Source organism: Choristoneura fumiferana, chromosome 7 (genome assembly GCF_025370935.1).
Source record: "Choristoneura fumiferana chromosome 7, NRCan_CFum_1, whole genome shotgun sequence".
Taxonomy (NCBI): domain Eukaryota; kingdom Metazoa; phylum Arthropoda; class Insecta; order Lepidoptera; family Tortricidae; genus Choristoneura; species Choristoneura fumiferana.
This window is the reverse complement of record NC_133478.1, coordinates 6,116,872-6,251,553: the sequence shown is the minus strand read 5'-3', so window position 1 is coordinate 6,251,553 and position 134,682 is coordinate 6,116,872. Positions and strand designations below refer to the sequence as shown.

At 36.5% G+C, this 134,682-nt stretch overlaps 1 long non-coding RNA gene across 2 annotated transcripts; it reads right to left on the bottom strand.

The window, feature by feature from the left end:
* Nucleotides 1–25,091: 25,091 nt before the first annotated feature.
* Nucleotides 25,092–92,083, bottom strand: LOC141429570 (uncharacterized). 2 transcript variants are annotated; one of them, XR_012451555.1, is made up of 4 exons: nt 91,566–92,083; nt 47,121–47,532; nt 35,641–35,929; nt 25,092–25,767 (listed from the first exon to the last, which is right to left on the bottom strand). It is a non-coding gene; the product is annotated as an uncharacterized lncRNA (long non-coding RNA). The 2 variants fall into 2 exon arrangements; XR_012451556.1 differs by lacking the exon at nt 35,641–35,929.
* Nucleotides 92,084–134,682: the final 42,599 nt, after the last annotated feature.

Below are 134,682 nucleotides of genomic sequence, written 5' to 3'. Positions count from 1 at the left end.
GAAATCCCCCCTTAGGTGGCGAGGGGGTTCGGGCCATCAGTCTGGCCACGGCAATTCGGATGATGAATTAATCCAGCAAATGTGACGCTATCACTTAGCCTTAATGTACGGGTATAATGTTACCCCGAAAATTTTGCCCGAAAATGTTGCCCGTACCCCAGAGGTCGCTTTAAAACACCGCTTTAATGTTGTCTTTTGTTTTCTTGATCCCTCTGTGCAGTTTTGCTTTTTAATTGTAAGTTGCCAGTTTGATTGGGTTGGTCTATTTTTTAAAAAGAGAATTGCAATGTTTTGTGTTTTTATTCTAGGTGATTGATTAATAAGTGGCCAGTATTGTAGCGTCTCCCACGCTATATTGCATATTGCGTAGATATTGTTTATATTTAAGCTGTGGACTTGCTTATGTTTACATTATATACCTACTTATTTGGGTACTTTCAACATTATTTAAAAATATTTCTCGAATAAGTTAGTGGCTTAAAGAGTGAGCTTTGTAGAACACTTTAGAAGTATGTAATGCTTAACTGTTATGTTCTTTTTTTATAATTCATTAAATTCATTTTTTTTTGTCTTACTGACAAACAATTTTTAAATTTCGTGGTGTCTATTCTTGTTTTGTTCCCTTATTCAATCGCATGTTGCGAATTATAAAGGAGCTATGATATGATTCAGTGAGAAATTTTACAAGATCGCACTTGCGCTGAATTACTGCAATGGCTTAAATTAATCACATACTTTTAAGCAAAATAAAATAAGTACGTAAAGTATTAAAAAATAACATCATATTGCCTATTAAAAAAAACTATCTAATTGTATAAGCCTCCCTATTTTATTATAAGATATATCATAGGCACTTATCAAGTTTTTAACATCACATTTTGCACAAACTATTTTCTAAAAAAAAAAACTATCTTTTTTGTGTACTGTTACCAACCGGCATTTTCACGGTTAAAAAAACAACTGAAAAACAAACGAACGTCTCAATCGCTCACACCGCCGCGCCTCGAATAAAGGTGTTGTTTTAATTACATTATCAGCGCGCCACACGCGGGGGGCGGACCCTACTCACGGGTTGAAAGACATTCAAATAATAGTCTTTGGAGAAAAGTGGGACGTGTAGGCGGTGAGGGGGTTAAGTTGGGAAAGTAGTATAGTGAGTATGGTACGATTTTAAAATACCTACTACCGGAAACATATTAAAGTAGATAGTAGTTAATTGTCCAGGGTCGTTGTATCCCAAGATGCTGTATTTTTTATTTTTCAAAAAAATATTTTCTCGAACTAGAAATAGGGTACCTACACTTTAACTTCACACATTTTTTTAAATCTTTTTATTGGAAGCCCAAAAATGTTTTTCGTTCAGTTTCAGATTTTAATTATCATTATTTAATTATCATTTGTTACTAGCAATCACAATTCCAAATCATTGAAATTCATGCTTAGTGTACAATCATACGACTTTATTAATAAATATTTTTTTATCAATAATTGTTATAATAATTCATCATCTGAATCATTGAAACTCATTATACCTATCAATAATCATACATCTGTTGTGATTAACTACTATTTATTTTTATATTTTTAAAGACGAATGTTATTTAGTCGACTTGTAAGGTTGTGTTAGGTTAGAATTGCATCAAGCAAGAAGCGTCTCACTTAACTACGAGGAATAGGCTCCCTATTCCAAATACTTGTGTGCCACCAGGTATTTATACTCAACCCTAAACTGTCTCCGGGTACCAGGGAAGTTTTGATTGCGGAGACTGTCACGGTTGACGTGCCCGTTGAATTGGTACCTTCGACGCGTACTTGAGTTTTGGACACTTTTAATAATATACCCAAATGTACCCGACTAAGTGGCAGGATGTTATTGAGAAGGACGTTATAACTACAAATATAGGTAAGTGTGGAGTTTCTATTATTTGATTGTTGCGGTAGTATGTAAAGGTAGGTATGTAACCAGTAATTAAGGGAAATAATAATTACAGCACATTGAATCAAATAATACTACGAGTATATTTCGTAGTTACAATACACCGCAGATATTGAAACGTTGATTTTAAATTTAAAACAAAAACAAAAGTCGATTTTGAGTTTCGATCCCTTACATTTTTTTTTACCTCCGTTGATTCATATAATATGAAACATATCGTAGTCATAGACATAACTGCTAAAGATTTTTAGTAAAAACATGTCACCTCAGCTTAAAAAATGAAAACACAACCAACAATCTCAAAAACAGAACTCAAACGAAACGTTAACACACTACAAACCACACACACACACTCAGCCATCCATAGGAATAGGGGTTGCGCTGACCAATCGCATGCATTTAACCCTTTTCTGTGGATTAGGTGAGCATTGTTTCAAATCTCGGAGTTTCGCTTTAACGTCTGAATTTGGAACGCGGCGCCATTTTGTTCTCATTTAAAATGGACGCTGTTACAATGAGTCACCATTGTGCCCGAGACGGAACGAATGTACCCATTGTTTTAGTTCTAATGCTTGCATTTTTTATTTCACAGTATCTTTCATTATTTCGTATTAGTCTGTGTAACTTTGTGCGCTATGGGAGTACCTATAATGAAAGGTTAAAATTGTGGTATTTTATTTGTAGCCAGTAGGTAGAGTTTTGTTTTAGGAGCAGAACTTACCTACCCGGTAAGTTTTTTATTCAGAATGAACAGATCAGTTAAAGAAAAACGTTAATGATTACTCATTTCATTCCATATTAAAATTGTACAAAGACACTGTTTAAGGTAAGTACATAATTTAATTGATAAATTTAATCAAATTCTTTGCAATTTGTTTTGCTTATTTCGTTCCTTATTAAAATTGTACAAAAAACTGTTTAAATTAAGTACATAACTTAATAGGTACATAAAATGTTGAAAGTTTTTTAGACTTTTTAGCAAAACTTGTGACTTGTGGCAAATTTTACATGAGTATAACACAAACATAGACAAATCATATTCACTACATAACTTAGCATTAAGCAGTTACCAAATTACTTTCCACTCGCCTTTTTAATTTTGTTCTATTAAAACATTATAAAACCCTAAATACAAACCAGAATTTCTAGTTCTCATTGTCACCTTTCAAAGCATTCTGGGGTCACATAACTAGATCATTCTTTTGAACGCTGGCTGGCCAACTGCGCGGTGGGGCAACAAAAAAATATTACCCGATTTGGGGCAATATTGTCTAATTTTCGGTAATAAAGTTTTGTCAACACGAGGCGCGATGGGTCGTGGGCATTGGAGGGTTAAATTTGACAAATTATTACTGGCCAGTATCTAATGTGTTGATGTTTGAGTTTAGAATCATCGATCATTACTTATGTTAATGTATTTTGTCAGGTCACTGCTGCTTACTTAAAAATAATAATACCTGATGTAATGGAAGTGCGACATAAGGATCTATTTTATTGTTTTTATTGTAAATTATCGATTTTAGCAATATAGTAGTGACTTCTAATAGAAGCGTAAATGTTAACGAATATGTTACGGTATTATTTTAACTGTATTTTTTTTAATAATACTTATCCCACTAATTTATAAATGTGAAAGTTTTTAAGTCTGTTCGTTTGATTGTTGTTAATTAATTTGTTTGTTACTTCTAAAACCATTGAACCGATTTAGATAAAATTCGGTATACAGATAGTTTGAGTCCCGGAGAAGGAAAAAGGATAGTTTTTATCCAGGAAAATTTCATAGTTCCCGCGGGATAGCGATAAACGAATTTTACGCGGACGGAGTCGTGCATGCAGGGTCACGGCTGGTGTAGGTATAATATAATGAAAATCGTCCTTATGGTATTTCAAAATAGATACGTAATTCTTTAAGTGAAGAATAATTTTAAAGTCACTTCATAAACCCTTTAACCGACCACTTTATGACTAGTTCACCACTAACCCAATCAGCTCGCCAGTAATGTAGTTCATCCAAGTCTTTGTAGTGCATCCAAGTAGCAAACACCTGGTGCCCCAATCTCCATACTAATATGACTATTATGTGACTGTTTAGGAAGCAGATGGTGCTTCACTTGTCTCTATAAATTGGTCATTCGTGCTTTGTGCAAGTTGCTGTTTCTAGTCGTGTACCTACTTTAACCCCTGGTCGCGGATCCATGCCAAATTGAAAGCTATCTTTTTTATTTAAATCAGTAGAATTTGGGCTTTTTAAAACAGATGAGACATGAATGTAGTTTTTTCAACAACAAGTCATCATCATCATCATGTCAGCCGAAAGACGTCCACTGCTGGACATAGGCCTCCCCAAGGCTCTCCACTCAGGCCAGTCTTGTGCTTTCCGCATCCACCGCGATCCAAACAACAAACGCGAACAAATAGTAAGCAGTGAAAAAAAAACAGGTAGGTATGTAGGTGGTTTTGCAGGTGGAAGGACCTTGTGCAAGGTCCGCCCGGATTGCTACCACCATCTTGCTCGCTAATCCTGCCGTGAAGCAGTAGTGCTTGCACTGTTGTGTTTCGGCGTGGAGAGTGAGACAGTAAGTATCCCATCTTAGACCTCTAGGTTGCAACGCTTCTGCAATATCCCTGGTGTTGCAGATGTTTATGGGCGGTGGTGATCTCTTACCATCAGGAGACCCACTTGCTCGTTTGCCATCCAGTCGAATAAAAAAAAGAGGTTTTCTACGGTAATAGGTGGCCCTATCCCTTCAAAATGACCTCTTCCTTCTTAGATTTAGAGAGTTCCATGGTTAACGGACATATTTTGAATAACTTTCACCTCCTTTATAGGCGAACAGTAAATCTAAGTATGTACCTAGTAGTATGTAGCCCATTTTCAATCAACATCATCCTACTTTCAAGTAAGATCAAAAGCTTCACAAGATAAAAAAAAATTCAAAAGATTCCATCAATGCACGCTTGCTACGCGCCTTCATAGAAACTTGAAGAGCTTACGGTAACTGAGCTTGTAAAACTATTCTGCTAAGGTAATTATACTGATATTATAAATACGAAAGTTTGTGAGCATGTGTTCACAGTACAGTATGTTTGTTGCTCTTTCACATTAAAATGGCTAGACGAATTTGGATGAAAAAATATACCATAAATGTTTGAAATACAAGATTGGACTGAGAGAGAAATATTATAGCATATGGCATCATACGCCAGTAGCGCCATACATACTGCTGACGTACACAAGTTGCATACTTGTCTTTACTGTTGATGAAGGAAACAGCGCAACTTCTCGAATTATGTTATTTCGTACCTATCGTTTTTGAGAACAATTTGGCTTTCAATACGGACGTGTTCTAAATCAAATCATATTTTTCACAGACAATACATTAAAACTAATTTTCTATCTTATTGGCTGCCAGTCAGCCAACATTTACCTTTCTTGCTGCAGAGCACAGAAAAAACGTTTTAGAAAGAGACATTTTTTTTTCAAAAATTCATCATTTATTCAACTTTCAACTAAATTTATTTGTTCTTACCTAAAATTTTGCTGTATTCTAATTATCAACTTTTGACATAGGTAATCTTAAGATCAATGTGCCCAAATGGTTGTCTGGAAGAGATCGTTTTAAGCGATAAGACAGCCCACTGTCTCCGAATGAATATATAGATTTTTTGTACTGATTTCTGGCGTGCAATAAAGAATATTGTATTGTAATAACACGTAGGATATGGCAAATTTACAAATCGCCATATTTGCTAACCCTCTTCCGTTCCAATTTGGTATTCCCCTATTTTGTAGTTGAGTTAGATTTTTGAAGGACTTTGATTTATGTTGGCAACGATTTGATCTCGTTACAAAATTCTTTACAAAATTTAACGCGGTGAAATGTTTGTTGTTTCCTATTAGATAAGCAGTCCATACGGCCCTTGTCGTCATCATCATCATCATGTCAGCCGTAGGACGTCCACTGATTGGACATGAGTCTCCCTCCATAAGGCTCTGCCATCACATAATCGTACGACCGACGATGCAGCAAACGCTCCCTGTACATTGTGCTTCCAACCCGTTTGGTCGCACAATGGTTTCCTAAAAAGACAAGCAATGAACAGAGAAAACACTCACCGCGCCGCCGGTCACTCAGAGTCATGGTAAGGCTATTAAAAACTTTAGCAACGATAATGATACAAAATCGTTGGCACAACTGCGGCCTTGCGGACTTTATTCACCCGCGACCTTATGATAGCTACACACTGTAAGAACACACATAATAATCACTCAAACCCATCTATCACCACCCCCACACTACACTGACGCGTTTCGAACTCAACCAGAGCTCATCTTCAGAGCAACACAACCGTATACACCATGCTACCAGTTGTTAGAATGTTTAGTAACGAGTGTTTTGAGTGATTTATGTGTTCCTCCAGTGTGAAGGTGGAGGAACTGCATGAACAAGCATATCTTGCATAAACGTAGCTATCATGAGGTCGCGAGTGAGCAATAAGTAATTGTTTTAATTCATTAATATAGACCTCCGCAAAGACTACTTTGCACTAGCCTGAATCGATAAATCAATAGTAGGATATAAAATAGACCAAAAAACTCAAGTGATACAAAGAGCATCTTAATAAGGTTGCAGGTGATCGCGAGTTACAGGAGCCGTGGTATAGAGAGCAGGCAATTAGTGCGCTTTTCAAATAGGCAGCCATTGCTGCAATATTTAGAAGCAGAGGGTCCGTACAGCACCCCATCCTGAGGACTATAGCAGCCAGGTACGACTCCCTATCAATCATGGTGTCCATGGGCGGCGGTAATTACTTAATATAAGGTTAGCCACACGCACGTTTTCAGGTATTATAATATGTACATAAATATGATTATTTAATATTGTTTATCTACATCCATATCATAACTGTCCTGTAATATGTTCACAGACGATAAGCAAATGAAATGAACTACATTAAGTACCTAAGTTCTATCTGTGGTTGCATCTTAATGTTTACATTATGCTGCCGATAAGCGACATTTTAATACGGTATTTGACAACTCCTGATTTTGCCATATCTTAATATTATTATGAAAATATATATATACAGATAGTGTTTAGCGAAGAGAAAATTTAAATCGGTTGAAAATTGGATATATAGTGATTTTTTGAAAAATCTATATACCTGTCTCTTTCTCAAACGCTTTTCTCTATGCAGCAAGTATGGCGGTACTGGAGTGTGACGTCACATGCCAGTATGTCTTTCTCTGTCTAATCTTGAATTTCAAACCTTTATAACTTTGTTATTTGTAAAGGTAGCTTAAAAATTGTTTTTCTATTCGATAACAGGCATTGTGTAGTTTTAATTTATAAAACATATACAAAATAGTCAATACCGTATTACATTTTTAATTTATTTGCTTCCCTGTCGGTATTCTACAGGCTACATTTCGGAGATTGTGCTTCGGAATTGCACGACCTTATTCCACCTGCTCCTTTCTTCCACAGGTCGACCAGAAGTAGGCGGGGTCTCCACCCTTACGTTGTCAGTATTCCAAAAATCCGCACAAAGCGTTTTCGCTCTTCCTTCATCACCGCACAGCAAAAGAGTGGAATTCCCTGCCTGCGACTGTGTTTCCTGAACACTACAATTTGGCCGCCTTCAAGTCTAGGGTGAATGAGCATTTACTAGGCAAGCGTGCTCCATCGTAGGCCTCATCCTCGCTTTCCATCAGGCGTGATTGTGGCCAAACGCAAGCCTATATTGCATAAAAAAAAACATTCAAATTTCGAACATGTTAAAAAAACAAAAATCATGTTTGGTTGATAAGATAATCGAATTAGTCGATTTTTAATTTTATTCAATAATAAACTTATTAAGATTGGTTTTTGTAATCTTTTTGTATTTTTTATTTCAATTTTTATTTGAAGTATTTCAATTTTTTGTTTTGTTTGTTACTGTATATCGAAAATAGAAACTGAAATATAGATGCATAAAATTATTGTTTTATACATTTTATGAATCGCGAATATTACAATCGATTTGAGAATAAAAATCGACTCAATTCCTGATTGATTATGAATTAAAAAAACTATAACTGTCATTATCTGTCATTTATTGAAACTGAGGTTTTATGCCTACAAAAGAGAACCATCAAACTAGAAAATTCAGTTATATCTGTACATATTATAGAAAACCATATATTAGAAAACTTATGATATGCATGTAGATAAAATTATGTATGCGACTGTACATAATTAGCTATTAAAACACGAGTGAGGTTTTATACAACGTGCGACAGCGAGTCGTATAATAATATCTCACGAGTGTTTTAATGCCTAATTATGTATCAGTCATATAAATTAACTACTATTACCTTCGTCGATGACACTGCAATGCCGCGTAACCAACAATGGCTAAAGCAGTGTAGGTAGCATAAAATTAAAATATTACACTTACTTTTTATATATTACGCGAACTTTTAGAGAAGGGTTAGAAAGTCTTTTGAGTAGTTAAAGAAAAATATCTCAAATTTTATTATTTAACTCCGGAACCCTAAAAAAACTATCGCTAACCACTAGTAATCATAGGTCTTTAATTAGTGTGAAGTGGCAACACTGCAGATTGCCACTCAGTGTCACGTGGTGTCGCCAATTACACAGCTCACGATCGCAATTGTTGCCAGTTGCAAAAAAACGCAGAGAGTGACGCTTGGTGTTTTTTATTTGTAATTAAGTGTTTTCCAGTGGCTATTATGTCGGAAAATTATATCTGAGTTCTTGCTGATTTTTCTGCTGTTAAGTTTTTAGTAGGTAGGTAGGTGTTGTTTTTTAGTAGGGTGTTTTTTTTGTAATTTTGTTGACGAACGAGCTTGTGTGTGAGTCACCTGATGGTGCGTGGTATTATTATTTAGGTTGTACCTTGTTTTGCCTAACAACTTTTTGCCTATTTTCAGTTTGCCTAATGTTAGATAAACTAATATTACTTAACCTAATGTTTCATTTTACCTAATTTTCATTTTAGTGAAAGTCATTTTACATACAACTTACTTTACATAATTTTGTTTCGCCTAATTTTATATTACCTAATTTTAATTTTGTATAAACTCATTTGATATAATGTTTGACTGACATAATTATAATTTGCCTAACATACATGTCACATAATTTCATTTTGTATAAACTTATTTCGTATAATGTTTGTCTGACATAATTTTATTTTGTCTAACATAAATGTCGGTTAATTTTATTTATTCTAATCACGGTTAATCCGAATACATAATGATAACGTTAGTTAATTCTAAAAAGTTTAGTATTATAAAACATAGTCGGTTCTGGCTGACTGTAGGGTCGCAGTTCTACCTAACGCTCCTCCTCGCTTCGCTCGTCGTCGTACCTATTCCCTGTATGTTTAGTATTGTTATTTTCTTGAACCAAATAAAAAAATAGTAGAATATTATGGAATAATTAATTTCAATTTTAACCTACCTAATTGACCTTATTTTATAATAAACATTTAGGTACCAAAATTAGGCATAACGTTAGTAAGCAAAACAAATATTATGATAATTCAATATTAGACAATCCAATGTTAGTTAAAACGTTATTCGGCTATATGATGATTAGTTAAAATAAGAATCGACAAAGTGAATTTTCGATAAAATAATATTCGACAAAACAAGAGTTATGCAAATGATCACTTAGTAAAAATGAAAATTCGACAAAATAAAAATTATGTATAATGAAATTATACAAATTGACTTTAGACAAACTCTTCATTATAGTAAAAGTTGTTAGACAAAGTGAAATTAGGCAAAACATTTTTAGACAAGTCAAGGGAATACCTATTATTTATTAGATCGTTTGTTCCAATTTCTTAAATTGAGATAGTAATTGTAACTAACTTTTATGTTTTATCCTTAATTATTGTTATTATTTTTAAATTTAATTCTAATTTTACATTGTAATTCAATTTTTAACTGACATTTTATTGTAATTTGCTACTTACTATCATACATTATTATTTTTTGTATACACTTTGACGATCCTTTTTTGAATTTCTTTTAATTAGCTTACATGTATTTATAATGCATTTTTCATAAGAAAATAAATGAATGTAATACCTCCATGTCAAATAGATATCTTGGATGCTTCGAGTCCTCTATTCTAAGCTATTCAGGAATACCGTTTGGTGCCAACGTTTTGATATTGTTTTTCTTCATAATGTACAGCAGTAGCCTACAGCAGTCCACTGCTGGACATAGGCCGTGGTCTTCATTCGAAGACTCGTATGCTCCACCGTTCATCGGTCCTGCTACAGACGTGGCCAGCCCAACACCACTTCAGCGAACTTATTATTTGACTGAGGTGAGGTGACGTGAGGTGAGGTGACTTTCGTTCTTTGTCGAATAATTTTAATTGCTTTATTAGGGTATTAATATCGGGTATTTTGAAATTGTTAATGGTCTATTCTTAAACTGATGGCTGTGGGAGCCATAGGATTCTTGGGTGAGAGCTCTCGCAAGCTGGACGGACAATTTGGTTAAGATTGAAAGAAGTATTGTATTGATGGGCTGCAGATATCACAATACCGATATTCGTGAAGATATTTGCGAAAGAAAAGTTCAGAAGCAGATAGAAGACAGCATACGAGTAGACGATGAAGATGGTTAATAAAGATGCTGATGACGAACGACCTCCGAGCAGGTAGAGTGACGGATTTGCGAAAGTCTGCTGGTGGAAGCTGCAGCAGGACGCATCGAGCCGAAGACAAGGCGCAATGAGTGGCACTCATTGGTGGAGGCCTATGTCCAGCAGTAGACTGCTATAGGCTGATGATGATGATGATGAAAGAGTCGGAGAAGAACAAATGAATGACCTATATTGTTATACACAAACTACCTAAGATGAAAATCAAAATATTTTATTAGACGAAGAATGAAACAAAGCACAAGACAAATTTTCATGGCAGTCGATTGAAAAGTCTGAATACAACATGAGCGCAATCATCGGCCGGTGATCGGGCGCCGCCGAACGATAAAACCACCTATGGTTTTAAGAAGCGAAGCACTTACAGGGATGATCACATGCAAGAGGAAGCCGCGAAGAAACAAAATATTAATAAAATAAAAAAGAAATATCTTTTTTAATAATTTAACATTAGCTGATTAACACTTGATCCACGGGAAAATGAAGATGACTATTATTTGAATAAAAATGTATGCACAGTTAAAACTGCTTTATTTGCTATATTCTTCCATGAGGATAAAGCCGATGCCATTCATTTATTAGTAGACAAGGACCTACAAAATTGTGTACTCCAGACATATATGGATTTAGACATATTATTATTATCAGTTATGGATTGTTTCGATGTTAAATTTCACATTGATTAATCTACCAAATAAAATACTTATTTTATTATTATTTATTTATTCGACTGGACGGCAAACGAGCAAGTGGGTCTCCTGATGGTAAGAGATCACCACCGCCCATAGACACCAGCAACACCAGGGGGATTGCAGATGCGTTGCGTTGAGAGGATTATGTATGGTACATAAAAGATTAATTTAACTAACTGACTAGCTGCAGCTGTTATAGAGACTTGTACTTGAAAGATATCGAGGTAGGTATCGATATCGAAGTATAAATTTAAATCAGACATTATTTTAAACTTAATGATAATATAAGGTTGACACATTTTTTTTCTTTAATCATTAATTTATACAAATTAAACATTATTTAATATTATAGTTAATATAAATGCTGGTTCCGTATAGCACGTGGCCGTCCCTGCCGAGGCAGCGAGCGGTCGTCATTAAAAGGCTTTTAATTTTTGATGCACCGCACCCGCCTGGAATCTGGAACAAAATACAATAACAATAGAAAATATTTACCGATAAAATATTGTAGTACCTACTGGTGGAAAACTAAAACAAGGGCAGTGTATGGCAGTTTAGATACCTATATAGTTTTATCGAGCGGCTTCGTACCAAAAGAAGAAAAAAGAATTGGCTAGTCGAAGAGCTAGCGAATAAAGCGGTAACCTACTATAATGTATATTTCAAAAAAAGAGCCATTTTTGTGGATAATTTTAAGATCTATAATTTTTGCCTGGGCTACTTTTTGATAAAACTTAGTTTTCGAAAAAAAAAACTGAAATTTTAATCTTTTTAGGACAATGGGGACTTTTGACACTTTATGCCTAATGGTGTACCCAAGGTATCCACCAAAATTCAGCTTTGTCTATGTAATTTGACCACACTTTGTCTAAATTGTCCGTATTAGTACTTTTAAGTTTCAGTAAAAACCTTTATTTCTTCACTGGTCCATTCAAAGTGTAAACATTCTACTACAATCCCCGCAACGCACATATAGCTTATCGCCCTTGCAATGCAACACAGATACGCTTACAATAGCAACTGCACCGATATTGCGAGCTTGTAACTAATAACGTAATAACATTACATTGACTTTAGCGTCCCTCTACCAAGTCTAGACCACATTCTTTACCAGGCTTTTATCACCAGGTCGTCCAATTTTCCGCACTTACTACTTACCGGGCTCTAATTACAAAAAAGAACTCATAAAACAAGCCCTGTGCGGATCGGACTCGGCTATCGAGGGTTCCGTAAGTATAGCGGAAAAACTAAAATCGTGCAAAGGTGTATCGCTACAATAGACATTTCAAACAAGTGCCAAAGAAATCAGTGAAGAGTGTCACAATGGTGTGGTATTTTTTTTATAATTATAAGGGAGAGGAAAACGAGCAAGCGGGTCATCTGATGAGAAATAACTATCACCGCCCATAAGTACTAACTACTCAAGGAGAGTCATTGGTCCGTTGCCGGCCTTTTAAGATAAGTATCCCCACTTCCACATACCTACTTAAAACTGCCTCAAACCAGTCTTTCAAGCATTGAAGGAGTAAAAAACGTCCAAACGTGTAAACATGTGAACACATTCGCAAACTTTCTAATTTATTATATTAGTACCTACGCTAGAATAGGATTTTGTAAGTTGGCGTCTATATTTAAGTATATTCAATTTATTGCGTTATTTAAATTTCCGTGTTTGGCTAATAGAAATCACTCAGTAGAATGAAAGCAGATAATTCCTGGGGTGTTTTTGAGAAACGGAATCCTAAAACCCTCTATCTTACAGGTCGAGAAATAGGAGAATGTCTGGCTGTTTTTCACACAGCTTTTGGAAAGACAGTGACGGGCTCTCGTTTAAAGTAAAATGTGATAGTTTTGAACAGTTCCGTAATTAACGAAGTGTTAATTCTCTTTATAAAATTGTTTCAAATTAATACTTTTAGACCGGTTTCAAATTTAAACAGTTTAGATCCCTCGCCATAATCATAAAAGATTAAGTTTTAATTTGAAGAAAGATAAAGTTTTAATAATTTTATCATAATTTCACTACTTATATAAATAAATAAAAAGGTAAAGGTTTTCGAATAGCGTCCGCGGACCGGAAGACGAGCTGGGATGGATTTATTTATTTATTTATTTTGTTGGTAGACCTCCAACAAAATAAATAAATCTATCCCAGCCTATATACGTCCCACTGCTGGGCACAGGCCACCTCTCAGAACAAGAGGGTTTGGGCCATAGTCCCCACACGGGCCCAGTGCGGATTGGGAACTTGAAAATATTTATAATAAAATAGATACATACTTAAATACATATTAAACACCTAAGACCCGAGAACAAACATTCGTATTTTTCATACAAGTGTCTGCCCCGACACGGGAATCGAACCCGGGAGCTCACGCTTCGTAGTCAGGTTCTGCAACCACTAGGCCATCTGGTCGTCTGCTGGATGGAGCGAAGACTTGGTTAAGATCGCGGGATCGCGGTGGATGCTGAAAGCACAAGACTGGTCTGAGTGGAGAGCCTTGGGGAGGCCTATGTCCAGCAGTGGACGTCTTTCGGCTGACATGATGATGATGATGAAATATTATAAATAAATCCACATCTCGAAACAAAGATTCTTAAATTCGAAATGCACATACTTCCTAAAACTAAACGAAATACGAAAAAAGAACACGGCTATAGGCAATCCAATAACCGCAATCGTAAATAACAAAACACAATCAAATCTATACCACGAAACACTAACGACTAGGCACTAACTAAACCAAACTTAAGTCCCAAACTTTCGCGAACATTTCATTTCTGAGTTTGGTCCTGCGCATTGGTCGAGCTCACCCTTGCCTCCCCACCCCTCCCCCTGGCCCGAATTAATTGCAATCAAAAGGAAGGACACGAGTGTAGTCCAACCCTAACTTCTCTTGCCATGTTGAAAATTTGCTCTGCGAATGTGTGAGTGCGTTGTGTAAGCAACCATTTTGAAAGCATCTTGTTGAAGAGCGAATGTTTGATTGTTTTGCGTTTTAAAACTCTCATTTTAAAATTAAAAAAAAAAATGTTTTCAATAAATCTTTGTTTTGTTAAGTGATAATAAATAATAAAATAAATAATAAATATCATGTGACACTTCACACCAATTAACCAATTGACCTAGTCCCAAACTAAGCAAATGGATACTGGGCAACGAATAAACATACTTATATAGATAAATACATACTTAAATACATATTGAACATCCAAGACCCGAGAACCAACATTCGTATTATTCATACAAATATCTGTCCCGGCCGGGAATCGAACCCGGAACCTCAAGCTTCGCAGTCAGGTTCTCTAACCACTTGGCCATCCGGTCGTCAAAAACCGTGATAATTTTTAAGTAATAATTGCTTGCTTTCATTTTAATGTTACGATAGAAGTGATTAAGTTTCAAGCGCGATTTTTATTTCATTTCTGTTTTTTCAGGCGATTCGTTATATTCACTACAAACTTGCTGACACCTTGATTTGCTTGTTTTCTATTTTATAATTCATCATCGTCCCAACCTATATAAGTCCCACTGCTGGGCACAGACCTCCTCTCAGGGTTTGGGCCGTAGTTCCCACGCATATTTTATTAGGGATCCGTACCCAAAGGGTAAAAACGGGACCCTATTACTAACTCTGCTGTCCGTCCGTCTGTCCGTCTGTCACCAGGCTGTATCTCATGAACCGTGATAGCTAGACTGTTGAAATTTTCACAGATTATTTATTTTTGTTGCCACTATAACAACAAATCATCACTACTTTGAAAAAATCTCGTATCTAAAATCAATATGTCCACAAAATTGAACCTTGACATATTGTTTATAAAGTTCACTCAGAAAAATTATCTATTTTAAGGTACGAGTTTTTGTTAAAGTAGTGACGAAACTAAAAACAGAATAAAATAAATATTTAAGGGGGGGGGTTAGGCTAGATAATGGTACGGAACCCTTCGAGCGCGAGTCCGACTCGCACTTGGCTGGTTTTACTACTAATTAAGCTTTAATATGGATAACTACGCAATGCCGATATATTTGATTTTTATGTCGCTATTTGGCCAGTTAACTTTCAAATTAAGAACAGCAGCTGAATAAAAATCGACCAATTCTTTAAGATAATTTAGTGGCCACAAGCTGGCTCTGTTTTATAAGATGTTAGGATACAATATACTTAAATAGCTCTATCACAAACTGAAGTAGGTAGGCAAATTTCGGCCAATACTTCAACTAAGTAACCTTCTAGAAAAAACCTAAAAAACTTGGAAAATTTGAAACCCTGACATTGTAGATTTTTAACCGACGAAAAAAACTGTGGAGGTTCTCAAGTAGTAGGTATCTCAAAAACAGCTGAATCGATTTTAATGAAACATAGCTAAGAACATCCGCTAGGAAACTCGCTTTCACGTAAAAAAAGCAGCAATGAAATCAGGCCGTCCGATTAAGAGCTACGATGGCACAAACAGAGGGCCTACTCCGAAATTAGAAAATCGAAGTTCGGATCGTACCGTCCCTCCCACTCTCGTATTAATAGTATAAGTGTATCGGAGGCACCAAACGACACGAACTTCGATTGTCGAATTTCGTAGTATAGTAGCCTCGCAGACACAGACAGAGAGACAGACATTGGCGTCAAACCTATAACACCCCCCTTTTTGCGTCGGGGGTTAAAAATGGAATTGGATTTGGCAAATATTTTAGTAGGTACATTGATTGCTATATCGGCTCAGATATGCACTTAACCTGTGACTTAACTGTATATTTGGTTGATGTGGTGTTGATACAAAGTGTAGGTACATTAAAAACGTTAAATGGTGTTGAATGTAAATTTACTAACAGCAGTTTACCATGTGTGATCCCTGCCATTAATAACACCATGATCCCTGCAATTAAAATAAATGATATTATAACTTTTTAAACAGGAGAGCTATTCAGACTTGTTCAGTCACTGTTTGAGATATTGTGGATTAATTTTTTGTGAACCTTGTATTAAAATCGATGAATACCTGACCTAACTGATTATCAATTCCAGACATAACCATCGACGAAAACTAAGGGCAAATATAGCAAAAGCATATACACCAGTCATATATGATTCTGTGAAACTACATTAATATTTCAGAGGCCGGGTACAACTTGGGGGTCCTTTCTAAACAGCCTTTGGTCTTCCAAAGTTATTCCAACTTGCGAGGTCCTATTCGAAAGCCGAAGCGATACTGGAACGCGACATATTAATACCCACCCTTGCGAACATAAAAGCCCAAACGGACCGTATCTTGAATATTAGTAGTTTTTAATCGTAATTTAGATAAGTAGCTGACTCATCAACGCCCAGCCTAAACCTGGACCTTGAAAGCTGGTCTTTTTTCACAGGTATTATTTTTAAGACGTGTGTAAACAAGAAATAAGAAAGCTTTTTTCGAAATTCAATCAAAAGGGGTTCAAAGATGGTATGGAAGTCCGTCATGTTCAAAGCTAGAAGCAGTTAGTTTTTAACTAGTAATTTACATATGAAACATATATTTTAACGAATTCTAAAATTCCACCCCTGAAATGGTGAACCTGGGGCTCAAAATTTGTATGAATTACCTACAATCAAGTTGATTTTTTAATTCGAAAACGTGCACCATCTGGCTAAAACGACGTGTGCATCGGTATTTACATATTTTATAATCCTCCGAAAAATTAATCAAAACAGGAATATAATAACACCTAACCTAACCATGTAACAAAAAGTTGGAAAACCCCCGATTTTGTCACTTCAAAGTTCAATATCTGTAAAACGGCTAAACTGATTTTGATGAAACATGTCTACCATTGCTAGAAAACCTGATTTCAAATAAAAAAACCGCATTCAAATCGGTCCACCCGTTTAAGAGCTATGGTGTAACAGACACACAGCGGTCAAACTAATAACCCCCTCTTTTTGCGTCGGGGGCTAAAAAAAGGATCGTCGAAAGAAAATCTATGCTACCCCAAACTTGAACGTAAGCGTAGCCGCGGGCAAAAACCACTTAATTTTATATGCAATAGTAAGTAACTTTGTTTTTTTACACTGGTTACTAAAATCTAGCAAACCAATTTGTGTAGCCTTTTCAGAATTTGGTTTAAATATTTTTTGTTTCAAGTTAGACAGCGGTACCACTTGTCCGAAAGTCGCGAGATCCACACCCGTGGTGTCAAGATAACGGTAGTAACGCCGCCCCCATTATAATTTGGCCACAATCAGAATATCACTTCGGAGTTTAGGGGCTTTCAAGGGGTGCGAGTAAAGATTACTTTGTATGGAGGATGGAGGTGGCCTTATCTTAAAGTTTTGTCTTAGTTCTTGCCTGTAATAAATTTAAAACTCATTAGCGTGTGGGTCAGAGGAGTTTTAAATGTTACTGAGATTCGATGGGTATTGTTCGAAGCGAATTTGATGAGAGATATTACCCGAAAAGATAGGAGTAGAAACAAATGATTGCTTTAATACAAAAGTGATCAAAATAAAAAGGTTTAACTGCAATTATCGTATTTTCAATAGCATTTAATGTGAATGTAAATGTGATTTTTGCAATAAAAAAACTTTTTTTTTAACTTGTGCCGCTTTTGTAATTAAGCAGCGAAATACAGATTGATGTGTTGCGAGTTAATGCAGATAAAACAAACTAAAACTCGCGCAGTGTTTAGGGTTAGTTGTAAGTAGGGTTGGTTGTCTTGTCTCTAATAAATCTACAATTTAAATAGGTATTAATTGACAAATTAGGTGCCTCAATTGATATGTTTGCTTCAATTCTCTTAGTTATAATATCTGCCTGTAAGAGATTTTTTAATGTGGTGTAGATAGGTGTTTTTAAATTCGTTTGTGGTGTCATTACACTACGCCAGAGACAGAAAAATTAAATTAAATTTGTTTGTTTTCTTCTATTTTCTACTATTCTCATCATAAGTAGGCAAATTTTAATAACTCGACATACAATCATATTAAAATACTCCGAAACACACTTAATTTTTTTTTGCTAAAAATGTTGCAACTTTAAGTTCATTTTCGACAATAATCGACGCCATATGTTCTTTAAAAACTACCCCAATACTTACCCAGATTGAACCAATCCCCTTCAAGCACACGACTATAAATTATGTACAGTCAAGCATATAACTAATCTAAGTTATTCGATAATGAAGCATATTGTTAGTTAGCGTTCCGGACGATGTTATCTTTCTAGCCGGTGAGCGTAGGCAAATGTTGATACCACTCTTAGCTGGCTTTGTGGTGGGGTGGCCATACTTGGATACAAAGGAGGATATTGTAGAACTTAATCATGTAGGTATAAATAAAGGCGGATATTTTGTCCATAAAGACGGTAGGGCGGGGCAACACTTAAGTTGTGTATTAGTTTCTTACGAGTCGAATCCATGTCTTGCTATGATAAAAAGATAGAAATCTGACTGATTGATTGTCAATTTGCCAAAAATATTTCTTGAAGACCATAGATATATTAGAAAATTAAGAAGGATTTTGTGTTTTTTCACGGGATAGGAAACTGCAAGTATCTTTAAACTTAATCGGGAGCAAAGCCACAGGCTTAAGCTAGGCTATTATATTTGAATATTTATGATGGCGGTTAAAAGATGGTAAACGCGATTGTGCTTGCGAGCGCGTTAAGCAAAGTGATCTTATTATTTCTGTGTGTGGGATGTATGCTTGATACGGTGAAAAACACTATTGTGTTAGAGATGCATTTTCCTTCTGTAAAATTAATAAACGTGTATTCATTCTTTAATTTTCACAAAAAACAATAGCGGATTCATGAATGGGTACTTTACGAGTCCGATTGTCCCGTGATATTTATTTTTATTTCATTGTTTTAAGCCCTGCATTTGTATTAGGAAGGAATTTCATGTTGATTCATGGTACGAATTGAGGAACTTTAGATACATTTTATATCATATAAATATCACGGGACATTTCACACCAATTGACCTAATCCCACAGTAAGCTTAGCAAAGCTTGTGTAATGGGTACTAAGCAACGGATAAATATATTTATATGTATAGATACATACTTAAATACATATATTAAACACCCAAGACCCGAGAACAAACATTCGTATTTTTCATACAAATATCTGCCCCGACACGGGAATCGAACCCGGGGCCTCAAGCTTCGTAGTCAGGTTCTCTAACCACTAGGCCATCTGGTCGACTACTGCTTGTCCTCAGCGAATCCTATTCATGGAACCCCTACCACTTAAGTATACGTGAGAATCCAACGAGATTTTGACCAATTTACAGCGTGCCAAGTGGAAAGATAAGCTAATCCCTGCACTAGGGGGCTCTGTATCGGAAAACTAATTTTGCATAAATGCTCTCGTGTGTAACGGGTCTAATGTTTAATAATGTACCTACATATAAGTAATGTTTATTAATTTGGATGGGCGGAAACCATGATTCACATGGTGCCGGAAATGCTGTGATAACATTGCAGCATTGGTGTGGTGAATAGGGAATCCATGGGAGATGAATTTTGAAATTATTATTGTGTATTGTAGAGGCTATGAGACTATACGTGTCATTTAATTAAAAGGCAAATACTTTAAAGGCTGAATAAGTGAGATAATCAAAGTCAAATATTTTATTATAGACTATCCCCCTTATTCATAAACGACAATCAAACCTATTTTAGTTAAAATGCCGCTAAAATTCGTTTGTCCATATCTGTCACTTCGACATTTGTATTTGTTAGAAAGGGACAAAGCATTTGTTAGTTAACATAGGCTTGTTAAGTTTTATGAATAAGGGGGTATGTGTATACATAAATACAACAGTTGTCACGGTATGTACAGATGTGCCAACACAATCAGGCAATTCGACATAGATTTTTTTAAGAATGTAGATTGGGCTCGCTAATCTTCATAAAAGTACCCAATTAATTATTATTTATAGCTAAACTAGCCGTTATCCGCGACTCCGTCCGCGCAGAATTCGATTTTCACTGTCCCGCGGGAACTTAGCAAACTATCTGTATAACAAACTTTATTGAAATCGGTTCGGTGTTTTGACGTGATGGAGTAACAAACAAATAAACAAACAGACTTAAAAACTTTCGCATTTATAATATTAGTAGGAAATAAGTACAAAAATCCAATCATAGGAATATAGGTAATTAAAATGTATTTTTTACTTATTCTGTTGCGAACAGGATATTTATTGTTTATATTTTTCTGGTTTTATTTATTTTTATTTATTTGTGCAAAATTTGGTCACAATAAAAATGTTATAGGTACTACCTTACTTTAATAAAAAATAACTGAAGATAAGCGAAGACGAATAAAATACGCGCTGGTAGGTATCTTATGATTATTATGAATTATGAAACAGATATAAAATAGAAACATAATTATAATTAACTAGCTTATGCCCGCGACTTCGTCTGCGTGGATCTAGGTTATCGCGCGGTGGCGCCCTCTACCGGAATAAAAGGTATTCTATGTTGATCCTTGGGATTCAAACTATCTATATACCAAATTTCATCAAAATCGGTTCAGTGGTTTTGACGTGAAAGCGTAACAAACAGACAGAGTTACTTTCGCATTTACTTATAATATTAAGTAGGGACAGGGATAAAACCTTAATCCTGAGTAAGTAGTGTAGCGGCATATGATTCTCTCTATCATGATGCCGAACGAGGCAATTAAGTCCGCAAGGCATAGATTGTGTATTTTTACCCGACTACGAAGAAGGAGGGTTATTTGAGTAATTTACCAACGTAGTCATAATTAAATCAATTTAATTTTTTCCAATACATCTGTGCCAATTAAGTATGTACAGTCTAACCAAATGATTGATGTACCAGGCTGAAACCTTTTAATAATCAATATCACTATAATTTTTAGACAAAAATTTGGGATGTCAACATGACATTAGTAGCACAAAGGTTCTACCCTGGTACATGATTCAATTTGTTCGACTATACCTACCTGAAAAATAAATTGAAAAACAAACGACAAAAATCGTCAAAAGTGAGAAATCTAATTCATACATGCGTAATTATTCACGTACCGAATAAACATCTTTGAACTATATACCTAGTGCCATCCACGAAGACGCGTGATTTTGACAAAATTAGACATTATTGTACTTAATAAGTTCTTCGTGAATCACATCGTGAATAACTACCTATACAGCTAAGTACAAATTAAACCTCATTATTCAAAAATGATCTCCATCCGACCATAAAGACAAACAAACACAAACTTAACGTATTAATTACAATAAGTAAATACCCCAGCGGAGTATTTCACCGGATAGACGTTTCTTATCACATCCACTTTAAACAACCGAAGGGCAATGGGCCCTTGGAGTGTCATTCATCAACAACTCGGTTCAAACTTTGTATGTACGGAACCTCTTATTATTTCCCACCCTGCACTATAAAATTGGACCGAATCTATCCTATACTACCACCCAAAATAACACCATAACTCTAAAGGATACAGCTGGATTTCGCGTGCAAGGTTTACGCTTTACACAGTCGTTTTAAAGCATTAATTACGGACCTCGGTCCCCAGTTTTAGGGGTAACCCTTTCGGAAATTTTCGTCCCTTACTGGTCACCCCTTTGCGTCCGAGCGTGCTTCGGCATTAGTATGCTATGTAGGGTATGCAAAAGGACCGTAATTCCTGGTGATCTTTATGTGACTCCCAAGTCGGGTGGCGGGAGTTAGAAGCAATTTTGGCAATTGGAAATAGTTATGCTTTCTTCTTATTAAATAGTCTGGAAGTTTAATATTTAAAAGATAATTTTCTTATTAAGAGCAAGTAGAGAGCACGTAAATAGCAAAAACGAGAAACTACTAAATCATTCGAATAGTATAGCAATAAACCTACCTAAAAGATAATCTTAACAATACATAGCGACACAAAATGTGGCCCACACCATATAAAATTACCTATTACCCATATATATGAGGGCCACATTTTCTGCGCTCAGTATTCATGTGTGTATGTATGTAAATACTTTATTGTACATAAAACACAAAATAAAACAAAAAGAAAACAACAAAACCAAAAGAGTACAAAGGCGAACTTATCCCTAAAAGGGATCTTTTCAAGCTAACCTAATTCATCATCGTATCAGGCGCAGGACGTGTCTTCCTTAGACCTCCAGTTTCTTCGGTTGGAAGTGGCCTGCATCCACCGTGAACCCGCAGCTTTAACCAAGTCCATCCATCTCGTTGCTGAAGCATGACCAGCATGAAGATCACTTGACGGTAAGCAATAGACTATGAGCAATCGGGCGTGCGAGTGTTTTTCTATTCATTGCGTGAACTGCGAGGTTACCACTAAGCAGCCATCGTCTCAGCCGCGCAATGGACATAGAAAACGCTCGACCCTCCGCCTGTAATTTTATGGAGGGAAATACGGATGGCCTAAGCTACGTTAATGCGTTGACGTTCTACTGTCAACGAAGAAGCATCATGCCAGTAATTAGCAACTTATGAGCACCTTTTTTTTTTATTCGACCGAAAGAAAGAAAGAAAGAAACGTTTATTTTGGCTCCATAAGTACCACCTAAAACTATGACTAAAACTAGCACTAGCACTAAAACTACAAACTACTACTACTGGATGGCAAGTGGGTCTCCTGATGGTAAGAGATCACCACCACCCATAAACATCTGCAACACCAGGGGTATTGCAGATGCGTTGCCAACCTAGAGGCCTAAGATGGGATACCTCAAGTGCCAGTAATTTCACCGGCTGTCTTATTCTCCACGCTGACACACAACAGTGCAAGCACTGCTGCTTCACGGCAGGATTAGCGAGCAAGATGGTGGTAGCAATCCGGGTGGACCTTGCACAAGGTCCTACCACCTGCAAACCACCTTAACCAGAGGTTTGGGATACCTAGTAAATTTTAGCTTCTTATTTCATTGGCTTTATTTATCCCGCGATTTTGTTCTCGTGGCAAAATAAAAATTGATTAGTCTATCCCATGGAAATTTCGAAATATGAGGTGCTCTAAGGGCCTACAGACGTCAGCTGACGCGGGTGCACGGAGCGGGCGCATGCCTGCGGGTGCGGGTATTCAGGTAAAACTCGCCCACGCAACGTACAGTCACCGGCACCAATATTTGACACAGCAAAGTGTGCATAAATATCTGATACGACTCTATTTCTAGGGCTGGTAGGACTTTTTTTTAAACGGTGTAGACTTGCGTTTGGCCACAATCACGCCTGATGGAAAGCGAGGATGAGGACTACGATGGAGCACGCTTGCCTAGTAAATGCTCATTCACCCTAGACTTGAAAGCGGCCAAATTGTAGTGTTCAGGAAACACAGTCGCAGGCAGGGAACTCCACTCTTTTCAGGTTATTTTTTTTTGTCAGGACTTGTCAGATATTTTTGCACGCTCCGCTATAGCAGATATTTATGCAGGTGACTGTACTATTTTTCAATAGGCGTCCACCCGCTCTGTGAAAACCGCGTCAGCTAGCGTAAGCCCTAAGAAGCGTGTTAGTGCACCTATATTATTCCCAAGGACTGTGTATGCCAAATTTCAAGTCTGTAGTTCTAATGGTTTACACTTGAACATGAAACTACCGTGAGACTCACTCATATTAAATATATTGACCCGGATAACTCACGTCTTAAATCGAGTTTAGCTCGACGTGTGCGCGTGTTGCAGCAGCCGCTGAGTCGCGTTGCTCCGAAGACGAAGGGCTACGGATTAGCCCGAAACATGTCGAGCTAAACTCGATTTAAGACGTGAGTTATCCGGGCCAATATATTTAATATGGTTTACACTTGAGTTATCTTTCAGTGACGTTATACATTTTACGAAGATAAATGTTTAAGTGTTATATCATTTTCTTTTCCTATATCTAAATTTAGTAACATGTAAGGCTGCATATTTATTTTATCTTCACATTATTTTCATAAATTAGTCGCGCTACCCTCATTCAATAAACTTTTAAATGCCAAAACACGGTCATTATTTTTGATGTACACTGCCATATGGCGCAGGGATTAGTGCCGCTAATTATTATAGTTTCGGCCTTAGTGATGCGATGAGTTTTACTAATAGCTTGTTAGTCTTGATTGGTCGGAAATTTGAAACTTATGAAAGGGTTGGGCTGCATGAACGTTGGGTTTCGTGGAAATTCGACTGCCTATGAAGATAGTAATAATAATGTCAAATAGGTATATAACTACTTGACATTATTATTACTAGCTTATTATTGTTACTATTATCTTATATTTTACATAAATTGTGTCCTAATTATAATTATTTAGTACGTCAGTTAGAATCATAAAAAATTGGACACGTAGTTTTTTTTTGACAATCAAACAAAAAATGGTGAAAATATAGCCAGTTCAAATTCCGTGTGTTCCATTTTTACTTTGACGTGTTTTTAGGGTTCCGTAGTCAACTAGGAACCCTTATAGTTTCGCCATGTCTGTGTCTGTCCGCGGCTAAGCTCAGAGACCATTAGTACTAGAAAGCTATAATTTGGCATGAATATACATATCAGTCACGCCGACAGTGATAAAATAAAAATATTTTTTTTTTTTAGGGTAGGTACAGGTACATACTTCAGACATACACATAGAGTATAGACGTAAAGTAGGGGTGATTTTTTTTGGACTATCCCTATACCTGTGTGTAGTATCGTTGGATAGGTCTTTTAAAACCACTGCGGGGTTTTCTTAATGATTTTTCGATTCAGTGAATTCGTTTGCGAAATATTCAACTTTAAAGTGCAAATTTTCATTAAAATCGAGCATCCCCTTTTGAAAAAATTCAGGATGGTAGTAAGTACATCAAATTTACAAGGAAAATTATAACGGCTAAGATTGCTTGAGAATTATTAGTAGTTTAAGAGTCAATTGCAGCCTAAGGTATAAGTATATATACCTAAACTTGGAAGATTCCGTACACAATACGAAATGCTTAGAAAAATATTATTTGATTTTTCCGTAAAGGCTACGGAACCCTTTCTTGGGCGTGTCCGACACGTTCTTGGCTGGTTTTATTTTTCCCTTATTTGATTGATGTAGCTACACCTAGATTGACCTCTTTATATCTCTTCCCCTCGATTTTTCTCATTCAAAATCATTATGTATACATCAAATTTTCAACTGATTTAAGTTTTCTCTTCGCTTAACACTGTCTGTATATCTATCTATATTTTTATAATAATATCTAAGACATGGCAAATTCAGGAGTTTTCAAATACCAAAATCAGTTCCAAACGGCTCCACCTATTTGGCTTATTATTTAGTAAATGGATGAAAGAAAAACATGAAAGTTGAAGTGGTGATGGGCCAGCCACATCGCTCAAAGAGATAATCAGGGGAGAAAGCTCGAGTGTCAAGCACGCAGTAGACGCAGCGTTGGCAGGACTCCCTAGTGGACCGACGGCATCGTGAGAGTTGCTGGTAACCGGTGGGTGCAAGTAGCAAGTTGGCACTGTAACAAAATGAAACAGTGTATTTTGCTGTTGACATAGTGAAATTAGTCTTTAAAAGAGTGCTAATGTGCAGTGATATTTCTAACCCCCTACACGGACATGCAAACAAATATGGGAAAAACTTATTTGAATGACAAATTGATGAATTTATAGCGAATAAAAATAACCATTCATTCGTGAAAGACGAATAAAACTAACGGATGATTATTCTTATTCGAATAAATAATAAGTGTAATAATTTATCGGAAAATTATTGTTCTTGGAATAATTTATGATGTGTCTAGATAAAATATATTATTTTAAGATAGAAATAAATCAAAACGCAGAAATAATACTAAATTTTACAAACTAAATTAAAAACTATAATTGGCATTGTGCCGAAGATGCTGGCAGCATTTCCTCGTTGAATCGCTAGGCTAATTCTTTGAGCGAGGTAGCTGCCAGCTCTTCGGTCACCGGCGGCATCGATAAGCCTCTTAGAAATCTTTTTGAAGAGGCTTAGTGCTCCTGGGCCCCACGGACCAAGGGTCTCGACACCGAAAGGGACGAAATTATATTCGGCGCCGAGACCACCATATTTGCTTATCTTGGCGGTTTCGGCTGCCTCTGCTGCGGCTGCTGCCCTTGTGGAGGTCCGGTGCAGATGCGAAGGGGCTAGTGTGTCTACGCAGGTAGCATCCCACACCAGGACCCTTCCCATACTCCACGGGATCAAAGACATACCGTCTGGTCTCTTGCCGTCGTCTCTTAAAATATCGGACGGCTCCAGGAGAGCCGGCACGTTAGCCGACGCAAGAGACCGACGAAAAAGATAAAATATAATTTAAATAAATTATTCTAAAATAGAAGAAAAACTATATAAAAATTCCCATTATTTATTTGGACGTGTCCTGAAATTGCGGACAGATATACACGTTCATTAATTATTTACGGAGAGCGGCATAATTACACGAAGACAGGAGTATCACTATCAAAGCCCCGATCCTCGTTAGCGCGTTTACATAACGAATGCTATAGATTAACACGTCAAAAATAGTACATAACATCTCGTATATAATACAAAACAGTGACTATCTTTATTGTGCACCACATAGACAACAATACAAAAATAAGGGAAGAAAACACGTGCGCAGACGATCCTGGCCGTCTTACCACAATTAATTTACCAGATAATTACGTTGTCACCAAAATTGTTTTACCACCGTTGCATATATCAGGAAGTGCTCCAGGAACGGTATTCAGATTTTGAAACCACAACATACAAACGTACAAATTTACAAACTAATATTCTAACATACGAACGTTGTATGTTAAAAAAAATACAACCGAATTGGTAACCTCCTCCTTTTTTTGAAGTCGGTTAATAAAAGCTTAAAAAATTAGAAAACATTTAATATCAAACGGATCATCAAGAACCTATTTAAATGTACTTAGTACTCGTATGCCTTTTAGTGTCTTAGAGTTAAATATATTTGTATGACATTTTTAGTAGAAGAAGGAGAGAGGTATGCGCAACCCTGATTTTTTGATATCACATGCCTTGACGGTATTTTTTTAAATAAATTAGAAATGACAAAAAATAATTTTCTAAAGCACCGAATTGACCAAAATAACCCACTACAAATTTAATTACGTCTTCACACCCACTTGAAGCAATTTATCACGCGATGATGTTATTCTCCCATTAAACGCAAAGCTTGCCATCAGCAGCCTCCATACAAACTCCAGCCTTTATACAACTATGAAAACCTAATGACCATACGTCAAGCAAAATACATACCAAACAATAGGAGGTAGGCGACAGAAATTAATACATCATTATGTCAGACCCATGTACTGGCAACCCTCACACTTAGTCCACCATCCCGCTCTATCGTGCACGTAGATTTATGTTTTGTCTCGCGCCAGGGGTGGCAAACTTTGGTATGAGAATGCAAATCTCTTGTGATTAGGATTTTGTTAATCTTCGCATGTTGAAACTTAAAATTGTGTGTGTTAAATTCCTTTGGGTAGTGTTTGTTAATTTGTATTAGTTACAGTTGTTTCAAATGTAGTATATCATGTGAAAGACTTGAACTCTGCGAGTTAAGTTTAGTCATAATAATTTTTTAATAAAAGTCGTGTTTAATTCTCACCGCCTCGACTTAAACATAAACAATTTTTATGTATTTTTTTTATATATACAAAACCTACCCGATCAGTATACAGCAAAATAAAAGCAGTAATTTGCTAATGCACGAAGAAGCAGGTACAAACCGGCACAATAGCACGCGTGCCTTTGCCTCTCCCATACAGGCTAATTTGAGCCCCGCCGCCACAAAGAAAAATGTGCTAATTAAAAAGCGAGGCATCAAAGTGTCGTCTAACGGAACGGGAGCGACTGTTTTTGTATCTGTGGCTGCGGTTCGCGCGCTTTTTGAATTGAGGTTATAATTTTTCGCCGTTCCTTTCTTGTTTATGCTTTATATAAAACATTGATTTATAGAATAATATTAATATCAGTAGACAATTAAGTATAAACTGATTGCCATGAAGGAAGAAGATATCACCGGATTAGCGGTTAAAAAGTAAAATAGCAATATTGTTTCTGGATTCGTTTTTTTATTCTTAAAAGTACCAAAGTTAAATCAGGAGTGGGAAAAAATCCATTTGTAAGTATTATTTGCATTTATTTTAATATTCTTTCTCAAATATGTAATTTTTACGAGTCCTATTAATTTTAACACTATTATAAAACCTATATAAAATTACAACAAAGAAAAAACGGCAGTCTTACACATTTTAAAATGTAACAAAATGAGATCACAATATCTCTACGTAAGGCCGTTCTCATGCAGCATCATAACGAGGCATTTCTTAACAAAATGCTGGATCAAGAATTGAAAACAGTTGTAAAGGAAACGCAGCAGTAATGAGCTGATTCCAGCCCTGCATGTTGCGAGCAACAATAGGCCTTTGCGTATTATGCTAGCTTGCAAAGAAGTATGTAATGTGATAAACGACTCTTTTGGTTTGGCTGCGTATTTTTGTTCTGGTCTTCGCTCATTGTAAAACATAACTAAATACATAGTTTGAATAAAGTAGATTACTTATTACGAACAACGTATTTACGAAATGTATAATTGACTTCAAATCTTGCAAGTTGAATTACGAGTTCATCCATAGTGATCAATTAACTTTAAATTTAGTAGTTACAGATATGCAGTGTGACTGACAGTGCTATTATAGTCAACAAAAGTCCAATACAGTCCAAAAAAAACATTAAAAATGAAAATTTTAACAAAATCTTATTTTAAAAATCGTTACTTGCATTTGACATTATTTTCATTTTTATACCGCCGTTTATTTACTATTTTAAATATGAGGTAGGTAGGTATGGATGTAGAATGATCTACTCCAAATCATTGAAATCGACAAAATGCATAATATATATCGTTTTAAGTAATTGACCTATTGTCAAAATCCAGAACGAACTTAAAATAAATGTAGGCAGTTTATTAATTTGTTTTTCATAGATCCTTATGTCAACTGCTTAAAAATGTTTCATCTAAAACTTCCCTTCACTCAAAAACATTATTTTTATTTAATCTTCACCTGCTCCATTACAGGTAAAGGTCACAGCATCCCCATCTAACCTCAGGTCAGGTCAAATTGTATTAACCTCATTAAAAACATCATGTTTAACAATATGACCTGTAACGACCACAGTGATCATCAATGGACCAGTCAAATGATCTCGCGGTGACCTGAGGTCAATCTATACGACGACCGGTTTTATTTCATCTCATGAAGGGGGCATCTTAAAACATGATGGGGTTGGGATTTTATTGATTGATAAATTAAAAAGAAGAAATATCAGACTATGGTTACCTTTTTCCAAATTAAACATATACAAGGTTTTTTTGTTTATTTATCCAAAATAGGTATTTCAGAAAATTTTTGGGTTAGCGAAAAGTTCTAGACGTTTTTAAAACGATTATTTTCTTGTCCGAAAAGATCAAACTTAAATGCGCTTTATCTTTATTTATTTATTTTTGAGTGTTTAAGTTTTTTTTGATTGTATTAAAATTAACACAGATACATAAGTTAGTACCCGTAATGTTTATGTTAGTTAATAATTTATAATTTTTAAAACGCCTTAATGCTAAAATTACTTCTTTTCTCATATTTTGCACGTGATAAGATATTTAAGTTTGATTAATAGCCCTTCTACATCTACACCTGAAACACAGGAATTCATTTTCGTAGTTCAGGGTAATGTGTGTTATTTGTCTCTTATAATAAGTGTAGCCCATAAGTCATTCATTGTATTTTTATGAAAGATAAATAAATAATATATATTTATTTTGTTTGTTTTACAATACAATACAATACAATTTTAGTTTAATGATGTAAACTTACAAAACAAAACAAATTAGAATTTATATAGTTAGGTAAAAATAAAATAATGTATGTTAAGGTATCGAAATTTTACAGGGATAAAGGGAGTTGGTTAAGTACGCAACTGTAACTTCATTTAGGTACTATCCATCTATCCCAGCCTATATACGTCCCACTGCTGGGCACAGGCTTTCTCTCAGAACAAGAGGGCTTGGGCCATAGTTCTCACGCGGCCCCAGAGCGGATTGGGAACTTTACACGCACCATTGAATTGCTTCGCAGGTTTGTGCAGGTTTCCTCACGATGTTTTCCTTCACCGCAAAGCTCATGGTAAATTTCAAATGTAATTCCGCACATGAATTTCGAAAAACTCTGAGGTGCGAGCCGGGGTTTGAACCCACGACCCTCTGCTTGAGAGGCGATAGGTCAAACCACTAGGCCACCACGGCTTTTTTTTAGGTACTATATTGTTATTTATTTTTTAGCAGGAGACTGCCCTACTTAATAAAGAAAGATGCTGTTTGAATAATGGCCGATTTATGATTGTATGTATGTCTCGAGAAGTTGTGTTACTAACCAAGTTGCCTTAGGCAGCTTTTAGCCAATATTGGAGTCTATAATTGTTCATATTATTCTACAGTCTTATTCAGAGAGAAGTACAGAAATAGTTTATAACATTTTGTTAATCATGTCTTTTAAGCTGCTTCAAAATATCCTTTACATTATTTTGAGCACATGCAAACGGAATTAGTGTTTTTCATGCAGCGTTATTGAAAATGATGTCATTTTTGAAAATTTCGATGCGAAGATAGACGAATCCCGGAATTACAACTCGACTACCAGGTCTAACGATTCATTTGAGCGAAGCCTTACCTGGCTAATTTTTCGATTCAGTGTTTTTTTTTTGCAAAATATTCAACTTTAAAGTGCAAATTTTCATTAAAATCAAGCGTCCCCCTCTAAAATCTAAACCGGTAGGACTTGGAATATTCTGTACAAAATACGAAATCCTTAGAAAAATATTACTTAATTTTTTCGTAATGGCTACGGAACCCTATTTCGGGCGTGTCCGACATGCTCGTGGCCGGTTTTTTTAATAGGTAAATTACTATGGTTGTTAGGCGCTATGCTATCAAATGACCGGTAGGGTAAGCTTGGGTATCTACAACACCGATATAATTTAATATTTTTTTTAATAAACTTGACAAAAACTTGACTCTAGTGTATACGAGACAAGAAGTTAGCCGATTCAAAACAGGGTGTTTGGAACATCGTGAATAGTTCGTCCAGCTGTATAACTTGTATCGGACGTGACGAACACTTCTTTGTTCCAACTAAGAACATTAATTGGTCTCCGTCTGTGAAGTTCTAATCTTTAACACACTTAATGTTTGTGTAAACGCCATTTGTACACGAATTTGCATGTTTGAAATTCGGTTCGCTCTCTTTTTATATTTTTTCCATATTATCAAATTCAAATTCAAATCGTTTATTCTGCAAGTCGGCCGCAAAGGGTTCTTTGACGCGTATTGTTTTTAAACTAACAAAGCTTTCGAAAAAACCATCATTGCCAAGAAGAATGAGCCGCAAGTAACTTGGCAGAAAGTGATTATCGTTTTTTTTTTTTATTACTGGATGGCAAACTAACAAGTGGGTCTCCTGATGGTAAGAAATCACCACCGCCCATAAACATTTGCAACACCAGGGGTATTGCAGATGCGTTGCCAACCTAGAGGCCTAAGATGGAATACCTCAAGTGGCAGTAATTTTACCGGCTGTCTTACTCTCCACGCCGAAACACAACAGTGCAAGCACTGCTGCTTCACGGTAGCATTAGCGAGCAAGATGATGGTAGCAATCCGGGCGGACCTTGCACAAGGTCCTACCACCTGCAAATTAGTTGTAGTGTGCATTCGAAATATTAAATTAATGAGACTGATTAAAATCAAAAACATATACGTTATGTTGAATAATTTAGTTACTTTTCAGCAACAAGCAATGAAATGTTCGAGCGATCATTAGCAATTTAATCTATGTAGAAGCATCATTCTGACAGATGGACATTATATCTTCTGCGCAAATAATTACATCACTTTTAGAGTGCTTTATTTCTATATTGTCTATTTATTATTTAACTATATTACGGATTCCTCAAACTAAGAGACTTCAAATTATAACTGACAAGTTATGCTCGTATTGTAAGTATATTTTTAATCTACGTAATTTCCATTTTATACTTTCACGTACCTATCGCGCGCTATTCGGCTAAAACACGTATAATTGTCAAACAGGAGGCTGATTTTAATAATCAAAACAAAAACAGAACGGAAAAACCATTTTATGAAAATATTTTGAACTAGTACATAGTTTAATACTATAGTACTAGTTTTTTACTTCTAGTCATATCAAAATTGAATTGCTTCGCAGGTTTGTGCAGGTTTCCTCACGATGTTTTCCTTCACCGTAAAGCTCGTGGTAAATTTCAAATATAATTCCGCACATAAATTTCGAAAAACTCAGAGGTGCGAGCCGGGGTTTGAACCCACGATCCGCGTGGGAACTACTGCCCAAGCCCTCTCATTCTGAGGGGAGGCCTGTGCCCTGCAGTGGGACGTATATAGGCTGGGATGATATCAAAATTAAAAAAAATATTCAACTAAAACAATTACCTACTTTGGTCACCAGCGAGCGCGGGTAATGGATTTGTTTGGTCGCGGGTCAGCAAAGTAATTATTTTAGTTCATTGATATGGACCTCAGTAAAGTAACGCCTGATTCAATAAACTATAGTTTTTTTCATAAAATTATTATAGTATTATTTTTACGATTTTTAGGGGTCCAGTAGCCAAAATGGCAAAAACGGAACCAATAAAAAATGCAAAAAAAACCATTAGACGTAAAGTGGGGGTGATTTTTTCTCTTATCCAACCTTATAGTTTGGGGTATCGTTGGATAGGTCTTTTAAAAGCATTAGGGGGTTGCTCAAACGAATTTTAGATTCAGTAATTTGTTTGCAAAATATTCAACTTTAAAGTGCAAATTTTCATAAAAAATCGAGCTACCTCCTCTAAAATCTAAACTTACAAGGAAAACTATGACGGTTAAGTTTTCTTGAGAATTATTAGTAGTTTAAGAGTAAATAGCAGCCTAAGGTAGAAAATATACCTAAACTTGGAATATTCTGTACAAAATACGAACTCCTTAGAAAAATATTACTTAATTTTTTCGTAATGGCTACGGAACCCAGGCGTGGTCTATTTCGGGCGTGTCCGACACGCTCTTGGCCGGTTTTAACTATAAAAATAAGGCCCGGGCACATTTTCCGTTCTTCTAAATGCCACCACTTTTAAGTGACCATACATTAAAAATTCAAATGAAAGCCACCCATTAACTCATTCCATCTCGCTTTCCTCTCATTCCACGGAGTACATAAAACGCACATAACGAACAAAGGCATTGTCCGGTCCAGACTATATCTGTCCCGCTCTAGACCCTAACCGCACGGGTAGGAACAACATTAATATGGGTTCTAACCCTTCAGGTCCATGCGGCAATTATTCACAGGGAATAGTTTAACAGAAAGGATTGTAAGGACTTTTGATTAGAATAACAAAACGCCAAAACCCCACACACCGCTCAAAGGATTCCAAATCTTACTGCTTTTACAACTAAGTTAACGCTCTCAGTGTAATTGGACTGGGGGATATGCAACGGTTTCGAGGGAGTGTCTGGTAGGAAATTTCCGTATATTTAGAATATTTATACATTTGTCTGAAGTGGGTTTTCGGTGCGGATGAGGCATCTATAAGCACATAATAGGTACTGTGATTTAGTACGGTACACGAGCTCGGAATTAGTCTGGCCGAATGTCGGCGCCGACTTGTGGGCCGTTTGTCAAAAATGTTGTAGTGTCTTTGGAGGTTATGATTTTGAGAAATAAGTTATAATAATAACTTCATGAAATTTTAAAAGCTACAGTTATTTAAAAGCAGAAAGGCCCACAAACTTTTTTATGTTAGTTGGCGCTAGATTATTCTTGCTAAAATTATTTTAAGTGGTTTTTACTCAAAATCTTGGTCAAAATCTACATTGACATCGAAGAATTCATTGCTTGGTCTCAATAAATATAAAAAGTCGTAGCAAGCGGTGATGTTTTGAAGGTGCTTGGAAACCTAGACATAAATGTTTGTTCAGTCATAAAATTGAACCAGGTACATAATAATAACAATAATGTTTATTTCACATAAAACATATAATATAAAATACGACATTGAAATTATAGATGTTACAAACACGCTAGGTACAATTTTAAAATAGTTATTTATAATATTTATTTACCTAAAATGAAATTAAATTAAATTATTTATTTCGCAGGAACATACACAGGTGTTACAAATATTACACATGGCAGAAGAAATATTACATAGGTACATGTCATGTTTGGTCTGCCCCAATTTGGCATGCAAAATCTCAACCTAATCGCAAATTACTACCTACCTTTACCTTACGAGTACCTACTAGCCGTTGCCCGCGACTTCATCCGCGAAGATTTCGGTTATCGCTATCCTGCGGGAACTATGCAATTTTTCGGCACAAAACTATCCTATGTCCTTCCTCGGGACTCAAAATATCTGTATACTGAATTTCATCTAAATCGGTTCAGCGGTTTAGACGTGATGAAGTAACAAACAAACAAACAGACTTACAAAGTTTCGCATTTATAATATTAGTGGGATATTATTATTGTTGTACCATATGCAGGTGGTAGGACCTTGTGCAAGGTCCGCCCGAATTGCTACCACCATCTTGCTCGCTAACCCTGCCGTGAAGCAGCAGTGCTTGCACTGTTGTGTTTCGGCGTGGAGAGTAAGACAGCCGGTGAAATTACTGGCACTTGAGTTATTCCATCTTAGGCCTCTAGGTTGGCAACGCATGTGCAATACCCCTGGTGTTACAGATGTTTATGGGCGGTGGTGATCTCTTACCATCAGGATACCCACTTGCTCGTCTGCCATACAGTCGAATAGAAAAAAAATCATAAATTCTGAAAAAATTGTTTGCTTGAATGGAATACCTACGTACCAACAGCAAAGAACTTCATTTATTATTTGAAGCAACGAAAAAAAAACCAAATGCTCCTCTGGTGTATTATTCGCAAATTCTGTGTTTTTTGTATTATATTTAAGTCCATTTCCATACAATTGGCATCGTGCGCAGTAAAAATGTTAAGTACAAAAAGTAATTTTACACTTTTTTTTTAACGGTGCTGGCTGAAAATCAGCGCTGGGGTGTTTATTATTAACGCTTCAGCATTATGCTGAGCCAGTGTCCGATTCACAACCGCAATGATACATACTTTCCAACATGTTGTCTATTTGTACCTACTTAATACTATTGTTGTGTCTTGTCTTTCTTTCTTTATATTTCAAAATTGCTTTATACTCTAAATTTGATTATACAGCTAAGGCAAGGTACGTAAATAGGCAAACTTACGTAATTACTACACATGATATTTATTCCCGTAACGTGTAACAGCCCCTTAAAACGAGTCGCGTAAAATATCAACGGAGAGCCGCATTCTGGGCATATCTGGAGGATAAGAGTGGAGACAGACTTTCTTCTCACGTAACGGTTCGGTTACAACCCATTTTTTCATCCTTGCACTTCCATTCCGAACTTGCACATCCAAATAATCAAGATCAGATGATGATGATGATGATGACAGGTACCAATTATAATTTCTTGTGTATGTTGCATTGAAGGCAGATGTATTGGGGTCGACCTGTAACAAATTTACAATATCGTTCAATAAAAAGTGAGGAGGGAAAATACAAAAAAAAGTTTAATAGAAACATACTCGTATTTAGAACCTGAATTGATTAAAAAATATGAAACCGACTCTTTCCAAAATAGTTTTTTTTTCTTGCAGGTCTAAACTGAGCTTTAGGTTATAATTATTATACCGACAACTTTGTGACTCAACCTGGTATAATACGTTTTATACGAGATTAACTTAAAAACCCATCTATGTTTTCTAGCAAAATCTCACTCCACACTTCAAACTCTCGTGCCAGAGTGAAATTGTGAAAACGACAATGACCAGGCGAAACTGTACGCATCAAAATTCCTCGCATACAGCCACTACACTTTTCATTGCTCAGTCGGCATGTGTTTATGCTAGGTAATATACGTTTATATGTAATTTAGTTTTACAGCGATACGACTCTATTTGGAAATAATTAAAGTTTGCGTTTGGATTTTTTTATTGAGTATTTAGTATTGAGTGTTTTAGCAAAGAAGCAAGTGTAGTGTGTGTTTTTTTCGGATGGGGGCTTTTTGGAGAGCTACCACAGACCTACATATAGATACACAATAAAATAATAAAATTCCACAATTTTGCGTTGGTATTTAAAAAATAACTAACTGTACTTTTATACAATTGATTGATGAAGGTTTTAATTTGCGAGGTCTATAGTATTATTGTATTAAACTACACTAGATGCTTCTCCAATAAAACAGCTGTATCTTAGCTATACTCAGTTTTGTAAGTATTAGGAATGAGATACACAGTGTCTGTTTATTGAAAAATGCTTTTACAAGTTTTTGATTTTATTTATCTATAAACAATAAATGGCAGTGATTGTAACAATTAAACAATAAAATAATAGCCATAATGTAATCAGTCGTTAATTTTTAAAAACCTTATCCCATAGTAAAAAAATACGAGGTAAAAATCACTTACGCTTTAGGTATGTCTGATGCTGTAAACAGAGTTTTAGACAAATACCAGCCTCACCAACTTTAGTTAAATTAACATATAACAAAAAAAATACTTTTCCAAAATTTTTTGGTAATCTTACTGACGGATTAATTATATTTTTTATTTTATTATAAATGGGCTAAAACATAAAAGATACTTAGGTGAGATAGGGGTCAATCACGACACACGACGCACACGACGATGATTTATGTAAAAAAAACTCTTGTGTCAGCCTTTGGACGGTCTCAGCATCTAACTGGCTCTCTTTCACTCTGTTACTTTGAATTGTTCTAGTCCTACTATACCCAATATATTATTTAGTCCGAAACTTCACAATGTTCACAAGCACGCCAAAAATGTAAACAAAAAAACAATTACAGCAACCTCCATGTCACTCTAGAATTATGACTCAAAGAATGACCATGCGGAATGCCGACCGCCAAAATTCCAGAGGGGGTACCCCCCACAGTGGGGACTACTGGGTGGGGGGAGGTATGTGGACAAATAAGGAATGCAATCATGATTGTAGCGGGGTTTGGTGCAGTTGCATTTTGGTCGTTATTTAGATGGTATTTTTGAGGTATTCTAAAGGATTTAAAGAGACTTTGGTTTGGTATTGTGCTAGATTCTGATTTAGTTACATTTCAGTAAGCGAGAGGGTGAAAGAAATATCTATCATACAACAACGCAGTCGACTATTGAAACTTCTGTTTTTTTTTACTTTCGTAAATAGTTAGGGTTCCGAACCCAAAGGGTAAAAACGGAAACCCTATTACTAAGACTTCGCTGTCTGGCCGTCCGTCCGTCCATCTGTCACCAGGCTGTATCTCATGAACCGTGATAGTTAGACAGTTGAAATTTTCACATATTATGTATAACTGTAACCACTATAACAACAAAATACTAAAAACAGATTAAAATAAATATTTAAGGGAGGCTCCCGTGTCACGTGATTTTTTTGCCGTTTTTTGCTAATGTCTAATGAATTTTGTATAGATGGTACGGATTCCTTCGTGCGCAAGTCCGAGTCGCACTTGGCGGGTTTTTACTTTAAAGAAAAATCGTGGAAACCCCAACATAGCTGGCGAAGATATTTAAGGCCAGATGCGAGTTGGATTCATGCACTGAAGGTTCAGGTTTCTGAATATCTGATGTTTGCAAAATGTCCACAGTGTGAAAAAGGTTCCTGAGAAAAAGGGTCCTACCTGACGGACAGAATTACCAACGAAGTCATCTTTTATGGTTTCCGCTATTACCGTCTGAGGTGCGGAAGCCTAAAAATCAAATAAAAATTAGAACCTTATTTTGAAATCTATAAAAAAGTCTCATGCCTTATTGAATCAGCCGTTACTTTACTTAGGTTTAACTTATAATCTATTGTTGCTCTGAGGATGAACTTTGGTTGAGTTCTAAACAGTTGAGTTAAATTTGTGTGATTTGTATGTGTTAAGAACGGTTCTATGCCGTTTGGGCAAAATATTTTTCGCAAATGTTTCATTTCCCGAGTATCAAATTTCTCAGAAACCTTATTATTTTCGGAACTTTCATAAAACGAATCTAACCTAACCTACTGTGATCTATAAATCTATAAGAAAATATTCTGAGAAATATGTTTGGTTTCGGAGAAATTTGATACTTACTCGGGAAATAAAACATTTGCCAAATGAAACATTTGGGAATTAAAATTGTGCGAAACGGCAGTACACGGTTAAGAACACAGTGAAAGGTGGAGGAGCTGCATGTACAAACTTATTGCATAGACAGCTATCGAAAGGTCCCACGTGAGCAAAGTAATGGTTTATAGTTCATTAAAATCCTCGTAGTTTTTGACTTTCAACTGTCACAGCCACATACATAAGCACATAGCACAGTACTACATACGCACAGATTAATTAACAAAAAGCCCGTCTCGTTCAGATTGCGGGCCGGAGATTAACGAGCGCGACTGCCGCATGATTAATACACGGGGTTCACGTGTGATTGCGGGAGATATCCGCTGTTTATTAAACTGTGGATTTCTTGGCGATATTTTGGATATGCATCGCCATTGTTAACATCTTACCTGATAAAGGAAGTAAAAAGAAAAATAATTTATTGAATCAGGCGTTACTTTGCGGAGGTCCATATCAATGAACTAAAAGAATTTCCTTGCTCACCCGCGACCTTACGATAGCTAAGCTTATGCAAAATATGCGTGTTCATGCAGTTCCTCCACCTCCACACTGTAAGAACACACACAAATCACACAAACCCATCTATCACCACCACCATACTATCGACGCGTTTCGAACTCAACCAGAGCTCATCTTCAGAGTGACACAACCGTACACCATGCTACCAGTTGTTAGACACACATATTGAACACGCATATTTTGCATAAGCTTAGCTATCGTAAGGTCGCGGGTGAGCAAGGAAATTCTTTAATTCATTTAAAAAGAAAAAGCTCGAGTTTCAAAAAAAACCTGAGGACTCGTTACAATGTCAGATTTCTTTCTCATACGTAATAATTGTAGTTAAGTAAATTTAAAGTCGTAGGTTTATATCATTATTATTATGATCTCTATTTTTGGGGGTTATTCTCGCTTACCTATTAGCGCGGATGGCGGAGATTATTAAGTTAGTCTCTAGGTATACCGGGTGTGGCCTGTAGGTAATATGAGCAAATAATTAAAACATAGATCATACTCGTCAAACTGAACAACTTTAGTTTTTAATTTTTAATATATACCTACTTTTAAATTTATTCGAAGAAGCAATGTAATGAAAAATCCTTGATGCTTGTAGCGTGACAAGCGACGTCAGTTGTGTTTCTAGGATGGCGTACATTGATAGCAGTATTTAATTTGTATGAAACAAGGAAAATTCAAAGACTCCATTATTTTTAAAAGTCACTGACTAATGTTGTTCAGTTTGATGAGGACGATCTATGTTTTAATTTTTTGCTCGTATTACAGCAGGCCACACCCGGTATAGAAAAGATGTTTGATAATTTAATCTCATGATTACTGAAATTATGAATTACAATGATTCAGAATTGTGATCATTAGTAACAAACACTAGTAATATTTAATGATAATTATGATGTAAATACCACGGACAGGACTTATCACGCTAACACACACGACCTACTCGTGACCGGCCACAGTAATGTTGCCGAAACGTCGAGGTAAATATTACTCGTGTGTGCTAGCGTGATAAGTCCTGTGCGTGGTATTTTGACTATGAGTGAAAATCACGAAAGTTTAAGACATTAAGGGGCTGTTTCACCATCCATTGATTAGTGTTAACTGACGGTTAAATGTGATGCCGTCTCCTTCTATTCGAACAAAACAAATAGAGACGGCGTCACACCTAACCGCCAGTTAACACTAATCAATGGATGGTGAAACAGCCCCTAAATTATGATGTAAAATTACAAATCATTTTCTGACTTCCAGTTCCAATAACAAGACTTAAAAAGTTATGTGATAAAAAGTGCACCCGGAAAAACTAACGCATAATTTCTAAAACTGTTTCCTTTAGACACCTGCTACAAAAATCCAAACAAACGTTCATAATACCAATGATGAATTAACATGTTCAAATCAGGGGTACCTAAACCTATGTACTACTCGCTGTATACAATAAATGACCCCGGCTTATGATTAATGGTTGAGAGGGTTACGGCGTACATAATTTTATTTCTAGTTGAATGATGAGGCTGCAAATGGTTTGTACTATGCTTATTTGGGTCTGAGTGTACCTACATGATCTGAGATGTACTTGCTAATAAAATCAAGGGGGCCTTCACTGCAACCTGCATTGAATACTTTACATTTTTTAACCCCCAAAAGGGGTGTTATAAGTTTGACCGCTAATGTATGTCTGTCTGTGGTACCGTAGCTCTTAAACGGGTAAACCGATTTGAATGCGTTTTTTTATTCGAAAACAGGATTTTTAGCGATGGTTCTAAGACATGTTTCATCAAAATCGCTTCAGCTGTTTTTGAGAGAGTCGGGGGTTTTCCATCTTTTTCTTGGTGAGGTTATATTTAATCTTGAAATAATTTTAATCAATTTTTTCACTAGGCGGACTGACGACACGCAAGTGGCGAGTTGTCGTTCATTGTGGCATTCTAAGGGGAGTCTTTTTTCAGCAGTGAACGTTTGTTTGTTTGTTTATACTCTTTATTGTTTATTGGACGTTTTGCGCCTGAGATGATAAACTGGACGCTAATTATCGGTCTGTCTGTGTGGCATCGTAGATAGTCTTTAAAAACCTATCCAACGACGGGTATGCTGAGACGATTTTTCGATTCAGTGATCTGTTTGCAAAATATTCAACTTTAAAGTGCGAATTTTCGTTAAAATCGGGCGTCCCCCCCCCCTCTAAAATCTAAACCGTTGGGTAGAAAAAGTTGAAAAAAATCAGGATGGTAGTAAATATATCAAATTTACAAGGAAAACTATAACGGTTAAGTTTTCTTGGGAATTATTAGTAGTTTAAGAGTAAATAGCAGCTTAAGGTATAAAATATACATAAACTTGGAATATTCCATATAAAATACGAAATCCTTAGAAAAATATTAGGTACTTAATTTTTTCGTAATGGCTACGGAACCTTATTTCGACCGTGTCCGACACTCTCTTGGCCGTTTTTTTTTTAAATTTAAGTAATTACGAGGAAAGGTTATGCGCAATGACGTGCATAAATAATAATGTTATACCAAAATTTATCTGCAAGACCAAACTTAAAACCTGCGTGAATGGATGAAAAAAAAAAAGAACATTAACTCATTAATTACTGATACGAAGCGCTAGCGTATTTACTGAGTTCTTTAAGGTTAGTATTCCTACAATTAAGTACTGACTGTAGAATAATATGAACAATTATAGACTCCAATATTGGCTCAAAGCTGCTTTAAGGCAACTTGGTTAGTAACACAACTTCTCGAGACATACATACAATCATAAATCGGCCATTATTACAAGCAGAGGGTCGTGGGTTCAAACCCCGGCTCGCACCTCTGAGTTTTTCCAAATTCATGTGCGGAATTACATTTTGAAATTTACCACGAGCTTTGCGGTGAAGGAAAACATCGTGAGGAAACCTGCACAAACCTGTGAAGCAATTCAATGGTGCGTGTGAAGTTCCCAATCCGCACTGGGCCCGCGTGGGAACTATAGCCCAAGCCCTCTTGTTCTGAGAGGAGACCTGTTCCCAGCAGTGGGACGTATATAGGCTGGGATGATGACTCTTACATGGCACACTCTCATCATGTTAAATGAGACAATGACGTCACCACTGGTGAGCGTCAAGCTAGCGTACCCGTTCATAGCCTCTATGGAGCCCTAAAAATACTTGAAAACTTACTTTTTTGTATGACTCGAAAGAAAAATGAGGAACCGTCTGTGTGCGAGGCCGGATTTGAACTCATGATCCTCTGTTGACAGGCCATAAATCAAACCACTAGGCCATCTCGGTGCAAAATTATAATTTTCGTGTTTTGAATACAATTGTGGCGATAAAACAAACAAACTTAAAAAAAACTTCTGCAACATAGTTGAAGTAGCGGGCGTATTATACTAGGTATTGTAACACTTATAAATTTGACGGCTTCGTTAACTTAACGTACACCGAGATCCTAATGTCCATCCATTAATGGTCTTCCGTCTCCCTCACGCGCATTGTGCCGGACCCTCGCACCTCGTAATTTGCCGGGGGTCGCTATTGTGCGAGTTTGTATATTATTTCCCATTTTTGTACATGTGGGTGGGATGTTCTACTTAATTTTAACTCTGATAAAACTTGTGGTATAATACTTTTTTTCCTTATTTATTACTTATTACTACTTTGTGCTTCGCAGTTGTCAGTCATGGATCCGCCTTCTCTCTCGTGTCAATTATACATGCATCCCGTTGCACCTCAAAAATAATTAAAAAAATAATTACTTTCTGATATATTATGCTAAACTTTAAATTGTGCAATTCGCTTCAGAGCTGTAAATCGAACGTCTGGTTACTAGGTTAGCTGGAAGAGATCCCTTTTTAGGGATAAGCTCGCCTTTGTTCTCCTCTCTGTGTATTTGTATTTTTATTTTTATGTGCAATAAAGAGTTTACATACATACATACATACATACTTTTTGTGTTTGTATAAAAATATTTTATTATAAATATTTTTATTTCTTGTATTATTATTTTGGTCTAGAAGTAAGTACCTCTGTTTTCTCTTTGCTTAACTTTATGTTGTTCAATAGAGCCAACTGTATTGTATTATTACGCCATTTACGCCGTATATGAGCATATTTTATACAGAAAACACCGATGAACCATTCATTACATATATCTTCTAAAAGCTTTTTGAATCATCCCGTGTTTTCCAATAAGATAAAACGGCGTAACTAAATTGTAGGAGCCGGTAACGAGGAAAAACTATACACGCCTCTTTTAACAGATTTAACATCCCTTCTGCCGGGGGTTGTCTTTGTCTAACTTCATTACAATATGGCTGCATTTTTACGCAACTGCGACGAAGAATGTCACTTAAATAGCTAGAAGAAAAACTAAGGTATTTAATACTTACACGTGTTAGTGAATAAATGACTTCTTTATTTTTTTCAAAGTGACAGACTAAAGTGTGTCTTGTTAACACAACTTTGACAAACGTATAATATGGGTATAAAAACGCGTTAGTATTAAATACCTTAGTTTTTCTTCTAGCTATTTAAGTGATATTAGTATTCTTTGTCGTAGTTGCGTAAAAATGCAGCCATATTGTAATGAAGTTAGACAAAGACAACCCCCGGCAGTTAAATTTTTTGATTATGTTTTATATGGTTTGCTGCTCAGGATGGGAGGGCTTGGGCTGCAGTTCACACGCTGGCCCTGTGCAGATTGAGAACTTCACACATACCATTGAATTGCTTACAGGTTTTTATTGTTTGTAAATATGCGTTCAAATAAAAACTTTATTATTTACTAGTTGTTACTCGCGACTTCTTTTTCGAAATTTAAAGTGCGTTTTTATTTAAAGGTTTTTTTAGTCTGGTTTTTTTGGCCAAGCACGTGCCCAAACATGTCCTTTTTCGCATCTCCAATAAATTTTCTTTGTATCATACCGAGTGAGTAGTTGCGATCTCGTTATTCCTGCCCACTCGCCTGTTAACCCGTTCACTTTCAAGTTATCTACGACCCGAAAAACGAGTGTTAGAAAATATACGATGGTTGTGCTCGAAAATATGTGATGTGGACAAACCTTTTTTACTTTGAAGTTATGATTGGAAAAATATTAATAAATATTATGGAAGAGCTATACCTACTTCTTTAAGGCTATCTAGCATTTTCATTGCGATGCTTTACTTTGTTAAAAGAGTGCGGATATTTCTTTGTGACGTAATAAAATTGTAAAAACAGAGTTCTTTAATTTAAGCAGACAAAATTATAAATAAATCCAAATATTTCCCTATAAAATTTCACATTTTATACAGCTAAAGCGCTTTCCAGTATCAATGACTATTATAAATAAAAATAGTGACAGACACCGGGACAATAAATGACCAGAGCCTAAACCGTATAGTGAGAAACCTGTTGAAAGTAAATTTTTCAAAATTACAGTCGTATTCACCATTTCTTTCTGTCAAATAGTACGATACGAGGGTAGAAAGAGATAGTGAAGGCATTTACACTTTAAACAATAAAGTATCTGGTTTCAACAGCGTGCACATGTTTATAAATCTTCTACCTAATTTTTAATTCAGTTTGAGTAGAGACGCTGCAATTTTTTAAGCACTCAATCATCAGTTTTCATAAATTCTCGCATGCCCGTAATATGCAGTATATATTAGTACCTAATACATTTTCATATGCTATTAAAAATACGAACTCTTTTAAGCTAGATCTGCTAGCTTATAAAGATATAATGACATTTAAGTTGCTAATTTTCCGTTTAATTTCCGTTCTTTAACACCGAGGACATTGACAGTGTTAAGTTGCAGGTAGGAATGGATAGTGATATACAAATTAATATATTTATATTCTAATTTTAATTTTCTCTTAACTTCGAATCAGTATATAGGGTTATCATCACTGCTGAGCACAGGCCTCCTCTCAGAATAAGGGGGCTTGGGCCGTAGTTTCCACGCGGGCCCAGTGCAGATTGGGAACTTCACACACACCGTTGAATTATTCACAGGTGTGTGCAGGTTTACTCACGATCTTTCCTTCACTCGTGGTAAATACAAAATGTGATTTCGGACATGAATTTTAAAAATATATATATATATAAAGGTAAACAGTTTAAAACAAATATTTTGAAAATAGTTTATTTTATACATGCACTATCATTGCTGTGCCATTGCTGAGCAATACAGGGTTTCTGTTTGACTATGAATTATTATAATATTATATTAGTGAGAATGTTTAGTAGGAATTATTATTAGTAAGTTAGTAGGTATTTTTGATTCACTCTACACGAGGCACCCACAGTGATCACTCAATCCAGTCAGATCAATCACGGGTCCCAATCGGCAGGCGGATATGGCCCGCCGCGCGCCCCCTCCCATTTTAACTGGGGGTTAAAATGGTTTAACGGGGGTAAACGAGTTTTTGCCAGGAAATGACAGGCTTGCCAGGACTAGTCCGAGTAGTTACAGGGTTATCTTTATGCTGTAACGGGAATTCAATGCGGTTTAATTTGGCAGACGGGTGTTAATAGAAATTTACATTTTAGGGTCACTGTCACTTGTCTTGCTGGAGAAAAATAAATAAAAATCATGGGACAATTGACACCAATTGACCTAGTCCCAAAGTAACATATATGTATAAGCAAACTATAGGTACTAGGAAATGGATAAACACATACCTGGGCGACCGAGCTTTGCTCGGGCTAAAACTCGATAATAAGCGTTTTTCCAGAGATAAGGCCAAACTAGATCGATTTGTCATCCCCGAAAACACCTACATACCAAATTTCATCAAAATTGTTGGGGCCGGAAACTAGAGAAAAAGTACATCAATTTTCTCTTAAATTATGAGTAATATGACTATCAAGAAAAAAACACGTTGAAAAAAAGAAAAAGAAATTTTGTTGCTTAAATTTTTATTATGTGGGGACACGGCAGTGCCTGCGCCAAGTCGATCAAAACAAAGGCACAGCCGTGCCGTCCTTTTCTCGAGCCATTCAGGCTATTTTTAACCTCCTGTAATTTTGTGCTGTCTTATTTACCTTATATAAACAACCCCATTCAGTATTTATTTACCTACAACATAGCTTTCTTTGCAAAAGATCCTTTAAGACTAAGAAAAGAAAAAGCCGGAACTTTTAATCCCTCCAAGCGCCTGGCCCTATACCTACTACGAACTTCGTCTCTTCGTATCTTGCCGTCCCTGACGCTTATATTATTTAACATGAGAGTGAAGGGGACAGTACGATTGGAACTTCGATTTTCGAATTTCGTAGTAGCCCCCCTGGTACAAGTTCAAACCCTGAAGTCCTCACTTTCACTCTCAGTAAAACTTCGCTGCATTTTTCACTCCCCGTCCGCAAAACTCTCACTCGAGCAACTTTAAGATAAAGCTTTCAAAGCTTTCGTAAATTTAAAAGATGTAAGTACGGCGTCTATAAACAAAGGAACTTTGTTTTACTTGTAATTATTTTCATAACAGAAAATACATTGATAATCATTATTATTACTACCTATCAATCTAGTTGATGTAATCCTATATACGAGTAAAGGCAACATATTATTACACTAGATTCGGCACATGTATAAGTACAAAAAATAAAATAATTGAACAACTAATTGCCATTAAATTCATTCGAAACATGCTCCGTATCCTAAATTTAATTATTACATTTGCTTCTTATTTTATATTTAAAAGTCCCATGTTAACGGTCATTCTAGAAATCGTATTAGAATTTTAAATGTTTTCATTAGTGTACTAGCGCCCTCTATGACGTTAGGGTGAAATAGTCGCTCGCGACTACGAGTGACAAACTCGCCATTAGCTACTCGCCACTAGATGGCAGTGTTCTAACGCTTCTTATTAGAAATTACTTTCATTTAGTCAACTTTTTTGCTTGAATTTTAGATGTATTCTCTATTTGAAAGATCGGTTGTTATCTATCGCGAAATTTTTTTCTTATTAGAATTAGGTTTATACATACAAAAAAGTGACAAAAGTTATACAAAAATAATTGCAAAGTTGTTTGAAGAAGGTTTGGAGGAAATGTACCTATTTGTGGCTGAGCGGGGTAAGAGGCCGGACCCGCTTCGCTGTCAAGGCGTAAGGTCCGATGGCGGTGGAGGCGAGAGTACAAGACTCAGCGAGAGTGAAGGCGGGAGCGTTTTACGGTGCATTTTAGTTTACTTCCAAAAAATCTTGTTGTTTCTTCGCCGGTAAATGTGTTGTCGTCAGTAGTTGTGCATTTTCATTACTGTCTAGGTTCTTGCATTAAGCCATTCATGATCAATTCTGTTGGTTACAATTTTTAAAATCCTATTTCTGTTATCTCAAAAGCGGGTGGCATCTTTTGTCAATAAAATCAGCTTTCAAGTTGTGGCAATTCTTAAATACGTTTTCTTATTAAGTTTTGTCTTATGGGTAGTTCTGCCATATTGCTTTAATTGCGGAGGAAACTGAGCACCTGAAACAAAGATAATTTCCATTAAATGTCGTATAGGTATGGTAATTATGTTTTTAGAATGCTCAATTATCGGACATTATTTTAGTTGTAAAGATAGATGATGTTACGTATTTATTATTTAGCTCAAATCTAACATAATGCAAAAAAAGAAATTATAAGAACAGTATCACATTTGTAAAAAATATCATTGAATAGTGAAAAATTGTGTCGAATTTTAATTTTTGAGAATAATATCGCGATAAAAATCTGTTTTTCTTATTTTCAGCGGCGCCCTTTTTGAGTTTTCTTTTCAGGGTTCAGTCCCTAGTCGAGGCAGATATTTGTGTAAAAAATACGAATGTTTCTGCTTTGTCCTATGTTTAATTTCTAAGTAGGTAAGATATTTACCTTTCTTAACTTTGGGATTAGGTCAGCTAGTAATAATTATTGTCCAATGACATTTATTTAGTTATTTGTTATAAATAGATAGCAAAATAATTTTAACAGCTGTGCACCTATCAAGTTCGATTGCAAATATAAGAATATTTATTATTAAACTGAAACGTTTACGCCAATTTTGTTGTAAGTTTGCAAGCTAGGTAGATGAATGTACCTATAGAGGTACTTACTGTCTTTAGGGGTGATGAGTAGAAACCAGGGTTAACCTCTATGGATTTACTGCGATACTAAGTGCACAAGTGTATTACGTGTGTGACCGGCAAAAGACAACTGGCGCGACCGTGTGAGCTAGATACCTGTGAGCCAGATACCTACATGATACCTTATATCTTTAATCAAGAAATTCTAGAGTTGTTTACTTATAAGACTTACTTTTAATTTAACTAAAACTTAATAAATTCTAATTGGTAACGGGGTGAATCTGTCTGACAGGCTAATTATGTAGTAACTCGATCTAATCGAGACTACTATTTCTGAAATGGATTACGATCAAAACGATAGATTTACACCGCTTTCCGCTTATCCCTTGTCCCACAAACGGGCAAGTAACACACGAGGGGATATTTCTTCGACCGGCTACCTACGTAAACAGTGTCGCTGTCAGGACAAAGTACGGAACCCTGAAACGAAGCAATTTCCAGCGTGTCGATACAAATGGTCACGTTCTGTACTGACAGGTTTGGGTTCTGTGGACTGAGCGGGCGAGGGGTTAGAAAAAATAATAGGTAAAGGCTTTGATGTAGTGATTTTTTGTTTTGGTGGATTAAAGTCTATTTTCATTTTGAAAAAATTGTTTAGTTATTGTAAGAGTTGATATAACATATGGATATGATGGTATAGTTGTGCTTTATATAAATAGTACCTGTTGCCCGCGACTTTGTCTGTGAAGAATTAGTTTAACGCGCGGCCGCGGGAATTATACAATTATTTAGGATGAAATCAAACTATGTCCATTCCAAATTTCATCACGATCGGTTTTAAGCGTGAAACCGTAACAAACAAACGTACGCACACTCGCATTTTTATTATTAGTTAGGACTAGTTTTTGTTTAAAAAAAACACTTGACTTTATACCATTGTGTAGCTTAAAACATTTGATACAGATGATCATCATGTCAGCCGAAAGACGTCCACTGCTGGACATAGGCCTCCCCCAAGGCTCTCCACTCAGACCGGTCTTGTGCTTTCCGCATCCACCGCGATCCCGCGATCTTAACCAGGTCGTCGCTCCATCTTGTTAGGTCTCCCGGTCCGCGGACGCCATTCGAGAACCTTCTGACTACATCGCTGCAGATGATGATGAGTTAATAACAGATGATAAAGATTATGATTGGTTTTTTGGAGTCTTTTTGTATTTTTATATTTCAACTCCAAATTCGTTACTTTTACGGGTATTCCGTGAAACCATCACTTTTTTCCACTACGCTACTTAAGCAGCAGCACTAGCGACATCTGTTTCGCTCTCATCGAGAGACGTCACATTCTTTTGGAACTAACCTCTCACCCAGACAAGAGATGTCGCTACTAAGCAATCAAATTATGATTGGTTTTTTGGAGTCTTTTTGTATTTTTTATTTCAACTCCAAATTCGTTACTTTTACGGCTATCCCGTGAAACCATATCGAAAATATAAACTGAGACTGCATCCATGTCTCAGTTTGAATTTTAGATGATGAAGAGTTTTTTTTTTCTGAGATACCGCCTTTTGCCTGAAGAAGTCAGAATAGGTAGGATTAGGGCATTTCTATCTACCGTTGTACCCTGAGTTTAACTCTCCAATTTCAACAGAATTTGGGAAGTAGAATCAGTCCATGATATCGAGCTGGAAAAACAGGGTCTCCAGATGTGTTCCCAAAATATTGTATAAATTCTGTAAAAATTCGTAACAATTGCGGACACATCTATACAATATTTTGGGGACACATCTGTGTTTTTTCAGCTCGGAATCATGGACTGGGTCTACCTCCCAAATTTTGTTGAAATCGGAGGGATAAACTCAGGATACAGCGGTAGATAGAAATGCCCATCAAAGTATTTGCCTCAGAACTATAATATTTCTAATAAAATTTCCAAATGACCTGTATTTTACGACTGGATCCTAAGCGTAATGTTATCGTAGTAGTGAACGGGACACTCGGGCGTAAAATTACAAAGTTATGCGAAGTGTAAGCATAATCCGACTAATATTATAAATGTGAACGATGAACAATTTAGATGAAAACATAGGATAATTTTTATCCTGGGAAATTACATAGTAATAAATGAATTTTACGCGGACGGAGTCGCGGGCAACAGCTAGTCAAATTATAATATTAGGCGTAGCGAACTCAATAAATATTAGTTTTTATTATCGACTTAATGATTTTAGATGTCATACCCAAAAGTTACTAAAGGATCCACAGTATCTCCGTTGTGTGTCTGTACGTTCTGTATCTTATGAACTACTTATGATAGGTGGACGCTTGTAATTTTCACAAAGTTTGTATTACAATAGTCGCTATGACAACAAATAGGTACTGAAAATAAAGCAAAGTTAAAAATTGGAGGAGAATCTCATTTAAAAAACGTGTTTTCACAGCTATTTTTGCTTGACCTATTATGTGCTAGCTGTGGACTTATCTGGCTTTATATTAATACTTGCTTTTGTCCGCGGCTTCGCCCGCGGGGAATTCGGTTCTATGGCCGCTATTCCCTCGGGAACTATGCATTTATCCGAGATAAAAAGTAGCCTATGTCACTCTCTGGCTTAAAGGAAACTGTCGCTACGTTTTGACGTGTAAGACGGACAAACATACAAACACACACACTTTCGCATTTATAATATTAGTATGGATTTAATAACCACTTATGTACATAATAATATTATGACTATTGCTTGAGTTTTCTCAAATTTCATGAACGAAATTATAAATCTGCTCATAGTTACAGGCTGTTCTCAATTATTCCAGCTCAAATTATGTACTTTATTTAATCCCGTAGAAAAAACATCTAAGTACACATTTTAAAAATTTAAATATAATACGACCGATAGCCAAGTGGTTAGAAAAACTGCCTAAGCTATTTGTATGAATAATATGACAGATTTTGGACGTTTAATATTGAAGTTTGCATTTATCTCTATATAAGAATTAATAGTCAACATGCCGCAAAACCAGAGTTCCCGAGTAAAAAAGTAATAACAAGCCGACATTGCAGTGCACCAACTTTTCTTTCCCCTTCTTCAAATTTACTTATAGTTACTCAAACATTTGCCCAGGCAAGCAAAAAGGTAAGTTTAATATTCAGACAAACAGAATGGGAATCAAAACTACGCAATTGTACTAGCCACGGGTCGATTCTACCGCCCCCTGCTACTTAGTCCCTACTGCCCAATAAATTAATCTACAGTTGAATTTCAACTCTACTGTTGAAGCTAAAGGTTTATTTCGTAGCGTGTCTCGCTGGGGTTTGGGCCCTTATTTGGTATAAAAGGTTGTTTAGAGGGTGTACTGCCCACTGTTAGGGAGAAACTGGCCGCAAAGGGTCGGCCGGTTTGTGCCGCGTTTGAAATGTGCGAGTGGCTTGGGTGAGTAGCTGGCTTTTGGAGCGATTGGGAGTTTGGAAACACCCTGTATTTTAGTTTGAGAAGCGTTTATTGGATCAGCGTAAAGTTCGATTGTTTCTAAAATACGGACATCATAAAAATAAAATTAAGTCATAATAACTTGTTTGACAAAACCTATAGGTTCTTTTTTCCAATCTTTCCGTATGTTGGTAAAAACTGATATCACCATTTGATTAGTGAAGTGATTAACTGTTTTGTTCGATAATCACATTTAACCGTCGGTTAACGCTAATCAATGGATGGTGAAACAGCCCCTTACTGTAAAATAAATCTAATTTTACCTGGCAGGAGTACCTACTACATGTTTGAATATATTAACGGATACTTGATACGAAATCTACTAAACTAAATAGTTGACAAACAGATTGTATATAGATGAAATAACTGGATGCCGGAGAAATTAATTTTAAAATGGCCAGTTTTTATAATTTACAAAGAAAGATGATACTTGTAATGACTCGTATTGTATTGTACTCCGTAATCGTTTCTCAGCTAAATTAAAAAAAATGAATGTTGTGTCTTGCTGCCGGTGAGGTCATAAATCATTGGTTTATCATTTGATCGAATGGCAAGCGTTTTTTCTAATCGTTGCTAGTGTTGCCATAGCTCATGCCATTGTGTGGCGAGCGTCTCTGTCACGCAATAAACAGAGAACACGTTCACCACGCTACCCATTTCGCGTCGCAGCTGGGACGTTATTGCGCAAGAGTTATACTCGTATTCACGTGACAGGACAGCTTGTCTAATTTTCCACCGTAAATATTTTTCCCTAATTATTAATTTCCCAATTATGTCATATGGACGGACGATTTTATATTAAACTGTAAGTATTTTAGGATTGTTATAAAACTAACTTAGCCTATCCTATAGGGTACTGCAAGGCGGTCTTGAAATATATCCTGAATAATTTACAGGTCCAGAAAAAAATCGTTCATCCATGAATCAATCGGGAAGTTTCAATTGGGACCAATATTTTCGGTAAAAAGCCAGGATCGCGACTGAATGCTTTATATTAATAAAATTAGTCTCCCACATATTTTATACAAAAAAACATATCTTTTTCCCCAGAATGGACAGCGTATTAAATCCACCAGTGAGCTGCATATTCATTTGCCCTTACCATCAAGTGCTCTTAATATGTCCTACTGCTGAGCAAAGGCCGTCCCTTTCCTCCGCCAATCTTTTAATCAACCTTCTTCCAAGTGGTACAGTCAGCATCAAAAGTAGCGGATCACTTTTTTACTCTGTCGCATTAACACATTGTCAATCTTGCATGGCGTTTAGTACGTGGCTGTAAAACGACAAAGTACGAAAGTACTTAAATTATAAAAATGAAGATTTTACTATACCTACCATACCATACTACTAGAGTATGGCTTAGACGCCTTAGCTTTCAAGCGGACTAGAAAGCTCAAACGCACTCCGAAGGATACATCCGCCTGGCATACATTAGGAGCAGATATCTAAAGCTTTTCGTTACGATTAAATAGGTTACCTTATTTGCGTATTTAGTTGTTTAGTTCTGAGCAAATTCAATGGGACATCCTGTTGTCTGATTTACCCGCCTATTGTCTCACTGTTATATTGAATTAACAAATTGTTATGTTTTCTTGTTCTAGTGCTATGAATGTAATTGTTCAATTATTTTGACTAATTTGAAAAAAAGCTGCCAAGTGCGAGTCGGACTGGCGCGCGAAGGGTTCGTACCATTATCTATATAACATAAGACATTAATTTTTTTTTGTATGGAAGCCCCCCTTAAATATTTATTTTATTTTAATTATTTACTTTTAAAGTGAATATAAGTTATTTGTATACTTTTACTAATTAATATTTAAGCGTCTACCTTAATTAAATCATTATTATATTATTATAAATATCGAGCAAAAAACGGCAAAAAAATCACGTGGTTGTTGTATGGGAGCCCCCCTTAAATATTTATTTTATTCTGATTTAGTATTTGTTGTTATAGCGGCAACAGAAATACATAATCTGTGAACATTTCAACTGTCTAGCTATCACGGTTCATAAGATACAGCCTGGTGACAGACGGACAGACAGACGGACGGACGGACAGCGGAGTCTTAGTAATAGGGACTCGTTTTTACCCTTTGGGTACGGAATCGTAAAAACCGCAATCGGTAACGCCTTTCAATGGAATCTTTTGTAATTAAATTTTAATTTAGTTTATTCTTACTGCAATATAAACCATTTAAAGTATATCTATCTTTTTTTGATGATTTTAAGTCTTAACAGACTTACAAAAACAACGATATGGACGCATTCAGAAGCGATTGGCAAGACTTAGCTGCCGACAGGGGAGGTTGGAGATCCGAGGGAGAGACCTTTGCCCAGCAGTTGGACATAGACAATGGCTAAATAAAAACTAAAAAGGTTTTAAGTTAGGTATTTGGTTTATCATCATCATCATATCAGGTTTTTCAGGTTTTGGTTTATAGTTAAGTTTTATTTATAGTTATTTTTTCTTAATTTTTCGAATAATAAAATTCTAATCTTTCAAAATAAAAAAGTTACCAAATTTCGCTCGTATTTTATAAGAGTATGCCAGAATTTAATCGCACCCTGCGCTAAAACCCTTTGGTAGTTACCGTTCATTAGTAGATAACAAACCACTTGATATTAGTCCTTCTAACTACACTAAAACCTATTTATTCAGATCTGGGAACTGTCCCTCTCGTTAATAACTTGAGATCCCAAGTCCCTCCGGTGACCTAGTTAGAAACAAGACACTAACAAACCCTGCAATAAGATAACCAGTCCTTTAGTCTTTAATAAAAACACTGTATTACGAGAAACAAAAAGGAGCAACTTGTATGAAACCCAGAGCGACGTTCGAATCGACAGATGGAAATCGAAGCGCGCTTTCTTTTTCTTTCCCAACCAGGATTGGTGTGAAGAAATGAGACGCAAAGTAAGGTTTTGGTTGAATAGCGATTTTTCTTGGGCCGGTAAAGTAAATAACAAACGTAGGTGGTCGGAATAAGATGTCCTGGCTTTTTATTACAGTTTGAGGGGCCTGGGTCGGTCTAATGTACAAATATTTGTTTCTGGAACGGACGAGTTCCGCAAAGGGTACGGTCGGTAGGAATGTTGTTGTGAAAGTGATATTTGTGTTGGACTTTTTAAATTGTTTTAGGAATGATTGTGTTACAACTATACTCGAGTCCAGAATTAGGCGAACTAGGTTGACAGCCTGAGAATGTTACCAAACATACAAAAAAAAACATAAGAATATGTCGATACGCGGAATAAAAATGTTTGTCACTTTTGGGTTGGCCTAAAAACGACATAAAGGATAACACAATAAAAAATAAATGAGCTTCTTGACAGAGTTCTAGACCACTAGACTTATTTTCTTCCTTTTAGTTTTTAAGGCAGTCGGGTTTTTTGTTTTTTTTAAATTTAATGTTTTTTATTTTTTACTTTTTTGATATTTCTGTGAAAATAGTAGATTAAAAGTATTATAACCCATATATATTTAGAATGGACTAATTATTAGCTTTCATTTGATACCCATATTGTTACAATACAAAATATTTTTTTTCATTCCTCCACCATATTTTTTTTCGCAGACGCTATATTGAAATTTTATATAGCCTATGTCACTCCGACAGTTATGACGAATCCAATGATACCTCATATGTTAAAATCCGTCAAGCCGTTTAGGCTGCAGCGAGGACCAAAGAAATGGACATACATACCCACATACATACATACATACATACATACATACATACGCTCGAAAAACATAACCCTCCTTTGGGCAGTCGGGTAAAAATCCCAATAACGGGAGATAGTTCCCAGCAAAAACGCAAAAACTGTCGACTGACAAAAAACTTGAAATTCCCAATCCGCACTGGGCCCGTGTGGAAACCACAGCCCAAGCCTTCTCATCCTGAGAGGATGGGACGATCATCATCATCATCATCAATCCCAGCCTATATACGTCCCACTGCTGGGCACAGGGTTCCTCTTAGAATGAGAGGGCTTGGGCCGTAGCTTTCACGCGGGCTGAGTGCGGATTGGGAACATATTCACACACCCAATTGGACGTAGGTATTATATAGGCCGAAAAGATGAAATGCACATATTGTTTTATATAAAACAAAACTGTACATACCGACGGTACGCGGGCCGGACCGCGGGCGCTGTTATTGTATCGGAGGTGCCCGGCCTAACCGGCTTGGTGCATTAGAAAGGCGCAGACACGGCACGGTGTAAAATTACATCTTCGTTACAGGTAGAAAATAAAATCACTTCCCGCCATGTCTATATGTATGTACGATAGATCTTTTAAACTTACGCAACTGATTTTCATGCAGTTTAACCATCTGTTTTTTTTGACAAGTTTTCCACAAGTAATATTTTTTCTGTTCTTCTTAAGCTCATTAAACGTAATCACGGTCTGCATCCCGTAAAAATAATTTAAAACTATTAATAATAATCATTAACGTGCGAAACAAACTTTCTTTCTATGCAATGCCTTGTTAGGTAGCAGTTGGTTTGGTTATGCTTAAAGGTGCTGATAAACTTGAACATTCAGTCGTGATGTAATGAGTATTCTAGCTAATGTAACATTACATTACTATTTGTGAGATCCCATAATTGGCTTTATTGTTACTATAAAATAAGTTTTCATCACACTTGCTCGTAAACAGTATCGAAACATGTAGGCTACCTTGGTTGCAACCCCCCAAATAAAACCCTCGACCTTAATGTGCTTGTCATGAAACCCGTGGTCGCTAAATGAGTCAGTGCCCGTACTAATTTTGTTGTCATGAAGCCCAAGGTCGGTAAATGAGTTTGTTACTGCATGGTGTGCTGCAGCGCCAGCAAGAGCGCGGCGCGTGCACGTCGGGCATATGCTGCGGAGGAGGAGGGCGGTGGGGAGGCTGGCGCTGCGCTAAAGAGCGTTGTGAGCGGTGTCGGAAATTTTTGAAAAAATATTAGTTTTTCTTTTACAAATATACAATTTTACTCGCAAATGTGGTGAAAACATTGTATGTCGCACGGGCGGTACTAGAATTACGAACATCGACTCATTAAAGAGAATCTCTAATAGACTCTCTCTTCTAATAGACTCTCGTTCGTAATTCCTTGTTTACCGCCCTTAAGACACAATGTACTATTAATCTGTAATTTATAGCTGCTCGTTCTCCATAAATAAATAAATACATTACAGGTTAAGCTCACAAAACAAACAAGAGCGTTTTGCGAGCATTCTTACCAGCATTCTAGCGAGCATTGATGTTCCTAGCAATGTTTGGTTCTATTCTATGCTTGCCTCTATTCGTTGTTTAGTTTGACAAATTAAAAAACGGCAAATGCTCGATGTTTTGTTACCAGAGAATACTAAAGTTTATCTGCACCTTAAGGAAAATAAAAAATAATCTGCACAACAATGGTTGCCGGGTCTATCCCCACCACGCTCTGCAGGGTCACATTTGCAAATACGAAGGTCTGTAAGTGTTAGCGTGCCGTCCCTTGTCCCTTAGCCGTGTGCGTAAGGGACAAAGGTCACCGGCCAGCCTTCTTATATTTGTTTAAGGCGTATGTGCCCAAACCCCGTATTTTACAACCCTTTCTGTATCCGTGACCCTGGTGGTGTGTTTGGGGAAATTGCGAAATGTTTTTCTTATTTTTTTATATTTTTTAGGTTGATTTTAAAGGCGGTACATTGTATTGTTCACCTTTTCGAGATACTTATATGTGACCATTCTCTGTTATTAAATATTTTTATGGAAAAAAATAATTATAATGTAATTGTTGTTTAAGGGGTGTGTTTTTCATGAATAACTTTAAAGCGGTAATGTCGGAGGTTTTTTAACTGTTTTAAGTTGGTTGGGTTATTTATTACTAAAGCGAAGCTCTTTCAGTTACGTAAGCATGTATGTTTCTGTTCATACTCGACCGAATATCAGCATACCTTGCAGTAATTTTAGCCTTTAAATAAAATTAACACCGTAAATTACATCAAAATAGATATAAGTGCAGTGCCTAATTGCTAAAGAACCATTTATTTGCACTATCAATACGTCAATTGGCAAGCATAATTCAATTAAAACAGGGTCTAAGCGCCATCAAAGCTTAAAACTACCGTTTCCTAACGCGGCGGTAAACAACCTGCTCCAGGGGCTATCAAACGCTCAATCAAAATGATGGATAATCCAGTTTGGGAACCGCTGGACGAATTAGTACTGGCGGGCGCGGAAGTGGAACAACAAAAAGGATGATCAAACTTTAGAATAAATTATACAGTCGGTTTTAAATGTTTGGAAGTGTTCTATCGTATACCTAACCTGTCAAGTTACAGAAAGTTTCATTTGACGTACTTTGTTGTTGGTTTTTGTTAAAAAACATTTTTTATTTGTTTTATTGGCTGTAATTGCACTGTATGATGAAACCACCATTGAAACCACCAATAAGTGAGACTTCTACACTATTTTACCAAGAAAGTCGTCTTTAAGGTTCACTTCTGATCCTTATCCGATGACCGCTACCACCCTGGCAAGAATGCAGCGATTTAGAAGTGAGAAATTCAAAGTGACACAAATTTCCAAAAATTAGAGGCACAAGTCTAGGCTCGAAACCCACGTGTGTTCATACAACTCCGTCGCCACCCTGTAAGAAAACACACAAACCCAACTATCACCACCCAACTCAACCAGAGTTCATCCTCAGAGCAACACAAAAGTTCACCACGCTACCAGATGTTATACCCAGATGTCAGATCAGCGCTGCCCAAATCCAGGTACGCAGGAAACAAAGCGGCTTCGACAGTATTTCTTCTTTTTTGTATGATTTTAGTACCTTTAGAAGTATAGCCCGGCGCCATGGCAGGATCGCCATGTAAGGCGATACGAGGGACAAGTGAAACTCACGGGTGCTGTGTAAATACTGTCTATTAGGATAAATTGATTCTTATTATATAGGTTACATATTGGGAGAGTGTGCGTGTGGCGCAGCTCACACTACAACATTATAAAAAAATGGTCATCTATAAAATCTATTGGCCAGCTTTGTGTTAGATGGTGTCACATGTGTGTGACTCAGTGGATCTATATTAAACACACACACACTAAACTATTGAAGTAAATAATTAAATGACAATTAATTTTAACACCTTTAAAATAAATAAATAATTTTGAGAACCGCAGGCTGAATAAGTACTGGCGCGGAAGTGGAAACAAAAAGAATGATGATTAATTTCTAGGATAAGCATATACAGTATTTTTACATGTTTGTTATATTAGATGTTAAATGAATTTCTTTATCTTTTTTCGGCGTTCCGGCATTTTAATTTCCGGCCAGCTCTACCGGCCGTATTACCGGCCACGGCCTATTAATTAATCCGGCATCGACGCCGTTTCCGTCCGCCATGTCCTGGACGATCCACACTAACTAGGTTATCGTTTACTTGTGCACTACGCTTTATACATGTGAAGGAGAGGGACACGCCATTTGTGTCTGTCTGTCTGTCTGTGGCACCGTAGCTCTTAAACGGGTAGACCGATTTGGATGCGATTTTTTTATTTTAAATCAGTTAAATTAGCGATGATTCTCAGACATGTTTCATTAAAATCGGTTAAACTGTTTTTGTGTTTGAAGTGACAAAGTCGGGAGTTTTCCAAATTTTTGTTGGTTAGCGTTATTGAATGATTAAGATTGAGCCTGTTTGAATTCTAACTTGAGTTAATTTTTGTTTAAAATATTTCAACGGCAGCAAAAAATAAACGGTTATCTACGAAAACGCGATTTTATAGTACGGCTGTCTCTAGTAAAAAAACTTAATATTTTTTATACTAACTTTTAATACTTAACCGATTTTAATTCCAAGCGCCAACCATATTTTTTCAGCGTATTCTAGGTATAATTTAGAAAAAAAAAACTAAAGGAAAATCAGAAAATACCTCAACAACTTAGAAAAATTAAAAACCGACATAGTAATTTCAAAGTTATCTCAAAAATGGCTGAACCAAAACTAATGACTAAATACCAATGTATTTGTATAGCTAAGAATTACTGCTAGGAAACTCGCTTTCATTAAAAAAACTCATTTAAATCGGTTCATTCGTTTGACATACAGCCATTGGCGTCAAACTTGTAACACCGCTTTTTTACGTCGGGTGTTAAAAGAAACATCAAAGTAACTTTATTAGACATTGATTGAGACATCAAATCTTATCAAATCTACCTCCTTCCCACGTATCATGAACAGCTTTAGTTGTAAATAAATAATTAATATTAAAGATAATCTCCTTTTGCAATTAATACTAAAGGATGTACATAATCCTATATCGAGAGCATCCCCTGACCCACGGGATGACCCCGCCTTAACGAAGTCGGGTACATTATTAACTAGAAAAGGTAGGTACGTTTACATACCTGTATTAGTAGATTATATCTTGGAAGACAATTAAGTCGAATGACGGAAGAGGGTAAATTATTAAAACAATCTAGCAAATAGAGGATTACGTATTCACAGTTGTACTTGCAATAGGCTACTTCCTAAAAAAAAATGAAAAAAAAAAGATATTGCTTAACGTATTTAAAAAAAATACAAGAAATACCATGACACTGGCCACTTGTAAATCACCAAATTAAAAAGCTTACGTTCCATCGGCCACCCTGCCCATCCCAATTCCCACGGATTCGAAAATTAAATTCCGGAGCGATCAACCACGCAACTTAAACCTCGGGAGACAAACGGAAATTTGGCAAAAAGCATCGCTCGGCACTCCGGTACAAAGTTAGTTGTAATCGATACGCCCTCAGGGCTTTGGGCATATAAATTAGAACTTCCATCGATCACCGACGCCCTTTGCCCACCGGCTCGTGCCTTATTGATAGTGAATGTTAGTTCAAAACTATCGGTGAGATTCTGATGCTGCGAAAAAGTTTTCTTCAAGTGGAATTTATGGGGTCACCTTCTGACTGTACTTACCTACCTTCTTGCACCATTTTTACCAAAGTTAAGACTTGGGACTTTTTTTTAACTTTAATTACTACTCGTATTATGTCACAGTCGCATAGTCGTACTTACATCGTGGCTTCCTTAATTTCCATTAACTTTGACAATCAGTTCATTACTCGAAACTACCTAGTAATTAACAATATGGTCGAGTCCGACCGAAAACAAATACTTTAAATTATATTTGTTATTTGTATATTATGTAGAAATAAGTATTTTTCTTGTAATTTTTTTACAAAAAAAATATCACAGTCATTATCAGAGGTCAAATTGTCAAATTCACAAATTTGTCCGCGTGTTGTTTTGTTTGACGCATTTGTATTGACATGACCCATAAGAGAGACATCAAAAACTCACTATTTTAGCTTCTTTTGCTTATCATCTATGAATCAAAATACCATTTACATTGTTTTACTGCGTTTAAGTAATTAATAATCTTCTTGATTATCTATCAAACATTAAGAGGTAGGCCCCTAATATCCTGGACACTTTAACTCCATTTGATTAGTTCCATGTTCTCTTAAACTTCTTAAAGGTAACTAAAATCGAAAATAACACGTTGCATAATAAATTAATGCACCGATTTGAAACAAAATGACTTGAAAAGTTTTTTTTCTTTTTGCCGTGCACACTTTCTATCTGGCCAGCAATTTCACTTTTTTAGATTTTACTTTAAAACGCATTTTGAAATGAAATCTTAGTGGCCAGTTTGACAAGTAAAGACAAAATACATGCACAGAAAAACATTGCCTCAACATAGGCAAAGCACTTAACGTGTCCTAAAAGATACATTATTGAGAATGGGTCTCAAACAACATTTTTACATCGGGCCGGTCTGCGTCCTGCGAATATTTTATTGCGGCTGCAGGTTGACCCAAGGATCGGGTGTAGCCTTACGAAAGGGTACGACTGGTATTTTTTATATTGGATTTTGCGACCTTTTTCGAGACCTTTTTCTGGGGAGGCATACGAATATAGGACAATACTTGAACACTAAGCTGTTGGAGAAAAATTGCAACTGCAAAAGCATATTCTTCCGATAGAAAAACGTATAGTTCTATAATGTTTACATATCTAATCTTTTTGTATTTGATTGGCAAAATATACCTATCAAATATTTCCTGATAAATCTGATAATCTAACTAACTAAGGTTTTGAACTAAAAATAATTACTCTGCTCACCTGTGACCTCATGATAACTAAATTTATGCAACAAATCGTCACTACTTTGAAAAAATCTCGTATCTAAAATCAATAATGTCAACAAAATTGAACCTTGACATAATGATCGTAAAGGTCACTCAGAAGAATTATCTATTTTGAGGTACGATTTCTTTTAAAAGTAGTGACGAAATGTATGTTTCTGCAGCTCATCCACCTTCACCATGTAAGAACACACACAAATCATACAAACCCAACTATCATCACCACATATCTAATAGAGTCTAATATCTGGCAGCATGGTGAACGATTGTGTTGCTCTGAAGGTTAGCTCTGGTTTTGTTCGAAACGCATCAGTGTAGTGTGCTGGTGGTGATAGATGGGTTTGTAATGATTTGTGTGTGTTCTTACAGTGGAGAAGGCAGCGGCATGAACATACATTTCGTCACAACTTTGACAAAATCTCGTATCTCAAATCAATACGTCAACAAAATTGACCTTTGAAATAATGTTCGTAAAGTTCAATTAGAAAAGTATCAATTTTGAGATACGAGCTTTTTTCAAAGTAGTGACGATTTGTTGCACAGACTTAGTGAGCAAAGACTAAGTAATTGTTTTTAGTTCTTTGATATGGACCTCCGCAAAGTAACCCCTGATTAGATAAATCATTTAATTTCTATTTTTGTTTGGAATCAGCCTATTTCAGTTTTATTAGTACACGAGCGAAGCTCCGGATAGGGGCTAGTTTCTGATAAACAGCCATCTCTCCTGGCTCCTAAGGCCGCATCTACCTGGCGTCCCCCGAGGCCTGCTGATGGACGGACCTGCTCGCAAGGGTTAGCCTAAGCCAATATAAATATTTGAGGACGCGGCCTACACTTGACTTTATGTACAGACGCGTGTTAAAGTTTTTACTTTGGTATAATTTCGGAGTTAGGGTGACGTAGCCATGTCGAATGTATTAACGGTGGACGTCAATGCAATGCAAACATGCTGACATACTTTTGTATGGGAGCTGTCATTTTTTTCTGTCACTGGTTTTCTCGAAGCATGTTGGAGATTTCGTATTAATTTACTAATGGCCTGCTTCACTACTTTCTTTTACATGAGGCTGTCTCTGTTTAATGTGGGTGTCTCATTTCAAATAGCGCTGAGATTCTGATTATACCAAATCATCGAAAAGACAGCCATAATACGTCTAATAAGTCGATATAATATATTATATATTTATTACAATGTTAGCTATAGTTGTATTGATAGACACTTTTGGTTTGACAAACGGTGTCGGGGAGTGATCGAAACTTAAGGGATGATATTGGGTGGTAGGATATATCTGAATTATTTGCCAGATATGCTGACAAAAAACCGTTCATTTGATATAAAGTGTTGTAGCCACTCCTAACGCCATCAAGTCAGATAGATCATCAGACAAAGAAACTGCTACATTCTGCATCGTATTAAACGATATTGTGACGAATAACTCACGTCTTAAATCGAGTTTAGTTTCGTCGGGCAGTCACGCGAGCAGAGCGGTGGCGCGTAGTGCGTGTGTTGCGGCGGCCGCCGAGTCGCGTGCTCCTATGAAGAAATAGCCCGAAACATGTCGAGCTAAACTCGATTTAAGACATGGGTTATTTACAATCGTTTAATATCATGTTCAAAATTCTGCATCGTGTTTTAGAAGACTCGAAGACATAATTACAAACTCCAACGCTCTTTCTTCGGACTCCGGTCACCAGGCATAATATCTGCCTTGAGAGAGATCTCTCTGTTGGAACCTATAGCTACAGTGTCAAAAACTTGTTTTAACTTTTCATGATTTTCACTCGTACTACTACCACATTTACATACTCTTGCTTGCTTGCATGGCTGTGTTAAGTATAACACACACATGTAGTAACAAATACTCGTAAGTCTGTATCAAGGAGCCACATAATCTTATGGCATTTAACCACTTTTTTACTTAATGAATATAGATCTATATGTAAAGTATGGACACGACATAGCTATATCCCGATAGGATGCGGTTCAACTGACAAATGCGGGGTAGTACGTGAGAATTACCCGGAGTTTTATCCCGGCTCGAACCCCGCACCGTCCCCTGGGTAAACGCCGTCCGAAAAGTTTGCCTTTGACCCTCAAGGAGAAGAGCTTGTATAGAGATGATAATACAATTTATTATACTGTTACGTTCATTTGTAGGTTCACGTTTGTACGGTCGAGTTCATAAACTTGTGAGCAAAAATTTGATCAAAAATATCTGAACACTGAAATATATGAACAGATATTTTTGATAAAATTTTTGCTCACAAGTTTATGAACTCGACTGTAATCAGATCTTAAGATCAATTTTTCATCCACTTCCAAAATGATAATATCGATTTTGAAACTTGACAATCTCACAAATTTCATTTGGCCTAATGCATTTTATTTGGAAAATGAGAACTATTCACGATTTATTTCAATATCATTATGTAGAACCCAATAGGTTAGGTTATTATTATTATTATTTTGAAAATGTGAACTATTCGCGCAATTTCTTTCAAGATCATTATATACGACCCAAATAGGTTAGGTTAGTTTAGTAAAAATCCTGAAATATTTACAATTTCAGAATAAAATGCATTTGGCCAAATGAAACGTTTGCGAAATGAATCTTTTGTAAAAAGGTATTTTAGTTGGACATTCATCACCACTGCTGAGCAAAGGCCTCCTCTCAGAATGAGAAGGCTTGGGCCCTAACTCACGCTTCCGTTACTGTCGGAGTCGCCCAACAAAAATGTTCACTCAACGCCGCTAATACAGGTCCATGAGTTCACAGGGTATTTACCAGCTCTCCAAACTTCGCCCTCCGTCACAGAAGACGGGCCAGTATCTCCAGTTTTCTTATCTACTTACTCCTCTGCATCGAAACGAGCCTCGCGAGACTCTCCGCCTCTTTACAGCCTGTCAATGACTAGTAAATTTAGAACCTACCAACCATTGATATAAATGTTTTTTGTTCCCAAATCGACCCTTTCAATTGTAATTTAGTGCCCGAATGAGATGTTTAGTTCTGTTTTGTTTTTATTACGGGGGAAGGTGAGGCGTTTCAGGCCGTCGGTCGTATGCGGAAAGTTAAGTGAAATTTATAATCAAATTTGTCATACTTACTCGTACGTACTTGTGTTAGTGGTACCTTTCTTATTTTACAATACTTCTTGATAATTTTGAGGCGTTTGAGGGAGTTTGAGGCGTGAGGTTTCACCAATCACCACTGCGACTCTCTTGAATAAGCGTGTAAGTATGACAAAAAATACGAAAAACAAAATTAATTTGGTGTTCAATTGGAAACAATACGGTATTTGACTATTTTGTATATGTTTTATAAATTAAAACTACACAATGGCTGTTATCGAATAAAGAAACAATTTTAAAGCTACCTTTACAAATAACAAAGTTATGAGGGTTTGAAATTCAAGATTAGACAGAGAAAAACATACTGGCATGTGACGTCACACGCCAGTACCGCCATACTTGCTGCATAGAGAAAAGCGTTTGAGAAAGAGACAGGTATATAGATTTTTCAAAAATTCACTATAAATCCAATATTCAACCGATTTAAGTTTTCTCTTCGCTAAACAGACATGTATATCTATATTTTCATAATAATATTAAGATATGGCAAATTCAAGAGCTGTCAAAATACCGTATTGCTTTTACTAATCGTAACGAACGTGTTTCAGATAAAAATCGTGTACGAGTAGACAAATAGACAGGCGAAAAAAGAAGTGATTCTGGAAAGGTCATTATTTTCCTTTAGAGATAAGGAAGTCTAAAGATGAAACCAAAATATCTGATTCCAAACCTACTTCAAGCGATAAAGATTAGAATGTTAGGAAACAAAGGGGAACTTAAGTATATACATATATGTAATTATAAGAGAGATATAAGTATATTTTACGAAGTTTTGAAATTAAAATCATACTACTACCTAGAGCGAACAGTAATATCGATTCTAAAGCAAACTCGTAAAATACCTAGATAATGTCACAGACGCGGTACATTTTATTGTCCATCGCGCACTAATAAAACTACTGAAAGAAACCCATTCGGCTAACATTGTATTTTCTATACAAATGATACGCTATAAGAGTCCCAGCACGTATAAAATCGATCAGTATCTTCGTAGGCGACGGTCGAGTGCACCCGTGCATGCATATTTGAACGTATTCAGTTTGCAACATATTAAATTTCAAACGGATTTATACGCATTTGACGCATGCCGCATGGAGTCACCCTGCGGATATATTATCTGCATCGATTTTATAAAAATAGAATGCTTGTTTGTATTTGGCTGAAATTCATAGTTTTTTTTTAAATTATTTTTTGTTGTTTTCTGCCAGTTACAAAAATGTTTTTATTACGGAAATGTTAGAGTCGTTTATTTATGTTAATCCTTTGACATTTGCAATTAAATTTCTTAAAAAGTGATGTGAAAAAGTCGATTAAGTTATTTTTTACAATTATTTATATATCTTGTCTGTATATAATCTAGATAATATAATCCTAAAATTCCTATGAAGGAAATTAAAAAAATATAGGTATATTTTCGGAAGATATTTTTCAAATGCGAGTGTGTCACGACGTTGGCTTTAGAAAGATCGAGAATTATTGGAAAGTTCCTACCTTAGATATTATAATCATTTTTTTGAACCGTTTAACTCTATGATCTTATAAATCATGCCTCATGAGAGCTTGATTAGAACTGTAACCATTTGTTTATTTTTAATTAACTTTAGCTAGTTCAAACGTGGATCCTACGGTCAGTTCAGACGGGTGACAAAATAATCGACTGATAATATTTAAAGCAATTAAACATAACGCAGCAGAAAATGGACAATTTCCATCTTCCAGCTTGTGAGTTACTTGGGAAGTCTGGCGCAGAACAAAGGATACCTCGTAATTATCCGGCGGGAAAACTTACATCACTAGCAAAACTTGTTCGTCAAATATGGACATTGACGCTAGATAGTCTAACTGCCGCACTTAGAGACGTCTATCAACTTTAATTGATTCTCAACTAGATATAAGAAATGCACTGCTAATTGTTGATTATGTGCACAAATAAACAATATTATTATTGCCGAGGCCCGGAAAGAAGGAAATTGTATGACCACGTAGGTAGTTTACTTCGAGGTAGTGGGAACTTTTTTTTGATTTTGATGGACCAGACGATCAGGATGCGGAACTAAAGAAGTGGCCGAATATAGCTCTGGACAAGGAGATGTGGGGGACAAGAGAAAACGGCCTTTCCAGAGACACAAATATAGGCTAAAAATAATAATGCGAAGGGCAAAAATGAGATAAATAATTTTCATTTTCTTTTTTTTAATGGAAGACAGGGTTTTTTCCGAAGATAATTTAAGATAATTTTATTAAATTAAGTTTTCATTATAATAGTATCACATAACTAAATAATTATTACACCTTGAAATGATAAACAAACATAGGCATATTTATTCATATTTCATCCCGTGTCAATTTATCCCCCTAACCACACAAACCTGACTAAAACCACATTCATTAAACACTTCCCAAAACAGGTCTAAGCACACGACAAAAATAATCCTATTCAGGGAGAAAAATCTCTAACAATAACATTTATGCCCCTGTCCACGTTTTGACCACTAAGTGGCCAGATAAATGGCCCGTGTCATATTCCTTTGTGTCATAAGTACCTGTCTTGAAATGGTAATAGTCGATTATCCACACCTCAAAATGAAAGAGCAACATCCGAGGTCCAGCGTTAAACTTGATTCTATTTTATTTCATCGATCGCGACAGTCCTATTCAATTGAAGGGATAGTGACCGCACGAGCCGCTGTGGGGAGCAAACCGGTCGACCATTGGTCAGCGAGGGGAAATCTCGAGCCGGCCATTGGCTCGTAAATTCGCCAGGTGCTAATTTGAAAGTTTGAATGCGGAATGTATTTTGTATTTCGAATTCGGTCACTGGCTGAATACTTATTTGCCGAGTATTCGAGCGTTCGAATGTGGAACGTTCGAATATTTGTGGATTTTCGTCGGATATTGATAAGATATTATAATAGCTCGGAAAGAAATTGTTTATTATTCTATGTAATCAATTGACAAGGAGTGGGTTAGTAATTATACAATGTAAAAGTAATGTAATAAAATTAATAATCATAAAGAAACTCTATATAATTCTAATGCAATGTGTATAAAAGTAAAATAGTTTTGATAAATTTTGTTGAATTATTTTAATGAGATTAACCTGGGAATTCTTGTAAAATAGTTAAAGAATAATTCGGTACAGTCCTAGAAGAGTATTTATTGAAAACTAATGGCGCAATTTTGTAACAATTCAACAATCATTTTTACAATAATGTTTTACGGACTCTTCCACTGATTTTTTCCAGCATTATTATCTACATTAGGAAACTTATTTCGCACATAATCAAGTACTGGCAATAATTTAATTCGCACGTATAAAGTATAAAATATTGCCATGTTCTTGTAGGGTTGTATTACTTGTATTTCATTTAATTTTGTACTATGCATTCATGAAAAATAACCTTTAATCTTAATAAAACTTTTAATTTGTCATCGACGTAACTGATTCTCACTGATTAACATTGAATAGAGCCTCCGTAAGTAATCCTTTAGTTTTTTTCTAGACATACCTACTTTTCGTCTAGATAATTTATTGTCGTAGGACACACGTCTCATATTATTAAAGAAAATCTACTCAAAACATTCGAATATTTTTTAGAGTGTTAGAGTGAAACAAAAACGATGAGTAATCCCTCCATTACCCAGTGGGTGCCCGGCTATATTATGTCGCGCACGCGTCTAATGTAGACTATTTTTAATACATCTACCTATCAACTCGCATTATGGACGAGAGAACTCGCACTGGCTGCAAAAAAAAAACATTTCTTAATTCAAAATTATTAAAAACGATGTCATGAAAAAAAATGACATTATGTCATAACTAGAGAAGTGATATGGAAGCAGTGTCTTCTCTAACAAAAGAACTTAAAAATCTATAAAAAAAAATCGAATACCGCTACTGTCAAATGTGGCAGCTTTACTTTGCCTGGTAAACTCTACGCTCTCTTTAATTATAGGGACTGTACTACATTTAGAACGATATATTTTATCCAACTATATAGGTACTATGCGAAGTTGAATTGAGAAGATAGACTTGCTCCACTATCTACTATGTACTACTACCAGCGTACTCAGGTAGCTATGTTTAGGGTTCTCTACCTCGAAAGGAAAAAACGGAACCCTTATAGGATCACTTTGTTGTCCGTCCGTCCGTCCGTCTGACAAGACCCTTTTTCTCAGGAACACGTGGAGGTATCAAGCTGAAATTAATATCAAATACTCAAGTCTACTGTCCCTTGGAGCTGTGAAAAAATCTAGCTTCTAAGCCAACGCAATCAAAAGATACAGCCGTTTATGCCGCAAATTTTTGAAACTCGCAAGGGAATCATAACCTACAGGGTACTTCCCGTGAACTCAGAATCTTGAAATTTGGTACAAAGCAACGTCTTATAGCACAGATAAAGGGAAAATTGCGAAAACTGTAAATTTTTAGTTACATCATATAATAAAAATATTTATACGGAACCCTCGGTGCGCGAGTCCGACTCGCACTTGGCCGGTTTTTTATATTTACATTTAAGATTCGACGAAGAACTAAAATCACTGATTATCTTTAAAGTTATGGAAGGAAGTGATAATGGGTGGGCTACATTGCTCGAAGAACAGTCGAACATATCCCTTACGTGATCTCTACCTCATCTTTTGAGTATTCAGATGAGAGTAGAATTCAGTTAGACACTGACAAAGTGTGAGTTTAAAGTCAGAAACAGTGTAAAGTATAATAGTGCGTGTAAATGTGTGCGAGTGTGTAGTAGCAGTAGTGTAAAGTTTTGTCAAAACCCGCAATTGTAATTTATTACTGTGTAGTAAAATAATGAAAAAATTACCTTAGCTAAGATTTTCCTTGCTATCGCTACACAGTTCACCCGTCCCAGCAAATGTTGTGGTGAATTTCATATTTTTGTAAGTATCTACTCAGTCTGTTTATTTGCCATGTGTTTTGGTTCACATGGTATTTTCTTGATTTTTTATGCTTTCATAGGCTTATGTGCTCTGAGCCGTTATATGTGGAATATTATACCAACCACTTTGGCTCATATAGTGTTTGTTTTTTTCTGTAAAGACAATATTTGAAATTCGGAATAGAGTTAAAATTTACTTGCCTGTGTTGAACATGCGATGTTTTTAGAAGATTTATAATGTAGAGTAAGGATGTCTTAAAATGACAAGGTAGCCAATTGTTGCTGTTTTAAATGTAGATACTTTGGAAAGTATGACATGTATATTTACAGTATTCAATGTAAACTAAGTTATTTTTTTTTGCATAAGTAACGTAACAATATTATAAAAATTATAATCATGAATATTTAGTGAGTAGATCAAGATGTATTTTTTCAAACAAACAAGCAGTCAAGTGTGAGTCGGACTCGCATACAAATGGTTCCGTACCAATACTAGATCGAGCATAAACGCCGGAAAAAAGTTTCTTGTATGGGAATCCCCTTAATCTCAAACGTCTGCTTATTACGTGTCCAAATACAATAGCTCTGTGATAGACTGACGGACAAACAGCTGAACTTTACAAACAGAGTACCGTTGTTACACTTTGAGTAGAGAACTCATGATTCACTATTGCAATTAAAGCATTTTTTTTATTTGCATAGTGAATAAAGGTGTTGGATTATAAAAAAACATGTCCAGTACTGTTAGTTCAATAAATCTACTCCAATTACCAACAGTCCAATTTAAAACGTATTCGAGTTAATGATTATATTGAAAAATGACCCCCAAATCCCCTAGATTTACTATTATCCCAAATGTCATTTCATCCCCTTTGACAAAACCTGCCTCTGAAGCGAACGGATTGCCGCGTACATTGTCTAAACAATTCTTAAGTGAACACTCGAAACTAAAAACATCTTAAAAATACTGAACAATTCTCTAAAACACACCTTACCTCGAACAGCTAAAACACAGTTTAGCAGAATTTGAAGAGCACTCCACTTTTAAAATGTCATATTTAGCAAAACAAAAAGATTTGAAGCGGTATAATGTGTTTTAGCAAAAACGACGCTGTCATGTTTCGCAAAAAGTCTTGAGTCGTTTGTTTGAGTTTATTTTAAAGCGTCCGATGAAGCGATTTCTTTGTCTGAAACCATAACGACGCAACCCTTATTTTTTAATTCATTCTATTTTAAACTTCACTGCGGTGTTATAAAGTTTGTTTTTGTGAGTTGATAAGAGACAAATCCTGGCCATTTAGAAAACGCTCGCTCGCCGGCTGTCGGTCCATAACAAAACACATAAATTAAGCGCTCAATAATAAATGGAAATGTCCCTTGCAGAGGACAGGGCATTAGGGCGGGATTATGAGAGGCCTGCATACTCTGCAGACCAAACGGGCACTCACACACCATTGGGTATGAAACTAATGTTTGGAATTAGGCCACGTTCGTTTTTTTCAAGTTTGAATTTGAAGTTTCAAACTGGCTGGTTCCATTGTACGAACCTCACACGCTTTTTTTCTTATGGCAATAACCGCACACGATATTGTATATAAGAACCTAAAAATATTTTAAAATTGTAATGGTTTTTTTTTTCGAATCTCGCATTTTAGCACTACGTACTGACAAAGAACTATATATACTGTACCTATTCCAAATATCATGTAGTTGTAATTTAAATTGCTTTCACTTTTTTTATGACCACGTTATCATTTGTCTCCTTTAGGTCTCGCTATTAATTTTTCTGTTATATAATCACAATTTTATTCCATTTACTAACATAAATAAATACATTAATAAGGCAATAAAAATCCTATAACAAAGTTCTTGTTTCATTTTTAAACATATCAAACCTTCTAACCAAACTAAAACTCTCGTATACCTATATCAAAGCAAAACTAATTTTTCGCATCCCTTCCGAACCGCCAAGCCGTCGAAAGATCTTACAAATCACCATAATAAGGCTAAACCCGAAAAACTGGACCCGTGGAATCACCGCAATTTGTCACTAGCTAACCCAATGCAAGTCCTAAGTAAACTTCAGCAAAGTTAAACTGAGTCCCCGCCACATTCTAAATAAATAACATCTAATGGGGGACATTCATCAGCGTTTCCACGTTTTTAGGTAGACCTCACTCCCCGGACTGTCTCTTGTTTTGGACCTTTACCGACACATCCCTGAAAGCAACGCTTCAAACTCAACCCTGGCGGCACCAGAATAAACTTAACTTTACCCAGTCGTATACAGAGTTGGGTCCTTTTAGTAATGGGGAGATTAGCCATGGCGAGTGCAAAGATACGAACGGGGGGTGTGGAGGCGGGGTGGGTCCACCCAACACCCCTTTTTTTGTTATTTTTGGTGCATTTTTTGCGTTAACGCGTGTAGGGTGAACTGCACAAAGGTAAGGGATGTTATAAGTTATGTAATTAGCTAATGCTTTGCTTTCTTTGTTTGTAGATTAAGCTTCAGTTTTGGATGTTTTAGAAAACTGGACTAGACTGCACTGTTGCGAATTTGGATAAACAAATATTTAATACATTTTTTTTTGGCAAGTGTTGAGTCGTTCTTTTTGTCTCGAGTAAACGGTATTATAATTATAACCTCCTGAATCTTGCCCTTTTTTTACTAGATGTAGTACCTACCTACCTAGATTATAATCACCGGTTTTGTTATATTTGGTATTATTTCGACGTATTTAAAATTCTTTGTTCAATAAACAATTTGTACTTTATACCTAGTATAACTTTATCCACGAAGACGCGTGATTTTGTCAAAATTAGCCATTAATGATATTATAATAAGAACCACGGCACGCGTAATCGTGAATGACTCTACCTATATAACACATTACATTCGGTCCATTCGGCAGTTGCTCTTGCTGTTACTTAATTGGCTTTTTATAACTACGCGAGGACTCGCGAGGTTAAAACTGGCCAGTGTTCATTTTCAAATTGATACTGGCCACTATAAAAAAATATAATTTATGTATAATTAATACGGGGTGCTAAAAAATTAAGTACCATTTGAAGTAATATTTGAAGAGACGTTAAATTAGATCAAAACATCATTCCGCTCAAACATAATCAGCCTGTGCATTTGAGTAACAAGATATTTATTAACATTTTCTGTCAAGTGAACCGTCGTTGATCATATAACCGTCAACGATTGGCGGGAAAACTTGTGTTTTTTAGAAAAATATGGCGCTGTCTATTGGATGACAATTTTGCCAGTGTCTAGTAGGTTTTGCCGTTGTACGGTAAAAAAATCTAGAAAACGAAATATGAGACGTAATGGTGGATGAACGATGACCGGGAAAACTTTAAGTAAGCATTATGTGACTTTGACATATATGTATCTAAGTAAAGTGGCCAGTTACTCGTGACAGTCAAGACAATCAAAGAAGTTTTAATCACTGGCTATTAATTATCTTATAACAGGGTGTTTTTACGATTATATAAAAAAATGGTTGTTCTTTATTTGAATTCAACATCTGATAACTTTTTTTAATCAGTTTTGTTGTCAGCCAGTTTCGAGTGACTTTTAGTGGCACGACGGAGCTTAGCCGTGAAAAGTGTGACACTTAAGAAATGACACACCGTTGTCACTCGGACGGCAGATAGCGCGTGAAGAGGGTCACCGTGAACCAAAAATGTTTCGTTGTGGTTTATACATAAACGGTTTAGAGGAAGAAAGTACGTAATTATTTAAGTGTGTTTCTTATTTTATGTACTAAATTGTACTATTTAAGTTACATTATATTATATCCGTTATTAACTGCATAACTGGATCGGCAAGCGCAGCATAGGTGTCCACTAAAGAGATAGAGGGATGATCGGGTTAAAGCCGTAGGTTCTCGATGAATGCAGGCCGCTTCCAACCGCAGCAACTGGAAGTTTATGGGGAAGGCCCATGTCCAACTGTGGACATCCTACTTGTCTTATTTTGGGTAGTGAAAGCTTTTCTTTTAAATAATTTTCGTATTGTTAAATATAAATCACAGTCAAAGTAATTAAACTCTTTCTAACATTCTAATTAATATTGAATTTGGATTGAGAAGAAAATGGCATAATACCCGCGCGATGCAATAAAAGAATTCTTCTTAAACAAAGTCATAGGCAAAAGCTAGTGTTAAGTATAAACGCAATACTTTGCTAATAATATGTAAAAACGTAATATTTTTTTTTCATTCAGTTATGTCTTTAAAAAAAAAGTATCTGTTGCATTAAGCTATGAAGTATAAAACTGCCCGTTACCAGTCAAACACTCAACTGCTACACTAAAGTAACTATATCAAACACTAACAGATCGGTAGTGGAGGTGAAAATTCGTAAAAGTTAGGTAAAGGGGGTGTATTAGCAATTTGTAGCGGGATGGTAACAAGTTGCGCTGTATTTCAGCAAGTTGCCGATCGCGGCGGTGACCACACAGCTGCCAGGAAAACTTGGGACGTCTGGGATACTTAATGTATCCTCGTGAGTCTTCGTGTACTTTATAAAGAACAAATTAACACTAAAAATAATGGCTGAATGTATTTTATAAAGCACAAATTATTCATTGAATAAAGAATTTTACCTACTAAATTCGCATTGGAATTCATAAAAATTACATCGTGCCTAGTCTTTAGGATTTAACATGTGTGAATAAAAAGTAAACTAGGTGTACAGTGTGATGCCGGATGCCGGCAGCCATGCTTTTTTTAAGAGAGGTTTAGAGTAACGTATTTCTGTAACTTACCCATGGCATTAATTTAATTAATAAACTAAAATTCAGACTGTTAAGTTTCTAACAAAATTATAATTGCCAACAATGTACCATCAGCCAAATAGGTAGTCTATCAATTTTTAAACAATTTCCTATCAAATGAATATGTCGCTAAAGTCGAACTTTCAAGTCGGCAGACATTGGCATTATTGTTTTATGACATGCAAACGATTATCAACTTTACGGTGGTAGAGAACATATTTGGCTGATGGTACCGCAAAGTAAATTGACAAGTAATAATCAAAGTATCTGTCGGTTGTCATTTATACTTGCTTGTCAATTTACTTTGCTGTACATTTTTGGCAATTATATATTTTTTAGAAAGTTAACAAAGTCTGAATTTTAGTTTATTAATTAAATCAATGTCATGGATATGTTACAGAAATACGTTACTTTAACCTCTCCTAAAAAAACCTGGCTGCCGGTAACACACTGTATGTTATTTCAGATGTAGTAGGTACAATAATTAATTTCAAGAATAACAAACAAATATACACAGATACTCACATAATACCTGTGTTTTTGTTTTTAAGGAGTCAGGTATGTAGCATATTGTTTTTAAATACCTAACCATTTTAATAGTAATATGCGTTATTCATATTTGCTAAGTATAGTTTTGGCGGTGACATACACAACTCAACTGCACACGATTGAACTGTTTAAGCCGGTGTTGGTATACAATTTAATATATATATATTTTTTTAAGTTAGTTTTTAAATAAGGTCCTCACTGAAAATCAGCGCCACAGCTTGCCGTGGCATTATGCTGAGTGGGGACCTATTTAGCGTCATGTATGTCTTTATCTGTTCTATGTTTGTTTTATGGCGTTAAATAAATGTATTTTCTTTCTTTCTTTCAAAATTGTCTATGGTACAAGTATAATTATAAAATGCAAATCACAGAACTATAACAAGAGCAAAAGACGCGCTAGCCTATAAGGCTAAAAAACACATATTTACTGTCTCGGCTCAGTTAACCACTCGAGTTAACATCTGACTGCATTTAGGTATGTGTTAAAAAAAACTTATTATTATTTCCTATCCTCGAAAACGTCGTATTTCGAGGCACCCTATCCCGCCAGCTGGCAAAGGCCGTAACTGCTCGGAACTAAATTCCGTTTGCCGCCGGACACGCTCTGCGGCTGCTAATTTTATTCCAATGCAAGGCTACGTGCTTCTGCCACACGGTACACGTATGGAGCTTTAACTGTGAAATTGCTGCCTTTGAACTAACACACAGGTATTTGGAACTGGCCACTTGGACAGCAAATAATGGCTGTTTTAGAAGTAGACTATTCATCACTAATTCATGGCATTAAGTTTTGTTAAGCAGTGTGGTTATACTTGGGCATTTTTACTTTAAATGGCGCAACTTTTTTTTTTTGCAGAATTAAGTGATCTTGAATAAAATGTCCCCAATTTTCAGTAAAAAAATTATGTCTCCATTTCGTAACGACCCATATAAGAAGAACCCAGAATTACCTAATTCTAAAAAAATAAATTAGTGCCATTTAAACTAAAAATGCCCACTTAAATAAGCTTATACTGGGTGCCATGGGCTATGAGCTAGTGTCCTAAGAAAAAAATAATTAGTTCCTGAGTTAGATTACCAGAAAATTTGGAGATGTATTTTTTCTTTTGTTTTCGATACCACGTACCTTTTTAACTCGGTCGTACTTTTTGACAGGTAATTTAATGTGATCTATATTCTATTTGTTCTAACATGATTTAAATGACAGTTGCCATTTGTTGTGGTGAGTTGGTGGTGGTGGTGGTAGACGAGTAGTCTACTCGTGACCACGGCAACTGTAACGTTGCCGAAACGTCGAGGAAATAGCGTGGTAAGTCCCTTATATGGTATTTTGACTATCGTATCCTGCCGTCACGCTTACGCTAATATTATTCAATACGAGAGTGAAAGGGACGCTACGATATGAAATTAGATTTTCGAATTTCGAAGTACCTAGTCCCCTGCTCGTTTTTCATTCTGGCGGAAAGACATCGTGTTGCTTTGTGGCGGTCCGGGCCACCATGTCGCAGGGCTACTACTAAACTCGAAACTCGAAGTTTGTGTCGTGCGGTCCCTCTCACCCTCGTATTAAATAGTATAAGTGTCAGAGGGACCGCACGACACGAACTTCGAGTTTCGTAGTAGCCCTGCTGGGACGGTGGCTCAACGGAATGAGGACGTTTTACCACCTAGTTAGTTTTTAATATTTTTAATGTTTCTATTAGTTATGTATGTAAGACTGTAAATTGTTTTTTTGAATGGGCCATGTTTTATTGTTTTATTATTATTATAACATAGTGTGCTAAACCTTATAGCAACATTTTCGAATGCGCATTTCGCTCACACGTAAATCTTGTTGACACTCGACTCCCGAAAAAAGGCTTAAAATTAAGTCACCGCCTTTTGTTTTCATTGTCTGCCTACCTGCGGCGTGTGATACCTAACAAAAACAAAAGAAAATGGCTCTATTATGTGAAAACAACCCGGAGACTACCACAGTTATGCTCGCCCGTGGGTTGAATTTATACGATATATTCAGTATTCACTATACCATCATAACATGACCTCTCCATCTGCGTATTACCTCCTCTAAAACACCTTAGTTTCTTCGGCGTGAGGGCGGTGAAGAAGGTCTAAGTAGGCTGGAAGCGTGAACATATTTCGAATATCCAAAAGTATAAATTGTACCAGTAAGCTATCGACTTACTTTTTATATTCCGTGCCACCGTGGCCGGGAATGGCCCACTGTTTTCAAGACAAACATGTGTTATGTAGTTTTCGATGAGATGTATTTACGAAATCCTATCCTATCTACTTGGAAGTATTTTTATGGAGTAAATGTGTTTTATGTAGGTTGTTTTTTGTTGAAGCTTTAGGTGAGTACTTTTATTAGCGTGATTTCTGAAGGTAGTTTATTTTAACTTGAACTTTTTTTTTATAGGACCCCATCGAAAGTACCTAGGGATATTGTTTATTCCTAGATAGTTTTGAACATTTCAATATCGGCGTACTAGCTTTTGCCCGCGGGTTCACCCGCGTGGAATTCGGTTATCGCGCGCTGTTCCCTCGAGAACTGTGCATTTTTCGGGATAAAAGTCGCCTCTGTCACTTTCTGCTGCTCCACGCTAAAAATCACGTCGAAAGACGGACAAACATACAAAGACACACACTTTCGCATTTATAATATTAGTATGTATTGCTGCTGAATGAAAACATCAAAATTAGTCTAGAGATAATGAGTATGTCTAGACTTTTTTTGATGGGTATAAAATATACACATGACAAAAATTTTAAAATGACAAAATAATGTTCCATATGTAATTTCTACGATTGTTTCTCGGAAATTATAATAGGGAGACGCGAGGGTATGGTTGTCTCAGAGGTTAGTTGTTGCAGCGGTTGTAATTAAAAAGTAAACAAACGAATAAGTATAATTTCTACTGCTGTCAAAAGATAGCAATAAGCCTCCCTCTAACTTGACGTAACAAATTAGTCGATGAAATTATTTGTTCGTTAACTCATAGTTGACTTTTACAACCGCTGTTACAACCACTCTCTGAAACAACCATACCCGGCCCCCTTAGGTACCTAATGTAATATGTTTTCTGCCCAAAAAAATAAGTACAAACTGACACCATTAATTATCAAAAATTACAATTATTTCCTATCTTTTCTAGCAAAAAAGTACTTAACATTACATTAGTAAGAAAACCCCGAAGAGAAGAAACTGCAGAAAAAAAAATGCTGATACAGTAGGTGCGTATTAGAAAATTAAGCTAAGCTAAACTTTTAGTTACTTATATCCATCTACACACACCTGACCTTACACCTAACAAAATAAGACCAAAACTCAAGCCAAAAAAAAGTACGCTTGTGTCCTCAAAGCACGCATTATTATACAAAGTCCATAACAATAAAACCATACCTCACTACACTTAAACCTATATAGATAAACCCACACAGACCTGGCAAAGGCTTTAATGCTCACGTCCTCTTGCCTTAATCTTTTTGTACCTCTAATTAAATTAACAAAACCCAAGCGCACGGAAACTGGACACGCACACATAAACATCATACACACTAACCGTCGTACGCTCAAAGACCCACGCACACTAATGCAAGCTGTAAGGAGAGGCCGCGGTGTGAGTGAGATCGTGCGTGTATGTGTGTGTATTAGTTAAGGGTCGTCATTTCTCTTGGACCCTCCCCCGTAGTGTCCGCAAAAGGTGAGTTGAGGTGGATATGTATAGAGCTGGGAATACTGCTTGCAATAAAACGTTGCATTACTAAAGATAAAGATATTATGTTTGTAGGTAATATTGTGTTTTTTTTTAAACACTTGTATGTAAGTTGATTTTAAATCTTGCTTAAAAAAGGGTAACATAATCTAGATTCAACGGGGATGTAGGGGTTCTTTAGAAATGTGATGGAGACAGGTTAGTAAATAAGGTTAAATCTAAACTGATCTAAGTTTTCCATTTTCATAATCTTTGTAAAAAATTACAGCAGACGGTGTTGAAAAAAAATACTGAATCTTCTTACAACATTGATTGGTACATATACCTTGAACGAATAAGGTCGCCTTTGTATACGAGTTTGTATCTCAAAAGTTGTCACTTGTGCTTCTTTCTTTATTTTTGTACAAAACGTAAACAATCAACTGCAAAGACATAACGGTAAAAATAACAAAAATATGTATACACGATTTCATTGACTTAACGTTAAGGCCGTGCGTACATAGTAGCGTCGGCCGTATCAATCTCTTTGTAGTTGATTATACATATATGTATATGTACTAAGGGTAGGGCCGTCTTTCACCTATTAGAGGCCCTGGGCACAACATGCTGCATTAGGTAAGCCTGATTTTTAGGTGAGAGTAGAATAGCTATCGATTATCGTTTGGTAATGATGTAGTGACTAGAGGGCCCCAATCCATCGCGGGGCCCTGTATCACTACCATGAGTTTACAGTGACCGTACTCGATAGCGACGGCGTAAATTATTTATATGGAGAATCGTACAGCGCCTCTACAAATAATTTACGCCGTCGCTATCGAGTACGGTCACTGTTGTAAACTCATGGTAGTGGTACTGGGCACGTGCCCAGTGTGCCCAACGGCAAGAGGGGCCTGACTAAGGGCTTATTTCAATATTCTCTGTTAAGGTCCGTCTGTGATGCTGTCTCTGTTTAGTTGTAGGTAGGTATAAAATAAAGAGATACAGCATTAAAGCATTTTAAGATAACTGCCACAAACCACAAAAATCTTAGTCCACACCTTCGCTTATCAACAGGCGTGATTGTGATCCTATTAGGGTTCTGTTTTTTTCCTTTCGAGGCACGGGGTATTATCCACTCTGTGTAGATATTACAGACAAACAGACGTCCCCCAGCATCCTCCCTCGGACTTTAATATTGATCAGTGTCCGGCCGCGGTCAGGTGGCGGCCAGCGCATGCGTTGACCTGCGCTTTGTTGCAACTGTCCGGCAATGGACTTCACCCTCGAGACCTAAGTAAGGTCTCTTACTCATTACAACGTATCATACCATGTACCGTAATAGCAATGTGTCAGACAAAAAATAATTATTTGTATTGAAAAGTATGAGATTGCCCACTAGCACTTTTTCTAACCAACGGTCAAAGTCAAAGTCAAAAGTCAGTCAAAATATCTTTATTCAATTTAGGCTATGACAAAGCACTTATGAATGTCAAAAAAAATCTGCCACCGGTTCGGAAAAACCTCTGTTGAGAAGAATCCGGCAAGAAACTCAACGAGGTAAGTATATATTTTTTTGTAAACAGATTTTCAATATTATTAAATGATATCTATACATCACAAGTATTTCACACAACTTTATTTTTAACACAGTAGGTTCCGCAAGTAGCACAGTTTATTTTATATGTTTAAATTTGTTTGTTTTTAGGAGGTTAGGGGGAGATTTAAAAAAAAACGATGTAAAATTTTTTCGTTTATTACAAAGTCTGTATACCAATTATCAGAATTCTACATTGAAAACTAAAGAAAGTCCCATACAAACATCCACCCCCTTTGTAGAGGGTTAGAGGCAGATTTCCAAAAAATAAATTGATGCACGTATTTTTCGTTAGTATCAAAGAGTCCGCATACCAATGTTTAGCTTTCTAACTTAAAAACTGCGGAAAGCTCCATACAAACTTCCACCCCCTATGTTAGGGGGGTGGGGGGGTTAGAAAGAGACAAAAGTTGCCTATATCACTCTCCGGACCATCATCTAACTCCACATAAAAAAACACGTCGATCCGTCGCTCCGTTTCGACGTGAAAGACGGACAAACAGACATACAAACACACCAACACACACACTTTCGCATTTATAATATTAAGTATGGATTATTAAATAGAACAGATGCAAAACTTGAATTTTGAACATAGATTTTTAAAAGAACAAAATCATGACATCGGTAAAATGTGGGTTGCTAACCGAGTCTTTATTAAACGCAGTATAAAGTAAACTTTGTTTGTTTTTTATGTAGCTACACTATTTGGAACTACAATAGTGAAGCTACATTATTCCACATTAAATTATTACTACATATTATCTCTAGAACGTATTTCCGCGCGATACAGGCAAAGTCGCTGGCACAGCTTGTATTGGAGGCCCGTGACGTTATATTATAACGGGCTGTATCTTCATCATTCTTTGTTTAACTGACAGAGAAAAGAACAATATTTTTTTGATAATGTAACTGATAAACTAATCAGAACTTTTGGAACGCCATCCTCTTGTATTATTAATTCCTGTTTCATTTTTTTTTTCAAAAAAGAACAGTCCAAATAACCTTTTAAAGCACAAAGCAAACCACAGCCCACAGATACAATATTGTAGAAATAAGATTTCCCTCGATTTAATATCAGAAAGAAGCCCCTAAATTCTATATCATGTAGAGGAACACTTTCAATATCAGGATTGGTATCCCTTTGGCCGTAACAAGGTTTTATTAGATCCCACTAAAGGGCTACCCCACACAAAGCTAGTACAAGAAACCCTTTTTCTACCTTACTTCAAATATATTAACTGTCCCGCTACCTTTGCGGACGTAGAATAAGGCGTACTGGAAGGTACAAGTAATAAATAGTATTAATAAGTTAAAGCGTAGGAATGTGACGACACCGTCGCCCACTGGTAGTGTTGTGATGATACAGAAGCAGGCGGTCATCTTAAACTCGGCTAATTCACATAAAAATTCAAAATATTTGTAAAACAAAAGTGTTCGAGTGTTTTATAATTGATAAGCATTACAATGTTACGCCGTTAGGCATACAAATAGCTGACATATCAGCATGCAGCGCGCTAAACTAAATTACTATTCAAAATAAACTAACGTAAACCACTCTTGCTATTTAATTTCCTCTCAATCGAAGTGAAAAGCAGAGTGTAAAACTCGAGCATTAATCCCATTTTCCCCTCGACGTGTCTATTCATATAAATGCCAGCTATACCAAAGCTATATTTGTAACACCTAAATGAAACCATGACTTCACAATGAATTAATGACTTTTTTTTTATAGTCAACGGCCGTTATGAAGTAAATCCTGACACATTGCAAAACTATGAAGTTTCTGAATATTAACAATATGAATCATAGACAAAAATGCAACTCTTACTTGTTGCGTGCGACAGAGTAGTTGAATATAGCATTTTATTTCAATGGTTGACATTAATAGTATCAGGAACTTCATATAGTTGTCAAACGTGTCAGGATTGACTTCTTAGTGGTCGGGCACTATGATCATCCAGTATCTCCACATCTTTGCACCGCTACGCCTCCATGCACTTTTGTCAGGGGAAATCATACCCTATACCTACAGCATACAGGCTAATCCCCGTTGCTTGGATATGGTCGCGATGGTGACCGGAGATTATCTATATCAATTCATATATATGTAAGCCAGACCAAGTCTAGATACTTGTTATCTTATAATAAGTATTTTTACTTGGGGGCAATACGAGTAAGAATTTAATTTGTGTTATCTATATATCATGAGTATTTTAGTTTTGTATATAAATTTTGATTACTACCACACGTTTAAGACAGCTGTATCTGTGTGACAAATTTTGTATTGAGCGGTGCTTGTGATAACTACAATTTGTGTGACATGGTCAATTATTTTTGTATGGGCGGCAAACGAGCAATCATCTGATTAGAAATGATCACCATCGCCCATTACTATCAATAATTCAAGGAGAGCCACTGATCTGTTGCTGGCGGTGAAGTGAAGGAAAGCGAATTTCTGCATGAAAACAGATGTCTCACACTGACTTAGCTGTCTTGACGTGTGGTAGCGGAGTGGCAAGATAAACGGTAGATCATTGTAACGGATCATTGCGAAGTAACGCCTGAAACGACCAGTTTTATTATTAGGGTTGCGTAGCCAAGATGGCAAAAACGGAACCCTTCTAGTTTCGCCATGTCTGTCTGTCCGTCCGCGGCTTTGCTCAGAGACTTTCAATGCTAGAAGGCTATAATTTTGCACGAATATATATGTAAACTTTGCCGACAAAACGGTACAATAAAAAAATGAAAAATATATTTTTTAGAGTACCTCCCACAGACGTAAAGAGGGGGTGATTTTTTTTCTCATCCAATCTTATAAAACCATTAGGGGGTTGCTACAACGATTTTTCGATATAGTGATTTGTTTGCAAACTATTCAACTTTAAATTGCAAATTTTCATTAAAATCGAGCGTCCCCCCCCCCTCTAAAATATAAACCGGTGGGTGGAAATTTTTTTAAAATTCAGAATGGTAGCAAGTATATCAAACTTACAAGGAAAACTATAACGGTTCAGTTTTCTTGAGAATTATTAGTACTTAAGAGTAAATAGCGGCCTAAGGTATAAAATATATCTAAACTTGGAATATTCCGTACAAAATACGAAATCCTTAGAAAAATATTACTTATTTTTTCGTAATGGCTTTGGAACCCTATTTCGGGCGTGTCCGACATGCTCTTGGCCGATTTATTCAATAATCATTTATCGAGCTGGCCACTATGAATACAAATGAAAAAATACAAATATATTTATTTGCTTTAAATTTATAGTTATGCCCAGCGGACCCTAAACTAGGCAGAACCTGTGTCTTGGGCACCAAAAACTGATAAGCTGGCCACAATTCCAAATCCCCATGTCTACAATAATTAAAGTTCATTTTTGGGATAACTTTGTCATTATTTTCTCTTTCTGTACAGGTATCATTTATTACTAATTAAAATTTCATTGTAAGTCAGGATTATTTGGTTGCCAAACTATCCTTGTTACCTGTAGGTACTGTTATAACTAAGAATAGACAGAACAATTAACTGATTCCAGACATTTTTTCGTATCAAATGTAAAATTAATTTAGTAGACTTATTACTAAATCTTTAGCAGTGAATTCCCATTACTATCCGTATGTTTTCAAACGGCTTTAAATTGCAAATCATACGTGCCCCAAAAACTTTCCATGTACCCAAAATCCGAGAAAACAGTATGCTTCCCAAACTTTTCTTTATTACGCAAATAATAAACGCATAGCAGCCCAAACTTTGGCTGCAAGTGCCATTAGGATGTTTTATTTTGCAAGTTTGCCAATTTTATAAACTGTGCGTTCGCGTGGCACAGATATATCTAACAAACAACTTCAGGTATTGCGTAGTGTCTAAGTTAGGTAAATGACCTAGTGTTCGACAGGTAATGCCCAATGGATGACACCCCACTGTCACCTATAAATATGAATGATATAAAACTAAATATGGCAACTACTGGGACTGTGACCAGCACTCGGATATCTACGTTTGAGCTACCGTAACTTTGGGTACGAAAGAAAATATTGAACATTTAACTAAACATCGAATTAGTATTAGTACCAGACTTGAAGAAAAAGGCCAAAAATGCAAATAAGATATAACATGTTTATTTTATTTAAAATTTCTACTGACTTAGACTATAGAAAAGAATTTGCATTTAAAACGTGTGAACCGCATCTTTCTCATTGTTAAAGGAGGCCCGTGCCCAACAGTGACACGACTAATTTTTCCACACCAAGGCCATTCCGATCGATCTTATACTGTTTGCGACTGTACAACACCTACATAATATTTTGGTAACAAGCCAACCTACTATCTAAAAACACATTCGGCGATTCGACCAACGCTATGTCGGCGAAACGAATGCCGAAACAGCAAACATACTAATAGCCTCGTAAACTTACGTATATCCATTCAATTTATCTTGACCTCCCCCCTTTTCCACCTCGTGGAAAAATATTACGGGGGGCGGAACATTTTTATTACAGGTATTTGGAACGGGTATTTTTAACTCGTGTTTTGTGAACTCGTAATCCGATAGTACTTAATTTTTGAAACAAACAAAATAATTTATTACAGTTGGTACCGTGATTGTTTTCATTTCCTTAAAACTATTTTCAAACATTTATAAATGTTTATTTATAAAAAAGTGGAAAAGATTTTGAATGGTTTCTAATTCAAAAATAGAATCCGTTTAGTAAAATTACTCTCTCTTCTTGTTTGTATGTATACTTAGGTGCATAATATGTAGCTACATCTCATTTCATATATATTTAGCTCAAAATTCTATAAAGTGTAAAAATAATTATTAGCTACTGACTTAAAATAAAAATAAACTAAACTAAATCCGGAGAATAAATTGGGTCATCAAAATTATCCACCACAAACATCGACCTTCAAGACACTGGCGTCCTGTCACTAAACAGGTATTTCTCATCTGTGACCATCTCTACTTATTACATACAATACAATACAATAACTCTTTATTGAACACCAACGCATAGTAAGCAGTACAGAAAACATATTTATATAGAGATTTTAAGGTAAGCAATAGGCGGCCGTATCGCTTCAGAGCGATCTCTTCCAGGCAATCTTTACAATAAACCGAAGTAAGGAATAGATACACATTTTATCACAATACTTCTACATTTTCTCGATAAAATACTCGCTGTAACACATAGTACGAAAACCAAGTATTTATACTCGCCCAACCCGCAGTCTCAAGCCATTTGCTTTTATTGGCCATCGGGCCAGTTCCAGCAGGCCGGTCTAATTGATTGTTCCATGTAAATAAATTGGGCAATGCGTCATTGGCATATTGGATGGATGCACTGTTTTATTGCTTAGTTGTGCAATTAAGTTAAAAAACAGTTTTATACTAAAGGTAGTCAAATGAAGAAGTAATTTTTTACGCGAAGTCAAAACGGCAAAATAGGTTGTGATATTTACAGTTTAGGTAGGTGTATGTATGTAAGTACGGATTCATGCGGTATGTATGTGGGATCGTGCGAAGGAAAACAAACTTTAAAACACAAAGTAGAAAAGTTTATTAAAAAAAACTAAATGGAATACGTTAATTGACAAAATAAAACAGAAAACACATGCAGCAACTAGGCTCACCCGATCGTAACTCACACTCTTTTACTCATTCGCTCGTCTCATTCACTCCACATTAGTCTTCAGTCATTCGGTCGCTCGTTTACATCAAATCATTCAAACATTAATCCACCCTCATTCCCACATTCGGCCATCCTACACACATGACTGTCCCCAGGCATCCTTTAAACAAAACATCTTATACATCTAAACATCTTAACCTAGGTACACCTTAATCCTAAAACATGTGTGCTATAAGCCATCATTATAACAAAACAACTGCACTTACAAAGTCTTACAAAATACTATAAAGGACCTAATTAACATCTTACTGTGACAAAAAAACTTTACTTATAAGTCTTATAAGGTATCATCTTTATTTAAAATAAAAGACAAACTAAACTTTGGGAAGAAACACTTAAGGGGGAAAAATCAAACCAAAACCATCTTAAATTTAACACCATACCAGTAAGTGATCAATTTCATTACACCTCCTATACTAGCCTGACTCTTTAACTTTACGTGATCATGAAAATAGCTTTCCTCTCGCTTGAACAGCTGGCTGCTGTTCATGACAACAGTCTTATCATACAAAAAATCCTGGCCTAAAATAATATCGTACGGCTTCATGTCTTTAGGCACAAGATGTAGAACCACATCACAACACTTGTCGTCGATTGCAATGTTCGTCTTCACGTATCCCGGCGATACGACTTTCGATGCGCCGAGTCCCGTCAACGATAGTTCGCACTTTTTGTGGCCCGGCGCGCCTAACAACTCGTAACTGTCCTCCGACACAAGGTTCACGTCACTACCGGAGTCTATCAACGCGTTAATGCTTCGACTACACAATAAAATCTTCTTTATTGGCTTCTGATCGATGTTTCTTGTTTGGTATGAGCTGTCACTGTCACTGTCGGTGACACTCCTGTGACGTTTGACGTTCGTCGCCGCCATGGCCGCCATCTTCAAATCGCTCCCGGTCGTTCCATTCGATGCACATTCGTCGTCCAACTCATTCGTTCGAACATCAACTCGCACGAATAAGTTCGTTCCATTCGATTCGTTCTCGTTCGAATTCGCCGATTGAATTCCGCCAGCGCCGCCATTATGCTCGTCAGCTGATTCGTTCGATGTTTTTTCAAATGTACTATGGTTTTCTTCCTCACAGCTGTAGCACGTCTTTACGGGCCGGTTTTTCGTCGTGTCATCGTGTTGTAACTGCATACTTGACATCTTACTCTTAATCATTTCGTAAATTCTTAGTTTGTCCTTCAAGTCACCGTAGGATGTCACTCCGTATAACACCGTCTTATTCGTCTCCGCATCTTCGATGCCGTCGACAATATACTTAATTGTCACATAGTCTGGCATTTTTCCTCTTTTGCCCAACTCGCGCATCGTAAGTAGGTAGTCAAGGCAACTCTCGTCTACCTTCTTTTTACGCGCCGCCATTAGCTCGTGTATCGCCTTTATGTCGATCGTGTCAGGGAATTCTTCGCCTAGCGCGTACTTTAACTCGTCCCACGACTTAAACGGTCGCTCCGCTTGAAGCCAAAGCGCTGCGGTACCCGTCAAGCTGCGCCTAGCAACAATTAGCCGTTGCAATGGCGTCCATCCAAATATCTCCGCGTTTTCTTCGATGTCGTCGATAAATTTAGTAACGCTGTACATCTCATCTTGCGCACTAAATTTACTGACTAGGTCGTCAATGTACTGCAGGCTTTCACTACCGTCGTACGTCATCATCACGTCAGTTGCCCTTGCAGTCGTCGTCGTCGTCGTATTCGTCGTTTGGAGCTTGAGTCTCGGTGCCTCATCCACACCTCCACTCGGAGCCTCGCTAGCTGCCTCGTCGTAAATCCTATCTGTTTCCATCCCTCCGATGTGCCGTTTCTCGCCGCTCAGAAGCCACCGTCTTACTCCCGAAGCCAGCAGAAACTCGTCTTCGTCGTTATTTCGGCCGCCCGTCGTAAATAGCAACCGCCACAACACGAAATGTAACCGCCTCGTTACACCACGTAGCACACCAGTCCGTCGTCGTATCCACGATTTAATTTTTTCCTTCTGATCCCGGACGAGCCCCCCAAAAATGTGGGATCGTGCGAAGGAAAACAAACTTTAAAACACAAAGTAGAAAAGTTTATTAAAAAAAAACTAAATGGAATACGTTAATTGACAAAATAAAACAGAAAACACATGCAGCAACTAGGCTCACCCGATCGTAACTCACACTCTTTTACTCATTCGCTCGTCTCATTCACTCCACATTAGTCTTCAGTCATTCGGTCGCTCGTTTACATCAAATCATTCTAACATTAATCCACCCTCATTCCCACATGTATGTGAGTATATTTCTTATTATCTATGATTCATTAATATTTAGAAAATAATCGAGCAGAACGACTACTAAAAATAGACTAGTGACTAGTTTGTTTGTTTGTTTGTTTATACTCTTTATTGTACAAAAAGGAAAAACAAAAAGGTGACCCCTAGGTGACTAGTGACCCCTTATTGGGAACTTTTGCTTAGAGATTTCAGTAAAAGTCAGTAAAAACCAAGTGACAATATATCGAATTAAATTTAACAGAAACAATACTCGTGTTTTTCGTAGCACGTAGCACCCTCTACGGCGTAGCTCGTAGCGGGAGGACTGACCGCGACGCCTCATAGCGAAGGGGAGGGGGGACTGACCGCGACATTTGTAGCCGTCCCGTTCTGGGTCCCGTCGTATGTATAGTTATACATCTATGTGTAATTGGAATAGGGTAAAAGTAATTTGGTGGACCTGCGCTAGAAAATTTTGGTGGGCAATCTTATAGTTTTGGATTCTTATAGTTTTAAGTGGATATTTAAATTAATTTTGGCATTATCGTATCATAATATTGCGTTTGGTAACTTTAATCAGATTTTCGGTGGTAATTTTTCGTGGATAATATCGTGAAGTATACTTAACCATACTTAAGGTCCTTAAGGTACTTAAGTCCTAGTGTTTGACATTCTAATGCCTAATAGATGACACACTGCTCTTACCTCTTTTGTTAATATCATAAAATCAAAGATAGCTTTGCATACACTTTTCTATATAATTATTTATTTCTAATAAACATTACATCTATCATTATTATATTTATAAATATTATACATATACCTACTAAATAACATAAAAAACACATAGTTCCATTTATCGTAGATGGCAATAGAGAGCGCTGCTGCCCACTCTCGCATTGGGTTCCTTAGTCGCCTTTTACGACACCCATGAGAAGAGATGGGTATTCCTACTCTAAAATCAGACACGGCACGGACATGGACGTGGATAGGATACAAATTTTGAAATCAATCAATTTACTGCAAAGTTATAGACGGTAATTTAGTCTAAAACGTTTTGACAGAAGCGACCATCTCACCACTAAAACTGCAGGGTGCACAAAAATGGCCCCAACCCTTTGGCTATTTGAGCGGGCGGGGACTGACCACCCCCGCTGGACAAAATGGCCGCCAATGCCTAGTTTTAGCTCGTTTAACATTGAATGATATTTGGCAAGCTTCGCTCTTGTTACAACTTGGCGCGTTCTGAGAAAAAGGGCACAATGGCTTTTGTGGATATTATCTTGCACGGTCAAGTGTGTTTATGGGGAATATTAGACCGATTTGACCGTTGTTTTTTTTTAATATGGCTCTGTCCATTGAAGAACAATTTTGCCAGTGGCTAAGTAGTAGGTTTTGCCGTTGTACGGTAAAAAAAATCTAGAAAACGAAATATGAGAGGTAATGATGGATGAACAATGACAGCGCAAATCCGACCGCTCAGTAATCTTATCATCACCATCGTCGACGTTCGTTAACACACGATGGAGTTGCAATTACTTTCGCCAAACGTCATTAAACATCATAGATTGCGATTGGCGAAATTAGTTTATGTGACTAAAAATTAACCTGTTTGAGAATATATAAACTAAAAACTAAACCTTGAGAACACTTGCATCGGTATTCTTAAAAAAAATACCCTGAGAATCGTCTATGGTAATGAGAATGAAAAGCCGCAAAAAACTTTTCATGAAAAGCCGTAAAAAACTTATTGTGCTATTTTTTCCACCACTCTAGTTGACCATCAGCATCAAAACCTTCACACATATTTAATTTTTGACAAAATAGTAAATTTGCTTTTAATATTTCGTCTCCTACAATTTCAAATTCCATGTTTTCGTAATTGCCATCGAACAAACGCGCAACTAATCCCCGCTAACAACTCAGAAAACATGTCCCAAATAATTGGAGCCATCCGACAAAATATCCACTATCTACGAAATACGCGAAGCTCCATTGTCCTTTGAAAAAGGAATATCGCATAACGAAGTTGAGATCTGACTTTATATCAAATATCACGCATGACGCGCGCCCCCCTCTGTGGGGGTAATAAAAAATAATATATTGGAATATGTTGCAAATAACTGGGTATCATCTTCTGCCTGGATACCGAGTTGGCGAGGACATTTTTGTTTTGACGAGTCCGGCATTTTATTGCTGACGCGATGCGACATTGTTTGTTCCGGCGTAATTTGGAGTGTTTACTTGGTACGAGTATAAGGTTTTATTGTAACAGTTGGATCGTTTAAGACTAATGATCAGGTAACCATATTATACACAAACTAGTTTTCATTGATAAAGTTAATGTCCTAGTCCTCGTCACTGTCCCAATAGTCGTCAATTTTATTTTTTGTCGTCAGCAATAAAGTCTCATCTATTTATATTACCTTATAGAACTCCGCAAAATTACATTTTAATCAAGCAATTATTTGATTACTTTTTAGTGTTAAACGACCCGAACATGTCCTAACTGTAATTATTTTGTTCTTGATAATTTACACTAAAATAACGTGGAGAAACGCTTCTACTCTGACGCTATGTTAATAATAGTCAAGTTCATAAATACATATATAAAGGTACGTTACCTTTATGCCACTAACCTTAGGGTCGATGCATACATTATATTAGACACTATGGTTGTGAAGATTATGCCTTCAACTGTACTTATATAGATTTACGGTTGTGTACTAATAGTATTTTTCCAGTAAGTTTTCTTTGTCAACACATGGTTAAACTACGCCTGGCGTTTTATAATTACGATCTAGGTAAGCGATTAAACCAAATAACATATATTTTTGGTAACATTTTTTTGTTGAATTTTGTATTGTATATCATTATCCAGGTAATAAAAATATATCTTTATAGAGAATTAAACTTTTTTAAGACACTTTCATAATTAAGTTGTACGGCCCAGGATAGATCCAATTTATTTATTGACTAAACCAAAATGCATTAAAATACATCCCTTGACTAATGTTAGTGTAATGTTAAATTAATCTCTATTAGACGATCCCCTAATTTAAACGGGTAGTCAAAATCATCAGTTAACTTAACATCACTTAATGTTAAACATATGGGTTCACGGAAATTACGTCACTTATTCCTTTCTCAATTCAAATAATAATTAAAAAAATATATGAAAAAGTAAAAACACTCACCGTTAAAAAATCAAGTCACAGCACTGAACCAAAATAGCACTGGCACGAAATATTTTCTCACTTCGCACATTTTGAAGTTCGATTTTTAAAAATCGAACTATGACGGCGCGCGCGCACGTTCGAGAAAGTTTGAAAAAGGAATGGATCAGGAAGTGAGGTCAGGTAGAGGGGTTAAGATCGAAGGGTTAACAAAAAGGTATTATAAGGGTTAAGACACAAAGGCCCTTAGAAGGGTCTCGAGTTACGGCCAGGTCGAACGCGTGAGGTAGGAATAAATTTGATTATTATCATTTGTACGTGATAACTAACATCTGGTCGAAGCGTGACTGCTCTTGAAGCGTTCCATTGTAATTTAGTTTCCCTAAGATCATAAAATAAAATATGATTTTGCGAATTTTAGTTACAAAAATTGTGTTTAAATTTAGATGGTTTACTACAATGTATGTACACTGAACTATTAAGTACCTACAATATCCTCTATCGTGCCACTATATTTTCTGCAAACAACACTAACTCTACACTGCTCTACCTGGCAACATTTTCGCGTGTGAAACACAGTGTCATCTTGCACCAAACTAACCCTTCACATGCCACCTAATGTACCTGAAACGTTCCGACCCAATAATTCATTACCAAACAATGCAGCACTAACATTTCGCAATAATAATAACGGTACCCTTTCACCGTTGTCTGAACCCTTGCGAAATTTTTCGACATAAATAAAACACCCGTTTCAAACACAAATATTTAAAAAAAAACGCACTCTCTTTTTGAAATTGTCACTTGTCATAAATCAATTTTTGAAATAACAAACCGTTGCATTGTAGTTCGATTTTTGAATTGGAGCGGAATTCATAGCTTCGAAATGCGTACTTCTGCTAGTACCAAATCACCAATGTCGAAAAGATACTGGCCAGTAAAACAAATTAATCATTTCAAATGTCGAGAATGCTTTCTTTAGTTTAATCCCGATTGTTTAATAGGGGACGTATTGCAGTCATCAAATTTCAACAATTAGTTAGGGCGTGCATACAATCGATTAAAGATAAGATTGTAAAGGTACGACTCCACTTATCGTGTTCTAGTGCACTTCAAATTACTCGCCCAATTTACTTGTTCTGATCTTATGATAGAAGAAGAGTGCTTGAACTATCGCCTTTATTTTGTTTGATAAAATCTTTTACATTCCAATGAAATGTTAAGTGCTAATTTAAGCTTTTCTTTTTTAAATTAGCCTCGCGTGCCGACTCTACATCTAAAGTAGCGTAAAAATATAATAAGTAGTAGAGTAACTAGATACAAAAAATATTAGAAAATAATAGATATTTTTGTTTCTAAAAAAGACAGTTGAGTAATAATATTTTTGTTTACTATATTTTTCTCTTAGTTTACATGTAAGGTAGGGAGTATTTTAGACGAACATGAACATGAGTTTTAAAGCTAAATTTACTTCTAAGGTGTTACTTTAGTCGCTTGCAAAAATCATAACCTGATAACTTTCGATAAATTTGGATTAATAATAACTCCGCTAGACACGTTACACATCTGCCCGTTATCCTATTTTAAACATTAGAATAGGCCCCTCTATGCAAAATTCAATGGATTTGGCGAATGTTCTATTGTCGTGCCAGGTACCCGAAATTGCGACATTCAAATTAATAAAAGTCTGGTCTGTGCAAGGGTTAATTCATTGTTAGTGACAACTGAGAAGCGGAAGGACGTAAGTAACCACATTTTATTGTATCATAGTGCGGCTCTTACAACATATTGCAACTATCTATAAACCTATCAAAAAGTAACGTTGCTGACTGACAGACAGCGCATAGTCTGCATGATTGGGCAACCTATTTAATTCCTTGTTCACTTTTGGACTGTAGCATAGTAAATAATTTTATTTGTTTATAACAATGTTTATATAATGTTGTAAAATGTCATTACCACAGGGTTCTGTGATGGCTTGGTAATCAAATTGGTTAAAATGTACCTGGAACTTTATGCATAGATACAATCAGAAGACACTCATGACAAAATTCCAGTGGGTTAGAAATTGAAAGAAATACGGAAAATCGTGTTTTTATTTTTCAGAAGTTTAAACTAGTGTGTGTATAAAAGTTTGAGGTTTTATATAATTTTCTGGTCACGATTTTGAATGGGTCTCGACTTTAAGTTAAGTAACAGAATTCTACAGTTAATTTCTAGGTTAGTTTTTCATTTTTATTTCTTATTTAAAGTGTCATTAATGCAATCGGGTTTTTATATATTTTTTATATTTAATTGTCGTAAAGTTTGATTTTAAAGCCAAAATAGCTAATTTATCATTTCAAGCAAACATTTTATGAAAAGGTCATGAGAACCAAACAGTTTAGCGTGATTTCACAGTTATCACCTCTTGACACTATAAACATTGTCCCGGGAATTGTCGCAAAAAATGGGGTTAAAATACCGTGTTTTGGGGTAAAACGGCGTAAAGGTGGTAAAAAATAGGGTAAAGCCGGGATGCTCAGTACAAAACTAATTATATTTGTATAGATAGAGGGTCATTTGTTAGTTTTTTGTTCAGTAATTGATAGGGAATATTATGGAGTTTTTGAGCGTTTGTTTGAAAGCTTTTTGTGAAATGTAATTTATTTGTTTGTGAAATTGTGATCATTTTTGGTGAGAAGATTCAATTGATTTTATTGGTGGAACAATTTGAATTGTTCTACTGTTTTACTTAAATTTAGTTTTTATAGTTACAGCAAAGAAAGCCAAGATAATGTTAAAATAGACTATATCTATGCTTTTGTTGATTTTCCTTTCCCATCTGTTACCTTAACATTTGCCGATTGACAGGCGCAAACAAATCACAAAGCTACAATAGGTTTGTAAAAGGTGATAAGTAAATAATTAAAACAATCAGAATGTTTAACTTGAGAGTCAACAAACACGATTTCACTATCTACTTTATGTTAAAGTAGTTCAGATAAAATAATTTTGGAAACTATGGACTATGAAATTGCAACGAATAGGTAAAGAAATTGTAACTTATTCTGAACTTAAACTACGCTAATAACAATAACTACAACTTTCAAACGATTGTAGAACTCCAAACTAGCACCACTGAAAAAAAATCAATTGTATTTAATCTATGGCTTACACCTCTACTTTTGCACCACATTTTTTTTAGCACCGACTCATTGTACTCTACGGTAGAGTCAACGAGTTTTTTTTTTCTATAAAATCCTATTTCTCGGATTTAAAGGGGATTAGATACTTTGTTGTGGCAACAATGACGTTTGTGGAGATCGATATTTGTTTTGATTTAGTACACTAAATGTTTCCCACGTTTCGTAAGGCCTGAGAGCATTTGGGAATGGGTTGAATTAAAAAAAATGTTACATCATTTGTCAATACTGATTACAGTAGCTAACTAGATAAATTATGTATATTGCATTGAAATCCCAATTGTACATAACGTAACATTATTTAATATGTCTCTATGACAAGAAAAAGAAAAAAAAGGGCAACACCGTGTCATAAATATGGCAAGATATCTAATGATTCCACTGTATTTTAAAATCAAAGTAAACATCAAGCAACTTTCTAAATGAAACTAAATAAAAGGTCGTGAAAAACACCGAATAATTCAAAAGAATTGCCATCCTATCAAATACATCCCCAACTCAAATCCAAAAAGACGGGACAAATCCCAATAATTTTACCCTCCCCAGCCAATCTCATGCCCTCCTTGGCTTATCAGCATTCGGACACCATAACAGGCCTTTGCTAGCCTCATACATATTTTAGGGGACATACCCCATACAACGGTCAACTGTCAGTAATGATTTGCTGTTTTTCTCCCTAGCGCACGCCCCCACGAAACTACTACCACTATTCAAAGACCTCTCATCTTCTTCCCTTCACCCTCTAAAAATTCCGAAGTCCTCGTGAAAGCGGGGCCGAAGAAGGTCAAGGGCATATGGTTGTAGTGAAAGACTGGGGGGCGTTAGAAAAAGTTAGATTATCTACTATTTTTTCGGACTCGCGGAAACTAGGGTGGAGATCGGTGGAAAATATGGCTTCCTATTCGTATTTGTTGACGATTTTATTGTTTTTTTTTTTACAGAATGTTTTGGTCTGAAGCGCGGCTGAAGGGACATGCGTGAAATAAGGTTTAGCAATGGAAAATTTAAGGGTAATTTTTTTTCTTTTTACGTCAGTAATTGTCCTCAATACTCCAGTCAACTTGCTAACAGTATAAGTCGTTGTTTGCCGGGCAGTCTCTTTGTCTGTTTAGCGCATCATCGATCTCTGATGGATTAGAATAGACAACATAAATCTTTTATTTCTTTGTTTGCGCAGAAAACTGTTCAGGGCATAGCGATGTAAGTGCAACGTTTTCTGACATGATTCTTCTCTTATTTATTTTCAAAGCTATCATAAAGTTGTTACTGTACATTTTCTGCATAAAGTTGCTCTATTCAAAGCAAAGAAGCTCAAACTTTGCATCACTTTGCAGGCCCTTATTAACCTATCAATTTTGGCCGTCACCACCAGATATAGGTTTTCGGCGTGCAAACAAGCATTTAGGTTTATTTGGACACCGTCTCAGAAGCCAAGGAACGCAGAATTGTTGCGCGAAGATGCTTCAATTTCGACTTAAAAACGCTGATGTTGGTAAACGGTGCATTCCGAACGATATAACCACTTTGACGTATTATTCTATATTTAATGTAAAGCTACGTTTAATGGAATATAATTTTACTCAAAAATTAAATGTTAAAGGTTTTTTAATAATTCCATATAACATGCATTAGAGCGCGTTATGTTAAGTTTATTGTGTAATACATTCCTGTATAGTTTCGTTTTTGAATTAATCGTATTAAATAACAAATATACATTACTAATTCACCATTTAATATCTCTTTATTTTTTAGCTATTTACCTACATAATATTTTAGACAAATTATTTTCAGTACTTACAATTTGAAACTATAGGTTCGAAAACAACTTTAATCCAGAATCGGCATCGTTTTTACCACAAACTGAACCATCTTAACTTACAACAGTCTATAGTTAACGTGACACCGCCAGTGGCCGCGGGATTCGGCAGCAAATAGCATTTGTGACGCAAACAACTCGCTCTGGCTATCGCATTACTGGCTATATCCAGCTAAATACGTTTACTTAATACCTTCTAATATATAGGTATAACTAAAGTTAGGTTAATTCCGATGGTGTAACTTTAGTATTTTTCCAGCGGTCATTTTATACAAGTACGCCTCTAAACAAACACTGCGATATGGGGATCATAGTTATTGTCTAAACTATACACAATAGTTATTATAATGACTGTTTTCAAAGTTGCAGGAAAAAAATAAAGTTAAATGTAAATTTACGTAAACACGAGTTTATAAATTTACCATCTGACTACCGTTTTAATATCACTATGTACAATGTAACACAAAATCAATGTAAAGTATTACATTTCATCCAGTGTATGGGCGAGTCCAGATCACAACAAGGTTTTTTCACTGGAAAAAGATGTCATCGTGACTTTCTTGCTTTACCTATACTTTGGCCATTGACCTACAGGAATACTTATACGAAACTATCATAAACAAAACAACGACTTGCAGATATTTTTGACTAATTTCAAGGATGTAACATGCGAGCTACATTCCAGTATAATCAGTCATTACTATCCATACTAATCTCGAACATGGAAGCATAGTTTACTCCAATTTATCATCGTGTATGATAATAGAAATCTAATAAATTCGAAAAATTCACCATAAATTTTTATACGTCCCAAACATAGCAACCATTAAAAGAAACAAACCCAATTATCCGAAATGATATTTCCAATATTATTCCAAATACTTATTAATGTTATTTGAAGAGCAAGTTTATTGAGCCTACACAAATATCACTATCAAAAGTTATTTCACCGTCTGCGAGAAAATATGCTTCTACTGGTATTTGTTTGCCCTACAATGTTAAGAACTATCGAAGAGTATATTTTAATATTGTAGACGGGCTACTCTATAAAGATTTGCTCTGGTAATGGCTAAAAGCTTGTAAAGACAATCAGGCACCTTAATATTTCATCAAAACTAATGTCTTGAACGTGTAATCAAATCGTCAAAAATATAAAAAAATACAAAAGCTAAACTATATTTTTTGTGTTGTTGTCATCTATCGTATGAACGATCTAGATCTTTCCCCTCGAATAAAAAAAAACTTTAAGCAGCAACTTGTAATTTTAGAGACAGTTACGTATTTTAGTTACGTATCAGATTCGACACTCACATTTCATCATCATCATCATCGCCATCGTCATCAGTCTATAGCAGCCGGTGCTGGACAGGAGAGTCACACCCCACTGCCGCTTCAACTTGCTAATTCTCAGAGGATATCGATGAACTTAGTTCTGTGTCGGATAGTCTCGTTTTAGATTTAATGTTCCCGAAAACTTCGATTAAGTTTTTTTTATAGCTCGCTGAGCGACCTTGAACTAGTAGATTACCCGTACTGTGAGTGAGTGTCCATGTTTCAGCTCCGTATAAAGACTGTCCATGATAAAATCCAGGCATGCCTGATCTGGTGTATCTTTGTAATGAATGCTAATTTACAAGCAGCATTTTTTTTAAGTAATTAGTGGTTATGAAACTACATAATAAAAATATAATCATGATAAAGAGTTAGGGCTTCTGTGAGTTTTTGTTTTATATATTATATTTATTTAATTGACAATATTTTTTGAATTGACTTCAGATTGAGGTAGTTTGGAAGTGTTTTCATTTTGGTGAATTTGCCTTTATGACAGAAAAATGCCTCCCATATAAAAACTACTTTTGGTGCTTGGATTAAAAAGTTTTCCCGACTCCCCCAAGTAGAAAACAGTAACATCATGATCATCATCATTTTTATTGGAAAGATAATATCCCAATTAGCGTAAAACAGCTTGTGAAAATATAAATACAATTGGGGCATTGAAGTTGAAAACGAGTGAAGATTATCAAAAAACGCTGTACAGAGCAATTTAGGCACAGTGAAATACATAAAGCTAAAACTCACAGACGCTCTAACATTTTATTGTCATTGTATTTTTATTATGTAGTTTCATAACCTGACTATTATAAAAAAGTGCTGCTTGAAAATTAGCATTCATGACAAAGATACACCAGATCAGGCATTCCCGGATTTTATCGTGGACAGTCTTTATAAGTCATGACGGGTATTCTCTCCGCCAACGGTGTTGGTAGCAGTTAAAGAGTATATTTTCGAGGGACATCTGCCAAACACGACGTTGATGGGACCAATAGAGGTACTTACTTTATCGTATGAAGTGATGCAGCACTGGTGTAGTGTAGTCTTAGCGGTCAATAACGCATGCGCAGGCCGTGGCGCGAAGCATGCTTCGTCTACTGGAATAAAGGACACGCATGACCTGAGCTGCAACGCGTGACGGTTATAGATCTCTTCTGGATTTGAATTTGGAACGTATTCCTGTTTTTAAATATCCGGAGAAATGGGAATACAAAGTCCATGTACACAACAATATTCGGGTATGTGATGGCAAAGATTATTTATATGAGTACGAGTTATGTATGCAAGTGTGATGAACAGTATTATTCGAAGCTAACATCATCCAGTCCAGGTACTGTAATACTAAATGTTATGATATCTACATTAAAATTGTAATAGCAATTATCTTTTCATCTAAAACATTTTAACCATAAAACGCTATCCAAAAAGCTTACAAAAATTAACCCTCTTATTATCGCACCCTCACGAATTCGCAAAGCAAACATCTTAACCCTACCGCCACTATCATCCGTGAGAACCAGACTCACCTGGCCCTAGAGACCGTAACGTAACTGTCAGAACCCTTTACCATCCGGGGTCGAAAAGGCCTCGCAAGGGTTAGACAAAGGCAGGTGGCAGATGCTACGATATCCGCGTGAAATTATTTTTTAGCCGTCTTTGATCACACGGTGACTAATGAGGTGTGAAAATTAATGGCCGACTTATTTGATTCTTTTGGATTTTTTTACAATATCATACGTTGGATGATAATCACCTTTATGTTATGAACACTTACTTAAAATTATAACCTACAATGCACATAATTTTAAACCTACCTTCCTTTATTTTCTATTTAATATAGAATTTTAAGGACTAATTTACGATGAGGTTTGAATCAGGTTTTTTTTTAATTAAGGACATAATATACGAGTAATAATTTTCTTTTTCTTCAGACAAATTGACTAAGTCACGTTAACTAGATCTGAGGCATTATCTGCCATTTCGTCAATTTCACCACATTTTAACTAGTCCTTGTTTAATTTATAAGTAACTTACATACCGTACCGTACATTTGTCTTCAGCTTCACCAGGCTTCCCGTTAGACCGGTAACTTTTTTCCCTTGTACTTACAATTTTCACCACAAGAACATAACTCTCGAGGCTAGGGTGTACTCTAATAATGAGAGTCAACTTTTTTTCAAGGCAAGTGTGCCTCAAAACATTGCGTCCGGCGAGCATTAGTCATCCACGCTGAAAGGTATCCTGAGGGAAATTACGTGCAGACCGCGGCAGTCGCACGGTTGATTGAATATTCCAATATTTTTATGTGTGCTCGTGTTTTTTAAAGCGGACTGTCTACGCATTTGCAGGGTTGAACGCGTTGCGATGTGACGTGTGACTTCAGTACAAACACGGCTCCACGTTTTTGGTATACAAGCGACGGTTAATTAAGTTACATACCAAATATATTAAAACTAGCTTTTGCCTGGGGTCCACCTAATTTTTTTTTTTTTTAACTGTCTTACGTTCGTGTCACCTCGGCAGATCCAATGTTAGGTGTAGGTTAAAGTAAAAGCGTCACACTAAAAATCAGCGGTCCTAGTTCGCTCTTTTTGGCATTTAAAGTATAGATAGTTTATACGGTAATAAAATATGTAAGTTGTCTTTTATGTGATTACCATATTAATGGTATTCCTTTCATTTTTCTTTCTTATACATAGGTTAAAATTAACCTGTTAATAGAAACACTCCTTCACATCAGACATCAAATCAATTAACTGCTCTTGAAACTACAAAAAAAAACCATTGACATACATCTTTTAAACCACCTTTCAACTCCCACAATTCACGTCAACTCGTTCCACTTCAAATAATTAATACCCATTGAACGGTCAACCCTTCAAACGCCGGATATAAACTAACCGCCTTTTCTTTTCACTTATACGACAAAGACGCCGGCAAAAAAACCACGAGGTAACGTTACGCCAATTTTGCCTTCAAGGAAATTAGATATCGTTTTTCAATAGAGCTTTTAACCCTTTGTAGGTGTGTGGGAAAATGGGAATCTTTGAGTTAGACTAACGGGTAGATGCCACCTGTTTTGTGATGCTGCAGCTGTTTGGCAAATTGCGATACAGTTTTAGGATGTTGACGCAAATGGCGTAAGAAGCATCTGGCAATTGTGTCTAAGGGAGTGGGGGTGTTAAAATAAGTATAATGTTAACTGTATTTTTAATAGTTCAAGCATTAATAAAATGATTTGAACTGTACGGTTATAGATAATAATATTTAGAATGGAGTTAATTAGTTAGGCCTAATACCTTGTTAACGTACATAAGCTGCTTTGTTATTTTGTTGCTAAATATATTAAGATCTTTAATTTTCTGTGTCATTGCTGTTATTAATAAATTATTTTCTTTCTTTCTTTCTTTCCAGCGAACAAAATATAAAGTATGATTATAATTCATAGTAAACACTTCAACTTCACTTCAACGTAGTATCTCTTTTATCATTAGAGGTACACATGTCTGCAGGTGGTAGGACCTTGTGCAAGGTCCGCCCGGATTGCTACCACCATCTTGCTCGTTAATCCTGCCGTGAAGCAGCAGTGCTTGCACTGTTGTGTTTCGGCGTGGAGAGTAAGACAGCCGGTGAAATTACTGGCACTTGAGGTATCCCATCTTAGGCCTCTAGGCTGGCAACGCATCTGCAATCCCCCTGCTGTTGCAGGTGTCTATGGGCGGTGGTGATCTCTGACCATCAGGAGACCCACTTGCTCGTTTGCCATCCAATCGAAAAAAAAAAAAACGTATTCAAAATTTGTTTTTACTATTAATTTATTATTATTTTTAGTATTAGGTACTATTTGTATTTGGTCCATGGGGTCCTAGCACATTAAAACTGTTTAAAGAAATTTCGAAAAGGTTAGTAGACGTCACAGGGGACCGAAGAGCTGGCAGCTTCCTCGGACAAAGAATTAGCTTAGCTATTCGGAGAGGAAACGCTGCGAGCATCTTCGGGACCTTGCCTAAGGGGTACCCTTTAAGTAATTTGTTTTAGTTTTTATTTTATGTAATTATTTTAAGTTTAGGATAGTTTTATTTAGTTTAATGCTTACTGTTATATTATCATTTAAAATAGTATGTAATATTAAACATTATAAATAGATTTCCAAACAAAATACCTTTTAATTTTATGTGCTTATAAGTATGTATGTACCTACACCTACTTACTTATATTACAAAAATCCTAAAGCCCTAGGTTCGAGCTCAGGACTCTTAGTAGGTATGAAAGAACACTCACAGTTCTCGGTTGCCAAAATACGTTAGTAGATGTAGTTAAGTTACATATCTTACTGAGTCCTAACTTTTTTAAACACATACAGTGCTTAAAACCGAGACAAGAATTATTAACTTTGTAAATTCGGTTATTATTCCAGTATATGTAAAGTTTGTTATCCATCAAAAAAATTATACTTTATGTAACACATTCGGGAGTTATTTTTACTATTGATTTGTCTGTTTGATTGAGAGGCAAATATCCGATACTTACGGTCTCGAACAAGTTAACAACATTATTACTTATATTAAACTTTCCGTTACGTTCGAGGAAAAACATCAAATAAGACTTTCGTAGAGAAAACATTTGATCTAATAGCGTAATATGCTATTAGATCAAATGTTTTTCTTATTTGATGTTATATATCTTAGATATTATCTAAGATGATATATAATATATATGAATGTTGAATAATTTCAACGTTATTTTGGAACATAATTGACTTATAACAGCAAACAATTTTTTTTCGACGACCGGGTAGCTTTTGCGCTTAGAAAACTGTAACAACTTAGAAGTAGTTGAACATAACTTTGCATTAAATTTATGTGGATACTTTTTATAAGAGGCAAGGTATGATACCTCTTACCGTTCCTACAAATTAACTACATACATACACGCATAACCAGACTGCCCTCTGACCAATGTGGTCATATTTTTGACAAGAGGGAAAATAACGTACCTACCGTAACCTACTGTGTTAAAAATAAAATTGTGTTAAGTACTTGTGATGTATAGATATAATTTAATAATATTGTAAATCTGTTTAAAAAATATACCTCGTTGAGTTTCTCGCCGGATTCTTCTCAACAGAGGTTTTTCCGAACTGGTGGTAGTTTTTTTTTGACATTCAGAAGTGCTTGTTATAGCCTAAATTGAATAAAGATATTTTGACTTTGACTTTGATTATGAAACAGAGGTTATCGACTTTTGATAAAACAGAAGTACCAGTATAATTAGAAATACTCGTGTGTACTTAATGAAGTCAAAAATATGGTACTGTAATCATCATCATATCAACCGTAGAACGTCTAATATTGTATATACGCCTCCCTCATAGATCACAAGTTACTTCGAAGAGACCTGCATTAACTGTGAACCCGCGGCATTAACCAGGTCATCCGTCCGTCTCGTTGGTGGACGTCCTACGCTACTATAAATATTTATCCTTAAAGAATCAGCGTCTTCATTTTTAAATAAATAACAAGATACCCAATGATTAACTAGGCCCAGTAACTCGATGCCAACACATCGTTATCCACACAATAACGGCACATTTTTCATCGCATGATGGACTGCCTCACAAAACACGTTCAGTAATCGAATAACGGATACATAATCGATACATCGAGTATTCGAGTCGAATTCTTGGACGTATCCTGTATAATGTTATATTGATGATTCTGGTACAGACTGATTAATGGTTTCTCAATGTTGGACACAATGGAGCTACGATACATCGAGTGTTTTGGGGTGGAAAAAATTACAACCATATCATCGACATACCAATCCACTGTTGGTTTTGTTAGCGCCACGTCTGAAATTCTCTTACATAAGCTTTAATGGATGTAATGTAAAGGGAGCAACTAGTATGGCTTAGTATTGTATGGTACGGAGGTGGAATATAGGATTGTCGTCAGGATGGTGACTGGTAAAATTTACATTGCGTATGTGCCATAATGTAGTGGAGCAAAAAATGCGCCGGAAGACTGTAGCGGGATGACCCGGATAGTTTTCCATAAAAAAGTATAAAGTAGGTACCTTACCTTAGTAGCCAAGTGGTTTAACCCATTGCCTCTCAAGCATGTGGGCCGAGTACACTCTTATGATCACATACTTTTATTCTCATCATTACACAAGTTTTTTTTTAACTTACCGATTTTTTTTTAATGAGTTTAACTATATTTCTTTGTAGGTCTGTAAAAATACATTCTAATATTTAAAAACTGTTAACCCTTTACCTGCATCCGATGCAGCGCCGTGGGAGTCCACACAAATCCGCGGCACGAAATTAGTGCACAGTGGGTGGGCTTCCGCGTTAGCGGACAAAGACGGTAATTTTAAATTATACGCGCTTTGTATTGACACTTCAATTTATTTTAGTAAATTGAATTAGAGTTGTAGAAAGCATGTCATTTCAGTACCTATTTTGTTCTTAAAATTATAATAATGTATATATTATTATATGCATATTATGTATACACATATGGTAAATTTAAAATATTAAAAATCATTGTATTGTTTAAAAGGAATGTGAAAAAAATATATAATTTGTCTTTAAATTTGTACCACTTATTCAATGTGCAAAACTTTATAATAATAATTTCTTAGTCCATAAATACTATATAAAAAATCCTTATTTGCTTTAATCACGCCTTAACTTGAAAAAAAAAACATACTTTGTAGGAGAGGTTCTTAGGGGGAAAAAATTTAAAAAACCGCTGATTTTTTAAAATGTATTTGTAATTTTTACAATCGCTTGTGATTTTCAGGAATTTTTACGGAAAATTTAGCAAAATCCAAGAATTTCAATTCAATTGTAGGTTATGGTTTACCCGTACAAAGCCGTGGGGTAAAGTTAGTTATAAATAAAAAACAAACGGGATGAAAAATATACCTAAGTCCAATGATAATATAGATAAACCCAACAAGCTGTTTAGGTTCTATTTTAAATAATATTGTTTAACAAAGAAACTAATTCAAGCCCATGGCGAGTCAACTCGGACTATCTAGCACCATCAGCTTCCATAAAATTAATGTGATGCGTGCACGCAAGCTGTCGCGTCGAAAATCAATGAGTTTTTTATTATTACCCCTTTGAACCCGCGCCAATCGATTTTCGAACCCTAGTACAATGCACATTTTAAAATTTAAAATCCGATATCTGTACAGTTTTTTTTTATGCAACGACGATGCATTTTTAACCCTTCACTTTGTCTCTCGAGCACTGTGGTTCTCAAATATCTCAAATATCTTTGTTTTTTTTTGTCGGTGATTAATTCTTAATAAAACTCTGTGCATAACATTTTATGAGCTGTAGCAGTTTGATTATCTACTTTTTTAATCAGTGTTTTGGAGGTACGTGCGCAGTAATAGATAGTCATCATCATCATCATCGCAGCCTACGAGTAAATACGTCCCACTGCTGGGTGGGTACAGGCGTTCTCTACGTATAGATGATGCTCCTTAAAATTTGTCCCGTAGACCTCGAGCTAACATTATAAATGCGAACGTTTGTGATTGTGTTACATAAGATTTTGCATAAAGTTTAAACTAAAAGACTAGAATAACACATATCGACTTCTTCCCTTCCCGATATTATTATTCCAACTACTGGATAAACGTTAAATCCCAAAAATAATCTAGAGACCTGAAACTTTGCGCTAGTGTTCATCATACAACGACAATGAAGAGCACGGTTTAGTTTTTGAGAATTTCCAAAGGAATTGGTAAAATCTTGGTAAAATCATGTAATTTCAATTCGACTGTGACAGTCGCGCAGCACAAGCGGCAGCCACTTCTACGAGTAATAGTTTACGCGAGCGAATCCGCGGTAAAGCTACTACTAATAAACAAATGTTAAGAATAAGCTTAACATAATTTCCCTTTATTCATTTGCCAAAACGTAGTAACTTCAAGACTTCCCACCTCTTATTTGCAAAAGCGCTTTGCAAAACAATGAACCAAACAAAAGATAGCCCACAATAAATAATATCACGAATTCATTATACTATGTTGGGAACCGGCGTCCAGGGATTGTATAACCGCGCTTCTGTACGTGACAATTTAAACAAATTCTGGGCCATTTGGCTTCAGGGGTGGCTTTTTTTTAAGGACTTATTTGAATAAAAAAACGGCATTGTAGTACTCCGGCTGCGATGTGGGATGAGTGTGTGGCCTGTAATGAACCCAGATTAGGTTCACTGGACGATTATACAGGGTTTTTTATCGCCAGTGTAAAAAATGTCGTTTGACGGGTGAGCTTAGCAAAATGTGGTAGAGTTTTATGTTGTAAATTGTAGGTTGTACGAGTTAGGTAATTCAGACTTTATGTTAATAGGGCTTGTGACCTTGACCTTGAATTTTATGAACACCAAATTTCATTACACGAAAGTCGATACTTTTTTTATTAATATCTATATTAGGTACAATACACATTTTTCAAGACCGAATTAAAACTACTGTGCCTACAGACATAGATTATTAGATAATTATTAAAATAAGATATACGAGTCACTCACGTAGTAATAACCCAAATAACTTTTTGCTTGTTGCTTTCTTAACTATCCGATCGAGTTTTCCTTGACAAATAACCACGAATTGGTACGAAATATGTCCCGCATATCAAGGCTATTAATATTGAGTGACTTAACTTATTTTGTTTTGATAATCTTTTTCAATAACGATTTGAACTTTTATTAGATATTAGATTAGACTATTTAGCCTGGACGGATTCCTTGCAAAAAATGTAGCTGCGCTGTCTTGTTGACGATTACTTAGCACTGATGCTAAAAAGCAAGAAAAAACAAACAAAAAAATACCCAGCCATACCATTTTCATAAGTCCACCGCATAAAACCGTCGGAATCAAATATAGATATTCAAGGAATCCATTCTATCTCTAGTGAATATTTAATATTTTCGCGCCATATGCGATCTCCGTCGACAATGGCGATCCCATCTACCAAAGCCGTGCTTTCTCCCAATAATCCCACCCCGGGAGATCAGCGTAATCGACCCCTCCGAAGAGATTTCGGGACAGACTGAGTAGATGGTTACACAGGTAACCACTGGCAGATAAGAAATTAGAAACGTGATGTAGTTAATTTGCGAATCGTAAAAACTTGCGCACGTGAAATTTGCGTAGCTTTAGCTACTAGTTAATTCATATTACATTTCTTTATCGACATAGGTACGTGTTTTTTTAGAGTCCGAACCAAAGTCACATATTTTGACACACAAATTAAACAAGAATTAGAAAAACTTTAATTTTATTCAAAAAATATTTTTTTTTTAGTTTTTTTTATTTACAAAATAAATCGCTTTGGTGGAAATTAACTCTTTTCTAGTTGTGTTAGTATTCACTGGAAACAGTAACCAATTAGAATAGAAAATTCCCATGCGAAGTTTGACAGATGCAAATATTTTAATTTTGGGTAAAGCTCTGTGTGTCAATAAATTTATAATAGTGCGTAACTAGACAGGAGTTAGGTCATCAAAGACATTAGCATAAGCAAGTCAAGCAAACTACGTCCGTATTCAGTTTTTGTAAACCTATTTATCAATGGCTAGAAAACGGTTCCTTTTAAATTAAATGTTCCTCGAAAACGTATAAAAAGAGCCACACTATTCGAGACCTTGCCAATCACATCGGATTGCGAATCATTCATCACGGGCCAATACCTCCTACACCGTGTTGCTCTCTGAACACCATTTATTAGGGAGGGACAGACCAATTTATATAAAACATAAACGAGGGACAGTAATAATTGAATCTAAAAAATCGTTGGCGCCCAATATGGGGCCAGAGGGGTGCGTGTTTATATAATTTTAATATTAAATGCACAACATACGGCGTTGCGAGCCAGTGTAATTCGGATTTGTAACAGTTCATTTGTTTTTAATCTTCTAAGTATCTTTGATTAAAAAACAAAATCGATGCGGAAATAGCACGGTATAATCATTATATACTAAATCATAATAACCTACTTTGTGGAAATAGTTTTTGGTAAGTATTTTAAAGACAGAATATCATTAGTATAATTAGTATTTTTTTCATTAAAAAAAGTTATTTTACCACTTTCTCGATTTACGCATTTTATGATCTACGAGTAGTCGAGTACATAGTTATTTTTGCCAGAGCTTATCTACTAGTCTTTGTCCCGTGAATGGGATACTCGGATGGTTTTATTTGCGATGTCAATATGTAGTAAAAGCAAAAAGTAGGTCTGTCGCATCATGTTGTTTTGTGTGATGCCGTTTTACGACTTTTTGTTTTTCTAGCAATTTGTCATATTGGATCAGTGTTGTGAAGTGACGTGACCCAAATAGCGTAAACAGTCGCACTTAAAGTAATTGAAGACTTTTTTTTTTAATTAAGTTTTTTTGTTGTCATTTTTACACAGCTTTATTCATATAAAAGACTGAGACATTTTAAAGATCTACTTAACTAATTCTACATAATTAAAATTATAAAACCAAAACTTACGTTTAATTCCAATATTCCAAATGTTCTTTCTTCCTAGTCAGGTAACAAATTATTCTAGGTAAATTTTCTGCAAAAATCAAACCTGATGGGAAAAAAGTACCTTTGAGTAAGTTAAAGTGGAACTAGTCTTGCATTGATATCTCAAAAGTAACGATATATTTGAATCATATTAAAATATGAAGTTACAAAGTCCCCTTTCGGGGCAGCCAGACGGACGGTTTATATGTTTGAAAAATCCCATATCTCTCTATAAGAATCATACGGTCGCCCGCACACGCCTACTGTACTAATACTCGAGATGTAGATCTGCAAAAAGAGACCTTTAACAAATAAAATTAGCTTTTTTTGTCACATTTTATACTAATTTAACACACTTTATAGTTATTAGTTTTATGTGAAATTATGTACTGACTTCGCATTGTGATACTGACTGATAATATTATGGTACCACGGAGCTGATTTGATGATGATAGAGCTGGAAGCGATAGACCCGGAGATGGTGACACAAAATATTAAATAATTTGTACCAGTATGGCGGTTCTTCAGGGGTCTAATTACGGAATGACAAAAAAGAAAATGAGTCTGATGATGTAGTAGTCATGTAAGTTCAAAGCTTATTTTTAGTTTACTAAGCTATTCTTTTTTACGTATCAGCTGCATTGTGTTAATATTGCGAGTAAAATTAAAGCAAAATTAAATAATTTAGACTTGGGTTTTTTGTAAGTGTCTAAATTTGGAGCAATAGGTAAAACCATTGTTACCTAAATACTGACGCAACTGGGGTTACATTTGTAAAAGTGGTTAGGTATAAGTCCGAGTGCTGTTCACTGACTGTCCCAGTGTAGTTGCCATCTTTAATTTTATGTCATTAGGAAGCAATATTAAGTGAAAAAAGGGTTCAATCTACATATTGGGCATTAACATATAAAATAAGGACATTAACCTTACTCTTCCAGTAACCATCAATCTCTGCTAACTACATCTACAATACTGCTTTTTTATACATTTTCTGATACATTTCTTTCCCAATGCATCTTCGAGGGAGATATTATTTGTGCGATAGTGTCGTTGACGCGTTATGAATATAGAGTGGGCTTTAATAAAGTAGTTTGTTCGGTGTATGCCGTGATTCCGCCCGCTTTTTGTGTCCCATCTCATTTTGATCTCTGTTATAAAATTTTGACGAATTGCGCGGCCTTCTGTAGGAGGAGATTCATCTTACACCCAACTTTGCTACCTATAGGCAAATTGTTTTGTTTTTGGAACTAATTTGCAATGATAATAAAGCCACGTGTAATATTTTGATTTTTTTATTTAGTATTCATCATCACCGTTTTCAACCCCCCATTTTCATCTCATCACAGTTACTATCCTAATGCTCAGCACATGCCTTCCCTTAGAAGTTCTCATTATAACAATTTCATTGATAAAAATAGCCACATTGCACATTACATAGTATGTCTTAAAAAGTTACAAAATCAGCCATTATTCGTAATGCCTAGTGGCTAGTATTCGATCTGTAACAAATTTTTAGAAACGTTAAATTTCCAGTCACACCAAATTACTAACAATTGTAACACCAAAGGACATCATCCAATAAATCCAAATTAACCATTTGTCTTTTCTGCCGAAGCATAGACACAATTTAGTAAAAAAAAAACTTTATGATCTTTTTTGTAATTTACCCACTGTGTGCTCACGTCACAATCATCACAGTTCGGTGTCAAGTCACGTACTATAGCTGATACAGCTAAAGCTTTACGGCCGCATTGGTTACCGTTTGCAGTCATTTCTCGATCAGTTCAGCGCTCGAGATGTTACGTGACCATAAAGACACAAGGATCATGCGCAATTGACAACATATATGGCTGTGTGACAGGAATGCGAAAATACCTTAAGTGATGCTGCTTAGATCGGTGTCATTAGTTTGGTGGTTTTTGTGTTTTGAATATTAAAAGCGTATGTTACTTTTTAATAAAGACTAAAATGGAAAAATATTGACAGCAATTATAATAAATAAAAGCTTGTTAATAAATAAGTATCAACCTCTGTGCGATTTTAACACTGTTGAATTAATTTTATTCTCATTGTGTATTGTATATAATTCCAGGTAGTATCCACTGTGGGTTGTAACTCAAACAAGATATACTCGTACTTACTTTAAATGAGGTTCCTTCCAGGACCGGTCATTTTACTAATTTTGTTTTGCGTTGCTCGTAATTTTTCTAAATATGTATGTCTGTCTGCACATGTTACGTATCCTACAGTATTTCAAATTAAGTATTGATGATTTTTCTTATCAGTTTTTACTATGTCACTATGACATTTTTATGAAGTTCTTGACTGACTCTTGATACAGTAACATTATGGTTACAGTTTCTACCAGACTGCAAGGAAAGGTAATGTTTTGTCTCATAATTCAACCTACGTCGCGCCCACTCATCCATTAATTCCAACATCTTTCGCAAATACGACCTAAAATCATAAAACGAACACCCGATCAGAAAGACTGGCCGTAAATTTCACCTTTGATGAGTCCAATTCTTAAAAATAAAATAAAATTCTCCACGTCCACGGCAGCGGCAGGCACGAGCAACGACGCACTAAAACAAAGGAACACCTCTGCGGGACGTATCTCGTAAACTTTTCCCAATAATCCGGCGTCAGCAGAAAAAATAGCCATAGTAAAAACTCCTATCCGTACCTAATAACCCGAGAATATTATCAGAGAGTCGTCGGGTCATAACCCGAAATTGGTTTCGGGGACCGTAAGTCCCCAGTTTTATATGTAGCATTATGAAGGCCGTCAAACGAATTCACGTAGAAAATCGAATCTATATACGGTGATATTGCCGTCTCCCGCTCGTGGCTGGTTGGAGATAATAAAATAATATACCTCTTTTTACGTCGCCTCGTGGGTAGCAGTGACCCGTGCGGTTGGGCAGGGTTAATTCCGGCAGTTATTTTTCATGTACCACTCACGATCGATGATTTATTTGTTCAGTTTATGACGCAGGTCGTGACATCACTATGTGTGAGCAGGAAAAGGCAATAAAACTTATCAGTGCACGCAAAACGCAATTCTAAGGTACATCACGTTCAAGTTTTTGGATGCAACAAACGTATTTATACGAAGTACCAACTTTTATAAAATTCAGCATCAAAAAGATACTTTTAACCACCAAAATATTCTGTGATCACCAATTTTTGACTCAAACATTAATAATAAATAATAAACATTTTTTTTTTACATTTTGCTCTCATTTTATAAATTAAAATAATTGAATTTACATTTTGAATATTTGTTTTTTTAGTGATTTATTTATATTATAATAAATAATATATTATATGTTACTGTTATTATTCCTTTATTTGATGACTACTTGTTAATGGTTCGATTAATTTGCGTTTTATTTTAATTTAAATTTATCTTCGAAGGGGGCGAAATGGGAGCGGTGACCATGTCCAATATTATGCAGAAGGTCACAGGGAGTTACTGTCATATAAAAGTAGAATCCCACCTGCTGCAACGCAACGCGCTTTATTTTGATTGCTCATATTTCGAGATAATTTAATAAATAATATCTTTTTAATTAAGGTTATCTTTGAACACTCAAATTAGCTGTGGTACTTATTTGGTTTTGACGGTCAATTTTGTTTTGTAATGAAGCCCCCTCTGAAGCCCTGAAGGCCGCTTCGGAAAAATTTTTAGCTGGTAATTTTATTTGGACTATTTTAACACCATTAAATACAGCCTTAATTTGGAATAAAATATATTTTAATAAGTATTTTCTCTTGCGCGCTTCTTCACGTCGAAAAACGACTGTACCTCACACATAGCTAAAACTGTGTAACCGTATTTTTCGGCACTTCAAGAAACTTTCTCTATGTACGCACATAGTGTAAAGAATCTTAGAACAAAACATATGAAGCGCAATAAAGAAGCTTTGCAGGGAATCTCAGCGATGGAAGTAATCGTCCATTTTACATAAGAAAATAATATATTATTCAAAATCCACACTCGAGCGCACCGCCCACAAGCAGCGGGGAAGAAGGGTGTAACTGAAAAAATATGTTTTTTAAGTTTAAGTTGTGTATAATGATTTATTGCTAGTGGGTAGCGTATTTGATAGTACGCTGTGACGAACTGTCAAGAATTGGTGATCACTGTATTCTCTATAGACAGCTTATTGTTATACAATTAACCTCAATGTCCTCAATCGTCAATATATAGTAGAAAATCCATACTTTTATAAAGTTTCATTACTATACTACTAGCTTTTGCCCGCGGCTTTGCCCGCGTGGAATTCGGTTATCGCGCCCTGTTCCCTCGGGAACTGTGCATTTTCCCGAGATAAAAAGTAGCCTTTGCCACTCTCGGCCCAAAAATCACGTCGATCCGTCGCTCCGTTTCGTCGTGAAACATACAAACACACACACTTTCGCATTTATAATAATTAGTATGGATTTAAGTCTTACATTTATACCATACGATAGATTGTCTAAAAACCTAAGGTAACCTGATGGGAAGCAATCACCGCCGCCCATGGACACCTGTCAACACGAGGGGTATCACAGGTGCTGTGCCGGCCCCTTTGAGAGACTGATAGACTCGTTTTTTAAAGATCCCTAAGTTGTACCGCTCCGGAAACACTGTCCCAGGAGGCTGTTTCCATACTTTAGTCGCGCGTGGAAAAAACAGAAAGAGTTTCGGAAATCTCAGATATGCGAACCCACGACCCAAACCCACTGCAACAAAATGTTGAAAAATTATACACCCACAGCTGGGCAAGTGCCTCTTTGATACCTAACAAATTTCAATCCACCCAACACTAGCCACCAAAAACATAAATTTCAGACTTACACGCTCTACCCTCCGGCGGGCCCACCTCGCGGTTCCTTACAAATAAAAATAGAGGCAGCGCGAGCAGGCAAAGCCGGCGCTTAGTGCCACCCTATTATGATATTTCTTGATTCAAACCACCCTTTACCTTGGTACGCAACGCACACTGGGGCCCTGGAAATATATCAGTTATAAGCACAAAGCACTTATGACAGGAGACGCCCGTAGATTACTACATTTGCACTACATACATAATATGTACAGTGTGTTACCGGCAGCCGGGCTTTTTTTAAGGAAGGTGAAATTACCGTATTTCTGTAAGTTAACCATGACATTATTTTAATTTATAAACTAAAATTCAGACTTTGATAACTTTCTAACAAAATTATAATTACCAGTAATGTATAGCAAAGTAAATTGACAAGTAAGTGTAAATGACAGCCGACAGATACTTTGATTGTTATTACTTGTCAATCGACTGTGCTGTACATTGCTGGAAATTATAATTTTAATAGAAAGTAAACAAAGTCTGAATTTTAGTTCATTAGTTAAATAAATTTTATGGTTAAGTTACATAAGTAGGTGCGTTACTTTAACCTCTCTTAAAAAAAGCCTGGCTGGTAACACACTGTATAATAATCTATTTTTCACTATTTAATGTGTTTCATTTACAATAAATAATTATACATATGTAGTGTACTGATACCTAATGGTTTTCCGTTGTATTTTCAACCGACTTCAAAAAGAAGGAGGTTCTCAATTCGGGTGTATGTTTTTTTATGTTTGTTACGCGATAATTTCAAAATTCTTTTTTAGTTCTAAAAGACGTTCTTCCGAGGTCGTTCCATTGACACCAAGTCATGATCTGATGATGGAATCCTAGGGAAATCGATGGCAACCCTCGAATTTTTCAAGCACACCTATAGCGATTTTGGTATTTTTAACACCAAGTCAAGTATTTACTTTCAGAAAGTATCACTTGGTGAACTAGACATGATGATGAAGACCGTAGGTACCGGTACTTTGTTATAAAATAATATAGCTATGCCGTGTTTGAACTTAATTGAATCGTTGTGAGATGCACTTTGGCTACAAATCACTAAAAAGTATGAAAAAAAAAATAACAAAAAATTGAACCGACTTCAAAAACCTTGAAAATATTTTTTTACTAGTTTGAAGTCGGTGCCTCAGCACGAGCCAGTAGGAGTGATTAAAGCCAAATACATTTATGTAGTTGAGGTAGACCACTATGTTCCACTACCTAAGTACTAAGTCGGTTCCATTTTTTGTTAAAAAAAAATATCGGAGAAGTTTGTATTCATCGTGCTCTATCAGTTAACTTCAGTATCCATCGTACAACCGTTTTGCCATTTGACTTAAATAATAAAGTTCCATATTAATGGATATGAAAATGTCATTCACTTAATGCAATAATTGATTGACACTTCACGTGCTGTTGCGTGCCCGCGTGGGAACTATGGCCCAAGCCCTCTCATTCTGAAAGGAGCCTGTGGCCAGCAGTGGGACGTATATAGGTATCGACATCTATGTACCTTACAGCACTAGACTGGCTGTTTGGAACAAAACGCGCGGTGCATCAATCATCAATATTACTTTGACACAACCCCTGTCACAGACGTCAACAAACTATAATGAAAGGTTCACAAATCCGTGCTGTGAACTAATTTTGTGCGCCGTTTTGCTGTAAGAAACATGCAGTCTATACATAGATGTCGATGGGCAGGGATGATGATGTTCTGTAAAATACTATACAATACAAATTACTGTCCTGATTATTGTAATAATACCTACCATTAAAGTATATCCTGTTCTCAGTAACCGCTGTACCTCATGCTACTGATACCACCCCCTAAAATCATTCCCCCTACTCTAGGGGGATTTGGACACAACACACGCGTACTGATAATGTTTTTACCTTATATACATCGACACAAACAGGTAAATAGGCGATGAGTGCTGCGTATGTTAATTGAATTTTGTTAGTTCGGAAATATAATTTGATTATACTTATATTATACTCGTAAATCTTTATAAAATAGACACATTAATTAATGATTTAGGTAAAAGTAATAGTACAAGTACCTACAGAAGCCTCACTGCCGTACAAAAGTGACGTTTAGGCATAAGAATCGTGCCTACTGTATGCTTCTCTGTCCACCGAATAACTCGTATTCACTCGCACGCGGCACGTGTAGTGGTATAGCACACTCTAGGGGGCCCCAGACATCTACTTGTAGCGGAAAATAAAATCGCGGAATGAGCCGCGCCTGGTATAATAAGGCATAGCATATACGAGTACATACTATAGGTGCTGTATAATTACTATGAAATTACTGGCACCTGAGATATTCCATCTTAGGCCTCTAGGTTGTCAACGCATCTGCAATACCCCTGGCGTTCCAGATTTTTATGAGCGGTGGTGATCTCTTACCATCAGGAGACCCACTTGCTCGTTTGCCATCCAGTCGAATGGAAAAAAATACGAATACCAACTGCAAAGTAACTAAATGAGAACTGCAAAGTAAAAGTAACCAAACACAACTATTTGCACTTCTGTTATATTCATGTCACCTTTGATAGTTCATTAGTATGTTAATTGACAACTCTGAGCGCGGCTCATCCTCATTATCTCGGCTGACATAAGTCCCACTACTGAACAGAGGCTTCCTCTTAGAATGAGAGTGCTTGAGCTGTAGTTAGGTGGGCCCAGAGCGGCTTAGAAAATTCACAGACTTCATTGAATTACTTGAAGCGTTGACAGGCCTCCCACTAGGTGGACTGACGACATCGTGAGAGTTACAGGAGGCCGGTGGATGCAAGTGCAGTGCAGATGCAAGACAATAACGAACATCCTCCTCCTGATGATGAAGATTGAGTTACATTGCAGGTGAGTGCAAGTTTGCTTGCGGTGTTATAGGTACTTCACCATAAAACTAATGGTACAAATGTAATTTCGCGCAGCTAAACTAAACGCTTGCAAATTCCAACCTGGCTTTAAGGTCATCATCATCATCATCATCATCATAATCAGCCGTAAGACGTCCACTGTTGGACGTAAGCCTCCCCCATAACCCAACCCCAACCTTAAGGTAGACAAAAACTAAGTGTCAATAAATATACAAAATGAAACTTTCATACCCGGGTTGAACCTTCGACCCATCGCCGTCAGCCTCAAGTTAACTTTCCGAACCATTGTCCTTTCGCTCCGTAACCGCATGTCGGCTATGTCCAAAGGAGATAAATTTATATCTGTAGGGTGTGAAAAAATAATACCCTTAAATTTGGGTTAGGAATCGGTAGAGGCGAACAGTATTCAGTATTTTATTAACAGCCAACAAACAAAGAGGGGTAAGAAAAAGGGGTGTCACGTAAGTTTGACGCCAATGTCTGTCTGTCGCATCGTAACTCTCAAACGGATCGACCAAATTTGATGCGGTTTTTTAATGAAAGACTCCTTGTTCCCTTGTTGTTGTCGTTGGGAATTCCCAAAATACATCGTGGATTCATTTAATTATATCAATCAGTCCTACGCGTCTGTTCCAGACGAATTTTGACGTATTGCCTGTGCGCAACGTCTTTGGTGGTTGACCAGACCGATGCGAGAGAAAGCGTTACGATGTATTTGTATAAACCATAATACTTTCGAGATTTTGTCTTCATCCCGTGAGAATATCAGAATAAAAGGAATAAAAAGTAGCGATTAGCGTATGTATTACTTGTATTCGTTTGAATGTACTGTATGTGTTGTATGTGTAGCATTCTTGTGTTTACAAATAAAAAAAAATACTTTACTTTTTACTTACTTTTCAGACGTCCAGCTATCTACTTACACTCAAACCCAAACCCGTCCAGCCGTTTTAGTGTGAAGGAGTAACAAACATATATTCACACTCACACACACACACACATACTCAAACTTTCGCATTTATAATATTAGTAGGAGGATTTTTCACGTGTTAGCAAGAAGCCCTACACTGTGCATGTGTGGCCCAACGCACTTGTCCAGCTTTTGTCGCTCGCACATCTCGCATGCCAAAGCCCTTCTCGCCAATTCTACCCTTTCTTAGCCACACGCGCAATAGCTCATAGCATCATGAATGTTGAACTAGCGTGGCAAATAAAAAGAGCCCGCGCGCCCCTTTGCTGAATTATGAAAACGTCGATAAATATTTGAAAGGGAACTGGCGACACTACGGCATTTCACGGGAGGGTAGGTAATTATTCGGGATCCAAAAGACATTCTGAAATGTATGAAGTTTTTCCGGTTTACGATGATCATCCGGTTGTCAATTACGGCGCATGAGTTACGAAAAATCTCTAAAGCTACTGATACACATACTGGTTAATAGCACGAAAGCATGCTACTATTGAGCAAATGCTACCTACTATAGCATGTGCATGTGTGTATTAGGACACGTGTGCTATTATTAAGCATACTTATTTAGTGGCATACTGGTGCTTGCATGCTAATAAGCATGTAAACGCTTGCGACGTGAAAGATTACAAGGATGTTATTTTAATGTAAATGAAGACCACTTTATAAATAAGTTTTATTGTATTGTATTTTAAAACTCTTTATTGTACATAAACACATATAAAATGAACACTCATGAATTTATATTCTTACTAGCTGTTGCCCACGAAACTCAATGTACAATAAAGAATATTTAAAACTCTGTCCGCGTAGATTTCGATCATCGCTATCCAATTTTCCGAACTATGCAATTTTCCGGGACAAAAACTATCCTGTCCTTTCCGGGACTCAAACTATCTATATACTTACCGAATTTTAACTAAATCGGTTCAGCAGTTTAGACGAGAAGAGGTAACAAATAGGCATACAAACTTTCGCGTTTATAATATTAGTAATAGAATTCGTTTAGCGCTATCCCGCGGGAACTATGCAATTTTCCGGGATAAAAACTATTCTGTCCCTCCCCGGGACTCAAACTATCTGTGTACCGAATTTCATCCAAATTGGTTCAGCGGTTTAGCGTGATGAAGTAACACACAAACAAACACACAAACTTTCGCATTTTTAATTTTCGTGGCATTAGTGGGATTTCTAAGTTCGATTTTTCCAAATAAAACTACTTTTTTCTTGGTGCATTGTAATAAGTTTTAGATTTTCTCAACGTCAAATTTAATAGTTGCGAGTGGTTCGTGGGTAAAGGCAATTCTCCATACAATTTTGAACGAACAGGTAACTGGATAGGCCAAAATCTGCTAAAGGGCACTGTGTATATTAGGCCGGGCAACCTTAGTATTATTGAAAACCGTTTTACCCTGAAACAGGAGTAAGCTTGATAACTTTGAGAATCGTATCGGTTACGTACCGAAGCCTAATTTGGGACACTTAAAATAGAATGGGGGATTAAAATTCTTGACGATGAGAATGAGAGAGAGAAGATGTTCTGCTTAGCTCTTTGATTTGTTTAATAAAAAATCCTCAAAAACATTAACAGAATTCGAACCAGCCGCAGCAGCAGGGGAGGGGGGGGGGTCGAACTAATCTTGCCAGGTTTGCCTGCTTGGCTGAAAGCCTAGTGACCTAGTGGTTACACCTATTACGCCTCAAGCAGAGGCTCGCGAGTTCAAACCCGGGCTCTGACCTCTAACTTTTGCGGAATGTATGTGCGAAATCACACTTGAAATTTACCATGAGCTTTACGGTGAAGGAAAACATCGTGAAGAAACCTGCACACACCACCAAAGAAATTTAATGGTATGCATGAAGTTCCGAGTCCGCTCTGAGCTATGCCCCCCATGCTAACTATGGCCCTCGCCCTCTCGTTCTGAGAGGAGGCTGCTCTGCAGTGAGACGTATATAGGCCAAGATGATGATGATGATGCATATGAAACTATCGTGAGACTCACTCATATTAAATCATATTGTACCGGAAAATTCACCTCTTAAATAGAGTTGAGCTCGACATGTTTCGGACTAATTCGTAGCCCTTCTACCTAGGAGCAACGCGACTCGGCGGCTGCTGCAACACGCGCACTGCACACTGCGCACTGCGAGTCGCGTTGTCCTAGGAAGAAGGGCTACGAATGCCGAAACATGTCGAGCTAAACTCGTTTTAAGACGTGAGTTATCCGGTACAATATCATTTAATGATGATGAATTTTAAGAAACAACTTTTAAGTTAGTTTATTATAACCTCAATCCTCTTCTTTATCCACCTAATTTTCCAAACAAATGACAGAAATTCTCACAACAGTGTTACGTAAGACTTCATATCCTACTGGAAATAGGTGTATGGCGGATGGGCGCGTATCTCTGTTTACATCGACGTTACAAATGTGCGCATCAGGACGGCGAGGTAGCCCGTTACTTATCAAGAAGATGGGGTTCAGGGCTGCCACTGGTCCTGTAGCTCTCTTATACCCAGGATATTTCAGGTTGTAACAGGTAATGAATTTAAAAAAAGTTTTTCCAAAACTGTCCAGTCTATATTATTCCTTACATATTGGAAGGCTAAGTGTATAGTTTATGGTCAGCGAGAAATTAAAAAGTTAAAAAGATTGCAGGCGCACTAGCTCGACAATAATTTATTATTGTCGCGTCTCAAACTTTTTAAAAAGTGAAAACGTTCATGGAAATGTTGGCACAAGTCTACAGCTAACTCAAATGGCTGCTATCAGTTATTTTGTTGGAACTCCAGACTTTTTTTATTGGATCTGAAACAGCTTGTGGTGTTTTCGGTGGAAAAATACACCTGCTGTTTTTTTTAATGAAAAAAAAGGCGGGAAAGCATGAAAATTTTTATTGGGATAAAATTAAATGGCATAATATATTTTGTTAAGGTTTATTCTAATTTAGTTTTTTCCTTCACCATTTTTAGGCTTCCGTAGTCAACTAGGAACCCTTATAGCTTCGCCATGTCTGTCCGTCTGTCCGTCCGCAGGTAGGCTCAGAGACCGTTAGTACTAGAAAGCTGTAATTTGACATATCTGCAGTCACGCCGACAAAGTGGTACAATAAAAAAGTAAAAAAAAATTTTTTAGGGTCCCATAGACGTAGTGGGGGTGATTTTTTTTCTCGTCTAACCCTGTATTGTGGGGTATCGTTGGATAGGTTAGAACCATTGGGGGGTTACTAAGACAATTTTTCTATTCAATGATCTGTTGGCGAAATATTCAACTTTAAAAAGCAAATTTTCATTGAAATCGAGCCCCCCCCCCTCTAAAATCTAAACTGTTGGGGGGAAAAATTTGAAAAATTCAGAATGGTAGTAAATATATCAAATTTACAAGGAAAAATATAGCGGCTAATATTGCTTAAGAATTATTAGTAGTTTATGAGTAAATAGCAGCCTAAGGTATAAAATATACCTAAACGTGGAAGATTCACAATACGAAATTACTACGGAACTTTCGTAATGGCTACGGAACCCAATCCTGGGCGTGTACGACACGCTCTTGGTTGAGAAAAGCTTTATATTAGTCTCGGCTGGAATAACAATTACTGCTTCGTATTAGGTAAACGGACGAGCTCGCGAGTCCGTTTAATTCTCATACTCAGCCAGCAATTGTCTACTTCCAGGCCACGACAATAATCTACTAATAAATCTAATACTACAGTTAAAATTTTCCGGGATAAAAACTATTTTAAGTCTCAGGGTCCCAAACTATCTCCATAACTTTTATCACGATCAGTTAAGTACCTACCTATGTACATTAAATACTTACGCATAAAAATTATTATCAATGTTGTAAAAATGTAATCTATAAAATTGAGAATGGACTGCCGTTTTTTTTTAAGTTCATCATCATCATCTGGAAGACATCCACTGCTGAACATAGAACTCCCCCTTAGAACGCCACAATGAACGACAACTTGCTACTTGTGTTTACCGGGCAACTCTGACTCTAAATATGATAAGTTAATTTAGCTTAGCTCTGTTTAAAATATACTTCACGAATAGGCAATTAAAATAACAAATATCCCTAAAAGGTCACCCAACAAATCGGTTTATGAAAAAACATCTGAATGACAATACCGCACCTGACCGGCGCCCAGCATCCCCTGTTACAGTTTTGATCTCAATAATACCAACACGGGTCAAAACAGGTTCGAGATAAATGGACAAAAGAGGCCTTGGGTCATCACTTGATACACATTTGATCTTTATCAATAGAATTATCTCCCTGGTATGGGTAACAAAACTGGTTTCTAGAAAATTTAACTTCCCTACATATCATTCATTGTTCAGTAATAAAAGGTGAAAGCTGTTTCAGTATCTGATACATTTGACACTTTGACTAAGAGTTATAAATATATTTATCTTTCTAGCACATGTCAAAACAGGTTCCTTGTATTTGGTTTGGTCACAACAGGTCTTAGGTCTCAGGTCAGCATCGCTTGATACTACGAACGGTTATCTCTCGGACATGGGTAAAACTAGTGCCTGGAAAATTTAACTTAACCCTACACGTAAAAGTACATAAATAAGTGTTGAATGCTGGATGGATTACGAGTACGTTAGACGATATGACTTGTAAACTAATGAAATAAAAACAATTACTTTTCTCACTATCACTAAAGATCTTGGGTGAGTAAAGTAATTGTTTTTGGTTCATTGATACGGACCTCCGCAAAGTAACACCTGATTCAGTAAGTAATTATGGCCTGTCTTAACTCAGCATTACTTGATACACATTGATCGAAAGATATAAGAATGGAGTCTTTTCCTTCCTTCCTTGTGTTTGGTTTGGACACAAAAGGTCTTGGATCAGCATCATTTGATACACATTCGACCTAGAAATACAGGAACAGTGTCTCCTAGCATGCGTCAGAACCGGTTTCTGGAAAATTAGACAGAAACTCTTTTGACAGAATCCCAGGCCCATTAGGAATACAATGTGGTCTGTCATAGTTCAGCATCTAACTTTAGATCTACCTAGAGTAACAAAGACGGTTCCTAACATTTTGAAGTCCCTAACATTTGGCAAAACAGATATTTTATTTCTGGTTTGAGCAGTACCTACAGATTTTAGGTCAGCATCACTTGATACTTACTAACACATTTGATCTGAAGATACAGACTGCATTCTCTAACTAGAGACTTAAATTGTTATTTTCCTAGCACGTGTCAAAACAAGTCCTACATATTGAGCAGAACGGTGCTAGGTTAGCATCACCTAATACACATTATAATGATCTATAGATACAGAGACGGTGTTCTCTCTAGCACGTGTCAAAACAAGTCCTACATGTTAAGCAGAACAGGTACTAGGTCAGCATTACTTGATACATATTATAATGATCTATAGATACAGAGACGGTGTTCTCTCTAGCACGTGTCAAAACAGATGCTTTCTATTTGATTTGGACAGAACAGGTTTTAGATCGGGTCTTGGTACATCAAACTGAATATGAATGGACCGCTGATAAAGAGACTGTGTGGCGTAACGAAAACAGGTTATAGGGTAGAGTGATACGGATTTGATCTTATGTGATGACAAAAGATTGACATTTGACATCTCTGGATGAATCTAAATTTGTTGTTCCCAGAGTTCAATGGGTAATTGATATCAAAAACTGTGGATTAATGTAAATCATTTAGTTCTAGTGCCAATAATTATCAAGTATGTGTGAGTGAACAATTTGCTCGAAATTATTTAGTACGAGTATAACTACGTCAAAAATTAAATATCAAATTTTTTAGAAAGTATGCCTCGGGAAATTTCTTAATACTTCGCTGTATCGGTGCTTAATAAATTTAACAGTTTACTTATTTCAATCCAAATGCTTCTTCACTGCACATATCTTTGAATTACATATTTCACACTCACTACTACGCTCATGTAAATTACACTCATTTCGTAACAAGTCACACTCGCATCAAACATTGATTTCATAACCTAGTACAAAAAGAAATTTCAAAAAGCTCAAAACCACTTTATTTCACTCCATATCTAATATTTTAACGGACTTAAATCGTAGGCAACCCTGCGCGTAAGCATGTAACAGTTAAATGCGCCATTTATATATTTCAGGCAGTGACCAAACACCCGGCATCGCGCCCGGACCCCAGGAAATGAAACGAACTGGGAAACGCGTGGAGTCGGTGACAGTACGATTATTTTTTATGTAACTTGTAAAGCTCGAAGTGAATAAATAATTTTAGTAAGTATTTCTAGTAAGCATTTACTCGTTTTGAATACCTAGTCAGATTTACTATAAACATGAGACATAAACATAAAACAAGTGTGAGTAACAATAACAAAAAAGCTTTATAGCAGAGCTTTAATAACACTTTCTATGTAATCATCTCGTCCCCAAAACCAGCTTGTATTTTATCGTATTTTTAGGTATTGGATTGTATGTACATACATATTTAGTTCGATTATGATGAATTTTTTGATGTAATGATGCGGTGTATTTAGAAGCTTAATATTTTGGGAACGGATACGTAAATCAAAAATGGTCTGTACAAATTTAATAAAGGTAATGTTTTTCAAAGACCTATCCAATAATGCCTCACATTAGGGGCAAAGAAAAACATTTATTTGCGCGTAGGAGAGGTATTTTAAAAATACCCAATTTTTTTACTTTTCAATATAATACAATAACGCTTTATTGAACACCAACACATACAAGTATGTAGTAAGGAGTTACAAAAAACACAGGTATAATGGAGATTTACCACTTTATCGACATGGTAAATATATTTTGTTAATTGTCATGAAAAATAGGTAACTTTTTTAACAATACCGTCAGCTAAGGCGAGGGCCAACGCACTGACAATCGGACGGACACGGTAAAACTATAAAGGTTCCTTGTAGGACTATAGAACCCCAAAAATTAAAGTAGTGAGTAATTATTCAATATCATGTGCATAAAATAGCTCAACAAAACTTTCTCAGACACTCGCCATCTCCACGCCCTCCGCTGTGCTAATAGACATTGTCCTCTGTACATTTAACAAGCTGATCCCTCGGCTCTGCCCGTCCCGGCTAAACAAGAACCTCGCCATGATAAAGATCCCATTAGCAGGAAAAGTAAAGTAATTAGGTTAGTCTTCTATGTGACTTAGTAAACAATTTTTAGTAAAAATAAGTATTTTTACCAGTAGCATTATTTTATATGGATACTTGGATTAAAAGGTTGAATGGGTCTGCGATTACGTGTAAGATGGTGTTTTGTATGGAAACATGATAGGTACAGTCAGTGGCACCAATATCTGACGCAACAAAGCGTGCATAAATCATGCGACTCTGTTTCCAAGGCCGTTAGGACACTTAAATAAAAGTGTCAGATATTAAAGCAGGCGAACATGGAAAGTGAAACATATGGGGTCTTAAAACCACTTAGATACAATTTCTGTTTTTTCAAATAAAGAATTATTTCGATCAACTTTTTCTTGTCACTCTTTGCTATACTTAGTTACGGTTTCCTGAGTCACTCCTTATAGGATTAAAATTTGCCAAATATGCATTTTTGTGGTAGTTTTAAGCCCAATTTGTCATATGTCAATGATTGGTCATATAAATTTAGACATAGCGGTAACATAATCATAATTAAACTATTGTTAATCTGTATTCACACTCGCAGACAACCAAGTTACAGGCTCGGCCTAGTGTTTTTGCCAAATAAATAAATAAATAAAAATAAAAAAATAATAAGCATATTAGTATATTTAATGTGACACAACATTTATTTTCTTATATTCAACTGTAGGTACTACTTTTGTGCCCTGACTTCCCTGTCCGCTGACGGGACAGAATAAGAACAAAAAGTATGTAGTTGAGCCACCCTTAAAAATAATGAACAGTTACAATATTCTAACAGTCATCTAAATCAAATTGAAAAGGGTTATATGTTTATTTTTTTTCCGCAAAACCTCACTCTTTTTACCCGATTGTGCGAAGGAGGATTATGTTTTTAATGTAAGTGATTAAATTTTAAAATTATTTCTTCCTTACTTAAGTAATTACTTCATTCTTATCAACTTATTACTCGTATTAATAAGTTATTAAATAATCCTCTCGCACGACGTTAAACGCAATTCTTGTAATTACAATTTCCAGTTGCCCTGTACAATCATAATTATATTTAACTGTAGTTGGGCCACTATTGACAAAATCTGTTATATCAGTTTAAATACCCACCCTTTCGTACCCCTAAAGTTTTAGGTCGGGCAGGACCCAGGGCCGACCTTCCCTTAGATCCTATTGCTGTACTATGTATGCTTAATGTATCGATTTGCTGTTTATGTATACATGCTTTGACATTGGGATGCTGTAGATCTGACAATTATTTAAAAGTATATTGGAAAAATACTACATCACACGACTGGATGGAAAGAGCATCAATCTGATAAAATTGCACCACTTTCGTTTAGACCCTGCAAAAATGTAATGAAGTCTTATTAAAATGTTGTGTTATTCTGGGTTTTATCCTTATATGCTAACTATCGTTTTTTTAACTAATAAACACAACATTTTCAAGCCATAATGGAGTGAAAGAACAACACGGTAATAATTGTGTTTTTTTTACCTAGGTAGGACTTTTGTAAATAAGTGTAATGTTTTTTTTAATTGTAAATAATACCTACTTTCTTCCAACTACGTTCTGAAATAACTCTTATCGCTTTCAGCACAAAAATAAGAAGGATAGGTATAAAAAACCGTTAAAATGAACTTATGTCCATAGGTACTTATATTTTATACACACCCGCCCACTAACACACACTATTGCAAAACACATCCGTCTCCACATCTACACGTCCAAGCCTGTGTGAGTGTTCGAAATACGAAAAATGTTGCCCAGCCAGCCAATGGTCAAGCGGTCAGCTACGAAAGGGAAGGAAGATACGTAACACAATAGCACGAAAGAGATAAGAACGTAGGGGAGTTTACCCCCTTTTGTGTTTACGGATTTTTGCTGGGGTAATTATTGTTAGAGTTTTTTTGATGTATTTGCACTGTCATTATTATTTTCTTAACGTTTTTAATGGACGGTTACAAACTGGACGTCTTTTGCTGCATTATTTAATTCGATTAAAGGACCCCCAGACCTAAAGTATGGAAAATGTGGTTTGAGTTAAATATCCTGAGATTTTGATATGTTATAGATTTCAAAGTCCTGCACAAAAGTGTGTAAAAAACTAAACTAAACTCTGAAAGGGACCCGAAAACAGAGCTAGCACTCTTAGAGACTTTTGATCAGGACTTTGAAATCTATAATATCAAAATCTCACGATATTTAACTGAAAGCACATTTTCCATATTTTAGGTGCGGGGTCCTTTAGAAAAAATTACAAGTTTTAAATATTTATAATGTTTAAATTACTTACGAGCTACAATTATTTATTACCTATGGATTCATATCAAAATCTTCGTAAAATTCAGTTAAGAAAGTTGAATTAACTGTGCATAACTAATGCAGAATAATGATTTGATTTACATAAAAGTATTTAAAAAAGTGCTGACTGTTTTCGTTATTGACTGTACTCGCATTACATCCAAACTACATATTCGTACCAAGTTTCAAGTAAATCCGACATAATGATAATTATTCGCATCGGTACCGTCTATAATTAAGCTAATTTGAAAATAGCACAATTTTCTTGTACTACAATGAGACGTCAAAAATAACATTGTGTTGTGATAGAACAGGTGCTTGTCACTTTGTTCTATCACAACACAATGTTATTAATGTTATTTTGATATTTTTGAACTGGTGGGAGAGAAAAAGTGGCAATGGCCAGGCCACATCGCTCGTAGAACAAATAGCAGTTGGGGGATAAGAGACGGAAATGGGCAGGCCACATCATTCGTTGAATGGATAACCGTTGGAGGAGTTAAAGCAGTGAAAGCAAGCGCCAAGTTGTCGTTCGTAGCGTTCTAAGGGAGAGACCTTTGTTCGGCAGTGGACGTCTTCCTGTTGATGATGGTAGAGCAAAGTGGGGCACAGCTGAGTTATGTATTTTTCAGAGAGCCAGGGATTACCCGCAGAATTACTATTGATTCGGCCCGCTCGGCCGCCTTCCAAATGAGCAGGGCTGAGGATATCACAAAGGGCTGGTAATACTAGTTGAAGAATTTTTACGATTTTGGAATACCTAAGTGTTTATTCTAAACGAGCGGTTAACGCAGTGGTTAGTAATCACCGGGACTGCTACGATATTCGAAAATTGAAGTTCGTGTCGTTCCGTCTCTGAGACTTATACTATTTAATACGACAGTGAGAGGGATGGTATCATGGGTCGATACGAACTTCGATTTTCGAATTTCGGAGTAGGCCCTCTGAGGCCTTATTGTCTAAAGCACTAGGAATTGCAATCATTTTCACCACTTCTTTCTGTCAAACGGTTTAGGATGAGGATAGAAAGAGATGGCGAATGCGGTCGCAAGCGTCCGCGCGGTAGGTAGGCAATACGGCCTCTGGACTATGAAACTAAAGGACCTGGGTTCGATCTCCCCGGGGCGTATATTTGTTGCCTGGCACCCATACCCACTTAGTGTAAGCTTTGTAAAGTTTGGAAGAGTCCCGTGATATTTATATATTTAATAAATTTATCATTATTAAGAACGAAAGTTAGGTACTTTTACGAAGCTATTAATACCTGTTTTATTTCATACAAAAGGTTTTACAGCATATTTCTACCATATTGTCCTCGTCGTATGAGTGAACAAAATGCCGCCATTTTGACGTAAGTACTTCTCCAATACACCAAATGACGGGGCTGCTCAGGAAGCGACCTCGTCGCGCACTCCATGAATATCGCCAAGAAACAACTAAAACTAAAGTAGTACGAGGCGGTCAGTTGAATCCCTCAGTGCTTCGTAATTTCATTAATTCATATCTGCTATGCAACGGATCATGCGACCCAAGGCCTTATTGCATAATGCAGGGTTACTCAAAGTGGGGTACGCGAACCCCTAGGGGTTCGCTATTTGACGGTAGGGGGTTCGCGACAAGGTTTACGTAACTCCAGAAACCACCAGGCTGCAAGACTAGCAAGATGATTAAGATTGGTTTTTGGAGTATTTTTGTATTATTTATTTTTAGTTTCTCCAACAGTCAATTTTATTACTTTCTTTGAGGGGCGGGGGTTCGCTATCGTCTAGAAACTTTAACAGGGGTACGTGGAGCCATAAGTTTGAGAAGCCCTGGCATAATGCATTGAATTTTCATTTTTTTAACCACTTCATTTTGTCACACGGTGTAGAATAAGGGGATCTATAAAGCGATGGTGAATGCGATCGCGTGATCGCGTTAGGTAAAATGGCCGTAAAGTTCGTATCGTACCGTTCCTCTCAACCTCGTATTAAATAATATAAGTGTCGGCGGGACGGTACGATACGAACTTCGATTTTCGAATTTCGTAGTAGCCATGCAGAATTTATAATATTATACTCTACAAAATTGTTGCATCCACTCTACAGAATGTCCCCAAGAAAGTTCCGTCGACCCAACCTGAATTTATTAAGCCGGACCCTAGAAAGGTTTGCCGTATGCAGATAAGGGATTTATTTAGCGGAAAGGTCCGTCCCGGGTTAACGCTAAGGCGCCTTGGGTCGGCGATGACCAGGGTACGCAGAAATTTATCGCCGGATTCGGCGAACCTTGATTTATTCGCCGATTCGGCGATAATAAGGGATGGGTTTTTGCGATAGGGGCTAGTTGTTTTGGTGTACGCGTTTAGTTTACGATGGATTTGGTAGTGGATTGTTTTTGGGATTGTACCTATTAATAAACAGTTGTTTAGTTATAGGGATATTTCTTCTCTTCCCGTAATATTTGACATAACTGTTTTTACTCTGAAACAATTTATTTTCCATAATTGTTATAAAACAAACCTAGCCTAACCTATAGAGTTCTACAGGATGACAATTTTCACTTACTTTAAGGAGACATTCAATAGGTACGTTAAATAAAGTTAATTTATCTAAGGAACAAGTGGTTTAAGAGATAGGTACCTACTTTATCAGGAATAAAAATATTTGATATTCTCGTCGCATAAATACTGACATGTTCATCATCATCATAATCTCAGCCGTAGGACGTCCACTGTTGAACATAGACCTCCCCCACAGACCTCCAGTTGCTTCGGTTGACAGCGGCCAGCATCCACCGTGAACCCGCAGCTTTAATCAGGTCATCCGTCCATCTTGTTGGTGGACGTCCTACGCTGCGCTTGCCGATCCGCGGTCTCCACTCGAGAACTTTTCGGCCCCAACGGCCATCCGCTCTCCGTGCTATATGGCCCGCCCATTGCCACTTCAACGAGCTAATTCGCTTGGCTAAGTCGGTGACCCTTGTTCTTCTACGTAGCTCCTCATTTCTGATTCGTTCCCGTAGAGAAACTCCAAGCATAGCTCTCTCCAGTTCGCTGAGCAACTCTCAGCCTATTTCTTAGGCCTAAAGTAAAACACCATGTCTCGGATCCATATGTCATCACTGGCAACACACATTGATTAAAGACTTTCGTCTTAAGGCACTGAGGAATTTTAGACGAAAAGACATTGCGGAGTTTCCCAAACGCTGCCCATCCGAGTTGGATTCGACGATTGACCTCCTTCTCGAAGACTGTCATGTTACAAAGCTTCTTTTTTCAGTATTTTTACTAAGTTTTCGTTATGTTTTATTCAATAAATATTCTTTTAGAATTTCCGGGACACTCCTTAACAATCAAACATTTTAACAAAGTACTTACTCAAGGACCATAGTGTCACCCTGTAGGTGCTTGAAGGTTATAATTATTTTATGTATCATAATCATTGAAATTATTCACTTTCATTTTGATAAATAAACCAATTCTAATGATTTTGGAATAGAAGTTTTTCTTCAACAGCGCTACCTATGTTGCCGAACGTAAAATGAATAGGAGCAAGTAACTTAAGTATGCTATTGAACAACAGATGGCGTTGGCAACATAGATAACGAAGTAGCAACGATTTTAATGATTCGCAGCAAAAGTGTTTACCAAGAACGTTGTACAGTCAACGTCATAAATAAGTGATCACCTTTGTACCTTGTCTCTTTAACGTCATGTTTAGAAAGACATACGAAATTGTGTGTCGACTGAAAGCGACAAGGTACAGAAATGATCACTTATTTATGACATTGACTGTATGTACATATAATCGAAAGTGACGAATCTTAAAAATAAAATTAAAACTTTTTGCCTATTTAAAGTCACGTAATTACCTAAATAATATTTCGTTTGTATATAGGGGGCTGACTGATACTCAGTCTCCCAATCCAAGGTAGGTACCGATTTATGAAACAACTTCACTCGAAACAATACAATAGGTACGATTGTAATCAAATATTGTCCTAAATATGACTTATGGAATTACGGACAGAATTAGTAAAACAATTCAAATTGACATTATCAAGACGAAAATTCAATGAGGGTTTCTTGACAGGCGTGTCGCTAGATGGCGTTACTATAATGAGATCCGTTGACAGGCGTGTCGCTAGATGGCGTTACTATAATGAGATCCGTTGACAGGCGTGTCGCTAGATGGCGTTACTATAATGAGGTCCGTTTGACGAAGTCTTGCTTCCAACCTCTTCCAACTGACTCATTTAGCTAATGAAATTAACCCTTAGACTATGGAGATCCATAGACGCGCCTCAAATATGACTGAAGTGAACCGTATATAGTTTTACTCCTCGATCATGTAGCTACTGCCATTTGTTAAAAAAAGTCAACTATACTGCAAAAGCGACATCCGATTTCAAGGATGTAATTTATTTGAATAGCTGCTTAACGACAGATGCCTTTTGAAAATGACTGGTATATTAGCCACAGAAATCGGCCAATGAACAGAGGTTCATTTGATGAACCTAGAATAAAACTGACACAACTCGAAATATTCTCATTTAACTCAACCAGATTCTGTTCAGAACAGAGTTTATTTTGGAAATATGACTATTTCGAATTGTGTCAGTTCATTCTAAACTTGCGAATAGGCGCCAAATGAACCTCTGCCTATTGGTCAATTTCTTTTGCCTGTGGGCTGTTTATACACAAAAGTAATAATAGTAATAATCGGGTACGCTTGACATTTAGCTTCCTTCTCTCTATTGTCTCTCCTTCCTCTTTGAATTAACCAATCACAAACGTGACACTAATGTCAAAGTTGTGCCAACAGTTGTGTTCGAGTTTGGTTCGAGTTGTGTGTGTGTACCTACTAGTGCCAACTAGCCTGTCATAGCCCTCATTTTTGAGCTGTTAGTTTTGAAGCAGTACCTATCTATAGGTATGTACGGTCAGAAACTTTAATTCATTAGCCACCATGGAACCACTTGACAGTAATAAACGTCGTAATGACATCGCAATAATTGAAAATACAAACTGAAATATAGTTGCACAGAAAAAACAGAAAAATAAGACCATCACTGGGAATCGAACCCAGGTCCTCGGTAATCCGTACCGCGTGCTATACCGCTACACCACTGATGGTCAACGGTACCGACACGAATTTCCCTATGCACCTCATATCTCAGCTTGTGTTTCTTACTCGTTGACCATCAGTGGTGTAGCGGTATAGCACGTGGTACGGATTACCGAGGACCTGGGTTCGATTCCCAGTGATGGTCTTATTTTTCTGTTTTTTCTGTGCATCTATATTTCAGTTTGTATTTTCAATTTCGGTTTTACGGGATGATGAAAAATTTGGAATTGAACTAAAAAATACAAAAAGATTAAAAAAAAACCAATCTTAATCGCAATAATTGACAAGGAAAATCGTAATGACTTTTCCTTTAAAAAGGTTCCATGGTGGCTCATGAATTAAAGTCCTTGGCCGTACAGAGATTTTTATGATTTTTGATATTTATAGTGTTTTTGAGTACCCCCAAGCCAAATAGGTGCTCCATGTACCTACATTGGTTCTAAGCGTACTTATGATAAAGACATTCCCAGAATTTACCTAATAAATAACCTATCAAGTGAACCACGAACATGTTCACCAAAAAATACAAGGTGTTTGTAAAAGACATGTCAAGGGCTTAAAAAAGGGACATACGCATGTCGGACGCCGCGTGCGTTTTACGAGCGGGCGGCAGTAGTTACAGCACACTATTGGGAACGGCCGCGAATGGAGCGCTTTCCAATTTTTTACCGCTCTGTGAAATATTACTGTGGGTCACGTCTAGGGATGAGCGGAGCGGATGACTATTCACCTTGTACCCCATACATAACTGTGTGAAGCGAACGCACAGCGGCAGTAGCGGACGGCGAAGCGCCAAGACCTAATTAAGTTATATATAATTTGGCCCCTACCAGAGTGCTGGTTATGATGATGATTATTAACGGGAAACAATAGTCCCATGTATGTTTTTGACTCAAGCCGCTTGAGATGTTTTGATGTTTAAAAGCTCTTTACGCCCATTATTTTCACGATTGGAGGGAACATTATATGTTATATGTTATGTTACGTTACGTTCGTGGGGTGGGTTCGTGATTGAAAAGCACTTTTAACACCGATGAATAAGAGTAGGATTTATTTTCACACTGTTACTTAATTTTACAAAACACTTAAAAACAGTTCACAGTAATTTCGCACTCGAAAACTCACTTACAAGTCGCTTTGATTCTCTTCGATGTTTATCGCTCGGTCTCGCATTCGAAACTCTCTTCGCCGCAACCTCGCCCGGCTTATATACCCCCGTCCCCCGGTGAATCGGTCCACAAAGTTCGAGAACAGTCCAGCTAGGACGTCATACCTACATCTCGAATGTTCCGGAAACGAGTAGAGTGTCTGTCTCTTTCATGTGCTATCTCTCTCACACAGTTACTAGAATATTCCGGAAACAGGATCATCAGTCTGTTTCTCTCACACATATAGGCTATCCTTGTCACACACCTTCTCGAATGTTCTCAGTATAGCTGTCTCTTTCTAATCGTGCTATCTCTTTCACTCCTATTGAAAATTTCGCCATATACTGAAATGTACTTCAGAGGCCCATAAGGGGTCCTGAAAACGCCTGAAAACGGGTTTTCAGGTTATGGCGTCATCGGATAGAGGGTGGCCTGAAACGGACTGAAAACATGTTTCAGGCGCCTGAAAACGACGGCAACTTGGGTGAAATTTTGATAAACTAATATGTGATAGAGCATCCTCTGAAACGGCCTGAAACCGTATTCCAGCCTACTGAAAACGCCTCCAATGGGTCGAAAAACATGATCAAAGTTTACCACCTAACCCACCGCCGTAACACTGCCCCCTCCTAAGACATGCTCGTCCCGAGCATCATTAGATCCATGGTACTTGGCCAACCGATCAACGTGAACAATCTTACAGGGGCTACGCGCGTTACGCTGTATCCGGTATGTGACATCGTTGATCCTAGTGACTACTTTGTACGGCCCTTCCCAACTTGGTGATAATTTCGGGGACTTCCCTTTTTTCCGCATAGGGTTATGTAGCCACACCAACGATCCTTCCTCAAATCTCGTCTGGTTAGACTTCCGGTCATATCTGGTCTTCATCTTTTCGCTGGCCTGCAGTCCGTGTTCACGAACATGATTGTGAACACCATCAATCCGGTTTCGCAGTTCACTTGCATATTCTGAAATCGTCTTTGGTGCATCTGGAGGTCGTCCGGTCAGTAGATCAGCAGGTAAACGCAATTCTCTTCCAAAATTAGCACACGCAGGTGTCACGGCCGTGCTTTCGTGAACTGCGGTCCGATATGACATTAAAAAGAGTGGAATATGCCTGTCCCAATCTTTCTGATGGCTGTCAACTACTTTGGCCAAATGTCGTTCCAGAGTCTGATTGAATCTCTCGACCATCCCGTCTGACTGTGGATGATAGGACGTAGTCCGAGTTTTATGAATCCCCATGACTCGGCAAGTCTCCTGAAACACCAGAGATTCAAAATTTCTTCCCTGATCGCTGTGGATCTCAAGAGGTACTCCATACCGACAAAATACTTCAGCCACTACAGTTTCCGCTATTGTGACTGCCTCTTGATTTGGAATGGCAAACACTTCAGGCCATTTGGTGAAATAGTCCATGACCACAAGGATGTACTTGTTTCCGCGGTCAGAGATCGGGAACGGGCCTGCGACGTCCAAAGCAATTCTTTCCCAAGGTGCCCCCACATTATAAACTTTAAGCGCACCTCTACTGCGTGTATGTGGCCCCTTGACCGACGAGCAGCTAGTACACTTCCTACACCAGTCTTCCACATCTTCCCGACAGTGTATCCAGTAAAAGCGTTGTCGAATCTTCATCAGAGTCCTTTTTACTCCTAGATGCCCGCCGGAAATGCCATCATGAAAGGATCTTAAAACATCGCTAACTCTCTTTCTTGGTACGACCACTTGAAGGTGAGCATCCTTTCCGTTCGCTGACTCCCATTTCCTACACAGTACGCCATTGTGCATAATCAGACTTTCCCATTGCGCCCAGTAGCTCTTGGTCACTGTACTCATCGGAGCT